Genomic DNA, 144,179 nt, shown 5'->3' with positions numbered 1-144,179 from the left:
AACAGTTTATAAGTGGTTTCAAAATTTTCGGAGTGGCCATATGGGCACAAGTGACGCTGAACGTTCTGGACACCCTGTTGAGGTTACTACTCCAGAAATCATTGATAAAATCCATAATATGGTGATGGATGACAGAAGAGTGAAGGTGCGTGAGATTGCTAGTGCTGTGGGCATCTCGAACGAACATAATATTTTGCATCAACATTTGGACATGACAAAGCTATCCGCAAGATGGGTGCCGCGATTGCTCACGCTTGACCAAAAACGAAATCGTGTGAAGTGTTGCAAGGACGGTTTGCAGCTGTTCCAGAAGAATCCGCAGGACTTTAAGCGTCGTTTCGTCACTGTGGATGAAACATGGATACATCACTACACTCCTGAATCTAAACAAAGGGTTACCAAGGGGGAATCTGCGCCAAAAAAGGCGAAGACCGTTCCTTCGGCCGGAAAGATTATGGCGACTGTCTTTTGGGATTCGCAAGGAATAATCCTCATCGACTATCTGGAAAAGGGTAAAACTATTACAGGTGCATATTATTCATCGTTATTGGACCGTTTGAAAACCGAGCTGCAAGAAAAACGCCCACGATTGGCCCACAAAAAAGTCCTTTTCCATCACGACAACGCACCAGCTCACACCTCAGCAGTTGTGGTCGCAAAATTAATGGAAATAGGGTTCCAACTCGTTTCACATCCCCCCTATTCTCCAGACTTGGCTCCCTCGGACTACTATTTGTTCCCCAATATGAAGAAATGGCTGGCGGGAAAAAGATTTTATTCAAACGAGGAGGTGATTGCAGAAACGAATGGCTATTTTTCAGACTTGGACAAATCCTATTATTCGGAAGGGATCAACAAACTAGAGCAGCGTTGGACGAAGTGTATAAGCCTAAAAGGAGACCATGTTGAAAAATAAAAAAGGTTTACCCCAAAAAATTAAGTAGTTTTTATTTTTGCACGGACTTTTCAAACGACCCTCGTAACTGTGTTTTTAGGGTTTCTGTTTAACGGTTTACAATTTCATTTATTTATTTTTAATAAGATTAAGCTGGTACTCCTGAGCTTAAGATCATACCAGTAAAAATGTATGTAGCTCTAATAATTTTGCAGCATTACAACGTATTGCTTAATGCGATCATTTAGATGGAGATATCTAGTAAAGCGTTTAACCTGCCTAAATAGAAATTACTTCAATTAATATTTAGGAGGCAATGGGCCTAGCCTCTTCTTTAACGAATCTATTCAGAAGTTAATGGTTGTTAACAACATGAACTTATATATTTACTGAAACTACTAACTCTGGCCGAGGTTATAGAAATGTGCAACTTCTTGGTTTTTACCAAAAAAACGCAAGAATCTTCTGGCTATTATTCTCACAGTTACACGCTGTACGTATGTTTAAGGAATTAGAGGTTTCTAAGCTGTGAGGTGTGCTTTTTTTGGCAGACATCGAAGTTCTTTTGAGAAGACACGAGATCTCTCTAAAAACGTGTTATGAGAAAAAAAATGCTTATAATTATTCAAAAATATACTTATTTCTACATGTTTAAATCTTGTCAAACTAGCCAATTGCGTTCCTTAATTTTTCCAAACAAGTATAAAAAGTATGATCATAAATGAGATTCCTGCTAGTTCTACAAAACAAAATCGTTCTCCTTTAATAGTATTTTTAAAATCCCGAATCCCAATAATGTATTTATAGTACACCAAACTGACGTTTTCAGAACGCCTCTTTTTCGCTACTTCGTCGAACTCAACTCATCACAAGTTATGTAGATCTTCGATTTGCTTTGCTCAGAACATCTATTGAATTGACTTTAACAGTATATCTACGTTTCGAACAGCTGGTTTCTGGGTAGAAGATCTGTATGAACATTTTGAGGGTAATTTACCTATTTTTCATTGTAAGTACGTATTCTACATGCCCTGTCACCCCAAATGGGGGTGAACTTTCTGCAGTTGCGTAACCCGGTACGAAGAATCCCATAACAGCTAATAATTCTTGATAAACATTGATGATTTCTTACATTTTTTCCACAAAAAGTTGCTCAGAAATAATATGTGGCAGTATCTTTTAATAAATTCTCTTTAGAAGATCTTTTGGCGAGTCCACAGTTTCCAAATTGGCGTTTATTGTGAAGATATAGGAAATTGAGAAGTTTAGATAGAAGAAAGGATAAAGGATATAGGTATCCACTGATATTAAATCCTCCCTGCGCAATCATCTATCTTCCTACCTTCATTTCTCATTGAGCTGTAAATATTTTGAATACAACCGGTAAATCATACGTTTCATTGGTTTCATCTTAAATAGAGCTTCATTTTTTTGTTTAAAAGGGTGTCCCCTCTGCAGTAGCGAAATGCCTACAACGTAGGTGCCGGAAACAAATTACCTTTGTTAACACAACACTAGAATTATCTTCAACAATATCTGAATCAATATTGGGTATTCATATTACAAGATTTTTAACATACTTATTGAACTGTTACAAAAGGGATAACTGGCGGCTGATATTTGATCTTTAAAGGAGAGATTTTTTTTACCCCTTGGTGGATATCAAATTAGTGGCGGTATTCCCTTTTGTACACTATTCAACCCTTATAAACCTGTGCTATATTATAAGCTACCTTCTACCGACCTTCAATTAAAATTAATAAAAAAAAAGAAGAACTTAAAAGGGTTTCCCATTTCCTTAATAACCTTAACTACGGTAGAGTTACTTAAATACCTTAATAAGTAATGGTTGCCCTTCAATTTGTAACCGAATATTTTTTGGAATATCACTATCTTGAACATTGCCAATCACTTTTGATAACGCTTAAATTACAAAAAACACTATTTTGTAAATTAAATCTAAAAATTTCGGAGTTGCCACTCGACTGTTCTCCAAGCACATCGCTACTTCCCTTGAATTAAAGCAGTATTGCTCGGGTGTCTTCCTTGACATATCTCAGGCATACGATAGGATATGGCACACGGGACTGCTTTATAAACTCAAACGCCTACTGTCTTCTACCTTTTACCTCATTCTTAAGTCTTATCTCTCCGACCGTTTCTTCCAAGTCAAACAAGGTTCTTCTTCTTCTCTTATCCTTCCAATACTCGCTGGAGTTCCTCAAGGAAGCATTCTAGCCCCCTTACTTTATATTCTCTATACTGCCGACTTACCAACTAACCCGACTACAATTACTTTCACGTTCGCCGACGACACTGCAATTCTTTCTCCTCATCTAGATCCTGTAATAGCATGCCGTGCACTCCAATCACAGCTCAATCTTCTCGAGCCTTGGATGCAATAGTGGATAATCAAAGTGAATGAATTGAAATCTAAATACATAGTATTCACTCTAAACAAGAAAACTCTCCCTCCTCTCTCCTTCCACAATACTTCTATACCAATTACTAACCAAGTACGATATCTCGGACTACATCTTGACAAACGACTAACATGGAACCCTCACACGAGACTCAAACGAACTGACCTCAATCTGAGGTATAAAATGTTGAAAAGATTACTCGACAAACGATCAAAACTGACACTGACGAACAAACTATACCGCTCTACTTGCCCTAATATGGACGTACGGAATTCAACTCTACGGAAGTGCCAGAAAATCGAACATCAACCGACTTCAAACCTTGCAATCTAAAATTCTAAGAACAATAGTTAATGCTCCCTTCTAGGTCTCCAATTATACAATATACTCTGATCTAAATATTCCTCTCGTGTCTGAAGTAGCCCAATCTCGATACACAAAACTCCACTCAAATCTACAGTTACTACAACTCTCTGATGCACAACATGTTTATTTATCTTTTGTTGAAACCATGATGTGAAGACGTTGTTCTTTTATTTTGACCGAATCCTCGCTAGTTTCAATACTAAATATTAATAGCTTACAGTCAATAAAAGATAATACAAATTCATAATGAAAATACCTTTCATGTCAAAGTTGTATGCACGAATTTAAGTTGCTTTAAAAGTAAATGATTTTACAGTAATGGTAATAAAGGAAGATTCTATAAAACTATGGCAGATCAGTTACCTAGACAACCATGGTTTAAGGTAACTGTCACTAATAAATGGGTTGTTACGACAGTAAGCTGAGAGCGAACCACGCTGTGTGCGGATCGTATCTTCACAGGATCAACAAAAAGGTCCTCTCCTCTTTGCGTAGATTGCAATGAGGAGGAGGATTTCAAACATATAATAATGATATGTCCACATTATGTGGTAGAAAGGAAACGAATGTTTGACGACATATACAGGTATTTAGATGCACCATTTCGCTACGAAGACATTCTCCACCAACATCTATGTGCTTAAATCTATAGCAGAGCTAGCAATGAAATATGAATGTATTTAAAAGTTATAGAATGAATGGAAGAAAATGATTACAGAAGGATTACGGGATTTTAATTTCGGTTAAGCTATAAGGATGGCAGGAATATAGAGTACTGATCCATCCATTAGTTGTAGTATATGTAAATAGTTGTATATAGTAGAGGGATGAATGTGTGAAGCGAATGTATTTTTAAGTAAGAATGGAGAGTGAGTGATATTCTAGTGATAAGCACCTAGACGATGCTGGCTGTTTGGCGAAAGCCAATGCCAAAAAAAGGAAAACAACTACTCAGCTGTATTCATTTCTGAATTTTAAAATTGCTACTTTATCACTCAACAGGTTAATTCAAAGTTTCATTAGTCAATTATCAGAAGTGGGATAAGCGTGAATACAAATTGGGAATAGAATAAAGAAATCGATTACTAGAATCAGAATGGTAATTTTGTAAATAGAGTGTATAATATTTAATAGAAGTGGCCGCCATTTGGTACCAAGAATATGTAAACTACATGGATGGAAGTTGACAAGCAGAAAGCATATTTCTGAAGAGAATCGAACGTCTTTTCCAACCGCATCTTTACGCTACTCCATCTTTATAAACAATATTTACACACATGCACTCAAAACTCTTTGAAAATGTTCGGCTTATTTTAAAATATAAGCCAGTTTGTTTGTATGTGTGTAATGTTTGTTATAAAATAGACAATTTATTATTTAGTAAACTGTAAAATAAAATTAAAAACCCCAGTAATAAACACTAAAGTTTGGAAGGAAGCGAGAGATGACGACTGGTCGCTTCAATTTACGAAAACTTTTACTTCCATTCTTTTTCTTTTGAATAAATTCTATATTTATATTTAAATATTTACTGTTATAAAAATGAAACGATGTTTTTTTTCTAGACTCTAGTATTACATAGTTATTAACACAATAGGCATAGTTCCGGGCAAGTTCTTCTCACGGAAGCTGAGCGTCGACAAGCTATTCTGAAATAAATTTTGTTAGGCTTAGCATTGTAATTTTGATTTTTTTATTAAATAGTTAGTTTTGTTTTTATTGTATAATTTCTGGTTCTGGAGATAAAAGTGTACCATAAAAGAGGAAACTGTGGATGTTATCAATTATTATAAGTAGAAATGGTTATGCTTAACGTTAAAATTATCACATTTTCAGGAAAATTGAAATTAATCTAAGTTGGGTGTAAATCCAATTCAGAGGTCGTTTTTGATGAATTTTTACTTCTGTCTTTTGCTGCGGTAGGCAACTACTAATTTAAAAAGACAAAACTGAAGCTGATGAATCCATCTTATGTAGGTACGTAATTTGTGGATTTCTCGTCAGGTAGGAGTCTAAATTCTACCGTTTACTGCGCTGTTAGTTAAGTTGTTACAGTACAATTGTGTATCTAGTTCTCAGTTTTCTTATTATTATTATTCCAATAATCAAGAGCTTCTAAAGCGGTGTCGAAATCCTGTAGGAGCTTTCTTCAACTGTCTCAACTCTGAGGCCATCTTCTGCCTTCTTCCCAAACTCTCTCTTGTAAAACTCTACTGAACCATCCTTTGTTCCTAAATCCATTTAGACCTTGCTTCTAGCTTTGCACTTGATTATACAATCCTCAAATATCTTCTTTATCCGTCTTTCCACACCCTTTTCTTAGTAATTGTCTAAACCAACGTAATTGGCTAGTTGCTATTATCACTGTTGAGTGGTGTACGATCTCTCTGTAAGACATTCCTGACATTTTTACTTAGGTGTCGCATCTCCATTGCTTGCATCACGCCTTTTTTTACTTTATCGTGAGGCTCCAGGACTTGCAAGAATAGTTATTATGAATGTTTACTTCAAAGCGATAAAGACTTTTCCTGAAGTTGCTTCTCTTTATAGTATCTCTTCAACCTGAGTTAGTTTTTGAGACATAAAGGTTTCTAGAACCTTAACTCTATGGCCAACTAAAATCTTTCTTTCACTATCAGCATAGTTCCATATTGTTTTATATGCGTAGATCTCTCGTCCTATTTTAGACCATATATTTATTAGTTATTTCAAAGTATTCGTAAAGTCAATATCGGTAGTTCTTGGCTTCTAATTTTATTCCCTAAATAAAATTTTGCTCGTGTCTAACTACTTGGATGTTCTAAAATACTTCAAGCAAACATACAACCACTCCTGCAGCTCTCATTGTCAAATTTCAAATTAAACCTCATGCGCTTTTATACAGTTTGAGTTAAATTCAGCCCCGTCAGTTTTAAGAATGGGAATAATTAGGGTTACCATATGTCCCGGTTTGGCCGGGACTGTCCCGATTTTAAGCACTTGTCCCAGCATCCTAGCAGGTAGTTAAATGTGTCCCGGTTTTTAAAGGTTAAAAAAAAAGATTTAATATTTGTTAAATATAAAGAAATCATTTGCTTGAGTGTAACGTTGTTGCCTTATTATTTTGTAAAACTAATCTAAATTTGAAATGTAGTAAATTTTATTATTTAATTAGAAATGACGAAAACTTTCTAAAAAAAGTACAATCTTCTGAGAAATACTCTTGTACAAGTAAATACGTAATATACTCGTACATATATTACTGCAATTATTATGTAAGTGCAATTTATTATATTTTTATGTTTAATACCTACATTTTTTGTGATTTTTTTTACGATATACGTTTAGTTTTGTGATACTCAATAATATTAAAAATTTGTAATAGCAAAACATTCATAAAAGTGTAAGTTATACTTTATTAACAATAAAAAAAATCTAACGATTAAGCTATTTATTTATTTTTACCGGTCTGTCCAGGTTTGGCGTAAGAAATATATGGTAACCCTAGGAATAATACATAAAGAAATTCTGTGACAGTCTTACATGATACGGAAGTGAGGCACCACGATAGCCGAGCGGTTAGAGGCAGCCTGGCAGCTTAGATGATGAATTGGGGCGGGCATTGGGTCCGATTCCCAATTTAGGCCTTGATTTTGTTTAATTGCTCTTAAAGCATGCCTGTAAAAAGTAGGCATTTTTTTTGAACAAGTGAAGAGTAAAGAAAGTAGTTTCTTTATAAAATGTGACGTACGAATTATCGAAAAGGCAGTGTCCGTCATTTAGTTTAAAAGATATCGAAATGGGGGAATGTTAGGAAAGAGTTAGAAGAAGAAATGGGTAACCAGGGAGAATGCAATAAAAAGAGAAAGAAGGTTAAATTGAATAGGAACTTGTTTATGAAGGGCATACACTGTGTGGAGATTGAATGGGTTAGAATGGTATAAACAGGATGCCAGCCAGCGTGAGCGTTAGAAAGGAAAGAGGAGGTGGATGTTCTACTCTGTCAGAGGGATGTTCACAAGTAAAAGGAAGCCTAGGGTCTTCTAAGGAGACCGCCTACACTAACACTAACTCACACACCACGCTCACATATTAACACCTACTTAACTCTTCTTCTACAAAACGTTTAAGGTAAGAAAGAAATCCCAGCCGACTCTAGATCCAGGTCGGCACACAACTAAAGGATTCCCAATCTTATTCTTGCCTGCCTTCACCACCATCTCCCTTCCAAGGCTCACACAGTTTTATACCTTCTTCTTTTTTTATTCTAAAAGGAGATAAGAGCGAACTTCTCCAGTAAAGAAAGGATTAGTGTCATTATTATGTCAGCTGTGCTTTTTTTTGATAGGTTGGCCAGATTTTAAATCAGAAAATAGTTTAAAATATTTAAATTTTGGCCACAGCTTTTGTGATGTAAAAGATCTGTTGTATTAAAAGCTCTGATTTGTGATGGAACAGAGCTTACACAGCAAGAATTTCATCAGAAACATAACTTCAAACTGATTTGTGAACGACCAAAACATTCAGTTACACAATATCGTCAAACTTATTCTTAAAGAAACTTCCAAATAAAGGATAAGATTGTACTAAACCAATAGTTGAGAATGATTTTTTAAAATATCCAAAATTATGGTGTTGGCTATAGGTCGTGAACTTCGATCATTGATTATCAGTTACCAAATCATTAGAAGCATCTTATTGGCATTTAGTATAGACCAATAAAGAGTCAGTAATAGAATCTTGACAATGAGGGATTACATTAAATTAAATGATTAATTGGCTTGTAAACTTGTTAGTTACTATGATGTAAACCTAAAAAAAACCTCCTATAAACATTCCAGGACGATAAAATGGAAATATTTAAGTGATTTTTTTTAATTTACGTAGATATCATTTAAGTTGATGGTAAATATTTCACACCAATCTGCTCTTTTAATGAATTAACGGCCAGAAAATTCTATTAAGCATCTATTCAGAGATATCAGATGCTTTGTTTGCAGTTCAGCTTCCAGAACTAACTGCACTACGGTCCCGTCTTGTCATTCCTGCCGCTACCATTTAATTATATATTTCTACTGAATAATTGCATTTTCGTGTAGCTGACGTCACTTTAATTAATTTTAAAAATGTAATTAGCTTTATGCTGGCAACGATCTCATTCTCACACCGCTTATTATTTCTAAAGATTTAATTATTTACCGAGTTAACCAAGTGTTTAATTAATATTTAAATTATTTTAAACCAAGTCTGGTTTAACATTTCCTTTACATCAATTTTTCTCAGTTTTAATTATAGAAGTCATTCCGCCAAAAAATTAGACCAAACAAACTCCTTTTCATCACAAGATGATTAAGAAACCAACAACGTTTCAATTGACGTGGAAGATGATCTGGAATCGAGGTGGAGGCAAGATTTTGGATCTAAAATATCGTAATCTCTCCTTAACGATGCTTGATGAAAATTTTTAGATAAACATTTCCTTTAACAGTTTTGTAAATATTTCTATCAGAATACAGAAAAATGTTGGTTAGTTTTCTATGTTAAATTCAAATTTTGCCCAGAATTTCTCTAAAATAAGGCAATTTCCAATATGTTCTCATTATCTGTATTTACTTCAATGATTACAGTCAACTTCGACATTTAAAACAGTTTGCTATTAGAAGTTTTTCTGAAATAAAATTGGAAGTTTACTTGAGTAAAACGTTAAAATATTTAAATTTTGGCTACAGTTTTTGTGATGTAAAAGATACTGTAGTATTAAAAACTCTCGATTTGTGATTGAACAGAACTTACGCAGTAAGAAATCCATTAGAAATTATCACTTCAAACTGATTTGTGAATGATCAAAATATTCTGTAATATAATATCGTCAAACGTATTCTAAAAGAAACTTCTAAATATAGGATAAGATTGTATTGAACATGCTTCACCATTGTTTGTGACGGTGACGCACATTTCTGTCAAAAATTACCGACATCAAAAATTCAATTTCTTAGTTCGCAGTTTCGGATAGAACTATAAAGAGCTGATAAAAATTAAAACAAAACATATCGACAAAGGTAACGTCAGCAACAATATTCTACAACTGTTTTGTTTAGAGTGACAATGCAGTAAGTTCTTAGTGCACTTATTGGCCATCAGGAGAAGCACAAAGTTTTAGTATTTAATCAAAAGCTCATACTGTTGAGAATGACAGTGGCGTAAGTCCACCAGATTGTTTGTTTCTTTAGGACTGTTTTCTTGGTGAAGTTTATTGTCGTTTGGTGTTAATTAGTAAATTGTTATATGGTTTTAATTAACTAAAAATTAAAAATAAGCCTAAGTATTGGTGTTATTAGTTAAATTATAATTTGGATTTTTTTTTTTTTTTTACTTTATTTACTTTCACAACTGCAATATATTCCTGCAATAAGTGAAGCTGATACATTCAACATGATAATAGATAAGTACATGAATAGCATGAGGGGAGAATTCACCCATTCCCAAAGAAAACTCCCAAAGATGAGTTCACTATTGTACACTGGCACCTGCGCTTCAGCCGTCTTGGAGTATTTCCAGGCAATGCAGTAAGTTGGAATACTAGTGGATTAGGATGTAAGGTGATTGATGTGTGGAATTTAATATAACGGAATCTTAAAGCTTTTGAAACATAAGGAACAAGGAAATCTCGGTATAAGGTAGAGTTAGGAACATAGTAAGGAGCATTTGCGATTCGACGGCGTGTTTTTGATTGGAAGGATTGGATTTTGTAGATATTGGAAGCTTTGGCTGAGCCCCAAAGTTCCATTCCGTAAGTCCAGGCAGGTTTCAGTAACATAGTGTAGGATAAGTCATTTATTCTGTAGTGAGAGTTTAGATCGCTTGTCGAGAAGTTTGAATCGTCTGTTCAGTTTATTGGGAGAGAGATGACTGTTGATTGAAGAGAATTGGTAGGATTAGTTGGGATCAGTTTGTGTTGACAGTTTTCTTTCAGAATTGCCGTGCCCCCTATGGGCAGTATCATCAGGGTGATCCGTTCTGTGGATAGTGTAGTCGGTTATGTTGAAATAAGATCTGCTAGTAAAATGAGTCTCTGTGATGAGTCTTGTGAATTTTGAAGCATTAGTTTATGAAATAAAACCCTTATCATTGGTTTTAAATGCCGTTTTGTTTAACCTTGCGCCAGATATGCTGAGAATGACAATGAAGTAAGTCACATTTTTGCATTTTCTAAAATAATAAAAACAAAAGTAATAAAGCTATTTTTATTATCTGCATTTTTTTTACAGAACAAAACACAAAACTCATTTTATCGCAAAACTGCTCAAAGTGGACTTTACGCCACTTTCATTCTCACCGGGTCAAATTGAGCTCTCAACTCAATTTCTGTTTACAATTAAAACTATTATAGAGAAACCATAAACACAATGACTTCCACCAAAGCAGTGGCAAGAATACGTGATATATCTATTAGGCAGCGATGGCCAGCTTGATCTCCTGGGGCTTATAAGGATTCACGTTCTACTAATACTAGAAGGAATCCCCGCTGGTCTTCCAAAACTTACGTTTTTTAAAAAAGATGAAGGAAAGTTTTTAAGGACATTGGAATAAGAGTTACTACACTGATTTTTATTTTTTTTCAATGAAAGGTCGTGTAGAAGGTTGAGAAAGAAGTGTAAGGTAAGCAATGCTTAAGAAGAGATAAATAAATATAAAACTAACCGTCTTATACCTTATTGTATACAAGGTATGGTGATCATATTAATAGCAGTAAGGTTTCATTTTCCCCTTAGCTGGTTATCTTCCTTCTTTTTCTGTTTTTTATAAGTTAATTTCCATAAATAAAGACATCTAGTGAGCGCGCTTAACATCGCGTGCTGCCATTACTACTCCTGCTGCAGCCAAAGCTGGTCAGACCATCTTTTTTCAAACATCGTATCGGTAAGCAGCCTCGCCCGGCTTCATCCACTCCTGCCTAATTATCACCACACATAAATCGTATTCAACTTGATTAACTAGAAGACAGAGAGAAAAAATAGAAATGGATAAGGGGCAAATATAACATTATTCTTTTTCGGCGTTTTGACATATCGCCGCTTTCGGCAGCGAACTCAGGCGCACTCCTCTCCTTAATTCTTCACCACGTTCATCTTCCTACCAATTTTAACCATTTATAAAAATTTAAAAAAATAAAATAACATAAAAAATTACCCCCAACAACCTACAACGTTTCTAACTAGCATTCATGTTGCCTAAACATTAGATGTGTTTGAAAGGCTATAACAATTTGTCTAAACAAACAATATGATACATCAAACAACCAAGTTCCAGAATGTCTCCCACCATGTCTAACATCATTATTTATTTTTTTATATCCTCCCACTTCGTTAGTTCAATCGGTTATTTTTCCTCGTTTTACTGAAGCCAATTGTAAGACTCTTTTTTAGGATAATAAAAATCAAATGAATTTTTAAGTACAGAATTTTTGCGTAAACAACGCAATGTCCAACTACCAAATTAGGTGCCACAGATAGAGGTGACTAGCAAAAGTAACTTACTGTAAATCTCTTTTATTAACCATTAATTAAAATTTCAAGGCCTAGACCGGGAATCGAACCCAGTACCACAATACATACTAGCTTTACGGGCTGTGCCTCTAACCGCTCGGCTACCGTGGCGTCTATTCACACTTATTTAATGAATAGTTTTGTTTGGGCTATAAATAAAGTTTTAGAAATATAAAGTTTGACTTGTATTTTATTCAAGAGCATCACAATCGGTAGTGATATAATCCAGACTGCGGAAACGGTTGACATGGAATCCTCATACTAGACTGAAAAGACAAGAAACTAACCAACGCTACAAACTTCTCGCCAGACTACTTGACAAACGTTCGAAACTTAACCTACATAACAAAAGACTCTTATATATTCTGTTCCTGCGACTTATTTGGTCATACGGCATCGAAGTATGGGGATCGACTAAGCGTTCCAACTCTCTACGCCTCCAGGCAATACAGTCAAAAATACTTCGAAAACTTCTTAACGCTCCGTTCTATGTATCTAACCTCACTATCCATAATGACCTTAAAATCCCTTTCATTACAGATCTTGCTAACACTCGTTTCTTCAAATTTCATTCCTCTACAGCAGCTCATCCTAACCCTCGCATAGAACACCTATCTTCCTCCACATTACCAGGTAATCCTCTAAGGAGATTGAAGAGAAGATGACCTCGTGATCTTCTCTTATCGTGAGAGCAAAGCACGTTACTGGAGTGGCACCACTGGGTGCCTTCTCCACTCATGATTTTCTTTTGTTTTTATTTTTTCACCATATTTGCTTGTTGCAACAACTGTTGCAGTGGTGAATTGCAATAAAAGATTAAATTAAAAAAAATTGTTTTTAAGGTAATAACTTTAAGGTGAAATCCAATAAGTCCTAAAAAGATATATTGTGGCTCAAGGCGATTTTATATAGATCAAGGCGCACGGTAGCCGAGCGGTTAGAGGCGAGACCTGCGAAGCTAATATTGTGGTACTAGGTTCGATTCCCGGTCTTGGGCCTTGGTTTTTATTAAATGGTTAATAACAGGAATTTGCAGTAAAGTATGTTTGCTGGGCGCCACCGTCCACGACACTTAATTGGTAGTTGGACGTAAAGCCAGCCTGAAAAAAATAGGCAATTACTTTACTTTACAGAACATATCGTAACTAATTTGGTAGTTGGGGATGTAAAGACTGCCTAGAAAAAAGTAAATAATTATATAACATATCGACGGTAAGTTGCGTACGTCAATAGTCAAAATAAAAACAGAAGTTTTAGTCATATTCGACTTGACGTCATCCGATATAAAAATGAAAAATTACAGTAATTTTTTTTCATCATGTGCCTAAAGATAATAATAAATTATTTTAATTAAAAAATATGGAATTGTTTTTATAAAATGTAATTTTTACTTTGGCACAAAATTGCAAGTTAAGAGGAAGAAATTCAATAAGTAAAACACATTCAACAACTAAAAATCTTAATGATCAAGTAAGTTGAGGTTTGGTGTAATTTAGTACAACAATATATATTATAATTCTAGTACGCACGATGTCTGTGCGTTGAAAAAGAAAACTGCTTCTTATAAATAAAACAAAATACAAGCTAAGGGAAGGCTATAGTTATGGATATATTTTTGAAAGGTGTTTTTGTTTGTAAATTATATGAGAGTGTGGTGTTGTGTGTTTTCGAAAGTGTTTTTTAGCTAGTAAGAAAGGCACAACAAGAGATATTGAGATAGGAAAACAAAGCTCTTCATTATTTGACTAGTATTATATCAATAAGGTTATAGCAGTATGGAATTAGTAAATGTAACCTTCCGCCATATGGCTCTCCTAGCTACCTCACCACAGGATTACTGTGCACGCAGTACTAAAAACATATTTCAAAACAACACTGATTAATGACTGCCTCTTAATTAAACTATTTAATATTGCCGGGGCGTTAACGGACTTCGCTATCGTCTACATACACACACAGTCCCTTTCGTTCGTGCAAGCAATAGAGTAGGAGAATTTCATTAATTTCATGGGTCGCCTTATAAACACAACTCGTTTAACTGTTTTTAAAGGCAGATGATTTGCCACCGTCTCGTTTACTAAAATTAAAAAAACAAATAATAATAAAATAAATTCCCTAGAAAGTGTTAAAAATGCCACTGATCTTTACAGCACACAAAAATACCTGCAAATGGACATTCGCAAGACTTCGCCTTATTTCTATTCCCAAAGTCTTTAATACCAGATTATCTCCATTATCTGTTGGTATTCGCCTTCGAAGAAAAGGTCTTCTTCGACCATTCCTTGCTGCCAATGCTCTCTTCTCTCCAATGTATCGATTAATTACTCACAGGACAGCCCTCTCTACCAACCTTTTGCATAATTTGATTTAAGGTAATACTCAATATATGTATGCTATATCACTTTAAAATCGTAACAATATTCTAGAAAAATTTCTTCACTGTTATCACGAAGGAAGTGCTTAAATATTGTCAAGTAGTGTTTTAAGTTCATGAATCAAAGGAGTATTTTCTAAAATATAACTTTGTGGTTAGGAAAGTAAGTATTTAGGAAAAATATTGGGTTCTCCGGAAAATAATGCAGGATTTTATGTTTTCTTTAAAATACCCCTCCAAATAGTAAACTGTTTATGTTTGTAGGACTTTTGACTTTTATAAATTTAAACACTTATTAATCCTCTTTTAAACTAAAATGTTTCTTTACCTCTGTAACATTTTGCTACTTGGAAATAATTCAGCCTTTACTAAGATGATTTTCGCATAATTTTGTTTTTCGAGTTCAAACTCGGCCGGAATGGGGGCCCAAAAGGCCAGAAATATCAACGATCTCTGGGGCGAAGGCAGTATAAGTGAGTGCACTGTTCAACGGTGGTTCCAGAGATTTCGAGAGGGAGACTTGAGCCTTGAAAACAAAGTAGGCCGTGGAAGAAGTTCTGCTCTTGATGACGATGTTCTCGGAGCTTTGGTGGAAGAAAATCCCAGAACAAAACTGTTCGAGAACTGGCAGGTAAACTCGAAGTCAGCAAATCAACCGTCGATGACCCTCTCACAGCGATTGGGAAGGTGAACAAGCTTGAAAGTTGGGTTCCTCATACATTAAACGACTGACAATAAGATCAGCGGTATGAAATTTGTGTTGCAGTTCTTTGCCGAAACATCAGCGAGATCCTTTTCTGTCCAGAATTGTGACTTGCGATGAAAAGTGGCTCCTCTACGACAACAGCAGAGGCTCTGGACAAAAGAGAAGCAGTACGATATTTTCCAGAGCCCCCAAATCATCAAGAAAAGGTGATGGTTACTGTTTGGTGGGCTTCATTTGGTCTGATTCATTACAGCTTCTTGAATCCTGGAGAATCTTATTGTAACCAAATTGACGTTATGCATCAGAAATTGGCAATAATGAAGCCATCTTTAATCAATCGAAAGGGCCCATTCTGTTGCATGACAACGCTCGGCCTCATATCTCACCTTTCACTTCCCGAAAATTGTTGGAGCTTGGCTATGAGACTCTGCCACATCCGCCCTACTCACCTCTCGCCTACTGATTACCATTTTTTTAGACATAGCCGAAGCACACCGCAACCTGTACGGACACAGGAAGAGAGAGATCAGCCAGTGCTGACACTCTAGGGAATTTTAGTGACTGGAAAGGTCTGGGATAGAAGAACACGAGGCAACGACGTCGTGGGAAATTATCAGGATGGGATGATGAGGAAAAAGTTAGAGCTGTTGAATTGGTTTGGTGATGGCAGGATAGGCTTCTGTAGAAATTGAGGAAACGTGAATGGATTGTTTCAGTGGCAAAAGGGATATTTAGGTCTTTGTGAAGGATGAGGTTAGAGACATAATAAGGAGCATTAACAATACGGCGGAGGACTTTTGATTGAAAGCATTGGATGCAGGAGATATTGGAGGGTTTAGTGGAGCCCCACAGCTCTGATCCGTAAGTCCAGATGGGTTGAAGTAACGTCTTGTAGTGTGTTAGTTTGTTAGGATGTACTTAGTTTAGATTTAGTCGGATCACGCGTCTTAGTGGTCCGTACCGTTTGTTTAGATTTAGTCTTTTGAGTCTCGTGTGTGGGTTCTATGTGAGTCTACGGTCCAAGTAGAAACCCAGGTAGCGTACTACATTCGAGATAGGAATAGGATTGTTAAGTAAGAACCCATTTGGGCACATTTGACGCCTGAGCGTGAAAGTTACGTGGATTTAGACACATATTAATTTATTGATTTAGACTTGATTGATTGTTTATTGAACGTATTGATTTAGACCCATATTAAAGCTTCTTTCATATCGCTTACTTAGTCGAAGTTGGTGGCAGGTGTTGGTCTAGTGGTCAAGAGCGTGGCTTTGTGAGTAGGAGATCCCCAGTTCGAATCCCGCGTTTGACTACTTTTTATTTGTTAGAATAAATTGTTTGTAGTAAAGCATGAGCTTCTATCCCCGTGCATGACATCTAATTGGTAGTTGGACGTTAAGCCTCGCCTGAAAAAATAGGCGATTACTTTACTTTAAATTAGTCGAAGTCCTCTTTCACCTCACATAACAGAAGAACTGCAAAAGAGGCGCCACTTTTGTCTTTGTCTTGGCCAGTCGTTGAAAGGTTTAGAACCTTGATAATCTCGGAGCGATATCACACTTTTTCCTCCCTCGCGGTCTTTTCTTAATGCTCCTGCCTTCAAATGCTAATATTCTGTTCTAAAATCTCTTTAAATAACTGTTATAAAACCACATAAAAAGTGTACTACTTTAGCTGTACAACGATTAGAAATAAATATAATGATTATTTTAAAGAAATGAAACTAGAGATGGAGGACGACTGAATTAAGTGAAGTAGCAATGCTTTAAGCCCCAGTACGATGTTCTCGGGTTATTAACACAGGCTACGAGGACAACGGGGGGCCCACTCTAGGAAACACTGTTCACGCAGCCGAGCTACAATACTAACCGAGTCCTCCTCATTGGCTATACAGCCAGAGCATTTACCAGTTTTAACTCCAAAGCTGTTTGAAGGCAAAAACCCACTCTGTATCCATTCTCGACGTTATTTATAAATTAATTATCTCTAGTTCCACTTATTACAAATTGTATCTGTATATGTTTAAAGAATAAATGGTTTTGTTGTTATTCTTTTTTTTTTCTTTCTAGTAACTTGTTTCTGGTTGGCTAACTTTTTTAAATTTATTATGACGTTTACGTCTTAATATACACATTAGCTTTAAAAATATTTTTATTGTTGTAAAAGAAATTAAAACTTTTAAATATTGCAGAAGGTTTATGTTTCTCATTAAATTCTTTTTTAATACTAAAAAAATTAATAAAATCTTTTACTACAATTCTCAGTGACTAATTTGTGTTCAGCTCTTTTGCGATCTAACTTTTAATTTCAGCTAAATATTCATTCCCAAAGAACTTATGAAACAGAATTAAATTACCCAAAAACATGGAGTGTAGTTGTGAAAAATGTATTATCTCTCTTTTGGTAACCTTGAAAATTCAGTTTTCTAGGTGAAAAAACCATTACATGCGGGATCCTAAAGGAATTAGTGTAATAAAATTTAGAAAATTAAATAGAGAAAACGTTCAATGTAAACTTCTTCAAATTAGAAATGTCAACAATTTGGTAAGGTTAAGATACTCGTTATTGGGAATAGAACCGTAAATAAAATATTTTTATTGGAAGTTTTGCTTACACTATAATGCTCATATACCTCACAAAACCACCTTAAAAAGAATTCCCTTATAACTTATAACTAGGGAACGGATTCGTATGTATTTACATATTTTTTTCTAGGCAATTTACAGACGTTTTTCAACTAGAAGTATACATACTGACACTTTTTAAGCCGTTTGAGTCTACTTTTATTTCACATATTTCCACATATTTGGATGTTATCGCATATTTATACATATTTGATTAAAATAAATAAATATTTCTACATATTTAATCAAAATATGTACATATTTTTCATTTTGGGCATATTTTCATAATTGGGAGGTGGTTGACAGGAACTGTGAACCACAGACTGTAGGGCTGTGGTTCACAGTGGGTACAATGGTTATTGTAATTTACTCAGAATGCTGCTAAACAGTGACGGGCACTTGTTAGTTCTTTGAAGTTGTCTGACGTTGTCTGTTCTTTCAGCTCGTTCGTTGAAGTGTCCAATTCATTTCGTTCGGTCACTTAGTGTATTCTTTTTTTGGGTGAAATGCCACGAACATCGGCCTCAAACAAACAACTGGTTGCTAAATATCTTCGCGAGTTTCCAGCAGAACTTTTTCGAAGTGATGGAGACATTTTGTACTGCACAGCTTGTGACAAGCGCGTTTCTTGCTCTCAACGTTCCCAAGTCACCCAACATATTGCCACCAGATCGCACATAGAGAATAAAAACAGAAATAAAGAGAGGACGTCCTATCAAGCCTTCCTTACATCTCCATCATCAAGTAAGTCTACTCTGAGTACAGATCTGTGTCGGGCTTTGGTTAGAGCAGATATTCCTTTCCACAAACTTAAAAATCCTCATTTCAAAGGATTCTTAGAGACCTATATTGGGGAAAAAATGCCTGACGAGAACACTCTGCGGCAAAACTACCTGGAAGATATCTATAAAGATACACTAACCAAAATTCGAGAACATATCAAAGATGGACCGATTTGGGTGTCAATTGATGAAACCACTGACGTTGATGGCAGGTATATTGCCAATGCAGTTATTGGAAAACTTGATAGTGATGCTGATGTTCTTTGTTGTATAAATCATTATAACTTGTAAAAACAAATTACATTGTTCCTAATAAATTATTATAAATTGTAAAAATGTTCTTTTCTTGTATAAATAATTATAACTTGCCAAAAAAAAAAAAAATCCATTTTCATAAAAAAAAAATGTCCATTTTACTCAAATATTCCAGAAAATATTTTAAGAAAATCACATATTTTCCACATAATTGACGAAAATAAATGCATATTTTAATTAAATATTTGGCATTTTTAAATACATAAAAATCCGTTCCTTACTTATAACTTATTATAACTTAAAAAAGTTATAAGTTTAAAATCCTGGTTTAAAAAGTTTAACTCTAGTTAACTCTAGAGGATAAATAATGGCCCTTCTCAGACTGTAGCCAGAACATCGCAGGTTTTTATTTAAACTGGCTTCTTCAGAAAACTGTGCTAACTCAGAGGAAAATGTAGTAAATTAACTGACTTGAAACTTCTACATTATTTTGTATTATGCACTTTTATACGTAACTACAGATATTTAGTATCTTGCCCTGCAAATATTCTTATTCTTTATTTAATAATTTATTGGAACCATAATTAATTGTTTCTATATTTGGCTCTTTTTTTTGGAATTTTAATATTATTTATCAGTTTTTATTAATGTTTATTTAATTATATAGATCAGCGTTTCCCAACCTGTGGTACGCTGGTTGGTGGTACGCGAAAAATAATCAATGATGGCGGACATAAAACATTAAAATAAAACCATATAAAAATACATAAAAATTATTTTAATTAATAAATTAATTTACAGTAAAGTTGTTAACATGTACAATAATAAGGTTAGTCTGTCTCAAAATATACGAGAAAATATATAGCACATTTAACAGGATTAAAATTATTATCAATAAAAGATAAAGAAAATTTAATAGAATTATCATGTGACAGAACTTAAATGATAACCGTGTAAAGATCTGCTTAAAGAGTGATTGTAATGACTAATGAGTAAGCTCTATCCAAGCAAGATTAAATTTAATTAGTACTTACAGGTAGTTGAATGCTTAAAAGAAATTAATTTATGAGATTTGGGCACAAATATAATAATCCTAAAGAAGAACTTTGTAAATTAATTATAATAACAATAAATAATATTAAATAAATTAAAAATATAAGACAACTCTAATTTAAAAATCATCGTTGAACATCAAAACCGATGCTCATTAGAATTTATATTAAACAAAAAAGGAAAAAAAAATGAAGTTAAACCACATTAATGTTAGCATTTTAATAAGCTTATAAAAACGAGATTTAATATAAATTTATTAATTATTTCTGCTATAATATCACTTCCTTTAATTAACATTTCAAAGAGTTGACGCTGTTACTAATTGAAATTTCTAGAGAACTTGAATTTCACGATAGTAATGCGCAGAACATTTTCAAGTACCTGCTAGTTAATTGCGCTATTTTTTATTTAATTATTAACTGCTACATTGAATTTAGTTAATACTCTCAAATTTATAGCTTATTAAAAATATTAAAGAATTTATTGATTCGCTACATTCCAGAGCTGTAAATGTGGACAGAAAAACGGTCCGTTAACTAATAATTTTTGAATGTTACTTTTAGATTTAGGTTAAAAAATAAAACACTTCAATATTATGGAGGTACTTGTTGAAGTCAATGTAAAGAAATTGAATTTTTTTTAAGTTAATTAACAAATTAATGTAAAATAATTTCAGTGTTTTCTGTTTTGTATTAATTTATTTTCTAAAATTAGGAAATAATATAAAAAATGTAAATACGAATAAAGAAAATATTTAACCTTCTAAATAAAATTGAATGATTATTTTAACAAATAATCTAGTACAAGGACTTATTGCTTCATCCGAAAACAGTGCGGGAGGTTTATGTGTTTGTTTATGTTTAACTTCTCTTTCAAGTAGAAGATGGTAGATAAGATGGGTAAATTGATTTTTGCCCTACAGCAAGTAATTGATATAGTTCCTGACCTTCAGATTGTTATTTTTATTTTAAATAACACGCTATTGTTATTGTTTTTCTTGTTTAATGGATAAACTTTAATAAATATTAGTTATTAGTTAAAGTTAGTTAATATAACAATTAACTAAATTAGGGCGCTGTTAAGGTTCATTCTTTAGAAGGGCCGGATTTTCCTATAGGCTAACTAGGCTTCAGCCTAGGGCCTCAAGATTAAGAGAGGCACACATTCAAATTGTTAGCAAAATTAAAATTACACTATTCTAAAAATAGTACCAATAACAACATGTTTCATTTAACATTTTGATATACAGGGAACAGGCACCAATCGCTAATAACTTTTTAGGAAAGCGGAATTTCGAAAAAACCCACGAAGTAAACTATATGTTTTTTTTGGTGTAGTTTTCAAATTTTTTATCCCCGATGCTGTATCTTTATTTTTGGCGGAGTTACGGTTAAAAACCCGATTGGAATTACATAAGGACCACTGATTTTGACAATGATTGTGAAAACTACATAAAAAAACTGTGAAAAATGACTTAACCCCGTTTAGATATCCCTAATATTTGTTGAGATATTTAAAATCAAAGTTACAATTTTATCTATTCGTGATCGGTTTTCGATATTAATTTTCCACCAGAAATACACGTTTTGGGAGGTCCTCTGGCTGCAAAAAATGTTATTTGTGACGCAAAGTGAAAAAAATATAATAATTGAAGATTTTAAAACATGAAGTGTAATGTAATGGTTGTGGGTGAATCAGGATAAATTTGTTTTATCATCAAATAAAAGCAATCATCACATCATTTTAATGTACCCAGTATGCAAGACTTCTTGACCTATGATTATGGTAAGAATATGAATAGAGAAAATTGATCTTAAATATTTTGACAAATATTAGGGATATCGAAACGGGATTAACGTCATTTTTCAGTTTTTTTATGTAGTTTTCAAAATCATTGTCAAAACCAGTGGTCCTTATGAAACCTCAATCGGGTTTTTAGCCGTAACTCCGCCAAAAATGAAGATACAGCTTCGGGGGTATAAAATTTGTAAACTAAACCAAAAAAAACATATAGTTTACTTCGTGGGTTTTTTCGAAATTCAGCTTTCCTAAAAAGTTATTAGCGATTGGTGCGTTTTAAATGGATCACGCTGAATACTCCTATCACAGTAGTGATGCATTTTATTATCTCTCATGTAATTTACAAACTTAAAAATGGGAGGTGAAAGGGCCTCATCAATGGAATAGCCTAGGGCCTCTTTTCATCTAAATCCGGCCCTGTTCTTCAGCATAATTCTATGAAACAAACAGTAACGTAAATGCGGATTATTTACAAGTGTTCTCCGAATAAGGTAGCCTTATTTAATTTAGGGAATTAGATAAAGGAATAGTTTTATAATATTAGCCTTAAGTAGAAATAATTTAGGGAAAACATTTCCAACAATCAGTTATTGTTATTTTTCAAGCCAATAATTGGCTCATTTTACATTACGTACGAGGGTCGTTTGAAAAGTCCGTGCAAAAATAAAAACTACTTAATTTTTTGGGGTAAACCTTTTTTATTTTTCAACATAGTCTCCTTTTAGGCTTATACACTTCGTCCAACGCTGCTCTAGTTTGTTGATCCCTTCCGAATAATAGGATTTGTCCAAGTCTGAAAAATAGCCATTCGTTTCTGCAATCACCTCCTCGTTTGAATAAAATCTTTTTCCCGCCAGCCATTTCTTCATATTGGGGAACAAATAGTAGTCCGAGGGAGCCAAGTCTGGAGAATAGAGGGGGATGTGAAACGAGTTGGAACCATTAATTTTGCGACCACAACTGCTGAGGTGTGAGCTGGTGCGTTGTCGTGATGGAAAAGGACTTTTTTGTGGGCCAATCGTGGGCGTTTTTCTTGCAGCTCGGTTTTCAAACGGTCCAATAACGATGCACCTTTAATAGTTTTACCCTTTTCCAGATAGTCGATGAGGATTATTCTTTGCGAATCCCAAAAGACAGTCGCCATAATTTTTCCGGCCGAAGGAACGGTCCTCGCCTTTTTTGGCGCAGATTCCCCCTTGGTAACCCATTGTTTAGATTGTTCTTTGGTCTCAGGAGTGTAGTGATGTATCCATGTTTCATCCACAGTGACGAAACGACGCTTAAAGTCCTGCAGATTCTTTCTGGAACAGCTGCAAACAGTCCTTGCAACACTTCACACGATTTCGTTTTTGGTCAAGCGTGAGCAATCGCGGCACCCATCTTGCGGATAGCTTTGTCTTGTCCAAATGTTGATGCAAAATATTATGTACCCGTTCATTCGAGATGCCCACAGCACTAGCAATCTCACGCACCTTCACTCTTCTGTCATCCATCACCATATCATGGATTTTATCAATGATTTCTGGATTAGTAACCTCAACAGGGCGTCCAGAACGTTCAGCGTCACTTGTGCCCATATGGCCACTCCGAAAATTTTGAAACCACTTATAAACTGTTCTAATCGAAGGTGCAGAGTCACCATAATGTTTATCAAGTTTCTCTTTAGTCTCCTCAGGCGTTTTGCCTTTCATAAAGTAGTGTTTAATCAACACACGAAATTCTTTTTCGTCCATTTTTTGAAAATCACTCGACTTCCTCGATTCAAACGAATGCCAAACACAAAGAAATAGACCGATCTGGCTGAAACTTGGTGTGTGTTCTTCCAAGAGATGCTACTAACTAAACATAACCTCGATACGCGCCAATAGTGCTATCTCTCTGACTTTGCACGGACTTTTCAAACGACCCTCGTATAATGGTATTGTATATAACCATCCGCCAACTATAAAATTTTAATAATTATTATTGCAGTATAAGTTATGTTATGCAGTACTCTTTCTTCTGCCAAAATATTAATTTTGAAAGAATTCCTCTGCTAATTGAACGGGTATTTAACACTTCTTTAGGCCTTCCAGTTATAATTTAAACAGATACTTCTATCATTAAAAAAACACATCCACGAATTTATTTATTTATTTTTGAGGCACGTCTTACTGATTTAGAAATGTTATTGAATCAAGTCAGTTTTAGCCGGGTTAGATTGAAAGATCAAAGGCCCATTGGGATCGTTTTGATCTATTTAATAAGAAACAGGCAATCTTTATTTAAGAAATGATCAATAAAGAATTTAAAGTTTTTTTTCCCCTTCTCCGATGTTGTAATAAACAGAAAATAGTTTGTAAACTTACAAATATAACAAATTACTGTGTCTGTGATTGTGTATACAGACCGTGTTAAGAAGAGCACCGCTGCGTATAACAGGAATTGACTGACTGTGAGGTCACTAATAATATATTTAGATTCTTCTGATATTTTTTCAAACTCTCTACGTAACAGATGGATTTCAACTTAACTCCATCTTGGTGTTACTGTAATTTATTGATTCTATAGTTATACTTTCTGTAGAGCGAATTACTCTATTGTTTCAGTCAACTAATTTACCAGTAACGGATTCTTAAATGGAGACAATTAAAAACATTATTCTTATTCTCTGTAGCCGCTGTAAGATTGTAGGTTTTTTTTTTTTTAATTATTTATCACTGCATCTAGTTCCAAAAAAGTATAGTACAGTTCTGCCACTTTACAATGCCACTAAAGTAGGGATTACGAAACTGTTTTGCTCCATTTTTTAGCTATGAAATGACAACTAAACAATAAACTTTACCAAAGTTCACTTCACTATAACCTTTTTTGATTTCCTATAAATATGAGACCATGCTGTGGCCAATCAAATTGAAGTAAATAAAGGAGGAAGTAGATACACTCTTAAAGCTCAAGAGTTTTTCCTTCATTTCCGCTAGTTTTAAGATGAAATATTTGTTACCAAATTTTGTACTCTTTGTTGAACGTCGGACGTCCGGTATTGGGCGAGAATATTGCAATCGGCCTGGTGACGAGAGACCTGGCTGTTCTGAGCGACAGAACACATTTCTCTGGTGGCCCTTGGAGCATTTGAACTGTAGAGATAGTTATTTACGGCCAGCATGAGTCATATAAAAACAAACGGCATACCTCCAAGCTGTCCCTACAGTAACTGCTCGCATATCTTAACCGATTACTCATGCCAGCTTAATCTAGCCTTTTATTTTTAATATAAGGCTTAATAGGTCAGAAAAAGTATATCTCTACAGTATATGTCCAGTTTCTAGGAGTACAGAAAACGTTTCTAATACTCTCTCAGCTTGTACTGCTATCGTTTGTTTGCGTATTACGCGTCTAGCGCTGGAGTTCAGAGGATAAACGACATATGACATGCAAACCAAATGTCCGTTTCCTTCTCTTCCAAACACAATTTGAGGGTAGACTTGGGCTTTAATTTAGACAAACCTACTGTTTGAGGAAAGGAACGCTATTGTGACGAGCAAGAAAAACATCGCCTTCTATACAAGATTCCGGGTTTCCAACCAGGGATTTTTGCTTGATGTCTTTTATAGTCTTCAAACATCTAGAAGCTCAAGCGTTTTTAGTGCAATCCGACTCAATATACGATTTGTTTCCTCTTTTCCATCTTACTTGAATTAAGGGGCTGAACCCCATCTATGTCGGAACACTTTGAGATGTTTTGGGTCATGCTTCACGACTAGTTTACGACGGCAGCACTCTAGGAGGTGGTGTGGCTTGCCATGGTCAGCAAAGCCTAATGGGAGAACTTTCTGAAAACATTCTCTTCTGGACAGAGTACATGTTCTAACCCAAAGCAAGATGCCCGAAGACTTCCTTAAAGACCTTCCACAACAACCCAAAATTAAGAAGCAGCACCCACCAGACTAGTAACCTCTCTCAACATTTGATCTTGCTAAATGAAGGAGCAAATCTTGAGCAGGCAAAGAACAGCTCAAGTTTTATTGCATTTTCAGAATTTTGCATTCTTTAAAGTGAAATGGAACTCACCAAATTTTGAAGTTTTTTCTATTGCAATTCCATAATTTACCATCTATATTCGTTATTTTTAACCTCATTGATTCGACCACAGATTTAATAAGATATTAATTGTTTTAATTTTATTCTAGTCACTTTTTTGATCCCCCTACTATTGTTCATTGTAAACGCCATTTAAAGATCTACTCCTGCTTCTTTTAGCCACTCCAAGTGGCTTAATAGCTTCCATTGGTACAATATTATTTTAAAGTAATTTTTTTGTTAACCTAGATCAGGGGTCGGCAACCCGCGGCTAGCGAGCCGCATGCGGCTCTTTTATCCAAATTTTGTGGCTCTTCAGCCTGTCCAAAATAAATTGTATATTTCAATTTTATTGAAACAAATGAAAATTTCATTTATTAAAGTAAAGATATTTTTTCTAAATGAATTTTAAATGTGATAGGTTTGAAATTGAATAGAATTATATTTTTAAAAAAACGTAATATATAGGACTGCCGCCATTTTCATTCAAACACAGGTTTAGTTATTATTTATTTGTTTACTTACTTTGCAATATGTGAAAATAAATATATAAAACATTTAAATGTTATTGAATATCATAAAATCATAATTTGTGAATACAAATGATCTAGAGTTTTTTTACACTCTATCATCCTTGCGGCTCTTGGTAAGATTTATTAAAATTATTTAAGGAGAAATGTCTATCTACTTAAAAATAGGTTGCCGACCCCTGACCTAGATAGTTGTATAAGGGTTGATCGTCAAAAAGTGCACGAAAAAGCGTAACGTTGAAAAACACCCAACTTTGACAATTTTTTTTCCTTTTTCCAAATTTTCTTTGGAGAAAAAAGTTACCGAAAATCGGCAAAAACGGCATTTCAGAAAATGTTCTTGTTCTTGTTCTTGTACTTCTTGTTCTTCTTGTTCTTGTTCTTGTACTTCTTGTTCTTCTTGTTATACATAAATATAATTTTAATTATAAACATTGCTTGAGTATTTCTTGTTATGTTTCGATAATCTGTTACTCTATCTTCATCACTGTTCTTATCGTTAAATAATTCATTAGATAAAGCACTATCTTCAGTTGGAGTAAAAAGAAAAAGAATTCACAACAAGCGTAAATACGAACTAAAGAGTAAATTTGTTATGCATTAGCTAGCGGACATTTATATTGAGAAATAAATTTTATGACCCTGATGTTTACAAACTTGGATCTACCGAAAGGCAAATGTTAAATAACATGACGGTTAAGCTCTGACATAAATTAAATAAGATACCTTATTATTAAATATATATATGTATTTTGTATTCTGTAAATGTTGTATATGTGTGCGTACGTTGGAAGATTGGTGGTAGGCGGATCGTCCGGGTATCTGTCCTGGTTTTTAATCCTTACTTGATTTTTTTTACTCTGTTGGCACCTTCGGTAATCTTTTGCCCGGTTTTTTTTTTTTTTATAAATATTAATAACGGGGCGCGCAAAGAAGAAGAAGAATGTTTCAAAGGATAAGAGATTCTTAAATAAAGAATGAGATAGATATAAAGATTTTAAAGTGAACGAATGATAAATCTGCAAGTTAGATTCTGTCAACTTCTTGATCTTCTGATCCAAAGTCATTAGCTTGGGGGTGAGCCTTTTACTGTATGCTTGTCAGGTGCTTTGGTCCATTACCTTTGTCGGCATGTTCAGCTATCAAGATGTCCTGGATGAAAAATAAATAATAATAATAAAACTAACGCTGTGTGTGGAAGAGGGAGATAGAGTTAGTTGGTATTAAGTAAAAGATAATCAAGTGGAATCAAAAACGTGCATTGGAGAACTTAGTTGAAATCCTCTGACAAGTCGCATTCTGTATCAAAACAATTTAATTTCTACTTTCTCTTAGAGTATCATGAATTAAACCTGTCCGGAAGGGACGATCGTCAAAAACTGTAACGTCAAAAAACACCCAACTTCAACAATTTTTTTCCCTTTTTTCTATAAAAGATATAATTCCCAAATTGTCTTTGTAATATAAGGGAAATCATACTTTATAACTGTATTTATTTTTGCAATAACTACATAGAAAGGGTGTTCATCATAATACTACCATTACTTCGGGAGACAATTCTGGGCATCTTTTGCAACAAAAAAATTCTATACAAACTATGGCTCAATTCGGCTCCGATTTATACAGAGTGTATACGGAGGAGTGGTCGAAACTTCGGGGAGGTGATTTAGCAGCTCAAATGCAACAAAAAATAGTCTCTTCACTTTGGCCCGATTCTCAATAGTGACCAAGACATTTGAGTAAATTAGTTATGAAAAGTCAGTTCGCAAAATCCCAGTTTTCTGCATTTACACCCCTCTGTTCGGGGTAGGGTTTTATTAAAAACCAAAAAAAATCCATATGGTCTTGAAGCTCAATAAATGTGCAACTTTTTCTGAAATTATGTGATTCCTTGATTCATTAACCATTGAGAAAATGCAGTTGAAAATTTTAACAAAAATCATCGAGAACGAATTTTTTAGACATTAAAGTAAAAATTTCATTATTATAAGAAACGTTTTGAGGCTCGGTATTAAGCAGATTTATAGGACATTTAATGCTCTTTCGTTTAGAATAAGTTTTATTAGTTTAATAAGGTTTAAAGTTAATTTGTTGTAGAATAAAGGATAGAAAAGTTACGGCCGTTTTTATGGTGAAAAACGCGAATACCGTCGGAAAAGTTAAAAATGCAAATATCTTGGACACTATTGAGAATCGGGCCAAAGTGAATAGAATATTTTTTGTTGCATTTGAGCTGTTTAATCACCTCCCGAAGTTTCGACCACTCCTCCGTATACACCCTGTATATTGAATTGTGCAATTTTTAAATTCTGAGTTCAAAATATTCATTTTTTAAGGGGGCCCACGTAGAACGGACAATTGGTTTTTACAGATTGAATATTCAAAGACTTCTAAAATTATTTGTATGTTTTATAGATTAATAACTGCAACAATTTGAAGTAATACAATAATTTCAAGTTACCTGTGTTATTAAGAATGCGATTTTTACGTATCCGGGTAAGAATATCATGCCAGGGTGTTGGTCTAGTGGTCAAGAGCGTGGCTTTGTAAGTGAGAGATCCTCAGTTCGAATCCCGCGTATGTCTACATTTCATTAAAACAAGTATTAGGCTGTATTAAGTATTATAAATGACTGCTTTCGCGGGATTCGAACTGGGGATCTCCTACTTACAAAACCACGCTCTTGACCACCAGACCAACACCCACTCCTCCCTGACAAGATATTCTTACCGTAATCATAGGTCAAGAAGTCTTGTATACGGGGTACATTACAATGATGTGATGGTTGCCTTTATTTGATGATAAAACAAATTTATCCTGGTTCACTCACAACCATTACATTAAAATACATTTTTTTTAATCTTCAATTATTATTATTTTTGTTCTTTGCGTCCCAAATAACATTTTTGCAATCAAATGTCCCCTCAAAACGATTATTTCTGGTGGAAAATTAATATTGAAAACCGATCACGAATAGATAAAAATTGTAATTTTGATCCTACATATCTCAAAAAATATTTGGGATATCGAAAGGGGGTCAACGTCATCTTTCACAATTTTTTATGTAGTTTTCATAATCATTGTCAAAACCAGTGGTCCTTAAGAAACCTCTATCAGTTTTTTGGCCGTAACTCCGCCAAAAATGAAGATAAAGCATCGAGAGTGAAAAATTGGAAAACTAGACCAAAAAAAACATATTGTTTACTTCGTGGGTTTTTCCAGATTTCCGTTTTCTTAAAAAGTTATTAGCGATTGGTGCGTTTTAAATGGATCACCCTGTATAATGGCTCGGTCTCGATTCTCGTGCAGCATTACTGTTGCACCAAGTGGCCCATGTTTTGAGTATGTTGGCACCCGTGATATAAACAGTCAGGACAGAAGATATACCAACCTTAGATTTAACAATGTAAAAAAATATTATCAATTGTCAATAGCATAAGCACTGAAGATGACCTAGTTCCTAGGCCGAAAGCTTTGCGAAAATATAAAATAACGTCTGAAATTGACAACATTCTTTCTTCCTAATGAATTACGTCACCAGAAAACCACGAACAATAACTCCACCATCAACTTTATTAGATTCGAAATCTCCCAATGCTCTGCTATCTCTTCCCACGGTTTCAAAGTTTTCTTTTCTACCTAAACCCATCATTGGTATCCAACAGACCGATATTTTTACACAAACCATCTCCATCCCTTTCTAATTTGCTCTCTTCCTGCCCTGAGAAAAAAAGAAGAAGAATAACACAAACCCTACACTACCTGACACTCTTGACGACTCACCTCACTGAAAGAGATGCAAAGAGAAGGATGAAAATAAAAAATAAATATAAATAAATATATAAAAAAAAAGAAAGACACGTCACCTTAAGTCTGGGTCACGCATGTCTGATCACAAATGCCGACTGAACACAAATCTCTGCCGCCTGAGTCAATATTTATACACACAGCTTCGTTTTATCTAATTTTAATTTTCTCCATTAAGGCAAAAACAAAATAAAATCAACCACAACATTGTATAAAAAAATAATAAAATAAAATAAAGATCGATATGAACGGAACCCTCATATAACTACATACGAGGGTCGTTTGAAAAGTCCGTGCAAAGTCAGAGAGATAGCACTACTGGCGCGTATCGAGGTTATGTTTAGTTAGTAGCATCTCTTGGAAGAACACACACCAAGTTTCAGCCAGATCGGTCTATTTCTTTGTGTTTGGCATTCGTTTGAATCGAGGAAGTCGAGTGATTTTCAAAAAATGGACGAAAAAGAATTTCGTGTGTTGATTAAACACTACTTTATGAAAGGCAAAACGCCTCAGGAGACTAAAGAGAAGCTTGATAAACATTATGGTGACTATGCACCTTCGATTAGAACAGTTTATAAGTGGTTTCAAAATTTTCGGAGTGGCCATATGGGCACAAGTGACGCTGAACGTTCTGGACGCCCTGTTGAGGTTACTACTACAGAAATCATTGATAAAATCCATGATATGGTGATGGATGACAGAAGAGTGAAGGTGCGTGAGATTGCTAGTGCTGTGGGCATCTCGAATGAACGGGTACATAATATTTTGCATCAACATTTGGACATGACAAAGCTATCCGCAAGATGGGTGCCGCGATTGCTCACGCTTGACCAAAAACGAAATCGTGTGAAGTGTTGCAAGGACGGTTTACAGCTGTTCCAGAAGAATCCGCAGGACTTTAAGCGTCGTTTCGTCACTGTGGATGAAACATGGATACATCACTACACTCCTGAGACCAAAGAACAATCTAAACAATAGGTTACCAAGGGGGAATCTGCGCCAAAAAAGGCGAAGGCCGGAAAGATTATGGCGACTGTCTTTTGGGATTCGCAAGGAATAATCCTCATCGACTATCTGGAAAAGGGTAAAACTATTACAGGTGCATATTATTCATCGTTATTGGACCGTTTGAAAACCGAGCTGCAAGAAAAACGCCCACCATTGGCCCACAAAAAAGTCCTTTTCCATCACGACAACGCACCAGCTCATACCTCAACAGTTGTGGTCGCAAAATTAATGGAAATAGGGTTCCAACTCGTTTCACATCCCCCCTATTCTCCAGATTTGGCTCCCTCGGACTACTATTTGTTTCCCAATATGAAGAAATGGCTGACGGGAAAAAGATTTTATTCAAACGAGGAGGTGATTGCAGAAACGAATGGCTATTTTTCAGACATGGACAAATCCTATTATTCGGAAGGGATCAACAAACTAGAGCAGCGTTGGACGAAGTGTCACTAAGCCTAAAAGGAGACTATGTTGAAAAATAAAAAAGGTTTACCCCCAAAAATTAAGTAGTTTTTATTTTTGCACGGACTTTTCAAACGACCCTCGTATGTGGTTATAACTTCTATATTTTTTCGAACTATTTTTTAAGAAAACAATAGTCTTTAAAACATTTTATCTATAATGTTACCCTTCCTCTCGCGGTATAACATGATGCTGGAATAGTCTATACAGGGGTGGCCAAGAGTCGATCGCGAGGCCAGTTTTGGTCGATCATAAGTCATATTATTCTTACATGATAAATTTTCCAGGCCCCCCCCAAAAAAAACAAAACGCGAAAGTGAAATATTGAAATCAAATTATTAGCCATACTGTGCATTTTTATAACAACTTTTTCATATTTACGAACAAATAGGACAACAGCTTATAAATTGCAGTTGATAAAAAAATTAAATTGCATTTTAAGTTAGTGAAAATCTATCTTGAAAAAGTGACGGAAAATAGAATATTTTAGGTACCGCATGTACGGAATGCTGCTATCAAAAGTTGGGTCTGGAAATTTATTTTCTTCATGAGCCTATATCTCGAAAACTTAATAAGTGATTTAAAAAATAATATATTTTACTTATCTACCGATACCTTGCTGGAATGCACCTTATACTGAAACACAGTGTATGAACATAGTATGCATTTCACACCCCTTCTTCCCCCTTAGACTTCGCCTATGACAATAAGTCGATCGCGACACACTTTTAATATAAAAAGTAGATCTTATACGAGGGTCGTTTGAAAAGTCCGTGCAAAAATAAAAACTACTTAATTTTTTGGGGTAAACCTTTTTTATTTTTCAATATAGTCTCCTTTTAGGCTTATACACTTCGTCCAACGCTGCTCTAGTTTGTTGATCCCTTCCGAATAATAGGATTTGTCCAAGTCTGAAAAATAGCCATTCGTTTCTGCAATCACCTCCTCGTTTGAATAAAATCTTTTTCCCGCCAGCCATTTCTTCATATTGGGGAACAAATAGTAGTCCGAGGAAGCCAAGTCTGGAGAATGGGGGAGATGTGAAACGAGTTGGAACCATTAATTTTGCGACCACAACTGCTGAGGTGTGAGCTGGTGCGTTGTCGTGATGGAAAAGGACTTTTTTGTGGGCCAATCGTGGGCGTTTTTCTTGCAGCTCGGTTTTCAAACGGTCCAATAACGATGAATAATATGCACCTGTAATAGTTTTACCCTTTTCCAGATAGTCGATGAGGATTATTCCTTGCGAATCCCAAAAGACAGTCGCCATAATCTTTCCGGCCGAAGGAACGGTCTTCGCCTTTTTTGGCGCAGATTCCCCCTTGGTACCCATTGTTTAGATTGTTCTTTGGTCTCAGGAGTGTAGTGATGTATCCATGTTTCATCCACAGTGACGAAACGACGCTTAAAGACATGCGGATTCTTCTGGAACAGCTGCAAACCGTCCTTGCAACACTTCACACGATTTCGTTTTTGGTCAAGCGTGAGAAAATCACTCGACTTCCTCGATTCAAACGAATGCCAAACACAAAGAAATAGACCGATCTGGCTGAAACTTGGTGTGTGTTCTTCCAAGAGATGCTACTAACTAAACATAACCTCGATACGCGCCAGTAGTGCTATCTCTCTGACTTTGCACGTACTTTTCAAACGACCCTCGTATACAGAAAAGTTGGCCACCCCCTGGCTCTCTGTTTAGGGTATCCCAGAAAACTTCTGCGGCAAGGCCGAACCCCAGATGAACAATAAAGATGTCTGTTGAAATGATTTACACTTTATCTAGCTCCGGTGGCTCCGACTGTATTTTTTTTAACTTGTCTCGACGGAGCTTTTCCAAAACTTTAAAATGTGCGTAAGTTGTATCAGAGACTTTTTTCTTAAAAATAGCCTTTTCAAGTCAATAATTATTTATTTAAAAATCCCATTTTTTATTAAATGATTTACAGCTGCTAGTATTGAATTTACAAAAGAATTAAACAAAACAAACGAAAAAGTGTTATTTTTCTCTTCATCTTTCCTTTATTTAAACTACTTCATTTTAAAATAAATAAATAATACATAATATTTTGTCTCTTTCGTGTCAAAATATTAAAATAAAAAAGCAAACAGTGACAAGTCTGTTGACGTGCCTATAATTACGTAAATTTCCACCGAAATTCTAGTGCGCTTTACGCTGTCTGCTTAAAAAAAATAAAAAAATTCTTTTCAGACAACGAATTACGAGTACATGACCAACACAATGTTTTAACCTCAAATTGTTTATTGTTTGAGCAGCAATTTATAAGCAACAATAAATGTAATTTTTATATACAATGAGGAGCATTTGATTTTTTAATTGAAACCTTAAATTGAAAAAATAATCCTAGAGGAATTAGGAGATCCTTTCTTGTCGCGTTTTGCATTAGCAATGAGCTGCGGCTAGCTTATTTGCTTATGGATATAGCTCAATTTGGGTAGAATTTAAAGCAAGAAGAAACAATAAAGTCATTCACAATAGTTTTTAACAACAATTTCCAAGTTCTCTGCTTGAAATTATCGATCTATAGTCAAAGCGAGGATTAATAATTTTTGAAATTTAAACATTGTGTCCCTTTTACTCTTCTACTCGAGAAAGTAAAAGTAAGAATCATTTGCGTCCACTAATAAGTTAGTGAATCTTTAATTCTGATTCTGTGGCCGAATGCGTTCCCATGATTCGGTTTTATTCGGCCCAAAGTTCTTTCGCTCGTTTTATTAATAGTCTGCTTGTTAATGAAGCTAACCTGCTAACTTGTGGATTAAAAGATTTATAAAATAATCCAGCCAGTGACCATTCATACTGGTTCTGCCGCGTTTTTTCCACAATCTTCGTTGATAATAAGAAAAAAAGATTTTGTGGTACTTTTGAATTGGGTATCAATTCTTAAATAATACGAGGTGTGGCTATTGCTGTAAGACATTTTATTTTAAATTTATACATATTTAGTTATTATCACCTTCAATATACACCCCTCCCCTATCCATACAACGCTCCATGCGAATTTACCATTGTTCGAAACAGTGCTGGAAGTCTTTTTCTGTCAGCTCCTGCATGACGCGTGCCGCTTTTTCTTTCACAGCTTCAACGGACTGAAATTGTGTTCCTTTTAATGCAGATTTGACTTTGGGGAACAGATAAAAGTCATATGGAGCCAGGTCAGGCGAATAAGGCGGATGTGGCCTAAAACTGGGATGTTGTATTTGGCGAGAAACGTCTTGAGTCAGACAATGCAGTGTGAGCCGGCCCGCTGTCTTGATGGAGAACCCATGACTTGTTCTTCCACAAATCGGGTCGTTTTTTTTCCTTCACTCTTTCACGGAGTTGAGCAAGCACCTCACGATAGTGATGTTGATTAATTATAATTCATATTTTCATCCGTTTTGGACGTGGAAGGGCGACCTGGGCGGTCATAATCTCCGATGTCTTCCCGGCCAACTTGAAAAACGCTTGAACCACTCAAAAACTCGCGAACGTGATTAACATTCATCGCCATAAACTTCTTTTAATAAAAGATAAGTTTCAGTAGCGGTTTTACCAAGTTTCATTTGAAATTTCACGACAATTCGTTGCTCTACTACATGTGTAGTATCATGTTTTCGGCAAAACGAAACTAACACCTCTTACACAAACGACGGTTCCGGCCAGACAGATTTCTCTACAAACACGTGAGGCGCTGCAATCGAAAGAGAAGGCTTTACGCTGCACAGCTGTCGGTCGTAAGGATTTGGCGCATGCATAGTTCTTCTGTAGCAGCATCAGTCTCGTTATTCAATAGCCACACCTCGTAGTCATTCTTTCTTTTTTTTTATCAAAAAAAATCAGCCCACTTATTGCCAATAATGTTAGTGCGCGCCTTAACCTAGATAATGTTAATTGAACTTCCTTCAGCGGTAGGACGACTTAGCGGAAGTAAGAACCTGACAGATAAGTGGATCGAACTTAAAATACTTACAACAAATATTCAATTTCAGCTTGTTCGTCTTTGTCAAGTATATTTTCGCGATCGACAAAACTGGTTAGGCAATGAGTGGTTCAATTTGGAACCACATTCTTTATTATGAACATTTTTTCCCCCAACAAATGAAGAGTATCTACTCGCGAGTGATCTCCCAGATGCGAATCTAAACCAACATCCGCCTATAAACCCATCAGCCAGTCGGCTAGTGGGTTTAAGTTTCAATAAGTGTGTTAACAATATCTAGTTTTCATTAAAGTTAAAGGTTAAATGATGTATAGGAGAGGAACAAGAACACTGTTCCTGAGGAACTTGGAAGATCTAGATGAGCCGAAGCAGGCTCAGAAACTATGGCCGAATAAATTAGATTTAATAATCAAATAGTAAGTTGATGGAAAGACTCCTTTGTGTTTCCACAGCAAGCTTTATGGAGTCACTGCTAAAGTATTGAATGGAAGTCAAACTAATGAGAAGAATGGTAATCTTCAAGAATAGCAATGGGAATACACGAAAATTTTAGAGAAGGTTACTCTCTAGCGTCCTTAGTGCGTAAGCCCCACGACCTCGCCAAGGGTCAAGGCCGAATAGAGGGCAAAAATAAGAACACCGAAAGGGGCTAATCCTAAAGCAGATATGCAGATGAAGAAAATACTATGGAAGATGAATAGAAGAGTAATTAAAGGATACAGGACGGCGGTTGTGCTCCTTTTTCTCCTCAATGAACGAGGTGCACTGCCTGGTAGCCTGGAAAGAAATGAGATGAAAACACAGTAAAGGTTATAGAAGCGAGGCTACAGAAGCGCGGGAAAAAGGCGATGACGGAAAAGATGAACCGCCAAAAGAATTATTCTTTTAAAAGAAAACTGTAGAACTGTTTTTCCCGTAAGCTGTAGTTCAGTCATTAAAATTAAACATAAATACAGCATAAATTTTAAAGAAATACACACGAATAACATATAGAACTTAGAATGTATACATGTAATTAACGTTCCTACAATGTGAACTTCACAATGTGACAGATTGACAGGCGTTACATAAAGACATCAAGTCTTATTTAGACGCTGTTTACTAGTCTAGAAAGGAATGGTGAGCCCGTAACGTTTGATCAATTTTCGTGATCATCATGTCAATAAATATGTGGCGGAGAGGGTGTAGAGAAAAAAAATGGAGAAGGGATCAAAGTTTGAACAGAAGACAGAACGGTTAGATAATGGAGAGCGTCTACACGGAGAAATGAATGCAGCAAAAACACGAGGCATTTCTAAATCAAAGTCAATTAATCAAACATCGATATCACTGAGAAGCGTGGAAGAGTTTGGGGAGAATGGAGATTTTTAGAGTTGGAAGTCTTAAGAAGGTGGAGGAAAAAAAGAAAGGATCGTTATGAGGAAGTGGTGAAGTAGTTCTGAATGAGATTAAATAAAATTTGTGGAAGAGAAGCAGAGGCGACAGGGGTTTGCGGAGCCAATGTCGGCCAACATCAAAGTGTTATAAGTGAAAGCTTATGAAGAGATTATACTCCTCCTCTTTGATCACCAGTAGATCCCCTCCAAACTTATAATACCCTTCTTTGGATTTCTATCAACTCGCAAGCTATTTTGTTTCTCATATTTCAGATTTTTTTATATTATCTTCTCCACAAACAAGAGTTCTTATTCTATTTTTTGTCTAAAAGAGAACATTGACACATCATAAAACTCTCTTGAGGCTCGTATAATATCACAAAGCTATAATCTCTGCGAGCTGCTTGTAAAAATAGTGTCCATCCGATGAAAACAACAAGTTTAACCTTTATTTTTTTATTTTAATGGCTAACTAAGAAAGTTTATGGATTTCGTTTATGTTATAATTGATAACTAAATCCTAAGTTCTTTTCTACAAAGATATTTGCTGAGTTTTATTACTGGAGATTATAATAATTTAAATTTAATTTTAATCCGGTTTATTGACTTCCAATAGCCCATGGTTTCCAAAATACTAACCATTCTTTCCAAAATTCAGTTGAAAATTTAGCGAATTAACAAAACTTTTGAAGTTAACGAACAGTTTTTCTGATAGGTTACCATATAAAAAACCTTATTACAGTTTTAATTACGTAAGCCAGCGTTTCCTAACCTTTTTTTTTGGCTCGCGTACCACTTAGTAGTACAGCCGTGCTAAATTATACCACTTCGTAAAAATGATGGTATTTCGTGAAATTTGTTATTCCGAGTGTGTTATTTTATTATTATTACCTTTATTTGAATAGAGATACAATGTACAAAGAAGTTCAAGTTCATGTTCACTTTATAAACTTTGTAAAGTGTAAGATCTTAGTTTTAAAACATTTTTCAAATAATTAAAAATCACATACATATTTTTCTCTTCAAAATTATTAATTAATTTACGAAGTTCTCCTTTTGGTTTATCATATTTGTGTCCAAATCTTCTAAATTAATTTCTTTTAAGCATTCAACTACCTGTAAGTACCAATTAAATTTATTGTTGCTTGGATAGAGCTTACTCATTACAATCAGTCTCTTTAAGCAGATCTTTTCATGGTTATCATTTAAGTTCTGTCACATGATTATTCTATTAAATTTTCTTTATCTTTTATTGATAACGATGTAGCTTTTCCTAAATTTTCTTTATAGAAGTGGGTTAGAAATCAAATTATCATTTTGTGTTTTCGGGTTTTGGAAAATACTCCAGGAAAGACAATTTTAATCCTGTTAAATGTGCTAATATATTTTCTCGTATATCTTGAGACAGACTAACCTATTAACAACTTTACTGCATAATATTATTAATTAAAATAATTTTTATGAATTATAGAAAAAAACGTTTCTATGATATTTTTATGCTTTAATTTCTTTTTATGTTTTTTATGTCTGCCATTATTGAATATTTTTCGTGTACCACTAACCAGCAACTCGTACCACAGGTTGGGAACCGCTGGCGTGAGCAATCGAAAGCAATGTGCCGTATAAGCCTTGAAGATGATCTAGTCCTAGACTAGATCGAAAATTAGGAAAAATAAATAAAATATAAGTTCGTGATTACAGCAATGTACTTTTATTAAAACTGTCCGGTAGGACAGTTGTATAAGGGTTGATCGTCAAAAAGTGCACGAAAAAGCGTAACGTTAAAAAACACCCAACTTTGACAATTTTTTTCTCTTTTTCTATAAAAGATAAAATTCCCAAATTTTCTTTAAAATATAGGGCAAACCCTCCTTTTTGTGTACCTTTTGGCGTTTAATCAACCCTTATACTTAACTTTTTAAACTGTAAGTTTTTGTTAAGGAGATTCAATAACAGTCTTAAAGATGTAGCAGTCTTGTGGATTTCGTCTAACTTAAGCAATTTTTACTGCAATATCAGCAAAGTTAGGGTCTCCATGGAGAACATTTGCCACTAAAAATTCTTCTAATATTTATTAGAATGGTTAACTAACTAAAAATGTCCAAGAGATTTGTAAACGTGTTCATGAAAGACCAATTAGTAGAGATTTGTCTCAAAGAAAAGATGTCCTTTTCTCGGATATCTAAGATTTATACACTGTATTGTTATCTATCCATCAATTGTTGTCTATTGCTGTCTATCCATCAATTTGGAAACCCAGCAGTAATTTTGAGATGCTTTTAATCATGGAATCCCAAAATAAGTTACAAAATCTCTACTTTATATGTTTTTTTCTTCATTAATGGTGAGAAAACCAATCTCGACTGAATAGCTAATTTAATAAAATAATATTGTAAGTCATATGAAAGGAGACGATTTACGAGGCGTAGAAAATAAATAATTTTTTCATAATACCTTACTTGAATGAAAAGTTATCTGATTAATCAATATCTACATTTCACTAAAGACAATATTGAGCCGAATTAAATATAATGGGAACTTCTTCCGTAATTTTGGCCGCCCTGGTTCTTCCAGACTGTAAGTTTCGGTACTTTAACACTAACAATACCGACAAGCCCACGACAAGAAAGTGAAAGTCTTAAATTACAATCTTGAAGTAATTGTGAAATTTATGAATACCGATAAAGAAAGAAACTCAGACAATAATTACCTGCGATTCTGTTATCTTTAATGTACACAAACATGATATAACCATATTTGTAATAAAATAGACTATAACATTATAAAGTCCATTCTAAAAATGACTATAAACTATATAGTTAAGAGTTAACAATAAAAAGGTGGAGAGAATATATACAATATTTACTGCTAGTTCGTGTAACTCGTATGTTTATTGTAATGTTAGTAATGTGGCCATTTTTGTTTTTTGTATTTATGAACATTTAGAGAATATAAATTCTGTTGAGTTCGTGATACATTTGTAATAAAAATAAAAAGAATATATAAAAAAAGTAATTTAAGTCGAATTCAGACATTAAATGTAAGTGATATTTAGAGCAACTATAATTAAGACCTTTGTAGTGTGTTTGAACATTCTTGTATCGCCAGATTAATTAAAACAATTTTTTTTCCTCAGTTCTCTTACAAGGAAGTAATGCAATCATTAATCAAATTTTCAAAATTGTGTTCTCACTGTACACAAAACAAAAATCAAGATCTTACTTATACAAGTACGAGTATGGGTAACTATGAGTGAGAACTCAACATCATTCGCACAATAGCCACAAAATACAGTTATTAATAAAGTACTGATTGCAAATAAACATTGTCCAAACTCAAGGCCAAAACAATAACCCACCCAACACATTCGCCACATTTCTAACGTAGGCAACCAAACTAAGTAAACTTACCAAGAAACTAGGCCTCAAAACTGCGTTTAGAACCAACGACAAACTGGGAAATAGTGTAACCGTAATGACAACAGTGATATTTACAAACTAGATTGTCCAAACTATGATAGTACCTATATTGACCAGAGAGGATACAAATAACACATCCGCTCGTACAAACACAAGTTACACAAACCTCCTCATCAAACACAGTCATCAACTGGACAGTATCGACAACACAATGACTCTGTTACATTCAGGAAGGAAAGGAAGTCCCGTCGACGTCTCAGAAAGAATAGAAATACGCGAACAGTAAATACACACTGACTGAAGTTGGCAATTTTTTTTCTTCCTTCAAAAATTAAAACTGTCCGGTAGGACAGTTGTATGAGGGTTGATCGTCAAAAACTTCACGAAAAAGCGTAACGTTGAAAAACACCCAACTTTGACAATTATTTTCTCTTTTTCTATCTAAGATAAAATTCTCAAATTTTCATAAAAATAACAGTAACTTTTTTGCAACATCGTAGACCAAATAGATTTCGAAAAAAAACGTTGCAACAAGAAAGGGTAGGTCGACACTTTAATGTTACATAAAGGGAACCGTAACGTTCATCATCCTGCCAAATTTTAACAAAATCAGGATTAGATTATTCAAAATGAATGTTTAAGAGATCGCTGTAGATAAATAGGGCTAACACCTCTTTCATTACATCTACACCTTTGAGATTCTAACAGGCACATCTACATGAAATTCCGTATCGAATGACACTACATTCATGAAAATCGGTTCGCAAGTTTAGGCGCTACGTTGTTTGCAAAAAAAGATTACAAGAAGAAGAAGAAGATGAATTTTTGAAAAATGCCGTTTTTGCTCATTTTTGGCAACTTTTTACTCGAAATCTGTTAGATCTACGTTGTTGCAAAAATTAAATAAAAAATATACAATGTTACGAGGATTGGCCCTATATTTTAAAGAAAATTGATGAATTTCATCTTTTATAGCAAAAAAATTGTCAAATTTGGGTGTTTTTCAATTTTTTGCTTTTCCGTGTAGTTTTTGACGATCAACCCTTTTACAAAATCGGCAAAAATACATAACAAATAATAATAATAATAATTACAATAATAAAGATTACCGAATGCAATGTAAGTACATCTAACAAGAACTACGTGTTCTCTTTTATACGAGAGTCGTGCAAAAATAAAAACTACTTAATTTTTTGGGGTAAACCTTTTTTATTTTACAACATAGTCTCCTTTTAGCCTTTACACTTCGTCCAACGCTGCTCTAGTTTGTTGATCCCTTCCGAATAATAAGATTTGTACAAGTCTGAAAAATAGCCATTCGTTTCTGCAATCACCTCCTCGTTTGAATAAAATCTTTTTCCCGCCAGCCATTTCTTCATATTGGGGAACAAATAGTAGTCCGAGGGAGCCAAGTCTGGAGAATAGGGGGGATGTGAAACGAGTTGGAATCCTATTTCCATTAATTTTGCGACCACAACTGCTGAGGTGTGAGCTGGTGCGTTGTCTTGATGGAAAAGGACTTTTTTGTGGGCCAATCGTGGGCGTTTTTCTTGCAGCTCGGTTTTCAAACGGTCCAATAACGATGAATAATATGCACCTGTAATAGTTTTACCCTTTTCCAGATAGTCGATGAGGATTATTCCTTGCGAATCCCAAAAGACAGTCGCCATAATCTTTCCGGCCGAAGGAACGGTCTTCGCCTTTTTTGGCGCAGATTCCCCCTTGGGAACCCATTGTTTAGATTGTTCTTTGGTCTCAGGAGTGTAGTGACGAAACGACGCTTAAAGTCCTGCGGATTCTTCTGGAACAGCTGCAAACCGTCCTTACACGATTTCGTTTTTGGTCAAGCGTGAGCAATCGCGGCACCCATCTTGCGGATAGCTTTGTCATGTCCAAATGTTGTTGCAAAATATTATGTACCCGTTCATTCGAGATGCCCACAGCACTAGCAATCTCACGCACCTTCACTCTTCTGACATCCATCACCATATCATGGATCTTATCAATGATTTCTGGAGTAGTAACTTCAACAGGACGTCCAGAACGTTCAGCGTCACTTGTGCCCATATGGCCACTCCGAAAATTTTGAAACCACTTATAAACTGTTCTAATCGAAGGTGCAGAGTCACCATAATGTTTATCAAGCTTCTCTTTAGTCTCCTGAGGCGTTTTGCCTTTCATAAAGTAGTGTTTAATCAACACACGAAATTCTTTTTCGTCCATTTTTTGAAAATCCCTCGACTTCCTCGATTCAAACGAATGCCAAACACAAAGAAATAGACCGATCTGGCTGAAACTTGGTGTGTGTTCTTCCAAGAGATGCTACTAACTAAACATAACCTCGATACGCGCCAGTAGTGCTATCTCTCTGACTTTGCACGGACTTTTCAAACGACCCTCGTACATTACAAACAACTTTTACGTTTTTATGTTATCTTTTGGTATGAAAAAAAAATTATTTATTGTTTTAAAATGTTAACTTTTTCAAATATTCATTTTTGTAAGTTCAAACAAGAAACTATTGACAACACTGTAACAATATTCAGTTGTATGTCGGACAATAAGACCACCTAGGAATGTTTCCATCTTGAACAAGTTTTGTTATTACTACATCTGTATCCAAACAAACATAGAATTTACACATACAATAACAGGCACATGTCATCTCCTTTACCACAAAAAATAAGATTTGATTGATTGCTAACTACTCAATCAATCTGACTTTAACATCTAAACAAAATTAACATCCTATTTTTCTATAAATCTTTCACATTTTTTCTGTACATATATTTTTTTTATATGTATAATAACATACAACATAATAGACTTCTTTTTTCTGAATGAAAAAGAATAAAAATTTTTGAATGAAATATCTATTGAGTTAACAATCTGGCAGTAATGAAGATTATGAGAACGGACCAGGGTTCTATATCACTCACTAGACAATATTATACATTCTAGTTTTCTCAAAGCTGCATAGCGCACTGTAAATGGTCTGCAATAAGAGGTAGTTTTTACAATTCTCTTAAGAGTTAAAGCTCATATTTTCGAAATTGAGTGCGAAAGAATCGAATTGTAGCGAGTGTAAGTTGGCTGGGTGATGAGCGCAACTAGATCAACTCAATAAAACAAAAAAGATCGCGTTATAATAAATATGCAAAAGTAAAATACAAAAAAAAAAAAATTAAGAAAACAGCTACCAGATTTCAATCGGGATTCTATGATGGAATGATTTTAGAAACCCTAATGATCGTTTGACATGATAGATCGATTCTTTCAACCATATGGACACAGTAAAGCAATAATATGGCTCCATGAGATATTTCTGTTTTGTAATAATGTCGAATCAAATAATTAAAAAAATATATAATAATAATAATCCACTGGCAGACACTCTGTTTACTTCTCTATTTTTTTACATGCCAATGATTGATAATGACATTTCGATTAATATTTATTATAATAATACAGTGTGCCTTCTGAGGGTGGCACACCTGCCGTTCAAACTAACTTGTTCCCTTTGTTGCTACTAGAAATTGTTTGTTTCCAACAATAATTTGATAAAGATAAGCAAATTACAAGTGTGTTGTTAATATTTTTTTAATTAACTGGCGTCGCATATGTGCTATTTGCATCCACAGTTTTTTAGCACTTTAGATAGGGTTTTCAAGGTTAAGTCCTTCTTCATTCAAATCGCAGAGCTGCTGTGGAAGGTAAATGTAGTAAAGGTGTCCTCAAGTGGAGTTAATCTTTAGATTTAATTGTAAATTATGTTCATCAAAAGCTAATGATAAATTTAATGCTTAATTTGTTTTCTGTTATAGGATTAAATTAAGTGACCGGCTGGTGTCCAACAAATCTGAGGGGTTGCAACTTATAAAATAGAATTTGGTTTTGCTTCTAACTTAAAAGAGTAAATCCAATCGATTTTTTCACTGGCCATTGTTGAATAAATAAACGAATTCATCGCAAGAGCCTGATACAGACTAACCTAAGGCTGGAAACATAGTGGAGCGGCGAGCAAAGCGGCGATGATAGCGAAGAGCAAAGCGGCGAAATCAAACACAAGTAAACATATGGGACCGCGCATAGTGGCGAGCAAAGCGAAGATAGAGCAACGCTATCTCTAGAGAGTAGAGCAAAGCGTTATGACATGTTTGATTTCTTCGCTCTCATCGCGCTCAATTTGTAAAGGTTATTTTTCAAAGGTTATGGATATTGATACATTATTGGTTTAGTTTGTTTGAAGAAACTTCTGTGGGGCCATAGTATTTGTGAAGCTACAATAGTTTTTAATAATTAATAGTTTAAATTAATTAACAATTAGTAGTTAATGGAGAATTCAGGTAATTTTTGCTACATTTAATTTGGTTCTCAATCCCTTAATGCTAACTTTCATCTAAATACTAGGCAAAATTAAATTACATTTTCACGTCCTACTACTTCTGATCAGGACGAATTCTCCAATCCTTCTTCTGTAGCGTCGTACTACTCCAGTTTTTCAGATGAACAACATTAATTTATGACAAATCATGGTGTAGTGTTTTAATAAAATTATTGTGTTTTTTTAATTGACTAATTTCTTTTTATCTGCATATATTTCTATTTATTTTGATTTTCTTATCTTAAAGTAACTGCTAGGATTAATGGGGTTACACAGATTTGTATTTAGTAAATAACCTACATAGTTAATTTTTCTATATTGTGCCTAACTCATGTTATGAGCTGTATTACTCAAAAACAATAAAATTTGATTTTGATTAATGGGGTTACACTGGGCTAGTATGTAATCAAATGTTGATATAGACATTCGAAAATACGCATGAAACTTGCCAGGATGCTCCCGAAGTTGTTGGTACAAGTGATGAAATTCACCAAGTTTATTTCTAAACTTATTTATGTCATGTACACTGCAGCTCCTACTACTAAGCTGCTGCAAATACCAAAGTTTCAACGAAGAATTTTCATATAAAAATATTTCCTCCATCTTGTTTTGTCAAAAGGAGAACGCGACTAAGCTCGTCACTATGTGCATGCGAATCTTTGCTCGCTGCTTGTCGCTCTCTTTGATCTGAAGTAGCTATCATCGCCGCTTTGCCCGCCGCTCCACTATGTTTCCAGCCTTAGTAGGATCTGTCAGGAAGAATATGTAACAGTAACTGCACATATTACTTACAAATTACTAGTTTTTTTTGTATGGCGAAAGGGGGTTTATATCTCTGTAGATTAATTATTATTGCTAAGTAATAATAATAATAATTATTATAATAATAATTGCAATTATAATAATTCGTCTTTATTCGAGTATTTTACAAAACAAATTGAAAATAAAATACGTTCTTAATATTGTTGACAAACCTCAACTGATACTGAGAGTGAGTTATCTTCTTACTATACAATATTGTATTTTATTTACGCATAACTTTTTTCAAAAAAAAAAAATAATACACTAATAATAATAATTATTATATTTATAATCCATTATTCAATAACCAAACTCCTGCACCAGAAAATAACCTGTACTTTTATGCCTTAGAAAATTTCAGTCCCAATTCTTACAATTTAGTAAGTCTTTAAATTCACTGTAAGTCAATATGCTTTTTGAATTACTAAGTATTTCAAATCTATTTTTAGTATTGACTAGCTAGCCACTTTTAAAAATGTTTCCATGTTTAGTCTATTTTGGATACTTCAGCATGGCCAAGTTTAACTCCTTTATTCTGGGGTAAAAACAGTTGGATTTTCTAGCCAAGCCTGCTCTTGAAGAATTTCCGCTATTATACTTTTCTATTTTACAATGTTTCGCCTCTTAAATGAAGACTCTAAACCACTAAAAATAGCTAGCTATATTTTTCTTCTTTGTTTTTACGTCAATTCCATAATTTGCTCACAGCTGATTCTTGTTAAATTTACATTATTTTTTTTTAGTCAGTTTTAGCAATTTAAAAAGTGGTAGTATTTTACAAATAGATGTGATTTAAAAATTAAAAGCTTTTTTAAGTAGAGATTAGTCAAATAGTTAAATAATTTTAGTCTGAAAAAAGTGTTAATGAATAGAGAAAACTAAGTCTTTTTTAATAGACTATAATTAGTTTTCAAAGTTGTATCGTTAGCGAAGTGACCGGATTAAGGAAATCAACGCAGAAAGTTCAACAAATAATCCAGTCAAAATGCTGGCTTACATAGTCAATTAGTACGTACTTTACAATATTTTGATTTTTTAAGTGAAAATATTTAAATGTACTATCTGGCGAGTAGGTTTCCTCTGTTAGTTCAAGGTAAAGGCAACATTCCTTCGCGTTTTTCAGAGAATTGACTCCGGTTTGCACTTATTAGGAAGTCAAGGAGGAAACTCCCGTTCTACTGGACCCCCTAGTAAAGCATTTTTGGTTGGTCGAATTACAAGAAAACATTACTTTAAAGCTGTTATGTGATTCCTAATCGAATTTTTTGTTTTGCTTTATTATTGGCATTGGCTTTCGCCATACAGCCAGCATCGTCTGGGTCCTCATCACTAGAAGAATATCACTCACTCTCAATTCTTACTTATAAATACATTCGCTTCACACATTCATCCCTCTACTCAGTAGAGTCTACTGTATACAACTATTTACATAAACTACAGCTAATGGATGGATCAGTACTCTATATTCCTGCCATCCTTATAGCTTAACTGAAATTAAAATCACCGTAATCCTTCTCTAATCATTTTCTTGCATTCATTCTATAACTTTTAAATACATTCATATTTCATTGCTAGCTCTGCTATAGATTTAAGCACATATATGTTGGTGGAGAATATTATGTCTTCGTAGCGAAATGGTGCATCTAAATACCTGTATATGTCGTCAAACATTCGTTTCTTATTATGACAATAATAAGAGGAAAGGACCTTTTTTGTTGATCCTATGAAGATACGATCCGCAAACCGCGTGGTTCGCTCTCAGCCTGCTTATTGTCGTAACAACCCAATTATTAGTGACAGTTCCCTTAAACCATGGTTGTCTAGGTTACTGATCTGCTATAGTTTTATAGAATCTCCCTTTATTACCATTACTGTAATCTGTCTGCCATTTTTGTAGTGCTGCTTTTGCAATTGTACACTTGATATCGATGTATGGTAATTTATAATTAGCCATTTCCCCACTATTGGTGGCTTCCTTTGCAAGTTTATCCACAATTTCATTTTCTTTTATACCGCAATGACCCTTTACTCACAAAAAAATTAATGCAAACCCCCTTCTCTTTAAAAATGGCTATAATTTCTACAATCTCTGCGATAATATGATTCATTCCTGCAGTCTGGTTGTGTATATGTGATAATCGAAATTTCAAATTTGCATTGTCGTTAATTCTCCGTTATTTTAGTTATTTATAAACAGACTAACTGCCTTTACCTTGAAAACTCAGTCAGTACGATTGCATTAATTACCTTTTAAGTGGGGCAAGAGAAAATAATAATTGCAAGTGTGAGAAAGAAAAAAAAAAAAAGCCTTGACGTCATGAAGCATGTGGGAATGGCGGTCTTTCCGTCACAGCTGGACCACTCTCTGGACGTCTGCAGACTCCTGCTGGCTTCTTCACCACTCCAACACACCTTCAGCTACACTTTTGCCTTGATTTAACTCCAAAAATCAGTCATTTGTGAAGAAAAAAAAAGTAATTCATTATTATAGTTCCTTAATGTAACACCCACTTCTTTCGCTAAATTAGGTACAGAATCTAGAAAGGAGTGTTCTTTCTTAAAGAAATAATATTTTTTGTAATATACAAAGCTAAACCCGCATAAACTTATGTGCAACTTAACTTTTAATAGTTATAATGGCTTTGTACATTTATTAATAAATTAACTCGGCTAACTGGAGTGCAATCCTGTACGTCTGCCTCTACCAAGTATGCAGTTACAAATCTTTTATCATAGCACTTCACAAGTCTTAAAAACTAGGTCTCAACTCCCGTACGGTTGGGCTAGCTTCTTTCTTCGCCATATTGACGATTTCTATATTTTCTTTAATATAAAATTATAACGGGGAAAAATCTGTTAGTAATTGCTCGATATTGAGGAGAATAAAAAAATGCTGAGGTGCACTATCGAGAAGCAGTAAATGCGTCAATATTTTACTTCATCTTAACTAACCAAACAAATTATTACAATTCAGGAAAATAAGTAACAAAATAACTTTTTGATATCCTGAACAGTGACTGAAGACTATCATTAAAACGCAGACGAGATCTACCTAATTTGAACAATAGATACAAAAGAGACGGATAGCATTACGTTCCATGTGCAACGTAAAGAAAGTAGGAGAATTCGTAGTATTTTCTGTGCAGTAGGCCCATCTTTGGCGGAATATAAGTTAAAGTGTTTGGGAATAAAAGAACACGATATTTCTGTACTTGAATCACACCTGAACGGGCTTAATTATCTGAGATAAATAGCTATTGTTAGATCTGCTAATAGATACAGATTGTTTTTAATAAAACTGATTCACTCTTTGATTAGAATATCGTAAAAAAAGTCGAAAATTGAAATTCTAATTTCGTTTCTCGTTTGTTTCTTTTTCCGGTTTTTGTGCCATTTATTTTGTTATTAAGTTAACCTTTATATCGTATGCATAATTAGAACTCATTGCAGACGGCAAATCATCATGATAGTGTTTTTAAAAAATGAGTGGGTATATTTTATTAATGTATTTATTATCTCAATAAAAACATTTACTATTCTAATTAACTTTTTGTCTAGTCTAGAATTTCATGAGAAAGGAATGAATGTCAATAACTGCTTAGATCTATTTAGATAACTCTTTAACAAAAACTTACAGTTTAAAATGTTAAGTATAAGGGTTGATTAAACGCCAAAAGGTACACAAATCAGCTAGTACCCAACATTTCATTAATACTTCATTGATATTATTTTAAGTAATTTTACTACATTAATTTTCATTAATATTTTTTTGAATTTATTAGATGTTTCACAGACCCTTATGCTGGCCATTTTAATCTACAAAATATTTGTTCAAGTAGAACACCATTTAACTTAGATTGACTGTAATAAGATAAATAAGATATGCATATTTTTATGACAGCTAACATAATTATTCCAGTATTTTACTATAAGTAAAATTAGAGGGACTAAATTAAATTACAATTGAGAAATGAATAATTATTGCTGAATAATTTACTTGATATTACCTACGCGTTATTTGTGCTCACAAATACTTCGGAAAGACGAATTCTAGACTGAAATATTGTTTTAAATCCGTGATTCAAATTTAAATAGTAGCCGACTCTGCCTTTGTCTTTTTTTACTTTAACGTGCTTGTACATACATATACTTATGTGACTTCTCAGAATAAAGAGCATAATAAAGATAAATCAGAAAAATAATTTGGAATAAAGCTAAAATAAAGTACCTATTTAATTACGAAAATATAATATACATTTTATCATAATTATAACAAAAAAATAAAATATTATGAATGAACAAAGGGAAGGGATTAGCTATGCGGTTAGCATATTGGATTCCCACGTGGAGGTTCCGGGTTCGAATCCAGCTGCTGACCCTTAGATTTTCTCTTTCTAAGAGCTTCTTACAGCTCACTGTCCGGGTGATGGACAGAGTTGTCTGTAACGAGAGAACACTGTCCGGAGGCCGGCAGTGCACTGAAAAAAGCTGCGAGCGCCAATAACCGCAGATTGTTGAAGTTGTTGAAGCGACTTAAATCATAAAAAAAAAGAAAAAGAAAATGAATGAACTGGCCAGCATAAGGGTCTGTGAAACATCTAATAAATTCAAAAAAATATTAATGAAAATTAATGTAGTAAAATTACTTAAAATAATATCAATGAAGTATTAATGAAATGTTGGGTACTAGCTAATTTGTGTACCTTTTGGCGATAATCAACCCTTATACTTAACATTTTAAACTGTAAGTTTTTGTTAAAGAGATTTTTGTACCTTTTGGACAGATTTTCTTTTTTGTATGTTTTGCAAAGTTACATATCTGCTTTACAGATTTTATTAAAATTGGGAATAATAAATTTAATTTTATCATTATAACCTGAAAAGGTGTTAAGTCGGAGTTACTACCACTGGACAGATCTTTTTAAAGAATGATTATAGTTGCGGTCCCCAAGCCATTCTCAATAACAATTTTTTTGAGAAAGCGTTTTGAATAAAATAGGAAGGTAATTTGTACGTAAATAGCAAAATTAAACTGCGATTTCAGTACTTCCCTTTAAGAGGAGTAAGAAAAATAAACTGCGATTACAGTACTTCTCCCTAAAAGGCAAAGAGGCAAAGATTTTGAATCGAACTACAATTCATTGATGAAAATCGGTTCACTCATTGAAAATTTTAACGATTGCAATACTTCCTCTTAGTAGGTGTAAGAGCATGATGGCACTTCACAGCCACGTAGAGGAGCTTTAACCACTTCTTCTTACTAAATTTTATCAAAATCGGACTAACCGTTATAGAAATATTGGTAATAATAGTTTTAGAAAGGGCCTTACTTGGGTGGGGCAAACTCCCCTCCTTATGAGGCACAGCGTCGAGACTTTTAAAGTGCAAATCTGTACAAAATTTCGATTCGAATGACACTTTATTCATGAAAATCGGTTCACGTTTCGATAATTTGCAACGATTGCTATACTTCCCCTTAACAAGTGTAAGAGCAGATCGTCGCTTTAATGTTACGTAGGGGAGCCCTAACCCTGTCATCCTACCAAATTTTATCAAAATCGGGCTAAGATTTACAGAGTAATTAATGATAATAATTTTGGAGGGGGCCTTACATAAAGGGGGCTAACTCCTCTCCCATTCGATGTGCAGCATCGAGACCCCCAAAAGGCACATCTACATAACATTCCGACTAGAATGACACCTCATTCATGAAAATCGGTTCACGCGTTTAGGCGCTACGTTGTTTACAAAAAAGGTAACAACAAGAAGAAGAAGAAGAAGAAGAAGAACAAGAACAAGAACAATTTTTGAAAATGCCGTTTTTGCTCATTTTCAGCATCTTTTTTCTCAATATCTATCAAATCTAGGCTGTTGCAAAAAAATTACAGTTATAAAGGAGGGTTTGGAGTAAGATTTAAAGAAAATTTGGGAATTTTATCTTTTATAGAAAAAGAGAAAAAAATTGTCAAAGTTGGGTGTTTTTCAACGTTACGCTTTTTCGTGCAGTTTTTGATGATCAACCCTTATACAACTGTCCTACCGGACAGTTTTAATTACCACGGAGAAATCTTCCATCTTTTGTAGAGGAGAAGGTGGTAATATGGGACGGGGTTGGAATCTGGGACAAACCTGTTTTTGTGAAACCCTGTAGTGCTATCTGTTAGTTTTTGGTGCCTTACTACTCTTTTTGGGTAGGCTTTGTCTGCTGCAGAGTGGCAGTTTTGTCCAAGAGAGGATCGTGTTGATTTTGTCAATTCTAACAATTTGAGGTTGATTTTCCTCTGCTTTTGGTTAATACCGAGGAAAGTTAGAATGATTTCCCTTAGACATTAAAAATATAGAAAGTAGAGAGTTTTAATTGCCAGTATTATGGATTTCAAATATTAATGTTACATATATTGGAAAAAAATGAGGTTATATTGTACGCGGTGTATGGTGGTATTATGGGACAGCGTTGTCCCATATTATAACCTCGTTAATCGTCTGTTGAACAAGTGTGAAAAGTGGCACTGAGGACGAAACTAGTGTCTTATAAATTTTTTTTTTCTACAGGGTACTTACTATAAAGGGCCTAAAAAGATCATTTAAAAGATTTCTTGACATTTCTCTAAGAAAACTGATTACACCCTAATTTTTATCCTTAATGTACGATAATTGTGTAAAATATGGTTTTGTGGCATATTTAAGGCTTATTTTTTACAATTCATGGAGAAACGGAGAACATTAACTATAATTATTATGTGTGTATTACGACCACACCTTCTGATAACCCAATATGGCACCACGACAGTCTTTTTCAGTGCAACTCCACAGACTCCTTGCTGTGATCCACTCAGGATCACTCCAAATTTACAAAGACAAATACTGTATGTCTATGATTTTACTTCAGAGTAGATTTTAAATTCAGTAGTGTTCAAAATATGCAAGGTAAAAAAAAGACTATCCCATATTACTTTCCACTTTATAATCTACGGAAACCATTCTACAAATAAAGAATTAAATCTTTCGAAAATTCTAATCTCGAAATAGGTGATGAATTAGGGAATAATTCAAAAATACTGAATTAGATGCCTTATATAAATAAACTTAGAAAATGGCGAAAGCACAATAAATAACATATCCAAATTTTCTTTTTCTAGCTTTGTAATAAAATGACGAATAATCAAAACTTTTCTACTTTTGGTTACGTTCAAACTTAAATGCATTTGTAAATGACTACATTGATTGGACATTAAGTTATTTCTTTTATTATTACGATGCCGGCAAAACGAAATAAACGGCTACAAAATAAGCGTCATATTTAGATGCCTATTCAAAGGTAACAGCGCGTTCGTTCAGGGCGACTGGATTGTCCAGCATTTTCTCTTGATGATGAGAAAATCTGTGAATGTTTTCAGAAAATGTTCTCAGTAAATTATGTACGAGGAAACAGTGTTAAGTAAATAATTGGTAACTGGAGGTTAAGCCCTGCCTGAAAAAAAAGGCGATTACTTTACTTTACAAAATAACTGATCAACTTTGGAATTTAAGAATCGTTTCTTTGAAATAAGTGAAGAATCAAAAATAAAATGTGAACCAATTTCTTTCGAGTTTAAATACGTATAGTAAGAAGTAATGTGATAAGTAAATATATTTCTCTGGTTCTATATTCTGTAGATCATCAAACACATGTATTTACTCACCCGAGTATCTCATTTAAATTCTTATCATTTAAACAGAGAATTTTTTGCAAGTAATGCGAACAAACGTTCATTACGGAAATATTTCTTTTCAGTATTAAGTCAGGGGGAAAAAAAATATTCACCTGTAAATAAGGCTATTTCTTAAACATACAGAAATATCCTTATTTTTCTTTTCAGTCTATTTAGAGTGAATTCCGACGTATAAAAGTAAGTAAAGTAAAGTAATCGCCTATTTTTTCAGGCGGGGCTTAACGTCCAACTACCAATTAGGTGTCGTGGACGGAGGCGACTAGCAATCATACTTTACTGTAAATTTCTTTTTATTAACCATTAAATAAAATCCAAGGCCTAAAGACCGGGAATCGAACCCAGTACCACAATACATATTAGCTTCGCAGGTCTCGCCTCTAACCGCTCGGCTACCGTGGCGCCTAATTCACCTGTAATAAGGCTATTTCTTAAACATACAGAAATATCCTTATTTTTCTTTTCAGTCTATTTAGAGTGAATTCCGACATATATTATTTACCTAATCGAACAGCAATTTCTCGAATTGTTATTGTCCACTAATTCATTAATACATTAACCAGTATCATTGCTCATGGTTAAATCGATTTCGATATTTATTTTGCTCTATGTAATAATGAAATAATATTTTTGTTTACGCTCGCTAATAATATTATTAGTTTAATGGAAGTGCTACACATGTTTACATGAACATGTGTTTTGTTTGTACAACTTGTACTTCGAAGAATTCCACTTTCTCTTCAAATTTCTAATGTGTTTATTACAGAAAATTGTGTGTGCTTACCCACTGTCTGGGCATTTATTATTTACGGTTATAATAATAAGATAATCACTGCTTCCTTGATTTCATTTGTCGTTTACACTACATTACATTCTCTCGAATGCAAACTATCCAACTCGTCTACCTAAACAGCATTCTTCTTTCTTCACAGATCATGCATCAAACTAGTTAACACTTTTGATAAACTAACGTTTAAATCTGTAAACCAAATAATAGACTTAAACGGGAAGAACTAAACAGACCATACTTCTCAACAACACACGAAATTTTTCATTAAACAACAGACAACTTCTTTACAAAGTAAATGCAGAAATGCAGCAACCAAATGAAATTTTCTTTGCATTATAAACACACACTAAGTATAAATAAACACAAATTTAACTGCTTATTTTCACTAATTCTCAATTAAAAAAATCAGTAGTACTTAACAGTAGTGCTAAATTTAATTCAGAACTCTTGGGTTGTAAGAATATTCAACTATCAACAAAGATATAAAAGGCTGCGTTAGGAATAGATAGATTTACTTCTCCTGTATTATATAATTTGTTGCCAAAATGTATACAACCAACTGAAACCAGAAATTTATTGTATTTTGACAATAATAAAATGCTTAAAACCCCCAGGGTTATTCAAAAGTAGTTTGTAAAATATTAATGAATTTTTTATTTAAATTCCCTTAAAAAAAAAACATATCTGCCCTTACATATCTTATTATATCGAAGATGTCTTAAATAATTAAATTCCTACTAGAATTTCAAAGTTCATTAGTCATGTAATTGTATTACATCAGTTTCTATTATCTTCGCTTCCCTTTATGGTGGCACTGTTTGTAAAACTGCCAGTAAGTAGAAAGGTTTTATAAAAAACTCAAAAAAACCATTAATCTTTTTTGGTCTTGTTAGATGTCAAAACAGGAGACGGCAACATAACGTAAATGACATCTACATAGACTACTGGGATGACTTATACATCATACTATTTTATACAACTATCCCAATGTATATATGCATATAAGCTAGAAGATTGTGCACCCGTAATTCAGTCTCCTTGTAACATTCAACTTTGTTTAATCTTGTTCTACAGATTTGGACAGTTATTTACTGAAACTAACTACAACTAAATGTATGTTCTTTTTATATTTCCAATCCCCACGACACCGGTCTGGAAACAATTTCCAGATATTATCAAGAATCATCCATCAATGTACTGAAGACTTCAACATGTACTCATCATTCACTAGTATTATTGAAGTCTGTTATCTCTCTCTCTAAAAGAAGTTTTACTTATTTATTTTTTTACAAAAAGTCCAAAGCAGCTATCTATTCCATTCATTAAATATTCGCATATGAAGTTTTAAATCTTCTAATACAGCGTTTCCCAACCTTTTTTAGCTCGCTTACCACTTGGTAGTAGTTCATCATGCTAAATTGTACCACTTCGTAAAAATGATTGTATTTCGAGAAATTTCTTATTCCGAGAGTTTTATTTTACTATTATTATCTTTATTTGTATAGAGATACAAATGTATCTGTTACAAAGGAGTTCATGTTCACTATTTAAACTTTGTAGTGTAAGATCTTAGTTTTAACACTTTTTTTTAATAATTAAAAATTGTGTATATATTTTTTTCTTCAAAATTATTAATTAATTAACAAAGTTCTTCTTTAGGATTATTATATTTGTGCCCAAATCTTCTAAATTAATTTCTTTTAAGCATTCAACTACCTGTAAATACCAATTAAAATTTAATGTTGCATGGATAGAGCTTACTCATTACAATCAAGTCTCTTTAAGCAGATTTTTACATAGTTATCATTTAAGTTCTGTCACATGATTATTCTATTAAATTTTCTTTATCTTTTATTGATAACGATGTAGCTTTTCCTAAATTTTCTTTATAGAAATGGGTTAGAAATCAAATTATCATTTTGTGTTTTCGGGTTTTGGAAAATACTCCAAACTAATAATACTTCTGAAGAATCTTTATTTTTATATCATTTGAAATTACTACCGACACACGAACAATACTCCTGTCACCTGAAAATAAAATCTCATGTGTTTTGAAAAGTCAATTATGCATATGACTAGTATATATACTACACGACAAATACAGTGTAAAGGACATCTTTAGTGAATATCTCTTATAATAACCTAGATATTGGTAAACCAGACATTGAAGAATATCAAAAACTTTTTCTAATCATATTTGAATCAATTACAGCAAACTTAAAATGCAGAAACTGGACAGGTCAAAAATGAAATCGTTCACGCCAAAATATAGAAGACTTATCACTGACACTGTCTATAATATACAGAGAGTAGTTATTTCTTCAAAATTACCAGAAACAATTAAGAGTTTACTAGTTCTGGAAATGGAGAAGGCTGTGGAAGCTAGTATGCGCTTTATGCCAGAGAAACACTGCACTCTATATATTAGCAATATACCTGCTCTAATCAGGAAGCAATCGCAATCATACGCTGATAGCATTGGTCTAAATATATCTATCAGTGATGAAGCGCGAAAGATTTGTGCACGCAAGTAACTATTTTAGATCTTTTTTAATATATTTATTTTATGATTTATTGCTGGCAGATTTCTATTCGTCTGCAGATAACATATATTGGGTTGCCCGGAAAATAATGCAGGATTATGGTTTTAAAAGAAAAAATGAAAAATTAATTATTTATAACTGTTTTTATTAATCAAAATAGTCTCCATTACTTTCTATACATTTCTGCCAACGTGTGGGTAACTTTCCCATGCTCTCTGTATAGAATTTGGCATCCTTAGAATTTATAAATTCAGAAAACGCATTTTCTAATGTTCTTTGGTCAATAAATTTTTTATTTTGTAAATAGCGGTCCAGGTGTCTAAAAAAAATGGTAATCAGTAGACGAGAGGTCCGGAGAATAGGGCGGGTGTGGCAGAGTCTCATAGCCAAGCTCCAACAATTTTCGGGAAATCAAACGTGAGATATGTGGCCGAGCGTTGTCAAGCAACAGAATGGGCCCCTTTCGATTGACTAAAGATGGCTTCATTATTGCCAATTTCTGATGCATTACGTCAATTTGGTGACAATATGATTCGGCATTGATGGTTTCGCCAGGATTCAAGAAGCTGTAATGAATCTGACCAAATGATGCCCACCAAACAGTAACCATCACCTTTTTTTTTTATGATTTGGGGCTTTGGAAAATGTCCTGCTGCTTCTCCCTTGTCCAGACACTGTCCATAGGACAGAGTTGCCGTAGAGGATCCACTTTTCATCGCAAGTCACAATTCTGGACAGAAAAGGATCGCTGTTGTTTCGGCAAAGAAGTGCAGCACACATTTCATACCGCTGATTTTTTTGGCGGTCGTTTAATGTATGAGGAACCCAAGTTTCAAGCTTTTTCACCTTCCCAATCGCCTTGAGATGGTCGCCGACGGTTGACTAGCTGACTTCGAGTTTTCTTGACAGTTCTAGAGCAGTTGTTCTGGGATTTTCTTCCACCAAAGCTCGGAGAACATCGTCATCAAGGGCAGAACTTCTTCCACGGCCTACTTTGTTTTCAAGGCTCAAGTCTTCCTCTCGAAATCTCTGGAACCACCGTTGAACAGTGCACTCTCACTTATATTGCCTTCGCCCCAGACATCGTTTACATTGTTTTATTTTTCAGTTATAATGTATAAAATGGATTGCTTAAAATATTAATTATTCAGCATAAAGTTACGTTCAATTTATTTTATAGTTTAATGACTTTTATAGTTCAGACTTTTTTCATATTAATATTGTAATTTAAAAACTCAAAATTCTTTCACAAAGTTAAATGGTCAGCGTTTTATAAAATTACTTATGTATTTTCGCTATAGAGATTTTACGAAATTGTAGAGCATTGCTTAACCAGTTAAGCGTGGAATTTAATTTTTAACATTCTCCACCTGCAAGTCCACCAGTTCTACTGAACGGTGTAACGATTCCTCCAGCTGACGTAGTACGATACTTAGGACTGTACATTGACAAGAGACTCACCTGGAACCCACATACTCGACTGAAACGACAAGACGTGAACAGACGCTACAAGCTACTTACTAGACTACTTGACCGCAGATCCAAACTCGACTTTAACCACAAACTGACAATTTACAAAACACTGTTAAGACCCATATGGACATACGGAACTGAAGTGTGGGGCTCAACCAAACCTTCTAACTCCTACGGAAAATCCTGAATGCTCCAAACTACATTTCTAACCTTACAATACACACCGACCTTCACATCTCTTTCGTCACTGACCTAATAAAGTCTCGCTACCGTAAATTTCACAGCCTCCTAGCTCTCCATCCTAATCCTCTTGTCCAACAACTCTCCTCTCTAAACCTTCCAGACAATCCTCCTTGTCGACTGAAGCGAAAATGGCCTAGAGATCTGTTATGATTAAATCATTGTGAAGGAGTTTCGCCAGTGGGTGATTGCTCCAACCATGACTTTTCAAGAGAACTGAACCAATAAGATCAGATTTACTTGGTGCAACAATTGTTGCAGTTGTAAATATAAAAATAAAGTGAAAAAAAAAAAAAAAAAAAAAAAAAAAAAAAAAAAAACCATTCTCCACAGTGTACGGAATTAAAATCAGACAATGACGTGTATACACGTCGATCGCAGAGCAAAATAACCAAACGTTTTACAACGCCGTAATAATCACTGCAAGCACTTTTTCTGCAATCTCTTGGACTTGAGATTATAGAGCATTCTGTGCTCATTCAAAATCTTGCACCGCTTCACGTATGCATTGCTCCTAGTTAACTACGGACGCAAGAGTCTTTTACAAGGAAGAAAAGAGCTTTAAATTCTGTGCAAAATGAAATCATACTCGTACTGAGGTCTGAATCTCTATCTAAGGTAAAAACGTCAATGCACAAGGGTTGAGAGCTTCTATTTGTGTGCGTAATTCCCCAATCTCTAATGCGGAGACCAAACATGTACCAACCACTTTTTATTTGGCTGACTCCTACCACCTCTCTCGTATAAAATACTTGGCAGTTCTATTGGTAAGATAAAGGAAACATCCCACCAAATAATATTCTTATTGTATTTTTATTAAAATTTCGAGTTTTTATAGTTTATGGCAATTTTATATTTTTCATAACGAGTATACACGTCGAACGCACCTTAATATGGTTAGTAAATCCGTTAGGTTTGATAATACATATGGAATCATGGAGCCAAACTATGTGGTTATGTCCACGAAATCCTAAAACAATCCGAGAATTCAATTCTTCCAATTATAAAGTCTTTTGACCTACAGTAAACGCTTTCTTTGGTGTTCAATTCGTAAGTAATCAAATACTGCATGAGACAAATTATAGCAAACGTTTACAATTGCTGTTTTTTTTTTAAAAAAAAAAAATTCTTTAAAGAGAGAGTTTTAACAACAAATAATTGAGTTAAAAAATTGAACCAAAATTGAAAGAACAACATTACTCTCTTTTACTCTCTGTCTCAGCTGTTTCCGGATTCTCCAGACAGATATCTTGAGTATTACTGAGAGTTAAGCTCCATTTTCTAAAAATCCAAAAGATGCCAATAAAAAAAAAAACATTTATTTTCTGACAACTTCATTAAAAATATGACGTGATCGCAAGTTTAAAGAAAATGATTGCCAAATTTTTATTGAAAGCTTCGAAAATAAGTGGAAAATCAATTTGGATCGCAAGCCATTTTTGTATTTTAGTTTACAAAATACGGTCAGAAAGTTAGAGAATGAAAGGCAAAATACACAATAATAAAGACAATTTTATAATAGCTGATTCAGTTGGTCCACTTCTAGCGCAAGCACAATTCCTAAAATGTGTCTAAATTCAGAATACCTTTATTTAAAAAAATGTTTAATTATTTTAGGTTATTGGAGCAGAAGATAGCAGAGGAAGGAAAGAATGAAACATTCCTACAAATACTTTGGATACATTTGAATTTAAAAGATTTCAGGAATGATACAAATCATATACCTAATTATGTAAGGTCTCATTTAAGGGAAGGGTTCAGAGTCCGATCTGATCTGACTAAAAGTCCTTATGCTTTTCTTACCAGGCCGGAATTTGAATGGTTAATTGACAAGATTCGTGCTGAAATCCGGAGGCTGGAAGTGTTAGTAATTCATTTATTTATATTTACTTTCTCGTCCTCTGTGTGTGATAGTGACATTTAAAATCTATCGAGCTCTCTTACTTGATCTAAGCGAGTCCCTAAAATACACTCTCCAGTCCCAGATGTAGAAGAATCTGAGAAGATGTTTGTGAGCATTGACCTCTTTTAGCTCCTGTTAGTTTCCCAAGTGACAAGAATCTACCGCTTCGCAATCTGTCAGAAGTTGTATTGGTGTCTTTTCTCGTATATCTCCACAGAACAAGTACCATCACATTCTAGAAGACAAGGCTCCGTGGGGCATAACAATAACCCAGACAGTTTTTCAGAATTTCTCATTAACCTAGGCCTAAACACACCTCTAATCTATAAAGGTTATTCGCCAGTTTCAGGTTAAAAAAAGATTCATTCCTCTGCAGACTATTTCTACCTCTTCAGCTTGAATGCCATCATCTACCAAACCAAATACCACGAAGAAGGTGCCTATGCCTCGCCAGCCAGTCCGCCAACTCATTCCTCGGCACCACTACAGAGTAACTGTATTATCTCTGCCCAGTTTGTTGAGACATTTCCAGACCAAGCGTAAAACATCATTCCCAAAATTTTGTAAAAATCTTGAATAATCTTGAAAAATATACTCTTATTTATTACAAGATGAAAGTAAAAAATGGATAAAATAAAGCTGGAAATTTTAATAAATAAGCATTCCTATACTTTTTATCTAGCAATATAAAAAAGCAAATATCTGTAATGTATAAGGCGGCCATTTTAGGTAGGAGTTGTACGTATTAAAATTCAAGCAAGGAAACCGGAGAGGGGGGGTTTTAGCAACAGCGTTGAACCGGTTCAATACTACAAATGGGCATATCTTGATCAAACAGATGCAATTATTTGTTTGTTTTTAGTGTTTGTATTAGTTTCTGTTCTGGAGGAAAGGCTAATTGTTGTTCAGACAAGATTGCCTACATTTTAATCACTCTACCTCTAGTTATAAATGTAATCGACATTTATTTTCATTATCCAGTTACCTTATTTATTTTAAAATAAATTAATAATGATTCCTAATTCTATAATGAATGAGAATTAGATAAGACTATCTCCTCTTCAAATCCCCAAGACTTTCAGTGTCGAATTCTAGATAAGTAGATCTCCAATCAAACCAATTGCTCCTATTAATGGGTGACTTCACGTCAACTTCTGTAGCAATCGCCAGATGTGTTCTAGATAGCCCACTCTCGCTTTATCTCTTTTTGTCTCCCCTACGGCCTTCCGATTTGACCTTCATCTCTCCTCTATCCTTCTTCTGCTAACTTGGGTCAAACTATTTCAGTTACCCAGTCTCCAGCTGGAATAAAAAGAGTTTAAACTTCCAAGCTGTTCATCCATCTTCATTTCATTCCTTATTTTATTGCGTTTTGTTTTTCCTTCAACGGGATACAAAGACTCATTTCAGCAAAATGTAACACGATACTTGTATGTTTCTTAAGCAACACCAGCAAGTTGTGTCACAATCTAAATTTATTTTGGATCAAAAGATAAATAAGCTTTAAATTGCAACAGTGCTTTTGTATTGTTAATAGCTCTAACTTAAATTTTTATTTAAGATTTACATGCAAGGCCTTTTATTTGATTTCAGAATAGTGCAAATACATGATACAATTGCTGAACTTAAAAACAAACCTGCAGATGACATCACATCCGCTCTGCTTGACAGGTAGCTTTTATCAACAGCTTATTTGAGTTTTTAAATTTTTAAAAATTTAATATTTTCAAAATTTAACAATATCGATACTTGATTTCTTTTTTTTTTTGTTTTTCCTCGAACGGATTCGGATGTTAATCATTAAAAGAGTTCATCAGTTTTATGAACAGAATCTCTCTTGTGTAATTCAGAATTTATGCTTCAATTGCAAAGCTATACCAATTTCAAATTACCAATTAATGAAAATTTCTTTTAATACAAAAACGTTAATGACGAACATAGGAAAAACAAAAAAAACCTCTATGAACTAAATTTGGACCGATTCCTCGCCAATTTTGAATCCTTAATTTAATATTTTACTGTCACTAAACCAATATATATTCATCTAGGTATGTTTTGTCACTTTTTTGTTTCCAAAAATTCGTTATTTTTTGACTTCCTTTTATTAAGGGTCACATTACCAGTTTTAGTATTATCTCAGTCATAGCAGTAGTACACATAGCTCCTGTTACCGCTAAACCTTTATACGAGGGTCGTTTGAAAAGTCCGTGCAAAGTCAGAGAGATAGCACTACTGGCGCGTATCGAGGTTATGTATAGTTAGTAGCATCTCTTGGAAGAACACACACCAAGTTTCAGCCAGATCGGTCTATTTCTTTATGTTTGGCATTCGTTTGAATCGAGGAAGTCGAGTGATTTTCAAAAAATGGACGAAAAAGAATTTCGTGTGTTGATTAACCACTACTTTATGAAAGGCAAAACGCCTCAGGAGACTAAAGAGAAGCTTGATAAACATTATGGGGACTCTGCACCTTCGATTAGAACAGCTTATAAGTGGTTTCAAAATTTTCGGAGTGGCCATATGGGCACAAGTGACGCTGAACGTTCTGGACGCCCTGTTGAGGTTACTACTCCGGAAATCATTGATAAAATCCATGATATGGTGATGGATGACAGAAGAGTGAAGGTGCGTGAGATTGCTAGTGCTGTGGGCATCTCGAATGAACGGGTACATAATATTTTGCATCAACATTTGGACATGACTAAGCTATCCGCAAGATGGGTGCCGCGATTGCTCACGCTTGACCAAAAACGAAATCGTGTGAAGTGTTGCAAGGACGGTTTGCAGCTGTTCCAGAAGAATCCGCAGGACTTTAAGCGTCGTTTCGTCACTGTGGATGAAACATGGATACATCACTACACTCCTGAGACCAAAGAACAATCTAAACAATGGGTTACCAAGGTGGAATCTGCGCCAAAAAAGGCGAAGACCGTTCCTTCGGCCGGAAAGATTATGGCGACTGTCTTTTGGGATTCGCAAGGAATAATCCTCATCGACTATCTGGCAAAGGGTAAAACTATTACAGGTGCATATTATTCATCGTTATTGGACCGTTTGAAAACCGAGCTGCAAGAAAAACGCCCACGATTGGCCCACAAAAAAGTCCTTTTCCTTCACGACAACGCACCAGCTCACACCTCAGCAGTTGTGGTCGCAAAATTAATGGAAATAGGGTTCCAACTCGTTTCACATCTTCCCTATTCTCCAGACTTGGCTCCCTCGGACTATATTTGTTCCCCAATATGATGAAATGGCTGGCGGGAAAAAGATTTTATTCAAACGAGGAGGTGATTGCAGAAACGAATGGCTATTTTTCAGACTTGGACAAATCCTATTATTCGGAAGGGATCAACAAACTAGAGCAGCGTTGGACGAAGTGTATAAGCCTAAAAGGAGACTATGTTGAAAAATAAAAAAGGTTTACCCCAAAAAATTAAGTAGTTTTTATTTTTGCACGGACTTTTCAAACGATCCTCGTAATTTGATAAGAATTTTGTCAATCCTTGCCACCAAATATCTGAGAAGTATAGCATCCGCAGTTCGTTCACCGAAATGTGATCTGAAATACAATGTAACTTCGGACTCATACTTAGGATTTGAAAACTTATAATTAATTGTATCACTTATAATGAAACTACTAATACTCTATACATTTTTCTAGAATAATAAAGCTGATGGCATTCATGTTTAAATACAAATGCTGTGAAAGAACCATAAGCTATCCACTGCATTATATGAAAGAAGCTATACATTACGAAGGTGAAAATGTAAATCTAACACTGATGCATGCATTACGATTATTAAAGAAAAAGTTGAAGAGCCACAGATTAAAGGGTATTGAAGAATCGTCGGTTGAATTGAAATTGGATAGCCGACCCTCTAGTTTGGAATCATCGCAAGAACTATCCTCCGAATCTGCGCGGATCAGTTTGATAGATCCACTAGGTTCGGCAGATAGTGTGTTCAATGATGAGACCATTAATCTGTGCAAAATTATTAATTCGGTATCAAGGTTTTCATATTACACGTACGCTACGTCTACTAATATAAGGTATATTCATTAATCATGATTCACTTTGTAGAAATAAAGATTATAACATTCAGTTCTTGTCTTTTATATCTTCCTTTTATCTCTAAAATAATTTTTTTTTAAATCTTGAATCGTGCAGTTTTTCAATTGTGAACTTTTTTTTTTAAATATCCCTTTTCAAGTCCTCTGAAACTATCTGTTCGGGTTTACAAATGGCAGAATGTTCAAATTTGATCGATAAGGCGCCACCACAATTCGGTTTTGTATGAAATCAGGAGACCAGAAATAGCGCTTTATGAAAATCTTTTAAAATAAAATAAAATCACGGCTAATTTCTTCATTATCTCCCATAACCTCCGTATAGTACTGTAAGAAGGTAATAAGATTCATATGCTAAGTGAAAAAATGAACTTTGATGCCGATATCTTAAACTTTCAGTTTATGGGGTTTCTTAGGCTGGAAACATAGTGGAGCGGCGGGCAAAGCGGCGATGATAGCGAAGAGCAAAGCGGCAAAAACAAAAACTAGAAGTAGATAGAGTTGCTCTATCTTCGCTTTGCTCGCCACTATGCGCGGACCCATATGTTTACTTGTGTTTGATTTCGCCGCTTCGCTCTTCGCTATCATCGCCGCTTTGCCCGCCGCTCCACTATGTTTCCAGCCTTATGCAGTAATAACAATGCTTTTAACGCATCTTCAATCAGTGATGGACTGTACATTTTACCGAAAAGTCAGATAAGGAAGAGTAGAAAAGCGAGCCACTTTCGGAAAATTACGCTAAATTACGGTCGAATTTTGGTCTCTAGACTTGCATAAGAAGCCAGTCTTACCGTGAGCGTTATTTTGGACTTCACCTAGACAAAAAAGACTGCAGCAGGCCCCCCTAAACTAGACTTAAACTTATTAAATTTAGTAAAACGCTATCTCCTGGCTAATCTACTTAACAAAAGCTCTAAACTGACTATCAACAGAATGAAAGTTGGTTATAGCACTTCTTGGATAAGAAACTAAATGGTTTAACTCCAACATCCAACATTAACAGAATTGACATGGCTACAGTCGAAAATTATTCGTCAAATTTTAACTATTCAAAACAGACCTCAAGAACCCATTCATGTCTGAACAATCTAAATCTCGCTGCATCACATTAAATCAAAAATAGGTCCTCACGCCAAAAAACCACTAGCGGCAAATCTGTTCTTAACAACCACAATTCCGTACACTACTTGAAGATCGCTTAGGCGCCGTTGGCCTCAAGACCAACTGAAAGATCTGGATGACCACCGTTCACGCTTCTAAACCAGTTAAGCGTGGAATTTAGTTTTTTAAAAAAAAACCCACAGTGTGCGGAATTAAAATCAGACAATGACGTGTATACAAGTCGAACACAGGGCAAAACAACCAAAAGTTTACAACGTCATAATAGTCACTGCAAGCACTTTTTCTGCAATCTATGGGGCTTGAGATTACAGAGCATTCTACGCTCATTCAAAATCTTGTACCGCTTCAAGTATGCATTGCTCCTAGTTAACTATGGACGCAAGAGTCTTTTACAAGGAAGAAAAGAGCTTTGAATTCTGTGCAAAATGAAATCATGCTCGTACTGAGTGGTCTGAACCTCTATCTAAAAGGTAAAAAGTGGCATTGCACAAGAGGTTGAGAGCTTCTATTTGTGTGCGTAATTCCCGAATCTTTAATGCGGAGACCAAACATGTACCAAACCACTTATCATTTGGCTGACTCCCACCATCCCCCTCTGTATAAAATACTTGGTAGTTCTATAGATAAAGGAAACATCCCACCAAATAATATTCTTATTGTATTTTATTAAAATTTCGGGGTTTTATAGTTAATGGCAATTTTATATTGTTCACGAGTATACACGTCGAAAGCACCATATCAGAGAATTAGTTTGGCGAGTATACACGAAACTTTGATATTTTTTTTTTTTTTTTTTTTTTTTTTTTTTTTTTTTTTTGGCGCATCAACAGCTGAGGTCATTAGCGCCCGGAGCTTTTTTCAGTGCACTGCCGGCCTCCGGACAGTGTTCTCTCGTTACAGACAACACTGTCCATCACCGGACAGTGAGCTGTAAGAAGCTCCTAGGAAGAGAAAATCTAAGGGTCAGCTGCTGGATTCGAACCCGGGACCTCCGCGTGGGAGTCCAGTATGCTAACCTCATAGCTAATCCCTTCCCTAAACTTTGATATTGTTGGTAACAATAGCATAAACTACTTAGTTTAACCTTTCCGCTATTATTTATTTTTATGTTAAAAATGCACTCGTCCAGTGTACAAGCGCTATAAGCATTATTTTTCCTTCCATTTTGGGTAAAATTTCTTTTTAAAAACTTACAACTCGTTCGCTATACTTCTAGAAGTTCAGAAATGGTAACATCTACGGCGACGAAGCATGTAAACGTGTAAATGGTTCCATTGTACTTCAAAAAATCCTCACCAATCTAAATAATATATTATTCATAATTCCGTCAATCAAGCTGCTCATATACCAAACTCTTGTGAGTACTCAATTCACATAGTGAAAAAAATACATCCTTTAAATTAATATTTCCGGAATATTAGTCTGTTCAAGTTTAATGAAAAAAAAAAAACAAAAGGAAAAAGTAAAGTATAGCACACACTTTAATAAAATAAATTGGACTAGTCCTGAAAAGAAAAAGGACACTAAGAACAGGGAATGAAAAAAATAGAGGCGGCAGTTCACGACAATAAAGAAATAATGAAGAGGGAGAATGAGGTTTCAGACAGTTCGAGCGAGTTAAAAGATAAAAATAAAGACAATTCTAACCGATTGTTAAAACAGAACAATTTAACTTAATCTAAGTTGAGGACAGTTGTTGATTGTGAATATGCGAATTCTACAATGTGTTATAAAACAAAACTTTGTAATCAAGGGTTAGAACATCCTCATTATAAAACTCTATATACGCAAATTAAGATGAACTTTTATATTTCACTGCAGTTTATTCTAATACTGTCTAGTTACAGTACATAGTTGTTATAAATCCCAACATCTTGTGTGACCAGATTTACCCAACTTTTGGTTGGAAATAACTACTTTTGGCCGCGTTCACATTTCTCCCAAGTAAGGGAATTTTGCTGAATAATTCATTGCGATCGACTTTCAACCTTAATATTGTCCCCCATTTACTCGGCAGTTTTAGCAGCATTAAAGTTAAAGTAGAGGTAGTCAATTTGTTTTTTATCTAATCGGTCACCAGTTCCCGCATTAACTTATATTTATCGCAGCTAAAGATAATTTTTGATTGAAGGTTTAGTAAAAAAAAATATATACAGTCGAGCCTCCCATAAAGGACACTCTCACTAGCGACCACCTCCATTTACGGACAGTTTTTGGATTTCCCCGTTTTACCCCTATACACTTTCTATATTAAAAAAACCTCCGTCTAACGGACATTGATTTTGGGGAACGGATTATATGTTTCACCTCCCACCAACGACCACCTTATTATTAAAAGTTCGTTTGACGCGGTGATAAAAAGAATTATCCCCTCTCAAGTTTTTGTTTTTTTCTGCTTTTTCCTAAAGTTTCCTATATAAGCTCATACATCTTGTACCATTTTAATCATTTTTCAATATTACTTTGGACGAACAATATTATTTTTTCCGATATGTCTCTCAAACGAAAGTGGTTAACTCTAGAAGAGAAAATAAATGTGTTGGAAGATTTTGCAAAAACCAAATCGAGCTATCGTCAACTTGCCGAAAGGTTTGTTCTATTTTTCTAATAATAGATGATAGTATGATGATAATTTTACCATAAATTATTGTTGTTATAAATAAATGTGATGATTATAATAAAAATTATTAATTAAGTCAATAATATGTAGTTTTTGATACATTTTTTTGGATAATTAAGAACGATTTGATGCATATCATATAGCTAAATAATTACGTAATTATGTACGTTTTTAAATCTATTAATAATAAACAGTTTTTAAATAGATGTTTGGAAAAAAAAACCCCATATTTTTTCATAATGAAACTTGCCTACCTCCTTCTAACGGCCACCTCCAAACAGCAGCCACTTTGCTTTCCTCCGCCAGTGTCCGTTATTGAGAGGTTCAACTGTAGTTTAATTGCTTATATTTTGACTTTTAGTTTGCATAAACATGTACAGTCAGTAGAAATTTCATTGGTTACTGTATTTCTCTAAATACTACTGCACTTTCTAGGGCGGAAACTGCTTAAATTGTAGAAAAACCATAAAGACAATTACCGCTAATCTATTATTTTTTAAAAAAATGTATTTGTTAAGTTACACCAGCGCTAGATACACTATAAGTAACAATGACAATAACTGACACCACTACAAACTCACTAATTGAGGGGAGAAGTTACCCAGTGATAACACTCCCTAAGTCGTCTCCAGGATTAGCTACTCTCTTCAGAAGAGAGAAAATCGCGAGGCCACTGGCGTTTTAATCGCCTGGGAGGAAGATCTGGATGGTGTTGAGATGATAAATGGCGGATAGTTAGATTTGAAACATAAAATGGTGCCGTTAACGATAGTGCGGAGAATTTTAGACTGAAGAGATAGAATTCGTTGAAGATTGCAGAGTTTCGATGAACCCCACAGTTCAATACCTTACGCCCAGGCGGGTTTTAGTATAGAATTGTAAATCTATGTAAAATTTGTGAAGATTTCTGTACCTTAACATTAAACTCCACAAATTTTACATTAAACTGAAGAAGGTAATACATTTACCGAAACGAAAATAATTTCACTGGGATAATAAGTACGAGGGTCGTTTGAAAAGTCCGTGAAAAAATAAAAACTACTTAATTTTTTGGGGTAAACCTTTTTTATTTTTCAACATAGTCTCCTTTTAGGCTTATACACTTCGTCCAACGCTGCTCTAGTTTGTTGATCCCTTCCGAATAATAGGATTTGTCCAAGTCTGAAAAATAGCCATTCGTTTCTGCAATCACCTCCTCGTTTGAATAAAATCTTTTTCCCGCCAGCCATTTCTTCATATTGGGGAACAAACAGTAGTCCGAGGGAGCCAAGTCTAGAGAATAGGGAGGATGTGAAATGAGTTGGAACCCTATTTCCATTAATTTTGCGACCACAACTGCTGAGGTGTGAGCTGGTGCGTTGTCATGAAGGAAAAGGACTTTTTTGTGGGCCAATCGTGGGCGTTTTTCTTGCAGCTCGGTTTTCAAACGGTCCAATAACGATGAATAATATGCACCTGTAATAGTTTTACCCTTTGCCAGGTAGTCGATGAGGATTATTCCTTGCGAATCCCAAAAGACAGTCGCCATAATCTTTCCGGCCGAAGGGAACGGTCTTCGCCTTTTTTGGCGCAGATTCCCCCTTGGTAACACATTGTTTAGATTGTTCTTTGGTCTCAGGAGTGTAGTGATGTATCCATGTTTCATCCACAGTGACGAAACGACGCTTAAAGTCCTGCGGATTCTTCTGGAACAGCTGCAAACCGTCCTTGCAACATTTCACACGATTTCGTTTTTGGTCAAGCGTGAGCAATCGCGGCACCCATCTTGCGGATAGCTTTGTCATGTACAAATGTTGATGCAAAATATTATGTACCCGTTCATTCGAGATGCCCACAGCACTAGCAATCTCACGCACCTTCACTCTTCTGTCATCCACCACCATATCATGGATTTTATCAATGATTTCTGCAGTAGTAACCTCCAGAACGTTCAGTGTCACTTGTGCCCATATGGCCACTCCGAAAATTTTGAAACCACTTATAAACTGTTCTAATCGAAGGTGCAGACTCACCATAATGTTTATCAAGCTTCTCTTTAGTCTCCTGAGGCGTTTTGCCTTTCATAAAGTAGTGTTTAATCAACACACGAAATTCTTTTTCGTCCATTTTTTGAAAATCACTCGACTTCCTCGATTAAAACGAATGCCAAACACAAAGAAATAGACCGATCTGGCTGAAATTTGGTGTGTGTTCTTCCAAGAGTTGCTACTAACTAAACATAACCTCGATACGAGCCAGTAGTGCTATCTCTCTGACTTTGCACGGACTTTTCAAACGACCCTCGTAAGTAATGGTTGTCAACCTCATTAAAAATAACGTCTGTTCAAACCACAGTTGATGTCTAACATATTCTAGCGAAAACTATTCAAAATATCATAATATTACATAAAACTGAAGGTCGTTGCTAGCTTTCAGTTTTAATTCTATTCCATATTTGGCGATTACATTATCTTCTATCTACTTAGAACTGAACAAGAGCTTCAATCACTGAGGAATTATTGAAATTTTTTATTAATTTAATAACTTGCGAAGCCTTTAGGGCCTAACAATGCAGTTTGTTACAAAATATTATGAAAAATACAAATAAGAAGTAAATTTTTCAATAGACAAAATAATAAAAGTTTTTAACTAACTAAAAAAATAAAAAACTTCTTGAATTAAATCAAACTCATAAACAAAAGTTTAAACTAAACACAAAAAATAACTTTGTAGCAGTTGTAAATCTATTTCTTTTTTCTTATTAAATTATAATTATTACCCTTATTATTATTGATTATAAATGTTCTTACTTCAATCATGTTTATTACATATAAAAATACATAATTTAAATGTTACAAATCTTTAATACATCGATTCCAAATCATTGCTGTATTTTTTGTAAATGGATAGACCGTAACCTTTTTACCCGCTTTTTTGGCATCGATAAGCTGTTGTCTTAAAGTCCTACGTGTCTCAACTACGTCTTTGGGGAAATCTTCACTAATAAATAAATTAGATCCCTTCAATTCAGACGACTTTTGAATAATTAAAAGCTTCGTTCGAAAATTAACAAGCACTAAAAGGAAAGGTCTCTAGTCTTTATTCTTCTTTCCCAATCGCCTATTGAAATCAATGATAGTGATCTGAATGATTTTTAGTTTTTTTTGGACCGTTGTTGATAGATGATTTTTGGTGAATATCGAGGTGCGATCTTGAATAAAAACAACTTTTTTGCTTTATACCAACGTTTCGGTAATTTTTACTACCTTCTTCAGGGTATTATAAAAAAAGTTTGTGAAGTTTAATGTAGAGCTACGAGTATATCATCATAACTGTTGAGTCAATACCCTGAAGAAGGTAGTAAAAATTACCGAAACGTTGGTGTAAAGCAAAAAAGTTGTTTTTATTCAAGACCTCGATATTCATCAAAAATCAGTGATCTGAATGTTTAATTCGAGTCATGTAAAAGATCAAATACGTATTTCTCTAATTCCCAATAATTTGAAAATTGTTCAACTATTCAAATGATTGGGTAATAATTTCAATTTTTTAAAAACTACCAAGAAATGGTACATTAATCAAAGTTGAACAAACAAGACAGTTTTATAAGTAAGGGTTGGGAAAAAAAGATTTGAGGACATTGCCAGCTGAAGGAGAGGGGGAAATGTTGGCATGCAGATTTAGTGGGCATGTGTACTGTGTATAATATCATAGTAAGATCTCTATTTATTTGTAGGCGGTATAAATTGGTTTAGTTAATTTGTTGAAGGTTGGCAGCTGTCAGCTTCAGTGTGTGTGTATGTGTGTGAACACAATGCAGCAATGGTGGCGGCCTCTTTGTCACGTGACACCGCCGTCGAAGGGTCTCACACACGTACCCCGGCAACTCCTCCTGCCGCCCCGGGAGAATCATACTACAAAGGCCCGCTCTACGGAACTACAGGGAGCGGCCATTACCCTGCTGCTTGCTTCCATCCCCCTTGTGGTTTTCATTTTTGCCAAATAGAAATCTAGCTCCTAAAAACTTCACAAGTTTCTTACCCCCCTACAGGCAATTAAAATAACAAGTATAGCTAATCGTGTCTATTTTTCGAATTTGAATTTCCAAAGAAACTTAACCTGTAAATATGAATAGTACCTGGCGAGAAACAAACAACTAATGTACTAATTAAGTGCTTAGCTTTAATCTTTACTGAGAAAACTTTAAAAATGCCATGAATTACAACTTCAAGTAACCAAATAAGTAAGTAAAGTAATCGCCTATTTTTTCAGCTGGGGCTTAACGTCCAGCAACCACTTAGGTGTCGTGCACAAGGGCGGAACTCATATTTTATTTACTATAAACAATTTTTTTCTAACAAATAAAAAGTAGTCAAACGCGGGATTCGAACGTAGGATCTCCTACACACAAAGCCACACTCTTGACCATTAGACTAACACCCGCCGCTAGTTAACTAAATATGTATAATAGGATGAAAAAATAATTGCCATTTCAGTAGTGATACATTTATTCTGCCGAGCTTTCGACCTAGGGACTAGGTCATCTTCAGGGCTAATTTACAAAGTAATATTTTTACATTACAGGGTTGGTGTGTCTTCTGTCTTGTCTGTTAATGGACTCTATATAGTGAACATAGTCCCTAGGTCGGAAGCTCGGCAGAATAAATGTATCACGACTGAAATGACAATTATTTTTTCATCCTATTGAAACTATGAATCAGTCACCAAAAAGAATGAACAACAATAAATACGAGTATGTATAGTAGTTAAAATACCTTATAGCAAATTTAGAAGCAAATTTTCTTAATCTAGGCATTCTATTCGATATCTGTAATGGCATCAGCAAACGCAATAACCCTTCAACCTGCCAAAGAATTGGTACAAGTGGAATTCTCTACTAAGGTCTGAAATCCATGGACACTGACCCTTAAAAAAAAAAGCTATAATAGTTCTTTAAGTAGTTTTAGTAGTTTTTCTGAGTTATTCAATGCCGGGTTTCCGAAAGTAAAAACTCTCGACAAGAGACAACGTTGTTCTTGAACGGAGCTGTAGAAGTTACTAAAGTAAATAAAATGATAGTTTTGGTTTTCGACCGTTGTAACAATTGATGATTTTGGGAGTATTGAGGTGCGGTCAATCAATAAATTCAAACAAAAAATTTTGTTTCATCTCACCAACTTTTCTCCACAAATTTTACACTACCCTGAAGATGGTAATAGATTTACCGATCGTACCTCAATACTCCCAAAATCATCAAAAAATAAAATCTTAAGGCTTGCTAGCAATGAGCTGATCTCTTAAAATGATTCTATTAATTCTCATTTTATTTTGTCGCAATTTAAGACGCACAAAATTTCAGAGAAGATCAGATGATCCCTTGGTGCACTGCTCATTTCGTATAAGGCCCTCTTTTCGTAGACAACAATAAGAGGCCCAAAGAAGCGAAATACCTAGGTAGCCCTAGGACTTAAACCCGAGTCTCCTTTCTGAGCCTGCGACTGAGAAAATGATCTTGTTAAGTTGGGATTAACAGCGCAATGCATCATGATATTTAGTTCTTGAACAAAATAACAATTAGTGGGTCAGCAGCTAAAGAAATTATTTCTGACTGTAAATAATTATTATTAATTCAAGGACAAATAAAAATAGCAAGTAAATATTAAAAAATAAGTCAATTTCTACCAAAAAAATTCTTTAGGTCCAGGTAATGAGCAGTTTAGCAAATATTTTCGCTTTATTTTTATTAATCATAATCATTTATAAATTCCAAGGCCAAGGCCGGGAATCGAACTCCCATAGCTTTCTGGCCAACGGTCCACGCCTTTTGCTCACTCAGCTATCGTGGCGCCATAAACTAATTAATAGCACAGTAGAAAAACAAAATTTCCCAATGAATATTAAGAAAATAAAATTTTCCAAAAATATGTTTAGCGATTATATAAGTAAACTTTAGTAAATAAAGATAAACACATGTTACCAATCGTCCATTAGGCAACCTTAATTAGTTAGGTCATTTGGCCACCCAGATTTATCTGCTTGTATATATTATTATACGAATTATTTTATTTATGTTAATACAAAATATTTAATATTGTAGCAGTTAGGTCTTTTGAAAATATGAATAAGAATCAATAGAATAGAATAGAAGAAATATTTATAATAATAAATATATACATAAAATAGATGTAGAAGTATAAATGTATAATACATTCCAACCTTCTTAACTAAGTGAAGTAAGAGAAAAATTAGGTGAGGAGGATTGGAACGTAGGGAAAAAAGGAGAGGAAAAACCTGCAGCTAATGTAGAGAGTTAGAGGAGTATCTGTTTTAGTCTACTGTGTCTGTATGTTGTAGAAGGATCGTAGGAGGCTATGTCGCGGCATAATGGATTGGGATGGCAAGGAAATTTGAGCAGACAATTTTGGATAAAGGAGTGTAAATAAGAATCAATTCCAGCTACCGGCTCTTAGATTTTCTCTTCTTGAGAGCTTCTTACAACTCACTGTCCAGAGTTGGTGTACAGTATTGTTTTTAACAAGAGAACACTGCTCGGCGGTCGGCAGTGTACAGGTTAAGGTTCTGGATGCCAATAATCTCAGATAAAATTGAAAATATATAATTCAAAAAGAAGCATTTCAGATTTATGATGGATGGATTCCAAATGTGAAAAACGTGAGCCAAATAAAACAAAGTATTGATCCTATTTTTTCAATTTAATGTTTTTATTATTTTCATAATAGTAGAAAAGAGGATTTTGGGGAATATTGAGATGCGGTCAATAAATTCAAAAAGAAATCTCTTTCTTCATACCAACGTTTCGGTAAATATATTACCTTCTTCAGAGTATTGTAAAAATTTGTGGAGTTCAATGTTAAGCTACATCATCATACGTATCTGTTGAACCCTGTTACACTGTTAAAACGTTGGTATGAAGAATGAATGAATGAATTTATTAGTGCTGCACGAGACCGAGACAAGGCGAGACTTTATGCAGTCTCGATCTCGATCTCGGTCTCGGTCGCTCAAGTCTCGGTCTCGGTTTTTTGAATTTTTGTTTAAGTATTAAAAGCGGTTTGCTATTGATATCTTTTCAAAAAATGTTATTATTTTCTAATAATTATTTTAATTTATATATTGGTAATGAAAATGTGTGTAAAAGAAGACAACTACTTACACTTCAATGCATCATATATTACTATTACTGTTATATATCTTTATATAATTTCAAAAAGATGTTGAAAACGCGCCAAATGAAAGACCCAAATAACATATCTGCCTCCTGTAACAAGTCGATTCGTGAAATAAAAAATACACCTCCCAACAAACTTCCCGCTCCATTAGTTATGGCTGTAGGTGAAGATAAAGAATCTGATGATTCACCTTTTGACGACAACGACGACGACTGCATCAATATTTTTGCAACATTTGCTAAAAAATCAGCAAATATCACCGAAGCATGGAAGACAGAAATAATTAATTACACCAAATTAGACCAAGCACTAGTAGACGTTGACATTTTAGAATGGTGGAAAACACTTGAGAATTCCTTCAAAAATTTGTCTAGAATGGCGAAAGATATTTTTAGTATCTGTGCAACTTCGGTGCCACCGGAAAGATTATTTTCGCAAGCTGCGATGATAATGACCAATAGAAGATCTTCTCTAACTTCTGACTCAGTAAAAGCTCTTTTATGTATCAATGCTTGGGCAAAGTGTATCTTAAAAACGAAAATTTGTGGCAATATTTTTTAGGTGCATAGTTTTTTTTTTCAAATTCACTAATTCTAAAATATAATTCAAATAATATCAAAGTTCAAAGTATTAGATTATTAATAGTGAAATTTATGAAATTGAATGAATGAATGATATGAATAGTGAAATTTAGTGAATTTATGTAAAAATTATGTAATTCGAAGGGGGCCGCCACGGTAGCCGAGCGGTGCGAGACCTGCGAAGCTAATGTGTATTGTGGTACTGGGTTCGATTCCCGGTCTTAGGCCTTGGATTTTATTTAATGGTTAATATGAGAAATATACAGTAAAGTATGTTTGCTAGTCGCCTCCGTACGCGACACCTAACTGGTAGTTGGACGTAAAGGCCCGCCTGAAAAAATAGGCGATTACTTTACTTTGCTTACTTTACTTAGTACAGAACACGCACTTTTGTGTTCGTTATACTGTAGTGTTTTGATTGAGGTTTGCTACTAAGCTGTGTTTGTGATATGGAATGACTTTAAAGAGTGTGTCAGAGTTATAGGTTAATTTGGTCATTCATAGTGTTTTGGCGAATTGGCTTTCTGTTTGTACATTTGTACTAAGTCAAATAGAAGTAGTAATATTGAACATATATAATAAAATCGTATCTTTTAATAATTAATTCAATACCCGTAATAAGGGGAGGGATTAGCTATGTGGTTAGCGTACTCGATTCCCACGCGGAGGTCCCGGGTTCGAATCCAGCTGCTAACCCTTAGATTTTCTCTTCCTAGGAGCTTCTTACAGCTCACTGTCCGGTGTTGTCTGTAACGAGAGAACACTGTCCGGAGGTCGGCAGTGCACTGAAAAAAGCTCCGAGCGCTAATAACCTCAGCTGTTGATGCGCTAAAAAAAAAAAAAAAAAAAAAAAAAAAAAAAAAAAAAAAAATACCCGTAATGTTTATTTATTAATAAAGAACACAATTTTATAATTTTGTAGCTAAAAATTAATATTTGAAAAACCGAGACGAGACCGAGATTTCTCGACGAGATATATATCAAGTCTCGATCTCGGTCTCGGTTGCTCAAGTCTCGTCTCGGTCTCGGTCTCGGTACCGAGATTTGTCTCGTTTCTCGTGCAGCACTAGAATTTATTGACCGCACCTCAATATTCCCGAAAATCATCAATTAACAACGGTCGAAAACCAAAACTATCAGTAGAAAAGAGGAGGGATAACCTGGTTACATTTTAGAAATCTTATTGTCGTTAATAATATCGCTATTGACAAGAACATTTCAACACTCAGTGTAACATATCTCTGAAACCTAACCCTTTGATTCAGCTCCCATTTCTAGGGCCTACTGCAGTTGGTTTAGCCAAAACCTAGTTCATTATCACTTACATTGAATCCTAGCTGGTTGGCGAAAACTGTAAACGCTTTCAGGAAATATAAATAAATTTGTACCAAAAAAACTTTGCAGCTGAATAATGTACTGCTAAACTTGTTAAAAGGACATAAATTGCTGAATGTGCGATAAAGATACAAAATAAGTTAATGCATTAATACAGTTTTTAAGTAATTACAAATTTCATTTCCACTATTGAATCAAATTAGTTGATTGTTTCCAGCTTATTTTTAAGCAAAAGTTTCGTTAATTTTGTAAGATTCCTTTGAGGAGGTTAAGTTTTGTTTACTTCTTTTTTGTAGTCAATAGATATTAACTTCCAAGTCTACTTTACCAAATGGAACAGTTTAAAAAAAGTTAATATTATTGTTTATCGATTGTTTAAAATTATGAGAGAACAGAATATCTTTATTATTACTCAGTTTTCGAACTATTTGTTTGTTTTCTACTTATTATTGTGTACAGTTTTGGTATTAGGGTGTGTGGGTAAGGTTTTAATTCAAAAACGATAAATCGTGGCAAGTATAATTTTGAAAATTTCTTTTGGTTTTCACCAACGGGCCTCCACCAATTAGCTTTTATAAGATATTAACCATTCGAAAATGGCACTTAATGGGTCAATTTTACAGTATTTTGAGGTTTCCCTAATAATCGCGTATGCGATTTCTTTTTAACAAGTTACACCACTTGCACATTACTTGGAACGTTTTCCCTAGAAAAGTCATATTCAAGTACTTTTTCTTGAAGGAAAATGATGCATCTAAAGTGCAATTTTTAGAGCATTACACTGCTTTATCTCCCATTAAATATTAACGTGAATTCAATTTGTAAATCTGTAAGGATATATTTTCAAATTTTGAAGAAAATCAGTTGACTAAAAATGCAACTTCCAAAATATCGTAGACGGGAACGAAGTTTTACAGTTTCTTTTCAGTAAACAACTCTCCGTCCTAAGACCTAAATAAATATTTATTATAAGAAAGAAATTTCCAAGTTCGGAAGTTAGGAGAATATTTTTTGCCCAACGGAAGTGCGAACATACAGACGATTTTTTTGGAATATCGTGTATTTTTCTCAGTCATCAAAAATGATTCAATCAACGAGAACATAACTTACATTTCTACTACTTGATTTCAAAAATTCTCTTTAGGTGTATTGATTTTTGCGGAGACCTGCGCTTCCTTCAACTGCATAATTTTGCTATAAAGAACCTCTTTGAGAATTGTAATTAACTGCATGTTTAGTACGAATTATAAGATTCGACAAACTAAATATTGAATGAATCCCATGAATTGAATGAATATTATTATTTATTTAAGGCGCCACGGTAGCCGAGCGGTTAGAGGCGAGACCTGCGAAGCTAATGTGTATTGTGGTACTGGGTTCGATTCCCGGTCTTAGGCCTTGGATTTTATTTATTGGTTAATAAAAGAAATTTACAGTAAAGTGTGTTTGCTAGTCGCCTCCGTCCAAGACACCTAATTGGTAGTTGAACGTAAAAGAAAAAATAGGCAATTACTTTACTTTACTTTATTATTTATTTATTTATTTTAACTGATTTGTATCTCAGACCAAATCACTTCAATGCTATAGAGAACGGATATTATCAAATCAGTATAACTGTTTTTTCCAGTGTAATAGCATTATTGGATACATTATTTTAACTTCTTGATAATAGAGACTACCTAAAATCTTTCTAAATAGATTGAATTAGGTGAGTGGCACAAACAAATTTAGAACAAGGCATAATTAGTTTATCATTACTGACGAAGTCTTAGCAGATTACAGGCATAGCCAATATCAATAAAAAGACATCGTCTCTACTATAACTAGTCTTAAATAGTCTAAAATTGGCAATAAAGATTAAGTTAAAACAACAGTAAAGTAAAGAAATGCCTATTTTTATCAAGCAGGCTTTACTTTCCAACTACCAAATTAGGTGTTGTGAACGGTGGTGACACTTATTAATCATTATAAAAATTCAAGGCCTGGACTGGGAATCGAATCCAGTACCACAAAGCATCTTAGCTTGGCAGGCCTTGCCTCTAAACCTTTAAAGGATACTTCAGTGGTTAAGACTGAAGACGTGGTCCGTCAATAACTGCTTAAGCGCACAAATATGGTTCCAAAGCTCTCGCTGCACACTTTTTATTTCAGTCTTTGTACTCAAAAAAATTCAAACTTCCATTTAAAATTGCAGTTCGAGAACGTTCAGTAAGATAATCAGCTCTTAAAACAAAATTTTTAGCCAAAATTAAAAATAAATTTTAAAAAAAATGTTCGATTAATAATCACAGTTTATAATCACTTTCTGTAAAGAGTTTTGCTTTATAGATACAAACAGAATCAATAAGATAAATGATTTTGTTTAACCGAACGTGCGGCTAACACCAAAGAGGGTGCCACCATGCAGGGGTGGTTGAGTAACCCTCAATAAAACAATAACAGAGCCTAGGTCCGTTATAGAAAGGGGTCCTGCATCCAAACTTATATGAACACCCAACGTATTATTTATTGTATCTTCCCATAAAAATCTTCGCTATATATATATTTTATTTCTTACTAAATATTTTTACAACTTAGATTAATTTAAAATAATAACACGTTCTGTATAGTCTAGACTTTGCCTACATTCTTGTCTACCTGCTTCTAATTGAAACATTATCTGATAAATTGACTTTAATGTGGGGCCTGGTACAGTCCTTTTAAAATATCACTTCATTAAAGTAAAGGTGGCCCATAATAGCATTTCTTTTTCTTCATTTCATTATCGTCAGCTCACCTTGAATAAGAATAAGTGATTGAAACAAATGGATCCGTAACAGACGAACTTAAATTTGGAATGGAATAGAGAAGTAACTAATTTCATATATTGACTAGAAATTAGACTTTACACTATAACTACATACGAGGGTCGTTTGAAAAGTCCGTGCAAAAATAAAAACTACTTAATTTTTTGGGGTAAACCTTTTTTATTTTTCAACGTAGTCTCCTTTTAGGCTTATACACTTCGTCCAACGCTGCTCTAGTTTGTTGATCCCTTCCGAATAATAGGATTTGACAAAGTCTGAAAAATAGCCATTCGTTTCTGCAAACACCTCCTCGTTTGAATAAAATCTTTTTCCCGCCAGCCATTTCTTCATATTGGGGAACAAATAGTAGTCCGAGGGAGCCAAGTCTGGAGAATAGGAGGGATGAGAAACGAGTTGGAACCCTATTTCCATTAATTTTGCGACCACAACTGCTGAGTTGTGAGCTGGTGCGTTGTAGTGATGGAAAAGGACTTTTTTGTGGGCCAATCGTGGGCGTTTTTCTCGCAGCTCGGTTTTCAAACGGTCCAATAACGATGAATAATATGCACCTGTAATAGTTTTACCCTTTTCCAGATAGTCGATGAGGATTATTCCTTGCGAATCCCAAAAGACAGTCGCCATAATCTTTCCGGCCGAAGGAACGGTCTTCGCCTTTTTTGGCGCAGATTCCCCCTTGGTAACCCATTGTTTAGATTGTTCTTTGGTCTCAGGAGTGTAGTGATGTATCCATGTTTCATCCACAGTGACGAAACGACGCTTAAAGTCCTGCGGATTCTTCTGGAACAGCTGCAAACCGTCCTTACACGATTTCGTTTTTGGTCAAGCGTGAGCAATCGCGGCACCCATCTTGCGGATAGCTTTGTCATGTCCAAATGTTGATGCAAAATATTATGTACCCGTTCATTCGAGATGCCCACAGCACTAGCAATCTCACGCACCTTCACTCTTCTGTCATCCATCACCATATCATGGATTTTATCAATGATTTCTGGAGTAGTAACCTCAACAGGGCGTCCAGAACGTTCAGCGTCACTTGTGCCCATATGGCCACTCCGAAAATTTTGAAACCACTTATAAACTGTTCTAATCGAAGGTGCAGAGTCACCATAATGTTTATCAAGCTTCTCTTTAGTCTCCTGAAGCGTTTTGCCTTTCATAAAGTAGTGTTTAATCAACACACGAAATTCTTTTTCGTCCATTTTTTGAAAATCACTCGACTTCCTCGATTCAAACGAATGCCAAACACAAAGAAACAGACCGATCTGGCTGAAACTTGGTGTGTGTTCTTCCAAGAGATGCTACTAACTAAAAATAACCTCGATACGCGCCAGTGGTGCTATCTCTCTGACTTTGCACGGACTTTTCAAACGACCCTCGTACTTAGCGCACCAAGGGCTCCAGTCTTTCAATGCACTCTAACCTAAGGAATGGATAAATTCTCCTTAGATTTCAGTCCATCACTCAAGAACACTTGCAAATTCAGTCACAATCAACAGAAGTTGTAACCACTGAAATTGAATGTAAATACAACAAAATTAAACTAGGTTTAAAGGTGGACGCGCACTTAGCTAATCTTAGTAACAGCGCAGCTAAATCAGACCAAAAGATGATTGAAATAGAAGAATTGTTAGCGTTTTTTTGAAAGATAAACTTAAGATTATAATCGGAATAAAACACTCATCGATTTTTTTTAAATGGTTTAAACCATCTATTTGGTTTAAATTCGTATTGAAAGACTGGTGTTAGGTATACTCCAGTATGTTCCTCAGTGTACATGAGAAACTATAATTTTTTTATTTAAAACATATGTTCATTAAATTTCAATTTTTGGGTTTCTTGTGAAAGGCGGGTTAATTTTCCGCCTGATGCTCACTGCAATATTCAGGACTATTCTTGTTTATTAAGGATTTCATCTCCTGCAGGAATTCTCTTAAGTTATAAGAAACAGAAGAGATAGGATGAGCGAATTCTCGAAAGTTATTTCTAAGTTTTCAGCGATATTTTTCCGGGACACTCTTTATTTCTTTAAATTTGGTTATGTGACAGCTCACTAAGGAAATTACAACTTCCAGCAGATAAGAATTACAGGACAAATTAAGTACGTAGTTCAATCTAATTTTCTCGATTAAACTCAAACTAAATTCAATTGAATAATTAAAAAAACTTTTTTAAAAGATTATGTTTGAATGAATAATTTTATTTTTTTAACCAACCGCAGGAAACAATCTTTGTATTCCGATTAAATAGCTTCTGTTAATGAGAAACGGCAGCGAAACAAATCTATCGATCAAAAATGCAACTTATTGTAATAGTTTGCTCTAAATGTTCTTGAAAACTGCTCCTATATTTTGTTTCAAACGTGATCTACTGCAGTGCAGTAAATTGTATAAATCTATCATTTTTATTTGTAACACTTCCCTCTAGTTCTTTCTGAGGAGCTCAAGACGTGATTACAAGTGCTAAAAGAAGTGAAAGTTGTGGACCAATGAACTTAATGCTGAACAAAGCACTGATGAAACTCCGCCATACCCAAGGTATCTTACCAATTTAAGGGCAACTAAATCTAATTTGAAGAAATTGTATGAATTAGAGTTATTTACAGAAAAGTAAAACGTAAAGTAGTGCTTATTTTTTTCAGACATTGCGTTCAACTACCAATTAGATGTTTTGCAGAGAGCAAGCATACTTTACTTAATTTTCTCATTCTAAAATATTAAATAAAAATCTAAGGGCTATACCGAGCATGGAACCCTCAAAATACGTGTACATCTTAGCTTTGCGGGGCGCTCAGCTAACATGACACTTTAATTAGATAAAAGTGGCCTTCCTTGGATGAAATAAGGTAAAACATTTCAGTAATTTAGGTACAATACTGTTACAATAAACATTTAAAATACGTTTATATGTGCGTATGTTTGAAAGTGTACAACATTTACGAATTATGATTAGCGGAAACCTAAATAAAATTCAAAAAAATTTGAAAGTTGTAAACTTTGTTTTTAAAATGTTTTTAAATTAAAAAACTGCCAAACGAATCAAGGGAATATTTTATTATTAATAATAAATTATTAATTATATCAACCAAAAAATTAAATAAACGTTTGTGCTGAATAGAGATTGCCAACCATTGAACTTCACCCTTTGATTAAATTAGAATCTTCATTTACGCTTTCTAAGAAAGATAAAATCTTTTTAAATCAGTTTTCATTGGTCAAAAGAACAAAAATTCTTTGCAGATACTCCTGGATTAACTTGGCGAAGTTTTAACCCCTTAATGCACAGTATTTTTGAAAAAAACCGCTATATTTTATACGATTAAGTAAGTGTTATAGCTTACAATCCCATGTAAATGATAAATATCAATAAAACGATTGTTTTTCTTTGCTTTCACATTATTTTCAATTCTCGATTATATTTGAGTGTGAAAAATTATAGCAGCATAAAGTACAACGCCGCTCGAATTATCTCCAGTGTGCACAGTTTGGCCAATTTAGCGCGCTCGAGTTAACTCGAGCGTGCACGTTAAGGGGTTAATATCCAAAAATAGATTGAATTTGGCAATACACCTGGTTCTAGGCATTCTAAGGGATTAGCGACAACTCATCAAATAAAAATGGATCCAAATAAAGGAAAATTAGAGGCGTAGAAGTTTGAAAATGTTTTTCGATACAAAGCCAAATGACTTCCACAAAAAAAATCCCACGAAGCGCCAAAACCTAGCTAGACAATACTTTTTTTCTCTTGGTTGCGGGAAAATAGGTAGGTAATGCCCCGGCCTGCTTAGATTTTGCCATTGAACCAACAAACTTGTACTAACTTAAATTTTATCCAGACAAATATTTCTGTTTGCCAATCTAATTATACCTATTTCTTTCAAAGGAAGTAAAACAATGTTGCTAAGATTCGCAAAGGATCAAGACTTGAAGACCTTAATTAGCTGAGACCCATTTTTGGTTACCAATTAACGAACATCAAAATTAGGAAATTAGTTTATGTTGGATGAATAAATAAGACGGTAAAAGAAGCAGATAAGATAAGCAATAAATCCTTATTTTTGAAAGAAATACTGAATAAATTCAGTTACTGACACGTAACTGATGAATTCATTCTCTGAAGATGGTTGAAAATCGGACAGAATGAAGGAAAACAAGGCTTTGGTGATTATAACACAAACAACCAAGTGGTTTAAGCCACAAATGATCATAGCAATCGGTGATTAACCCAAATGCAGTCACTTAAAAATAATCAAAAGGTTAATTTTTTTTTTTTTTCAAATGTGTTCATATTTTGAAAATCTCTCGGGCGCCTTGATTGCCATAAAAATTAAACCAATAGAAATTAAAATATTGTACACCTAACGAAACATCGCCAATTTCATAATTGAAAAAGTAATTTCACTTCCTTGGATGAATCAAATCACCAAAAGAAAAGAAGTACTCTACAACTTTACATCTAATCTGAAAAGTTTGAAAAACAAATTACCTTACAAGGGATCCCCAAAGGTTCCTTGAAGCCAGAAAAACAAATTTCCTTACAAGAGATCCACGTAGGTTCCTTGAAGCAAGAAAAACAAATTTCCCTACAAGAGATTCTCAAAGGGGTCGCAGTGGCGTAGGTCTTGAGGCCGCCCTAATTCAATCTAATCTAATCTACAAGAGATCCACATAGGTTCCTTGAAGCCAGAAAAACAAATTTCCCTACAAGAAATCCCCAAAGGTTCCTTGAAGCCAGAAAAACAAATTTCCCTACAAGAGGTTTCCATAGGTTCCTTGAATCAAGAAAAACAAATTTCCCTACAAGAGATCCCTATAGTTTCCTTGAAGCCAGAAAAACAAATTTCCTTACAAGAGATCCACATAGGTTCTTTGGAACCAGAAAAACAAATTTCCTTACAAGAGATCCTCAAAGGGGTCGCAGTGGCGTAGGCCTTGAGGCCGCCCTAATTCAATCTAATCTAATCTACAAGAAATCCCCAAAGGTTCCTTGAAGCCAGAAAAACAAATTTCCTTACAAGAGATCCTCAAAGGTTCCTTGAAGCCAGAAAAACAAATTTCCCTACAAGAGGTTCCCATAGGTTCCTTGAAGCAAGAAAAACAAATTTCCCTACAAGAGATCCCCAAAGGTTCCTTAAAGCCTCAACTATCATCACTTATAAATGACTTTAATATCTCTAGGACCATTCCAATGAAGGACCATTCTATAGCTAGCTCCCTTCTCTTCTAAATTGTAATCGAAGAAAATAATAATGACGTTACCTCTTCATAACAAATAACCTTAATTATTATGCAACAAGTAAGAAATAAATTAGAGAATTCAAAATTTTCACTTTCAAGAATTGGTTTTAGATATTTGACCTTCAAAACTAGCAATGGTAAACAACCTAGGTTAGTTTGTAAACATTTAATCTTCAATATTACTTTTAATTATCTCGATAAAAACTCTTTTATTTTAAAATAAATGTGCACAAATCTAGTGGAATGAATTTATGTAGATCTCTGCAGCTTCTTGATTGTTAAATGCAATCTTTTTGTGCATAATTAAAAAGACGGCTGACTAATTTCTGTTATGGGGAAAGGGTAGCTTTTTGTTTTTTTTTCAAATAATAAAACGGAATTAAATATTAAATTTTGCTCGGTGTATTTTTTGAGCTGAAATAAATTTTTGTACAAATATTTACAATTATATAAATAAAATCTTCTTTTAAATATATACTATAATCTTTTTATACATTTTTTCGGATATTTTACATGGTCTATACTTTTTTTTTTACACATTTATTTAACAAAATTTTTATAAACCCTGATTTTATTTTTCCACTTTTTACAGAAAAGATAAGTTCGTTAATTATAGTATATACAAAATGATATGTTACATATTAATTTTTTTGGTAACTTTATTAAATTATACTAGATTTACAATTAAAAGATAAGTTTAAACGTTTTGTTTTTTAAGTAATATTATTTCAAAAGGACCCTGTTATTAATTACCTCTTTATTTTAATTATTTATGTTTTAGATTTGTTTTAATTTTTTTGAGATCTCTTTTAAATTAATTCGGAAAGATACACGTTCACCCTGAGAGGTACATTTTTATTTTTTGCATGGAATTTGTAAAAAGAATTATTGTAAATTTTGATAAGTTAACTTTCTAGACAAATATGTTACCGAATAGAGAGATTATGTTTACTATTTAAAGATGGACTCACTAGCTGGCTGGTCTCGCTAAAACGGTGACTGGTTTGTATAGTGTTGACGGCCTTGGTTCGCCATTTACAACACCTGTTGAAGCGGCTGTTGGCGGTGTTTGATGCCTTAAAGCTGCGTACAGTTCATAATTTGGATACAAGGCAGCTCTTGTGCTTTCACCAGGACTTAATAACCTTTCCACACTGAAACCATGCGTTGGCGCTGGTTTGGGTATTTGTGGTATAGTGGAGACGGCGGCCGCTGTTGAATAAGGCGATGGATATGGTGCGTACCTTGGGTATAGTGGTGCGCAGTATAATTGCTGTAATGGTCCATATAGAGGTGCACCAGGAAACGGTGGATAGAGGCCACCTAAAACTACACTTCTTTTGAAAGCAGCCAGACGACTTCTTGAAGCGGCCGTTGATCTTCGCCTCAGTTTACCGGTGGTACCGCCGATGAATACGTCTTCAGAACTGGCATCCAACATCCAATAGTTACCTTTACCCGGATCATCGTAGTGTCTAGGCACTTTCACAAAACACTTATTTAATGATAAATTATGCCGTATACTATTCTGCCAACCTTGTTTATTGTCTCTATAATACGGAAAATTTGTCATTATATATTCATAAATACCGTTTAAGGTTAACCGTTTTTCTGGACTCTGTCTAATGGCCATCATGATTAGAGCGTTATAACTGTAGGGTGGTTTTTCATTTTTCTTCTTTTCTTCTGGCTTATCGTCGTCACGTTTTAGTTTCGTTGAACAATCCAAAGGCGGTGGCGTAGAACCTCCAGTAACATCTAAATCAGATTCAGCATCTGAAGTCTCACTAAAACTGTTTGGCGGACAATCTGAAACCGGACTTGGCGGCCGGCTAGCCGTTTCTGGAAATAGCGAACTAATGCTGAAAGATTTCAGCGGCGTGCGGCCGGATATCGGCTGTGGTTGCGTTTCCATTTTCACCATTGTGTCGCACCCTGTGGTGCTCAACATCCAAATAAATTAATGGTAGAAAATTGAAAAATTGTCTTTTAAGAAGTTGTTCGCACTACTGTTTGTGAAACGGAACTTTATTGCTTTTGTAAAACAATAATATTGAAACTAAAAATAAAATAAGAAAACAGTCTGAGACTCGATATAACACGTTATTTTGTGATTAAAAATAAATAAAACCAAAAACTATCGGCGTAGCACTATAACAACTTGCGAACTACGAAGCAGTGGACTGAAGTTAAAAGTGGTGGTATCCGGGGTTTATATAGTGACCCCCACTTTTTACAAACTCCGGCTGGTAAAACATCCAATCCGAATGAAAAGTTGACAAAACCGCCCCTTTCTACTCCCAATCACTGGCGTAACTACGCCCCTTTTCACGATGAACGCATGCGCTACAAATGTTTGTTGTGCCTCAAAGCCGGCACTGATATTAAACAAACTATTGTATTCTCTCTTCAACACTAGTTCAAAACAGGCATCATCCCCTCTTAATCGCTCGTTTTAACTAGATAACGCTGTTTTCCATTTTATTGGTAAACTAATTTCTTGTAAATGTTTATAAGTATTGTACACTTTGTTTTATTGGATTGTGTTGTAACACCAAATTTACTAATGATGAAGTGGCTGCACAAAAATCTATATTCTAAATTTGCAAAAAAAGTTTAAAGCTTCTGTCTTTATGGCGAATCTGTTTGTGAATGCAATTTATAATATATTAGTTTTAGGTATAATTATTTAGACTTTACTTAGAAAGGCAGTACAAAGGATTCTTAGCAGACAACCTAACAAAAAGCTACACTAAGTTTGATAAACTAGTTAGACGTAATGGACTAAAAGAACAATCAAACCAGAAATTGGGCGATTTCTATGGTAAATGATGCATTAGCTAACCAACTAGTTCATCATAAATACGTTTGTGTGTATATTATTGTGAGTAGTTGATTAATTAACATTTTTTTATATAATTAAAGACACTCTTTATTTCATTTTAAACAAATTAAGTAAGTCTTAAAACTTAAAAGACTTAGACGATAGATCAAAACTAACTCTATATATCAAAAGACTAATTTATACTTCTATTTTATAACTCATATGGGCGTGAGGAATACAGCTGTGGGAGTCTACCAAAGGATTCAATTTCTTCAATCTAAAATACTTCGAACTATTGTAAACGCTCCATTTTATGTGTCCAACCTGACTATACACACTGACCCTAACATTCCTTTTGTCACACAAGTAGCTGAATACACGATACAAAAAATTCTACTTCAACCTGCAATCCTCATATAAATCTTCTAGCTCAAAATCTTTCTTCTAGAACTCTTTCTGATAACCCGGACAAGACGTCTTAAAAGACAGTGGCCTCGTGATCTCCTCTCAAGTGAAGAGAGTGACTAACAGTCTAATGATTTAGAGCAGTGTTTCCCAACCTTTTTTGTGTCATGCCCTATCTTAACCTTTATAAAATTTTTATGCCCCCCTATGTAACATATATAATATTTAACATTAAAAAATTGATTCGTTCACTTAAGAAACATAAATGATAGATTCTAGGAAGAAATCACTCTGAAATTGTCAACAAAACACAGTAAGTAAAATTTCAAAACATATAATGAAAAACTGAAATTCAAATTCCAAATAATTTTAATACAGATTTTTCTATATTAATTTATTATTTTAATTTAGTGAGATCCTTGCGCTTGATGCTTGCTGCACAGAGATTTTATATTAGGTTCCAATTTGGTTAGCTGCAGACTCAAGTCTCCACGTTGTGTTACATCCAGCCGATTTCTTTTTTTTTACCAGTAAATCATTTACAGCACTAAATCCACATTCAGCTAAAAATGAAGATGGAAACGGTAGCAATAGTTTTCTTGCACATTTGGTTGAATTTAGGTATTTGATTTCTGTTTCCTCACAAAGCCATGCCATCGCTCCTTTTATATTAAATAAAGTTTTAACTGACTCATCATTTTGCAATTCTGCGAGTTCTTCTTGATACTGCATATTTGATATGCAGCGATGGGCCAATTAAGTGCCAACAACTGCGCTGTTTAGCGAGTTTTTAAAACGTCCGGGGTTCCCCGCGGCAAACTGCACGCTCCGCGGTGAACCCCGGACGAAGTTTACTTGACGACGCCAATCACCCAGTTGATATTTTGGTCTCGTCAAACGGAATTATACCTAATAATTATTTACCGCAATTATTTAAGAATTTGCTTTTAATGTTAAATTTAGCACCGATATCTAGCATTGCATTTAAATGGCCCGGAGCGAAAGTGTTAAAGTCGTGTCGAGTCCATTTTCGAATTGCCCCCCTTAACTATCAAATTGCCCCCCTGGGGGGCGTGGGCCCCACGTTGGGAAACACCGATTTAGAGTGTTACCACTGGGTAACTTCTCCACTCGTTACCTTATCATTTTGTTACTCTGTTACCATTGTATCTGATAGCGTCAACGCGCTGATTGTAGCAAAAGAAAAAAAATATCAAAGAAAGTAAAGCCGAACTCAATAGTTTCATTTCAGCAAATCAAAAAAAAAAGCACACCTCTTTACTCTCCTGTGATCCGAATTGCCGAACAAAGAACTAAATCTTATTGATGTTTATTAAATCTTTCTGATATTGACCCGCGTAAAATAATAGATATCGCATATACGAGGTGTGTTCAAAAAGTAACGGGAATTTTTAAATTTCGCGGGTTTGGAGAGTCTGATTGTAAATTTTTTTTTTTATTATGTTGGTACACATGCCCCTGAAGTACGATAAAATTTTCAGTAATATTCATTGTTTACTTCTTAAGTGGCAGCCGTTAAGGTTAGACGTGTTTTTCGAGCTTGGCGATTTTTGTTTGTTAAAAAAAATGGATCAAAGAATTTGTATTAAATTTTGCGTAAAAAATGAAATAAAGTGTAATAAAGTGTGTGAAATGTTAATAAAGGCATATGGTGAGTCTGCTATGAGTAAAACAAGGATTTACGAGTGGTATAAGCGTTTCCAAGATGGCCGCGAAAACGTTGAAGATGACGAACGACCTGGACGTCCAAGCACATCAACAACCGATGAAAACGTGAAAAAAGTGAAAGAAATGGTTATGAACGATCGCCGAATCAGAATCAGAGAAGTCGCTGATGATGTTGCCATATCAATTGGCTCATGCCATGAAATTTTTTCGGATGTTTTGGGTATGAAACGTGTGGCAGCAAAATTTGTTCCAAAATTGTTGAATTTCGAACAAAAACAGCGGAGAATGGAAGTTGCTCAAGAGTCACTCAATGAAGTCGACAACGATGCGGATCTACTGAAACGTGTTATAACAGGTGACGAAACATGGGTTTACGGATATGATGTCGAAACTAAGGCTCAATCGTCCCAGTGGAGGCATTCTGGATCGCCAAGACCGAAAAAGGCTCGACAAGTGCGGTCGAATGTGAAGGTTATGCTCACTGTGTTCTTCGATTTTAATGGCATAGTGCATCATGAATTCTTGCCACAAGGTCAAACAATCAATAAGGAGTACTACCTACAAGTTCAACGCCGTTTGCGTGAAGCAATCCGAAAAAAACGCCCGGATTTGTGGCAAAACAATTCATGGATTTTGCACCACGATAATGCACCTGCTCACACTTCATTGCTTGTTCGTGAATTTTTGGCCAAAAACAAAACTTTAACGATGCCCCAGCCTCCATATTCGCCAGACATGGCTCCATGTGACTTTTTTCTATTTCCAAACATAAAGAGAACATTAAAAGGCCGTCGTTTTACAAGCATAGATGACATTAAAAGCGAATCGCTGAAAGAGCTGAAAGCTATCACAAAGATCGAGTTTCAGAAGTGTTTCGAGGATTGGAAAAAGCGCTGGCACAAGTGTATTGTATGCGAAGGGGACTACTTTGAAGGCGACAATATTAATGCAGATGAATAAATAAATATTTTTTTCAAAAAACGAAAATTCCCGTTACTTTTTGAACACACCTCGTACAGCCATCTACAGAGTCAATTTTTTTTTCTATAAATATTTTTACGCTACTGTAGTTACGAATTAGGGAAAGAAGTGACCTAAGAGTAAATTTTTCATTACATTAAATGTACTTCCATCTATTTTTTAAAATTTTTATTTCTAGTTTACCACTGTAATAATATTGTGTGTAGCCCTGAGTTTATTAGTAAATAAATATTAAATTTAAATAAATATTTAAGAAACGTTAGCACAAATTTTTACTCTGGCTAATATCCAAAATTCAATAAGCATTACTCAACTTTTTAAATTGTCGCTAACAAGTAAAGCAGTTTTTTCATAAAATTAAATCATATTTCAATCAAATGATGTATTAAAACAATAAATATTCTTTCTTTACCCCTTGACAGAAAAACCTGATGCAATGAAATCGATTTGGTCTCATAAGTAGATCAAAATTTATGCAAGGAAAGATACTCAAATATTATTTTTTGGTATTACTTCTGTTATTTTTTATGAAAACACCAACTTTTCGATAATAATTTAGAGAGAGTCCAGTAATTCACAAGCCCCTGAATTTAAAACTTGATGCAATGATTCAACCTCAAATAAGGAGGTTTTTTTGAGGTTTTGGATGCACATTTTTTTTGTTTTTGAGGGCAGAAAATAACCTACAATATGCCTTTGTAGTTTTTATTAGCGAATTTATGCTACCAATTACCAGAAAAATTACCCTATCGTTTCCAACGTTCATGCGTTTTAATGAAAAGTCAATCTTTCTACAGCCTCGTAAACCTTCTTGACTTCCACGAGATAAAGGTTATCTTGAGCGCTGCACAGAATCATTCATAAATAAAAATGCAATGATAACTGTTTCTTACTTAAGGGTTTAATGGAACTGTTCATTTATTTGGTGGAGATTAATGATGTACTGTGTAAGTAAATATGAATGAAAAAGATACAAAGTCTTCTGCTTTCTATATTATTATTTACAATTATCTTAATGTATTTTTAATTGCATCAGGATTCATTGTGGCCAGGGTACTTTTAGCCGTACATATTTTAAAGTTGTACATATTATGACAGTAATTTTAGATACTTGTCACTATTTCTATTATATCTGCAGCATTTTTAGAGTAGATGATTGATGTGTACATTTAAAAAAGAAATACCAATAGTTCCTGGGTAATTCATAAAACCAGTTTCCCTGTTTACAAACCATTCACCGGAACCCGATTTCGTAACTTGTAACTAACACAAGAAATGAAGCAACTCAGTACATGGTAATTGAAGTTTTAATAATATTTTTTTTTCACAATTCACCGCCCCTTTTATGTTAAAAGTGATGTTTCTAGTTTACAAGAAACAAGACTTTTCCCGTAACCCGTTTTATGTCTTCTCCATTCCTGTTCGAGCTGTTCTTAGGTACGTGTGGAACCCTAGTTTGAAGAGTGAAGTTATTGTTTGAAAAATAAACAAAACACAAAGATCTGCGGAATGAAACCTACAGTTCATACTTTTAGTTTAATAATTTTTATAAAATAATCAATAACAATCAAAAAAAGAGAAGTTGCATTTGAACCTAAAACAATCTATCTTCCACGACAATACATGACAGAGAACTGTATGAGGAGTTCATTGACCTGACAGTCGATGGGAGGCACAAACACTTTGGAACTTTTGTAAAAGATACAAGGGTAGGAAACACACTAGAGCCAGTTAACTTGTGTATAACTACTTGTAAAGCGTATAACTTCTTCTTATATTCAAATGCAAATATCTTCATTTTTCTTGAAGTAGGTAATTTAAACTTAAATAATGAAGGTTAGGTTCCAAATCGCGGCCCTACATTCTGATAGAATCTTTATTTATAAATCTTAATCTTTATTTTTATAAAGAGACCTAACAAGTTTAGAATAAGAACAGTTTTAAGAGTTAATTTCAGAGAAGGTATTCCCCAATTACTGGACAACAGTTTACTGACGAAGCATCATTAATGACTTCTCCGGTACAGCTGTAAAACATAAGCAAGAAAGAACACCAATTGGAATGGATTGAGGAAGGTCGAAGCGATGATGGCACGTTAAAGTAATGCGCCTATTTTTTCAAGCGGGGCTTAACGTCCAACAATTAGGTGTCGTGGACGGAGGCGGACTAGCAAACATACTTTACTGTAAATTTCTTTTATTAACCATTAAATAAAATCCAAGGCCTAAAGACCGGGAATCGAACCCAGTACCACAATACATATTAGCTTTATTGGTCTCGCTTTTTCGCTTTACCGTGGCGCCTCGTTGATGGCAGGTAATGGGCTGAAAAAATGGCGATATGCGCAAAGGCTGAAGTTTACTCAAAATCTTATAATTCATGGGATTGAAAGCACCACCATTGATTTGACTGCGAAATTTCTAATACCAGCGATTAAATCAGCTAGATGCATGATCGATTTCTATTTACTCTTGAAATACTAACTTCCTATAAATAATAGAACTCAATTATAATTTTTAAAAAACTCAGTTCACCTCAGAGAAATAATTACTTTATTGGTCTCAAAACAAAATATATTTATTCAGAACAAAAGAAATTATATTATATCAATTATTTTGGGTGAATAAGTTACGTATTAAAAACCCATGTGAACGTTTTTAAAGGCCACTTAAAAAAATATATACATTTTTTATTAAATAACATTAATAAATAGGAAAAGAATCAAATCTCTATTTTGGGAGACTCGTTTCACCGAATTGGTACCGAAATATTGAAATATTAGAGCCCCAATCCAGATTACATCATATCAATCAATATTTTTAGTTGATTTCCAACATCGAAAATTTCTTTTCAATCATATATTTAGGTATTTGGAAAAAAAACTAAATTGGAAATTAATAATTATATTTAACTGATCAAAAGTCTACTTTTAAAACGATGTAAAACAGAAAGAATTTACGTGATCAAATGCCAAGGTAACTAAGAACAAGCTTTAAAATGAGGTTTTCATAATTTAAAAATTCGAAATTGTAACATAAATCAATTTACTCGTATGGAATTTGTAAAAACCAAAGGACTTGATGGGTTTGAAAACAAAACGCCCCTTATGTAAGTTACCTTATGTAAGAACCTTTCATTATGTAAGTATCTGGTCCTGTATTATCTGAATTCAGAGTAAGATGATGGCTAGGAAAGAAAGCATTAACTGAAACAGAATGTATTGAATATTTAAATGGTCGCGACTGGGATAAATTATATAATTATCATATAAAAACATGGAAATACTGAAATATTCTCATACAGGAATCTAAGGCTTAGGGAATATAGAAGTTATAATAGTGATTATTTGTATACAGGAAATTATACGATATGTTCTGCCTGCCACTGTAATTTTTTTAAATAGAATTCGAATTGGTCAAGCAGATGGACTGCTGTTCATGCTTTGTGTAAGTATGAGTTTCTGGTTATATTTATTTATTTTATTTATTTTTTATTTTTTTTTTATGATTTAAGGCGCGTCAACATCTAAGGTTATTGGCGCCCGGAGCTTTTTTCAGTGCACTGTCGGCCTCCGGACAGTATTCTCTTGTTACAGACAACACTGTCCATCATCGGACAGTGAGCTGTAAGAAGCTTCTAGGAAGGGAAAATCTAAGGGTCAGCAGCTGGATTCGAACCCGGGACCTCCGCGTGGGAGTCCATTATGCTAACCTCATAGCTAATCCCTTCCCTTATTATTATTATTATTTTTATGATTTAAGGCGCGTCAACATCTAAGGTTATTGGCGCCCGGAGCTTTTTTCAGTGCACTGCCGGCCTCCGGTCAGTGTTCTCATGTTACAGACAACACTGTCCATTACCGGACAGTGAGCTGTAAGAAGCTCCTAGGAAGAGAAAATCTAAGGGTCAGCTGCTGGATTCGAACCCGGGACCTCCGCGTGGGAGTCCAGTATGCTAACCTCATAGCTAATCCCTTCCCTCCTTCCCTTATTATTATTATTATTATTATTTTTATGATTTAAGGCGCGTCAACATCTAAGGTTATTGGCGCCCGGAGCTTTTTTCAGTGCACTGCCGGCCTCCGGTCAGTGTTCTCATGTTACAGACAACACTGTCCATTACCGGACAGTGAGCTGTAAGAAGCTTCTAGGAAGAGAAAATCTAAGGGTCAGCAGCTGGATTCGAACCCAGGACCTCCGCGTGGGAGTCCATTATGCTAACCTCATAGCTAATCCCTTCCCTTATTATTATTATTATTATTTTTTTTTTAATGATTTAAGGCGCGTCAACATCTAAGGTTATTGGCGCCCGGAGCTTTTTTCAGTGCACTGCCGGCCTCCGGACAGTGTTCTCTTGTTACAGACAACACTGTCCATCACCGGACAGTGAGCTGTAAGAAGCTCCTGGGAAGAGAAAATCTAAGGGTCAGCAGCTGGATTCGAACCCGGGACCTCCGCGTGGGAGTCCAGTGCACTAACCGCATAGCTAATCCCTTCTCTTTTTAATTTACTGGTTATAATATTGTATTATGAATATATTAATTAAAAATAAAATAATTATTATTATTTTTGATTAAAATATGTATATATTTCTTGGCGGAAGTATAACTTGACAGAATTACACCAGCAAAGTGTTCCGAGTTTCGTAAAAACGGAAGTGACTTCCTGTCGACTTGGTTTATACTTTTTTTGCAATTTTTTTGTTTTCAAATTCTAAAGAATTCTTTCTTATTTTTAGCTTTTTGGACTAAAACTTTGTTCTTAAAAATATTTGCTACGCCAAAAGTAGTTTAGTTCTGCTTCTTTAGTGGCTCATTGTGAAAAAGTTGAAATTGTACAAGTAGCGAATAGTGCTCATGAGTAATTAGTTGTATATGGTTGGTTGGAGCGGAGGGTGGACAGTTTTCTTGGAGAAGTGTGCGTGGAGCATTCAGTGTCCAGTTACGGTTGTTAAAGGTGAACAATAAACCCAGAACATGGCACATTACTACCGTACTGGCCATGAGAAACTAACCTTACACAAATGGTCTGCACTGCTGTACTAAATTATTCATGACTCCTGTGTCTTTCTAGTTGTTGATGATAGAGAGGTTTGACAGTGAAGTGAATAAAAGAAGAGCTAGAAAGGACCTGTTGCCTTAATGTCCTTAGGTGGTACCCCTGTGGAGAAATTACAAAAGGATGTGGAAAATACAAAAAGAAAAAAGAAAAAAAAAAGTATCTGTTTTTCATCAAGCACATGAGCATATTCAAGACTTTAGCACAAATAATCAAGCGTAATAATGTGACACATTGCTCGCTTTCCTCCTGTTTCAATGGAAACATTGCTACTGTATGAGTAAAATTAGATCTTTGAACTGAATACTGACTTTATTATTATAAAGAAGAAACGGATAAGGCAACCAAACATTTGGTAAATGTTTAAGTAAATTTTAGCCGTGAGAACTCTCAGACATAAATTAGAGCTAATGAGCATGGCCTTTCGTTTAGTCTTAGACCTTTTTTGTCGAATTAGCTCCCAAAAATTTGGTGTCAATTTCATTTTTTGATCACTATAAGTCCTTTTTGCGTCCTTTTTTGTTTTAATTCAAGCTTTTCAGTCGAAATTCATTATTTGACATTAAATATGGCCGTTTAGAATAAATTCACTGTATCGCCATTTTAAAAATGTCATGGAATATTCAAAACATTGCTGGAATTTAAAGTTTATTAAATTTCTGTTAAGAATCAATTTTTAATTTTTGTAATTATCGTTTAAGGCAGCGTTTCCCAACCTTTTTTGGCTCACGTACCACTTGGTAGTACATCTATTTTGTACCACTTCGTAAAAATGATGGTATTTCGTGAAATTTCTTATTCCGAGAGTTTTATTTTACTATTATTATCTTTATTTGTATAGAGATACAAATGTATCTGTTACAAAGGAGTTCATGTTCACTTTATAAACGTTGTAAGGTGTAAGATCTTAGTTTTAACACTTTTTTTCAATAATTAAAAATTGCGTACATATTTTCCTCTTCAAAATTATTAATTAATTTACAAAGTTCTTCTTTAGGATTATTATATTTGTGCCCAAATCTTCTAAATCAATTTCTTTTAAGCATTCAACTACTTGTAAGTACCAATTGAATTTAATGTTGCTTGGATAGAGCTTACTCATTACAATGTCTTTTTAAGCAGATCTTTACATAGTTATCATTTAAGTACTGTCACATGATAATTCTATTAAATTTTCTTTTATCTTTTATCGGTAATGATGTAGCTTTTCCTAAATTTTCTTTACAGAAGGGGTTTTGAAATCCTATTATCATTTATGTTTTCGGGTTTTGGAAAATACTCCCAGAAAGACAGTTTTAATCCTGTTAAATGTGCTATTTATTATATTTTCTCGTATATCTTGAGACAAACTAACCTTATTACTGTACATATTATAACTTTACTGCATAATATTATTAATTAAAATAATTTTTATGAATTATAGAAAAAAACGTTTCTATGATATTTTTATGATTTAATTTTTTATGTCCGCCATTATTGGTTATTCTTCGCGTACCACCAACCAGCAACTCGCGTACCACAGTTTGGGAAAAGCTGACGTAAGCAATCGAAAACAATGTGCCGTATAAGCCTTGAAGATGATCTATTCCTATACTAGATCGATAATTAGGAAAAATAAAAAAATATAAGTTTGTGATTGCAGTAATGTACTTTTATTCAATAAACGTCTTAAAGATGTAGCAGTCTGTGGATTTCGTCTAACTTAAGCAATTTTTACTGCAATATCAGCAAAGTTAGGGTCTCCATGGAGAATATTTGCCACTACAAATTCTTCTAGTATTTATTAGAATGGTTAGCTCTTTAAGCAGATCTTTACATGGTTATCATTTAAGTTCTGTCACATGATAATTCTTTATCTTTTATTGATAATGATGCAGCTTTTTCTAAATTTCTTTATAGAAAGGGTTTAATATCCAATTATCATTTGTGATCTCGGGTTTTGGAAAATACTCAAAGAAAGAAAATTTTAAACCTGTTAAATGTGCTATTATATTTACTCGGATATCTTGAGACAGACCAACCTTATTGTTGTACATATTAACAACTTTACTGTATAATATTATTAATTAAAATAATTTTTATGTATTATAGGAAAAAACGTTTCTAGGATATTTCTATGCTTTAATTTTTTGTTTTTAATTTTTTATGTCCGCCATTGTTGATTATTTTTCGCATACCACAGGTTGGGAAACGCTGTTTAAGGGATCTAAGAATTTGGGAGTACGTTTTGCAAGTACATTCCTGATTCTTTGAATTACTTACTTAGTCAGATCCTTTTTTACCGTTTGGTATAGAGTTTATTCTTTTAATTGTAAAGCCTTTTTAATGGAATACTGAAGTTAATAGTGTCTATTGAAGCTGATTTCTTCAAGAGAGTGGACTGTTGTACTACAGTGACATTGCCAGAGAAGTAACTACTCACATTGCATAAATATAGCTAGATGAAAATCAACATTTTAAAATAATTACCATTTGTAAAAAAAAATTGGCCCGCTAGGATTCATAACCTGCTTGGGTATAGAAGGGCATGGCATAACAATTTAATTGTACCACAAACTTGGTTTAAATTTAATAGATGTAAAAGTTTGCTATAAATGTTTATTGAGGAATATTTTGTGAACTATTATGGATTTCCCCGTAATTTAGATAGCCGAATCTAAGTGAAAGTTTAGTTTTATGTTTCGGTAATGGACAAACTGACATTATTACCATTAAATAATAACATGTAATTACTTTTTGAAGATTTAAATGATACTTAAATTTGTTGCAGAACATACTGGATACCATTGTTTTTAGTTTATTTTGTAATAATTAGCAATTATACAGCGACAGCTTGAGAGATATAATCAATAAAATAAAGTACCATCTTTACTGACTAATCAAATCTAGAAGAACTAGAAATTATGGCTAATTTCAGTTAAACTGTTCTTTAACATTTTATTTACATGGTAGTTTAGTTAAAGAACATGAAAAGTTATAAGAACAAAGAAAGTGAGCAAAAATAGTTATTTATTTAACAAGTATGGAAAGTAGTACTTTTACTTACTTAAATACTTTACACTCGAGTTAAATATTATATTTTTTCCGCAACCATTAGATTTATTAACTAAAAAAATTAAAAATTTCATTTTTACAGTCTACAAAAAGTAATTTATTTATTATAAACATTTATTGGTATATTACAATTATTTACATTACTTACGTATTTACATTACTTATTACATTTTCTGCTGTTTCTTTTATTGATGGAGGAGTGTTTTCTAAACAGGAATCACTAGAATCCATTTTAAATTTCTATAAGGTAACACTATAACCTTTTTAACTGTTATAATTAAAAATATCTAATTATTTATTAAAGTATTATTTTTATTTCTATATTCCTTTCAATTTTTATTTTATTTTTTAATATTCGTTTTTTAATTATTTAGTTACGTTAAATAAGCTTATTAAAGTTTTACAGAAAATATTTATGTTAATAACAAAACTTCTTATATCAAAGAAGCACAATAAAGTTTTCCCACTCACTAGTGAGGAAAGTGACACTAATGGGAATTTTTCCCCACTAGTGTGGGAAGTTGGGCATTACACAGCTGATTTTAATTGAGTAATGAGAATTCCCTACATGGTTGCAGAAAAAAGTTTTTGTCCTGCTTCATCTTTGAGTTTTTAAGAGTCTTGGATCTTTTTTTGTAAGTTCTATTCATCTACACCGCTAAAACAAACTTAATATCTCAAAACAACTTCACAATTAGCTTCAAATACACATTTTAACAACTCAATAAACAAAACTATCGCATATATTTACTAAATTTTTAGTACATTTCCATATAAAATTTATGTATAAATAAATCGATCGATTGTTAGCTTAAAGAGTTTATATAAAACAAAAAATTAAAGTTAAGTGACTGATAGCACTATTTTGTAAGTTATACTATGTCTTCGAGTAGTAACCCGGAGCTCGAGGCAATATAAAACATTTAAGTAAAGTAATTTTGACAGGAGAGGATAATCCAGAATGTTTCAGCCAGGAAATAGATGTATGAACTTCTAAAGTTCATTCAACCTTCCCGGTGTAGGCGTCAACAACCCTTGAGATGTATATTTTTTTGAATTAAATTTCTTTGATGGACGTTATGATTAATAGGTTTTTGTTTTTTTTTTCTCTTGATGCTGGAAAAATTACGAAATATGCAATAGTTTTCATAGAAACTCCAAGAAAAGTAAGTTTAGTGTGAGTTCTTACAAATTAAGGTGTGAGTTTTTGTGTGAACATATCTTAACAAATAAATCTTTGAAGTTTAAACAAATTTTTAAATGGAATCCTTCAAAAGTCGAACTCTGAATCGAGTTTTTCTCGATTTTCTCGAAAAATAATTACATCGATTTTCTTTACACTTGTACATCTACTATTACGAATCGCTTACTAAGTAACGAAAGTATTGCAATTATTTAAAATTTTAAATAAAGAATGTTCGCTGGCAATATCCATTTTGTGCAGGTCCAAAACAATAGAACTGTTTTTTTAGAAAATGAATAAATTCATATTTGTATGAACACTCTAAAAACAAAGAACATGCCGGAAGTCCAGTCTTAGTATTTTGAGTACTTACAAAGGGTTAGCGTCTCACGTGTTTGTAGAGAAATCTGTCTGACCGGAACCGTCGTTTGTGTAAGAGGTGTTAGTTTCCTTTTTGCTGAAAACATGATACTACACATGTAGTAGAGCAACGAATTGTCGTGAAATTTCACATGAAACTGGGTAAAACCGCTACTGAAACTTATCTTTTATTAAAAGAAGTTTATGGCAATGAATGTTTATCACGTGCGCGAGTTTTTGAGTGGTTCAAGCGTTTCCAAGATGGCTGAGAAGATGGAGATGATGACCGCTCAGGTCGCCCTTCCAAGTCCAAAACGGATGAAAATATGGATTATAATTAATCAACATTACTACTACTCTTCTTCCACGAATCGGGGCGTTTTTTTCCTTACTGTTTCATGGAGTTGATCGAGCATCTCACGGTAGTAATGTTGATTAATTATAATCCATATTTTTATCCGTTTTGGACGTGTAAGGGCGTCATCATCTTCGACGTCTTCTCGGCCATCTTTGAAACGCTTGAACCACTCAAAAAACTCGCGCATCATTCACGACAATTCGTTGCTCTACTACATGTATAGTATCATGTTTTCGGCAAAACGAAACTAACACCTCTTACGTACACAAACGACGGTTCGTATTGCGCTCTTTTGATGTCAATGTGCACGGCTCGGATCCATTCAGTATTAGGCTTTCTACGAGAGAAGTGTAGATCTTATGCTTTGTGGGAATGCTCAAAGCGCGGGTTCCAGATTACGGAATGGAACATCCACGTTGCTGCTCTTCCCTTTATCACCTTATACTTCACGTCCTCGGTACACCTACCCATCTTTACTCAGAAAGGATCCAAGGTACTTGTCGAAAGATCGAAAATTTGGTAAAAAAAAAAAACAGAAATTGGCTATAATCTTTCTTCACTTTGAATTAATGGATCAGTCACTTAAAAAAAGGAGCGATAATCGAAGCAATAAAACATTGAAGTCAAATATTATTTGAGTACAAATTATAAGTTTAAAAAAAAAAACCTGTTATTAAATTAATTAATATGTAAACTGCGGTAAGAATAATCCATTACAGATTTACTCGAAACTGGTTACTATGAGATTTTGAAAATACTGCGGAGTAACTGTTTAGGCCCTGGCCAATCACTTTTATTATCTTTAAATAGGAAAATATTATAGAACTAATTCTTAAACTGCAATATATCTTTTACCTGTAATAATCCAGAGCCCTTCAAACTTCCTATTTGTGCCAAAGAAAGGATATAAAAGCTATTGTAAGGTTTTTGTTTCCTAGTTGAGCTTATTCCAAGCACAGCAATAGAGCTAACGGCCATCAGTATTTAGACACAACTGGGAATTTCCTGGTTCCAACCAGGTGAATACTCTTTATTTTACTCAAAAGTCAAAATTATATCTCAAAAAAACATACTGTCATGAAATAAGATAATAAATCCAGCAAGTAATGTTTATTCAGGAATCAGAAAAGTACTCAGATGCCCGATCTACTAAAAGTTAAGACTGAGGAGACTTTAAAGGTAGGTAAAATCCAAATTAACCTGGTAAACGTCATCGTCGAATTTATTATTTTTAATTTCAGAATTTTTTTTTTTTTTTTAGCGTTACTTTAATAAATGTTTCTACAAAATTATTTGTAAATAAACTACACAAATCGATTAACTCCAATTTTTGAAATATCTTAAATTTAAATGGCCTAAGAACTTGGTTCAGTCATAGCTTATTATATTTATAATAAATTTCTCAAATCATAAAGATTAGCACCATTAAATGACAAAAACGTTTTTGGCCATTGAATAATAAATAATTTATTTCAGAAGTCATTTTGATTAACTCCGTCCTCTAATGTGAATCGTTACAATAATTCAACTCAAATTCACAAGCTGCCGTTGAATGATAGCGGTAAATTTATTTGAATTTATATTATAAACAGGAATTTTAAAAAAACAATGTGCATTATTTCATCGCATTTCTCCATTTTGTGTTTCATGGAGTTAATCGAATTGTGTAGTGAACAGCTCAGTTAGATCTCAGTTGTAAACTATTAATGTTAAATCCTCTTTTTTGATCGTTTGGTGAAAAGTAACCCTTAGTGCAGTAAAACATTTAAAACAAAATGTAAATTAGACATATTTCCCACATTTTAGCGAATTACCTATGACTCCAAAAATTTCGGATTACGATGTGAATGCAGTTGATTATATGTTCCACAGAACTCTTAAACATTATGTACTAGTATCATTTATCAAATGTAAATCGATACGATTGTTAAATGTTACATCATCGTAAGATAACATAATATTTATAAAAGAAACTGATCGGTTTTAGCTTGTGCTGTGAAGGGGCTGTAGTATTCAGTATGTGTAAATCTTGTTGGCAATGATTTACATCTCCAGTTACAGCATCCAGTATTTTGTCTGCAAGCAGGCAAGTAACGATCTTAACTCATATCTCTCTCTTAGAAATATACACCTCTATTGGGTATTTTCAGTAGGGATAACGACTTATACATTTGAGATCTGCGTATCAAGTAAACTTACACATCGTGTTTGAACGATGCTTCTCGTTTATTATTATTTTTTTTTTAACACCCTTATTCTCTCGATGCCACGTCATATAAAAATATTACCTTACTCAAAAACATCCCCCTCAATTGCTCATATGATCGTCCCAAACTAAGAAAAACCCCTCCTATTAATAATGTACAGGATAACGAGCAAAACCATAAATACTACAAAATGATACACTTAGTTAAATTTACTTTTAAACAGCATCAAATATCTGACATTTTCCCCAATAATTAGTTTTATTTACAATAAATACTTTTACAATATAAACAACCGCCTCTCTCCTACTTCTACATGTTTTAAAGAAATTTTTGGTTTTTTGGTTTACCCAAAATTTAGTAAATATTTTTAAAGTTACTTCTCGAAGTTTTAAAAAGAAGATTTGAGAAATGAGGCTTCTCTGAGGTTAACACGTTCCGTGCCAAGTTTACCACCGGTGGTACACGTTAATCTTGATCTTCAGGCCACGTGTACCACCGGTGGTAAAATGTAGTCATATATTTATTTAATGCAGTGAAAACATATATTTTATGACAAATCTAATTCTGTAAAATATATTTCTACCAAAAAAATGAGTCATTATACAAAATAGAGTATGGAACAAAACACATAAGTTTATTTAATTGTTATATATACAATAATTAATAATTACATTTGATATTGGATTTTGTTAAAGCAAGGGAGGTAATAAAGACGGCTATTTCGGGGCAATCGCTGCAAAACGTCATTATTCTTATAGTTTTCTCCTTGCTACTTCAGTACCGAATTTTTTACATTTTGTTTGTAGCAACGTTATCTTGCTGTCCTCACTTTGCCCTCTTTCTTTTTAATTTTGTGGTGTCTTCTAGAGTTTGTCGCAGTTTCTGGAGACGAGTTGTTATTTACATACCACAAGTGCTACATGATGTGATAGCTATTCTAAACAAGATTGATGATGTAATGAAAGATTGTGTGATAATACATCAACCTTTAGTCTAAATATCAAATAACCTGAACGTCAAGTCAGGAAAAAATGGTTTGGTTTGGTGAAAAAATAAGAAAATAAATCAGTATTATTGCAGAGTTTTTTACTTTTCTTCTTTCTCACTGAAGCCAGGGCGTACCAGAAACTTGTAAGAAGGTTATATTTACCGAGCTTTTAATAATCGCCTTATATTTACTTCATTACCAACAAAGTTGTATGAATATACGAGGGTCGTTTGAAAAGTCCGTGCAAAGTCAGAGAGATAGCACTACTGGCGCGTATCGAGGTTATGTTTACTTAGTAGCATCTCTTGGAAGAACACACACCAAGTTTCAGCCAGATCGGTCTATTTCTTTGTGTTTGGCATTCGTTTGAATCGAGGAAGTCGAGTGATTTTCAAAAAATGGACGAAAAAGAATTTCGTGTGTTGATTAAACACTACTTTATGAAAGGCAAAACGCCTCAGGAGACTAAAGAGAAGCTTGATAAACATTATAGTGACTCTGCACCTTCGATTAGAACAGTTTATTAGTGGTTTCAAAATTTTCGGAGTGGCCATATGGGCACAAGTGACGCTGAACGTTCTGGACGCACTGTTGAGGTTACTACTCCAGAAATCATTGATAAAATCCACGATATGGTGATGGATGACAGAAGAGTGAAGGTGCGTGAGATTGCTAGTGCTGTGGGCATCTCGAATGAACAGGTACATAATATTTTGCATCAACATTTGGACATGACAAAGCTATCCGCAAGATGGGTGCCGCGATTGCTCACGCTTGACCAAAAACGAAATCGTGTGAAGTGTTGCAAGGACGGTTTGCAGATGTTCCAGAAGAATCCGCAGGACTTTAAGCGTCGTTTCGTCACTGCGGATGAAACATGGATACATCACTACACTCCTGAGACCAAAGAACAATCTAAACAAAGGGTTACCAAGGGGGAATCTGCGCCAAAAAAGGCGAAGACCGTTCCTTCGGCCGGAAAGATTATGGCGACTGTCTTTTGGGATTCGCAAGGAATAATCCTCATCGACTATCTGGAAAAGGGTAAAACTATTGCAGGTGCATATTATTCATCGTTATTGGACCGTTTGAAAACCGAGCTGCAAGAAAAACGCCCACGATTGGCCCACAAAAAAGTCCTTTTCCATCACGACAACGCACCAGCTCACACCTCAGCAGTTGTGGTCGCAAAATTAATGGAAATAGGGTTCCAACTCGTTTCACATCCCCCCTATTCACCAGACTTGGCTCCCTCGGACTACTATTTGTTCCCCAATATGAAGAAATGGCTGGCGAGAAAAAGATTTTATTCAAACGAGGAGGTGATTGCAGAAACGAATGGCTATTTTTCAGACTTGGACAAATCCTATTATTCGGAAGGGATCAACAAACTAGAGCAGCGTTGGACGAAGTGTATAAGCCTAAAAGGAGACTATGTTGAAAAATAAAAAAGGTTTACCCCAAAAAATTAAGTAGTTTTTATTTTTGCACGGACTTTTCAAACGACCCTCGTATATGTCTTTAATTATATTCTGTAAAAATATATATATACATCGTGTAAGGCGCCATAGTAGGCGAGGGGTTAGAGCCGAGCAAAGTTAAGATGCATTCTTATGAGCCTTAGGGAACAAGGATGATCAGGGAGAATTTCCATTGGATGGAAAAATGGGTGGTGCGCCCATGGTAGAAAGATTCGGAAGGAAGTTGTAAAAGATGCGGGATATCTTGGTTTTCTAGGACAGGATTTGCTTTAATCAGGAAGTTGTAAAAGATTTCCCCATACCTTATCTGACGCAATAACGAAATCCTCAAAACGAAACTAGGATAGTGTAGTAACGAACCATAAAAAATAGTGATATCGTTCTGAAATGTGTCAATTGTTTTAGGTTTGAAAAGACCAAAATATTTTTATATCAGCAATTAAAACTATTTTTTTTTTTTTTTTACCAAATCAAATTTCAACGAATCAGAGGATAATCAGTAACTGTTTCGTCTGCCTAATCGTTATCGCAATTGAGTGGACAACTCTTTTCTCTTCACTAAAAAATCACAGCGCCAATCACAAATCAATATTAAATCGATTTCCATCATCGGAAATTTCGCATGTTTCACCGTGAATTTAAACCTATGAAATAAACAAACATTTTTTGAAATTAATATTAACAAATTGAATTGAGAAAAACAAATAGAAATAGAGTGAAATATTATTACAAGATGAATCTAAAAACTTAAACGACAGGACACAATGGTGAACATTGTTCACCTGTCTGATTTAAAATGATTATTTTACAGATCACAATACCTGCACTAACAATTAAATTCAATTTATTGGTGTGAGAAAAATAGCATTGATAGTTCAATCCATCAAAGATAACCAAGAAATTGGCGGGATACCTAACAATATTCAGATGTCATTGTACGAAGAAAGTGCACACAGTAATAATGACCCAAAAGTATTTAGTAAATCTCCAGCTTTCTAACACGTATTCTGGCAATGGAAACCAACGTTCAGTTCATCGCTTTCATTCGAATTAGGAAAACCCAGAACATTGAAGGCGGAAGTTCAACTATCGAAGAACAAAAATTTGACCTGTTAGCCGTTATTGTGGGCTAGCTGTAGGGGCAATATAACTGTCTACTAATCCCTCAACCAATCAAAATATAACAGTAATTGTTTGTTTACAAACACAAAGTCTTCATACAAAGTGAACAATGTCTATGATCTATTATTTTCAATGTTAACGTCCATTCTCTTTTACCTCTTGTAGCAATGTAAATAGACCCATTGTAGGTAGCTATTTCTTATGATTGCGGTCTAAAAGTTCTGAATTGAAAAGTAAAGACATGAATGTAAATTTGAGTAACCTGTCTTGCATTTACTTACTCCGGTAAGTAAAGTATGGCGATTCAATAAAATTATCGATATTTAGTTTTCACCAGGAACGTATATTTGCTAGAATATATTTTCAGCCCCTCGTTAAGGTAATTGAATTTTTTGCAATTTATCTAAAAACTTGAGGGATTTTCATTTGCTTAAAAGTCGGAATTTCGCCGACTCTTAATTGTCATATGAAAACACCAATTTCAAAGCCAAATATCTCGCGCTCTAATGATCCGAATTCATTGATATTTTAGTCAATTATGGATAACTATTAGCTAACAATAAATTGGATTAAATATTATCATTATAAGTGCATTACAATAGAAAACATAATTATTTAATGTTTTATAGATTTTAAAGAAACTCCAAATTCATTGTCGAATATCTCGCGTTCTAACGCAAGAAAATCTTTGATATTTTACACAATTATAGAAAACTAATACCTCTACAATTGAGTGGAATATCAACATTCTAAGTGCATTAGAATAGAGGATATAGTAAGTTAAAATTTTATAGATTTTAAAGAAACTCTAAATTCAATGACGAATATCTCGCGTTCTAATGCACGGAAATCTTTGATATTTTACACAATTATAGAAAACTAATACCTCTACAATTGAGTGGAATATCAACATTCTAAGTGCATTAGAATAGAGGATATAGTAAGTTAAAATTTTATAGATTTTAAAGAAACTCTAAATTCAATGACGAATATCTCGCGTTCTAATGCACGGAAATCTTTGATATTTTACACAATTATAGAAAACTAATACCTCTACAATTGAGTGGAATATCAACATTCTAAGTGCATTAGAATAGAGGATATAGTAAGTTAAAATTTTATAGATTTTAAAGAAACTCTAAATTCAATGACGAATATCTCGCGTTCTAATGCACGGAAATCTTTGATATTTTACACAATTATAGAAAACTAATACCTCTACAATTGAGTGGAATATCAACATTCTAAGTGCATTAGAATAGAGGATATAGTAAGTTAAAATTTTATAGATTTTAAAGAAACTCTAAATTCAATGACGAATATCTCGCGTTCTAATGCACGGAAATCTTTGATATTTTACACAATTATAGAAAACTAATACCTCTACAATTGAGTGGAATATCAACATTCTAAGTGCATTAGAATAGGAGATATAGGAGTGAAAATTTGGTTATTGTCTTCATCAATCTGGAATAAATTTACTAATGAACTGTTCTTGCTTATTTTTTAAAAATATTTTCTACTGTGGTTTTGTTTAACGCATAACAGTCCCATGTACTGGACGCTTCTAATATCTTTATCCCACTTATTTTAACACTCTTCATGTCAAGATAATGTATAATATTTTCGAGTAAAAGAGCAATGGATAAGCCGGAAAAGTTCTGCTGTGGACTTTAAAAAGTTCATTCACCCCTACATTAAAACGTCAACAACCTAATGTTGCAGTTTTAAAATTTTAGCTACATTTCTTTTTTCTTTTTTTTAAACCGTTTTAAATTTAAGGCGAATCAGTATCTAAGTTCATTGTCGCCTGGTGCACTGTTGGCTTCAGGTCAGTTGCAATCGTTGTACGCTAACCACTGAGAAAAAACTCCTGCGTTTCACATCGTATAAGAATTGTAATGGTTAAATTATTATTAATTTCCAAAACTTGGTGTCCACTTCTTGCTGAGCCAGTTTTAATACGTAATAATTCGATTGTATCTTAAAGAAAAATTGTAATCAATGTCGAATTTCCCTCAAACATCACAAAAACTCAATCTATCTCCTTAACAAAAACTTACAGTTTCAAAAGTTGAGAATAAAAAGTAACGATGTGGTTTAAATTGAAATTAATGCACGAAAACTTGGGATTATATCGTACAATTTTATGGCGCAAGGGTTATAACTTCAAAACGGATTGAGTTAGAATTGCCCAATTGATGTTTTATTCTATTTTTCTTGAAGATCACCAATTTTTGGGGGGCAGGGGTTTATGCAGAACCACCCTGTGTTTATTTTTATTATATATTTTTCTAATTAAGAGAACTTAATTGAGATGTTGGTTGCCCGTTACAAACTACTTGAATAATTAGTGATCTGAAATTAATTTATAAAGTGTAATGCAATATTTTTAAGCTGATGAAGTGTAATGAAGTAGTAGGTTGAGTGGGTGGCTCTCAAAGAGTGCTGGCTAGAAGCAATATGAGCTTACATTGTATTTTCAATGTCGGCCTTCTCTGCAAAGAACGAACTGTTGGGAGTTATTGTCAGTAGGTTTTAGTGGGCGGATTGCCTGCTGTTGACGTTGAAAAGATTTTGTAGTGAAGAAAAGAGATATGTAGAATTATTTTGAATAGTAAGAACTGGTATACGGGTCAATTGTTAGTCAATATTTGGTCCAGAATGTCTGTTATAACGTGCATCTGTGTGCATGTACGGTGACGCGTATGAGTGCCTCATATGATTACAAGCGCCCTCTAATTCATTTGCCCTGTAACCTCACTCACTGTTCCCTTTTTAACCTTCATCTCCTTAACTCAATCAGCACCACTTAATAATATTTTATTATTGATTAATATAATTATTTTTTATTAAATATACTAGCCAACCTAATGGTAACCAGTCAAATACGCCTCGATATCAATGAGCAGTCATCAATTGCTCCACCACCAAGTCAAATGTTCAGCCCAAATCATCAAATACATCAAACGTCAGCGCTTGTTATTTCTCATAGCGTGCCGTTTGCTTGTATGTTTACAATATGTTTCTCACATTAAAAGCCCCTTTTTTTGCATTTATTTTCTGCTGATTTCAACTTGGAAAAAATATCAATGCAATTTAGTGGGCTGTCTAATAATTTTACCAAAACATTTTTATATTTTAAAAGGTTATTACGCTCAAAACATAGTTTCAGAATTAATGAAATAGAGTTTATTTTAAACGGCTGCGTAGCCCTTTCTTGGCCTCAAGAAATCTAGAGAGCAGGAACTAGAAATAAACTTCTGCCAGGAAACTTCTATCCTTAAGTTCAGCATTTTTTGGACGACAGCAATAGAAGCGCATCCTTGTGTCTTCTGGTCAGCAACAAATGCTTTTCAGCATCAAACATAAACCGCCCATCTGTTAACATCTATAACTGCGAACCTGTCATACCATTTTACATGAACATCGGTGACTTGAACTGTTTAAACCCCTTCATCGAATCTCATGGAATTTTCGTTCTATCATACAAATCCCAACTTGCAGCAATAAGTGAATTTTTTTCGGATAATCCGAACGAACCAAACAAATGGATTAAGTTCAGTTCAACCTTGCTTCCCAACGAGGAATATCAAAACAGATAACGATTCTGAGCTGTTATTCATCTTGAAGAAATTCCTAATGTTCATTCAGCTAGAATGCAGCTATGTAGATTTGGTCATTCATAAAGAACTTTTCAGTAATCAAAGCATTAATTTTGGATCTACGTTCTCGCTAATTTTACTCTGATTCCCTCTGATAATAATTCATCTGCTCCAAAGCCCAGTTTTTACTTAATAAAAAACCATTTACAAATACGTAGATTGTTAAAGAGATATGTATGACATTTTTGGTGTTGTCAATTTCTCTCATTAATAACCTGTTTAAATAGAAAAATACAAAAATAAAATGGTAACATTATAACTCAATACCTGTTATAATAAGTAACATATCTGTACTAGTGCAAATGGTGATTGTACGTGTATGCAAGAAATAGGTTTTATGGTGGTTTTTCATTCAGAGTCATACTTGCATTTTGGATACGTTTAATTGCATTTAGTACATTTCACATTGAAAAGGGAAGGCGTGGACAGATCTCAGCAGTTAAAGGGAGCCTTAGTGGCCAAACATCTGAAAAATATAGTACACTAAGACAATAGAAGCGCCTGACGAAGGCGGCTTCGGAACTACACAAAGATCTGCAAAAAATGTAATCATTTCTGACGTTACCCTAACTCGGGCCAAACCTAGGCAAATTGCATCTTTTAGGTGACTGTAAAGAAGTTTCTACTTACTAGTTCATTGTATGCGTTCATTGTATACATCCAAAACTTGGGCTAAAAACCTAGATTGCAATTTAATCAATTTTTGGCTCTTCATCTTCATACACCGCCTAACTTCGGTCTTACCTAGACAAATCTTTAAAGATTAGTACGCACGAACAGTTAGTACATTGAATGCTTTAACAGCCAAATTTGGGCCAAACTTAGACGAACTGTATCCTTGCAGTTAGTTATAGCTGACTTGATTGTGCACTCTGACTTTGTAAAATGACTATAAATAGTTTCTATTTTGTTAGTTAATTGATTGAATATTCAGCCTGATTCTGGCAAAACTTTGTCCATATTGACTGCAGAGGAATGCCTTTTCAGCTGATCATTGTCTTGTGGGATAATCTGTAGCTTTTTTTATCTTATCGTTGGCATTTGTAGAGGTCTTTACTTAGATTTTATTCTAAAAAATATTTTATCTTTTATATCGTAAAAGATGTCTCAATCGATGGTAAATGTACAGAAAGTAAATCTAACAGGGAATACATAATAAGCTTTGAATCAAAGACGTTCATAACTAAAACAATTTGAAATTCTCATATTTTAATACATCCAAAATATATTCAAAACATGTAGCCGCATATTTGTTAAAATTATGAAGTTAAAAGGTACACTGTAAGGTCAAAACACCGGTAGTATGTTGAATTGAAAACAAAAGGTGCTAATTGAAATGCACAGTTGGTAACGCAGTTAGGTTGTGTTTGTATCTGTTGAATAAGATGAGAATAAAGAAATATCCGAGAATGGGTTATATAAATGAGTTTGCTGTATGTGACGGTGTTTCAACCAATAGACAAGAAGATGTTAAAGTATGCTTTATTTACATATTCTCCGCCATCTTTGTTTAGTTCTACATAATATATTTATCTAAGTCAGACAATTCCATGCATTATCTCGACACTTATATTTTCAAAAAGTATCTTTAAAAAGCTAACTAGTTTAGGAAAGGGACCAGGATACGATACAAAACTTTGTAAGGTCTGCGGGCCAAAATTCTGGCGTAGAACACTTACTATGATGTACGGACTTTTTTTGCTTCATGCAATTTAAAATTTTCTTAAAACACTTAAGAATGTAGCCACTTGAAATGTGTTTAGTGGGGAGTAGACCTTAGAAGTTACTGGCTAAGATTTGTGTATTGTTCTGTCATGTAGCTAGCTAGCCCTTTCGTCTTTTTAATTTTTTGGAATTCCCTCCGTTATCAAACCCAAACTATCAGAATTCTACAAAAATAATTCTTCACAGAGAAATGCTCTTAAAGACTGAGAGAAAAGAAAACTTTTAGTTCTATTAGAAATTTTGAACTAATTTCTTATCTACATCAGTGAAATAATGCATAACAATTGTTTATTGATGTTTGGAGCGTGAGCCCACAGAGTTCCATTACATTTGTAGGGGATCAATTTGGAATTGAAAGGTTTTGCTTCGGCTACATATCACACAAATACACTCTGTCTACATACACATACACTGACACAAACCATTATACAATCCATTCTTAATTGTTTATACATTTGATACACACAGCTCTACATGCTGGGATTTTTTTCTCTTTGAAGTTCTATGCAGGAGATCTATTGGACACATTACACCTGGCACTGTTTGTTGGAGCTTGCTATGTGTACACGTGTAGTTGATGTAGGGGCAATGGATTATATTTACTGTATTTTTTTTTTCTTGATCAGTTAGAAGTTCTGGGATTGGGGAAGTGGCTCACTGCTCTGGTATCACGGCCTCCGATCTGACGCCTCGCTGACCCATACCAAATAAATATTACCGTCTGTTCAACGCATCAATAACAAATACAAAACATACGAGTGTATATTTCTATATTTAGATTTATCTGAACTAATTTCTTTCATTGCCGTCCTGATTGTTTTATTTTTAGTATAAATATTTTTCACCCTGAATGTGGATTATTCAAGTTATTTAGCAAAGGTTTAACCAAAGAGTAACCCAGTTTTAACGCTGTTATTACAGATTAAAGTAATGCCTATTTTTGTTATTATTATTTTTTTTTCAAGGCAAGCTTTACGTCCAAATACCAAATTAGGTATCCTGGTCAGAGGTGACCAACGAACATACCTTACATCATTTCTATACATTTCTCATATTAAACATTAAATAAATCCAAGGTCTAAACAGGGAAACGAACCCAATATCAAAATACGTCTCAACTTTATCAGCTTTGCCTCTAATCTAGTCTTTCCCAAATTGGGTGATAACGGCCCCTTGTGGGCGCTGGTTGGCCTACAGGGGGGTGGTAAAGGGCCCAGAGAAAATTGGGCAACGAATTGTCCTGAAATTTCACACGAAACTTGGTAAAACCGCTACTGAAACTTATCTTTTATTAAAAGAAGTTAATGGCGATGAATATTAATCAAGTGCGCGAGTTTTTGAGTGGTTCAAGCGTTTCCAAGATGGCCGAGAAGGCTTTGGAGATGATGACCGCCCGGGTCGCCCTTCCACGTCCAAAGCGGATGAAAATATCGATTATAATTAATCAACATTACTACCGTGATGTGTTTGCTCAACTCCGTGAAAGAGTAATGAAAAAAACGATAGGCTTACCGCAAGGAAGCATTTTAAGCCCAATCCTGTACTCTATGTATGTAGCGGATATAGAGACAGTGTTGGTCGAAAATGTTAAAATGCTACAATACGCCGACGACGTGTGCATCTACACAACACAAAAAACTTCTAAAGATTGCAAAAAAGCGCTTGAAGAAGTTATGGTAAACCTAAAATCCTGGACACTTCTGAACGGGCTGTCGCTGTCAGAACCAAAATCAGTTCTCTGCCCATTTACTAGAAAGAGGAGATTGGACCTCTCCGGTGAGATGGTACTGGCGAACTGGAAATTTCCATGCCAAATGTCCGCAAAATTCTTAGGGTTGACAATGGACAAAGTACTTAATTGGAAAAAACACATCGAAACCGTGGAACTAAAAATAGAAAAGTACTTCAACACACTACGAGCCTTTTCCCATAGGAAGTGGGGGGCGGACCCGGAGGTGTCCCTAATGTTCTACAGGGCCACAATAAGAGCGGTACTGGATTACGGGTGTTTTCTGTACGGTCAGGCCTGCAAGTATGTTATGCGACCCCTTCACGTATTACAAAATAAATGTATCAGATTGTGTCTCGGATTCTTGAACAGCACACCTGTGGACGTAATGTACGCAGAGGCTGGCGAATTACCGCTCGCTTATAGAATAGAAGTACTGTCCGATCGATATGTCTTAAAAAAATTAGCCACGAACCGAATAATTTATAACAAAATAAGCCAATTAAATACCGAAGTCCTCACTCACAAATATTGGACAAAAAAGAAAGGCCCCATTTACACAGAAAGTTTTATTAGAATCTCTACCTTTAGAGATAAGGTATATTCGAATAATAAGTTAGATGTGTACAACTTAAAATACGAACATTTATTGAGCGAATTAAGTGTTAACACTTCCTTCGACTTGATAAAGGTACCGGAAAAGATGAGAACTGCGGCCTTCGAAGATTACATTTCTTCCCATTATCCGGGCTCATACCGTTTATTTACAGATGGGTCCAAAATCAATAATAAAGTCGGAAGTGCTGTGTATGATCCGGTTCGGAACTATTTTACGATAATTAAATTAGAAGATGAGGCGTCCATCTATACAGCGGAGCTAATTGCTATTTTAACGGCTTTAAAATATATTTATTCGTTGTCGGAGAAAAAATATACCATTATTAGTGACAGCCAGAGTGCGTTGTGTAAAGTATCACATATACACAACCAGTCTACAGGAATGAATCACATTATCGCAGAGATTGTAGAAACTATTGCCATTTTTAAAGAGAAGGGAGTCTGCATTAATTTTTTGTGGGTAAGAGGTCATTGTGGTATAAAAGAGAATGAAATTGTTGATACACTTGCAAAGGAAGCCACTAATAGTGGGGAAATGGCTAATTATAAATTACCACACACCGATATCAAGGGTATAATTGCAAAAGCAGCACTACAAAAATGGCAGACAGATTACAATAATGGTGATAAAGGTAGATTCTATAAAACTATGGCAGATCAGTTACCTAGACAACCATGGTTTAAGGGAACAGGCACTAATAAATGGGTTGTTACGACAATAAGCAGGCTGAGAGCGAACCACGCTGTGTGCGGATCGTATCTTCACAGGATCAACAAAAGGTCCTCTCCTCTTTGCGTAGATTGCAATGAGGAGGAGGATTTCAAACATGTAATAATGATATGTCCACGTTATGTGGTAGAAAGGAAACGAATGTTTGACGATATATACAGGTATTTAGATGCACCATTTCGCTACGAAGACATTATATTCTCCACCAACATTTATGTGCTTAAGTCGATAGCAGAGCTAGCAATGAAATATGAATGTATTTAGAAGCTATAGCCGAATTAGAATGAATGGAACAAAATGCTTAGAGAAGGATTACGTGATTTTAATTTTGGTTAAGCGAGAAGGATGGCAGGAGCACAGAGTGCTGCTCCATCCATTAGCAGTAGTTTATGTAAATAGCGGTATATAGTAGAATGATGAATGTGTGAAGCGAATGTATTTGTAGGTAAGAACGGAGAGTAAGTGATATTCTAGTGATAAGCACCTAGACGATGCTGGCTGTATGGCGGAAGCCAATGCCAAAAAAGAAAACAAAAAAAAAAAAAAAAAAGACCCGATTTGTGGAAGAACAAGTCATGGGTTCTCCATCAAGACATCGCGCCGGCTCACACGATGTTGAGCAAGCACCTCACGGTAGTAAAGTTGATTAATTATAATCGGTATTTTCATCCGTTTTGGACGTGGAAAGGCGACCCAGGCGGTCATCATCTCCGACGTCTTCTCGGCCATCTTGGAAAAGCTTGAATCACTCAAAAACTTGCGCACGTGATAAACATTCATCGCCATAAATTTCTTTTAATAAAAGATAAGTTTCAGTTGCGGTTTCACCAAGTTTCATGTGAAATTTCACGTCAATTCGTTGCTCTACTACGAAACTAACATCTCTTACACAAACGACGGTTCCAGTCAGACAGATTTCTCTAGAAACACGTGAGACGCTGCAATCGAAAGAGAAGGCCTTACGCTGCACAGCTGTCGGTCGTTAGGATTTGGCGCATGCATAGTCCTTCTGTAGCAGCATCAGTCTCGTTATTTAATAGCCACACGTCGTAGATAATTTCGTTTTTTCGTTAATTTTGACAGCAAAAGCCAATCCCGCAATTCTACCCTGCATTGTAGTCAACGATTTTTGATTGCATTCCCATCGTCGTATTTGTGTATTTGTGTGTGGATTTAGTGCTGTGGCAACGCTGCTCAACTAGAAAGAGAAATCGTTTGCATGTTACCGAAAGCGGTGACTAACGGCTATTTTTGAGTAAATTCGAGCCTGATAATAATAAACTTGTTAAAAATCATTAGATTCATCTTTCACATTAGATTAAATTTTAAAATTTAAATTGAAATGTTTTAATTCGAATTAAAGTTTTTCTAAATATTATTTATAAAGTTGCGATTTATTGCTCTCATTAGAACAGTCTCATTTAAAATGTAAGTTCGAACTCAAAAACAGGATAAGGTGGTAATTTTTTTAAGATGTGGTAAAGTTAAATAATTTAGGGGGCGCTAGAAAATATTTTATTCTCAAAGTGGAGCTTAGAACCTTCGATCTAACCGCTCGGCTACCATGGCGCTCTTTTATTAAAGATTATTTAATGCAATGAAATTCTTCCTTAAAGCTAATTTTTCACTATTTAAAAACATTAGTTTATGTTCATTGATTTTCACATAATTTTTTTCACAAATGCTAAAAGTGTACTTGTCGACAAAAAAGAAAATGAAAATGAGGTGCCGGCAAAAGTATACAACCCACATTATAGTAAGTTGAGAAAAAAAAAGACAGCATATATCAAAATCATCTTATCTAAATACTGTAATCATCACTGGGGCCCATATTCAAAAAAAAGAGTAATAAATTTTTGAATGTTTACTAGCTGAGAAGTTTTTATACTTTAAAAACCTTTAGGGCAAACAAGTTTAAAGTGTTCGTAAAAAAAAAAAAAAAAAAAAAATGTTCAGTACGTGGGAGGTTTAAAATGAGTAGTAGTTTTTCATGTAATACCTTTAAAAAAATAAAGTAAATAAAAAAAATTATAAATAAATAAAACAAAGAAAGATGGTGAAAAAATTTAAGTAACCTAAATTCCAAGAGTAAAGTTGTTCAGTTGGCGTGAAAAGTAGCACCAACCACGTGACATAAACACACGGGTCCCAAACGGTGACACCACTTCTCATAATGTTTACAATTCAAACTACTATCATGCCACTTAACCACTTCTTTTTTACCACTTTCTTCAAAGGGAGGTTTCTTTTTTTTGAGTGTTTTTCCAAAAAACAATTTTTTTTTTAGCCTTCTCCGTCCTTCTAGTACACTATCTCCCACGATCTATTTCATTATTTGGTGAACATGTTTGACAAGAAAAGATGAGATGATCTAAAACTGCTTACTATAAACATGCTCTCAGAGAGGAGTTGTTTTGGTTATGGCATCACCGTCGTGGGAAGCGATGTAGAGTTAATCTGGAATGTTTGTTCGGAGATTTTCTTTTTCTTCTTTGCTACCACTTCTTGCAGCTGTGCCGTTGGTTTTCATTTCTAAAAGTTACAAAAACAAAACAATTGTACATATATATTTTATTCGACGTCTAATCATTCAGGCAGAGATTGCTAAATGATCTGTTCTTCTAACATAGATTAAGCTTACAAAGATAAAAGCATACCATTTTTAAATATTGGAGTTAAGGAGATAAAAACAAACTATATTACAAAAGAAAACTAATTTACATGAATAATCTTAATTTATTTATGTTTACATATAAAACTTACGTTATATTGTATACTTTTGGGCGCCACGATAGCCGAGCGGTTAGAGGCGATACCTGAGAAGCTAATATGTATTGTGGTACTGGGTTCGATTCCCGGTCTTAGGCCTTGGATTTTATTTAATAGTTAATAAAAGAAATTTATAGCAAAGTATGTTTGCTAGTCGCCTCCGTCCACGACACATAATTGGTAGTTGGATGCCCCGGCTGAAAAAATAGGCTTTTACTTTACTTTGGTTTTTACTTTTTATTGCATACTTTTTTTATAATCTTTAGGCCTTGGGCACACAGAAAGTGGTCTGTCGCGGCGGGCAGCGATCCAGCGGTCGTCGTGGCGATATGGAGACGTCACACAGGACGCGATTCTTTTGTTAGAGCGGTCCAGTTTAGTAGCTTTCTTCTTGAGAAGTAGTAGTGCGTTTTTTGGTTATTTGTTTTAATTTTTATGTATTGAGTGTGAGGTCGGACGAAGAGCAGCTTCCTTCTGCAATTGCAAAGCAAAAAGAAGAAAAGACGAAGGTGGGTGCATGAAATTAATGAGAAGTAAGAACAATTAGGGGAATACCACCGCTTATGTATTGAGCTGGAGTCGCCTGAAGATAGGTTCTTCTAGTATTTTCGTATGTCGCGAGAATGAAATAAAAAGTGAGTAATAAAGTTTCTTAACATTGGAATCTTTATTTCGTATTACTAGGTGGCAAGGCGGTCACGTTGAAATCTGTAATTTTGTACTACCAGATCGCTTGTCGTCGCGACAAAGACCAGCCAGCGGCGTTAGACCACGTTCTGTTTGACAGAGATGATGCAACATTGTGTAATACAACTAGACCGCCTGACCGCCACGGTTGGAGATGGTTGCCCGCCACGATAGACCGCTTTTTGTGTGCCCAAGGCATTAGTATAAAGGAAGATCTGTGTTGCTGTGGAGCTCAAATTTATAATAATATAAATAGAAGAATCAGTTAATATGTCAAAAAATTGTTTTTGATTCACTGAATTTACAACATATTGGTTAGAACATCAAGCATAGAGGTGGAACAGTGAATTTTGAAGGAACATCAGAAACGATGGAGATCCCTAGCTGACTGCCGTCAGGCTAAGGAAATTCTTGGCCTGTGGGCTTCAGCAGGTCCCGGATCTGCCAGTTGGTCCAGGAGTTGAGTGTACATGCAAGTAGCACACCATCTTTACAAATGCAGCCTTACCCAGGTCGCCAGTTCGTGCTGGCTGTAGTGAGTCCAATGAGACTGTGCGGTACTTTGTAAAGGTGTGTCCCGTTTACTCTAAAACTAGATTCCTCGTCTTCGGGAGGTTAAATGTTTCCCTTCCCGGAGATTGTGGCATCTGGTAATCTTTACCAGAACTCTCTAGGTTTATTCAGTGCACTGAGCGATTGAGTCGCCAAGCACCATAGAGTCCTGTCACCACTTGATTGGTTTATAGCACTGCTATCCGGACACTCTTAGCCAGATTTTACTGGTCTTGAAGCCCCGGTATCTCTCATGTGATGAGTGGTGGGCGGGAAACAATGGGCATTTTGGATTGTCTGCGTTCCTTCCCCTTTTTGGTGGAACCGCCCTTTTAATACAATCTACAATCAAGTATATAAAGAATTACAATCAAGTTTTTTTGTAGCCAACCAATAAGTTATTGATCCTCGCCAGGCAGCAATCACATTCCTGGTCGATTTCAACTTCTTCTTCTTCTTCTCCTGATTGCCATAGTTTTGGACTTTCATTCGTTAGTTGATTATTAAAGGGGTAGGTGTAGAGAATTTGACATCAACTATGTTTTCGTCACATATTGCACCGCTGACCCTGATTTTGGAAATCAACTTCTAGTGATGTATGGCAGTACGAAACCGGTTAGGGATACGTCAAATACTGCCCCTGGATTAAACTACTTTTTTAACCTCCAACTGATTAATTAATGTAAAATATTGGTTTTGATAACACAGCCTAAACTGTACTTTAACATTTTTTTTACAAAGTATTTAGTTTAAAAGCGAGGATAATGATTTTTAAAGTCATAATTTAATTAGAACTTTAATAATCTCTGAATTTGTATTAGCTTTTAGTGACCTTAAAAATTTTATATTAAGAATTCAATTAACGAGGTAATCGGTCCAGAACAAAAAAACACTCCATCGTTTGTTTTATTTGTAATATCCAGCTGCTGAAGAGGTCCTTAAATTAACCGAAACATTGGTGTTTTTTGTTCTGGATCGATTACTCGCTAATTGAATCCTTAATATTTACTTATCTTTCGCTGTCTTGAAGTTTTTTCTATCCACTAGATTGAAAACATGGCAAAACAAAAATATTAGACGGAAATTGGCAAAAAATTCCTCTACCTTGAATCAGTCAGCAAAAAAGGTGAACAAGTTATAGGTAAAATTTTATACTAATTTCGTTCAAGACCATTAAAATATTATTTGAAGATTAAGGTATTTAAATGAACTGACAAACAAGAACCGTATTCACATCATTAGTGCTGCCAACAAAGAGATTTTTCTGTAAAGTAATTTGATATAGTTTAAGAACTAAACATGTAACTATTACTGTAAGTAACCGGAGAAACTAAGAATTCAATCCTCTATTAGTTTCTTTGAATATATATATATTTTTTTCTGTACTCTTAGTATCACATCTCCTTTCATAGGCTATAGACAAGTGTGCATATGCATGGTAAGGATAAGTGGTCTGTAGAGGGTTTAGTTAAGGGGATAACAGCTTCTCTTTAAAGCAGCCCAAGTTCAAAGAGTGCGCTTTCAAACTCTTGTTATATACATGATAGTTTCTGACACTACTCAGACTAAACAAAGATCAAGTTATTTTTCTATGTCTGTTGTTTGGATCATGTTGTGGATACATGCTTAGGCAACTTCTACATTTACAAACACTACTGGGCGTAGTTCCACAGACTTCACCAATTTTAATTAAATATGAATTTGTTAGCGGTTAAAGTTTAAATATAAATCTATACTGACACCTAATCTAACACTAACCTACATCTACAGCATTTAACATTTGATTATTGCTTAGAAAATCACTCGGAAAACTACTTATTTCCCGATATTAAGAAAAATACTAGCTTTACGGCCTTGGCAATATTTTTAGTAGAAAGGGGATGAAAAAATACATAAAAATGACCGATCGCGTGCTCTTCTTTCTCTTTGATAACAAGTTAAAAAATTGAAATATGACTAATAAATGAACTAATAAATAAATAAACTAATAATTTTGAAATGGCCTAGTACAGGGATGGCGAACCTTTTTGAGAAGTGGGTAAATTTTGTTCATTTTTTTTTTTTCAAAACCAGCTCTTGGGTCACTAATGTCCATTTGTACAAGAGTTAATTTTAAACTGAACATTTTCAAAACTTTAAACATCTTTAAAATTCAGTTGGCTTAACTGGGTAAAACGGGACGAAACAAGTGCTATGGAAATCTCTTTTTACAAACATAACTGAACAAAACATTACAAAAGTGTGTTTTATCTGAAGAAAAATCTAAATATGGTTATTTGCTTTGGGTTGTCGATTTTTTTAACAAACAAAATATGAGTAAAATTATACATTTTATTTGATATTTTGTAAACACTTTTGCTTTATTTCAAATATTAAAAAAGCATTTGTCGTCATTTGCGTTTTAGAACTGTAATGAATCAAACTAAAGGTTATAGGTAGCATTTAAATTGCTTTTGTGTCAATGCGTGATTGAAAAAAAAATACAGATAGAATATAAATTATCCATACAATTAGAAAATCTAAATCAACTCGCGTAAACAAACAAATGGTTGCCTAGCAATTGTGAGTCAGTGAAAAAGCTTGCGGGGGTCAGACACTGACCCGCGGGTCATAAGTTCGCCATCACTGGCCTAGCACCTTTAATTTTGTCCACCTCGATTTGTGGACAGGGCCAAAATTTGTATTTCGTTCTTAATTCCTATTCTTTCACATCGTTTAATGCAAATTTTATTATTAAAATTGAAATCAATGTAAAAAAATATAAAAATAAATTATGGAGTCAATATGACTCCACATTGGCAATAAGTTACTAAGTTTGAGCATTGGCAATGCAGTGTTAAATGCATTGAAAACTAAAGTAACTAAATCACTAGATTGGTTCACTCCGTCTCTAACATAATGTCAAAAAGATAAATAAATGCAAAACCTTTTTTTTTAAAAAAAATAAATAAAAGAAACTGTGACAGTTTTGTATTAGATTTCAAATAAGCTATATTTTTATCCAATAGACTAAAAGTTTTATGTTCCTATTCCTTTCAAACATACTCCATGACAAACATCTTGTCTGTGTACAGTTAAGTCCTAAAGCTAACAAAATGTTGTAAGTGTATCAACGTGGCTTCTAAAGCCACTTTGTCGGCATCGCTTCTTACTGTCCTGGTCATCTTCTAAATGTCAATCATACCCTACTACTACAACAGCTTACCAGCTTTATTTTTCTCCCTTTTTTAAAAAACACTTCTTCCATATTTAGGTCAAGACGGTAAAAATAACTTAACAAGCAAATAGTGTCCTCCCACTGTTACAAGGAGGATGAGAAAGTTTAGAAAAACCTTTCCATGGATAAACATGTCCCTTTTTTGGTTGGGCTAATAATTAGTGTTTGAGGGGAAACTGTCCCACGGGCAGGCCGACAAAAGTTTTGAATTTTGGGTGGGAGATAATGTAAAGAAAGATTGTGAAGACCACACAGGTCTTAAACTGTCACTCAAAAAAAAAACCCATTCTCTGGTCTAAGTAGATTAGCAATCCTTCTGCTGGTAATAGGGGTAGTTGGGCAGATAATGTCCAAATTTTATCCTAGCATGTCCACTTCACCCCCAAGCGATGGTTCTTTGGTCTGAACACCGACTAAATGTATAAGTATTACAAGAATAAATGAGATTATCACGCATTCTGGAGGCAAAAGAAAAAAAAAATGTCTCGAAATGAACTAAAGATCTTAATAAGCCAGAAGTGTGCACTTAACAAAGGTAAATCTCTTCATCCTCAGCAGGCAGTTTTCAGTTATGCTTTTACCTCGCTAAGAGCTAAAGTTTAACACAAAGCCTCTAGCTTTAATCAGCTTAATGTTGTTTCCTCTTTTAAGAATAGAAAATAAAAAATCTTATAATTCAAACAGAAATTAATTAAAAAGTAGCAAATTTTCTCTATTCTGAAAATTACACTTAAAGAAAAAGGAGAGATTGATACGTAAGTAAAAAATGTACGAAATTAAAGAACTTGAAATATAAAAATATGTAAAATGCTAAATAAAAACCTCATACATGTATAAAAGGAAAAGTAATTACATACATTATACATACATATATGTACGTATCATGCACATGTGTATGCAAAATACGATACATTCAAGGGTTCATGAAATTTTTCATTTCTACTATTTCATTTTCATAATGAATTTTGTTTAAACTTTAAACAAACTTTGTGTAAAATAACGTGGAACCCATACACTAGACTTAAAAGACAATTAATGGACAGTGCGAAACTGCTTTACAGACTTCTTGGACGACGCTCCCAAATTGCCCATTGAACTCAAACGCTTAATATACAGTACTATCCTCAAACCTATGTGGACTTACGGACTAGAGCTGTGGGATTCAGTCAAACCTACAAAACATACGGACCGTACAGGACATTTCGATCAAAACTACTTCGACAGATAGCTGACGCTCCTTTCTATTGTGGCTAACCTCACTCTTCACAACGGTCTCAACATCCCATTCGTACAACAATTCGCCAAGACTAAATATCAAAAATTCCAAACTACTCTCTCGACTAGCTCTAACCCTCGTGTACTGTCTCTCGCCTCCTCTGACATACGTATCAATCCTCTTCGCCGACTGAATCGGTAGTGGCCCCGCGACTTCCTTGAGGTCTGAAGATCTTAAACATCATTATTCTCCTATAGAGAGTGCTACCGCTGGATAGTTTCTCTCCTCCTGCTCTTCCCACACCAGTTCATCATATCTCATATTTTCTCATTATTTAAATATACTTTTCTTAATGGTGTAAATACAGTGGGCATTCTAATAATGAATACATAATTGATTCTTCTCTCAGCTAATTACGGAACTGTCAGTATTTATCTGTATCTCATTTCCATCTGTTTTCTTTAAATAGTGTATGCACTAACCTCAAACATGTGTGGATTAGAGCTGTAGGGTATAGCCAAATATACGAACTCAACAGATATTCCAATTAACACTATTCTGATAGATAGTTGACGCTCCTTTCTACGATGTCTATTCACTATCACCTCAAAATACTATTAGCCAAGAGAAAATATCGCAGGTTTTATACTGATTTCTGTACTTAAAACTAATCATTTCGTACAGTCTTCACCATGCCTACTAAATCGCCAGTAGCCCTGAGACGTTCTTGACGTTTCAAGATCATCATCAATAACATCCTGTAAAGTGCCATCGCTGGATAACTTCTCTATTGCACATCGAGCACCTGTATCTTCACTCGCATTTTACTTATTGTATATAGTATAAAGAGATTATACATTAATTATTTAAAAAACCAAAAACGGTGGTTACATTAAAAACCGAGTTGAGTGTCACAAAGTTTACAGTTTTTACGTATATCAAGATAGATTTGACTGTGGCTATATAACTATCACAGAATTTGAGTGTCACAAAGTTTACAGTTTTTACGTATATCAAGATAGATTTGACTGTGGCTATATAACTATCACAGAATTTGAGTGTCACAAAGTTTACAGTTTTTACGTATATCAAGATAGATTTGACTGTGGCTATATAACTATAACAGAATTTGAGTGTCACAAAGTTTACAGTTTTTACGTATATCAAGATAGATTTGACTGTGGCTATATAACTATCACAGAATTTGACAAATAACATACAAAGTACATGAAAAGCGTAACGTCTAATCGATTAGTAACTAAAGTAACCCCTCTTTTGAGATAAATTTCTGAGGGCGGAAATGGTTGATTGTGGCTCTCCTCTAACTGCCGGAAGTTGTTTATTAAGTATTTTCTAGGGTTAAAAAATTTATACAATGATAGTTTCTGATGTGGTTTATAACTACCGTAATAAAGTAAAAAAGATAGGAAATACATTGCGTACAATGTCTACTAAAAAACAGATAAACAAAGAGATGTTTTTTTTAATGGTTCTTGAATAAGTCCAGTGGCTAGATAAATGAGTGAAAATGGTGAGGTCACATAGCCGGTATTGGTTTGATGTACCACCGACAAACACAATTCCACCATAACCCCCTCTGGGACCGAGAAGTAAAATGTTACTTTTGTTGACCCAGAAAATATAAACGTCATACGGAGGAGGTATTGCACTAAGAAGATCTATATGTTAGGTTTGCTGGAAACTGCTTGTCATGATGGAGACATCAGGGGGCGGAGCCCATCTGTCCAGTTAAGAGAGATATATCTTCTTTTGCCGGGACTGTAGCCCTGCTCAGCACTCTCCACCTGAACCCCCTAACTTATTTGCGGACAACTGAAAAGTGTTTTTTGTATCAAACCTATTTCAATCTTTCTGTTCAACAATTTACGAAAATATCAAAACATAAAAGCATTTTTCCATTAAAGTCAAAATAACCTTTAAGAATCATATAATTATCTTTTCTTAATCTAGTATATATTAAATTCATCCTAGTTGTCTTCTCCTTTCTTCCACTTCTTATTTATGTAGCTCTACTTACTGTTCCAATTATTTTCACATTCTTAACTTTAATTATATTCTAATTATTAATACTTTAATTCAGCGTTTCCCAACCTGTGGTACGCGAAAAATAATCAATAATGGCGGACATAAAAATTTTAAAAAAATTATCATAGATACGTTTTTTCCTATAATTCATACAAATTATTTTAATCAAATATTATATAGTAAAGTTATGTTAATATGTACAGGAATAAAGTGTCTGCCTCAAGATATACGAGAAAATATAGCAGCACATTTAACAGGATTAAAATTGTCTTGCATGTAGTATTTTCCAAAACCCGAAAACACAAATGATAATTGGATTTAAAACCCCTTCTATAAAGAAAATTTAGGAAAAGCTACATCATTATCAATAAAAGATAAAGAAGATTTAACAGAATTGTTATTATACAGAACTTAAATGATAACTATGTAAAAATTTAATTTAAAAAAAGTTTTAAATCTAAGATCTTACACATCACAAAGTTTATCAATTGGACATGAAAGTGAACAGATACATTGTATCTCTATACAAATAATAATAATAATGAGCCAAAAAAGGTTGGGAAACGCTGCTTTAATTTACACGTTTTTTCTTGCAAACTTTAAACAAGCGCGAATGGCATCACAAGCAAGAGAAGCTACTGATCTTGGCTCCGTTATAGAGTTGTAGGGTAAATGTAAGTTAGATAATCGGAGCACAAAAAAGTTACTTTTAAATGCGATGTCTGAAAGTACACGTATTTTGTTTATGTTTGTAGATGTCAAAGGTTTATGAATGTCAATTATCCGGATCTTTGTTGAGAGGTGAGGCTAAGTGAGATTTGTGTTCAAGCAACTGTTAAGACTTAGTGGTAGTGCATTCTGGTGACCAATCGTATCCAAAAATCGTATCACATTTTGTGCAAGATCTATTTTTTTGGTTTCAATTATATTGTTACCTCCAGCATTTGTAATACTGAAAATAACCCTGGTGGCGCTTATTATACTGAACTTGCGCACTCAGAAGCGTAAAGCTAACCAGTGGTAACACCTCCAATTTGAAGCTGCTAGCGTTTTAATCGTCTAGGATATCTGGGATAGTGTAGGTTAAAAAGTAGTGGTCTGAGAACTTCGAATGGGATGGCAGGGATAACAAGATATTTTTATAACATGATCAGGTTAGAAGATTAACGAAGGGGATTTCAAGATCTCTGAAGATAGTTAAATTTAGGAACATAAAAAGAAGCATTAACGATTTTTTGGACAATTTTGGATTGAAGGAATTGTAATCTCTGCCGGTTGTAAAGATTTGGTTGAACCTCATAAATCAATTCTGTTAGTCAGTACTTTTTAGAAGATGTTTAAGCGTTCCAATTTCCATCAATGAATAGCCCAAGCTAGCGAACTTCAATGGTGGGAGAAATAACAGAATGTTGGGATGGAATGTTGGTGGTTTAGGTTGTTATCAATCCCATATTTCCAAATGAAAAGTTTGAAATCTTAGATTAAGAACCCAAAAAATTGAATAATTTTTTTTTATTTGTTAGAAGGGCAGAAGCCCTATACAAAGGGTTCGGTTTACAAATACTTTAAATTATACAAGTTCAAAATGAATATAAAACAAAAATATCATTGCACTGTGGGTACTAATACTAATACATTCTAATAGTAAACATTTCAAACAACAGAAATAAATCTTTTCTTTACTTTACTTATTTAACAGAAATGCTCTGAGTTTCAATACTTCTGTAAAAAAGGAGAACAAGTTTTTTATCTCTGAGGCACCCGAATTACGAAATGTTATAGGATAATCAAAGTACATAGAGCCAGCATCAATTAGCATAAATTGTAAATAGTGGTTTCTAAAAGAAGTGTACATTGGACAAGAAAACAAAATATGATATAAGTCTTCTTGCTGCTGCTTATTACAAACAGGACACAGTTCACTGGGTTTTATAACATATTTGATGTGGTCTATTGTTATTTTCATTATAAATTTGGAGCTCAATCTAAGTTGCGCAAGGAACTTTACAAACTTAAAAGGAAGATTTAATAAAAAATAAAATTGCGGCCGTTGCTCCTCAAAGAATAAGGCTGAATATATCAGACTAAAATTTTATTTATTTACACATTCTATGTCCTTTTCTTTCAGGTAGTTGGCATAAAAGTTCAAAATTTGCTTTTTCTTATTTCTAAAAAGGCTAAGATCCTGCGTCTGCAGTAGTTCCGAAAAATCTATACAATCAAATATATAACATAATTGTGAAATCCAGTTATATCTTACATTGTTAGAACTATTCTGCTGGACAAGTTTGATGAAGCAACAAAAAGGGTATCTAGTGGATGGCATAGCTTTTAATTTGTAGAGCCAATTAAGGGCTAACTTTAACAGTTTGAACTTAATATGTACAACTCCTACTTCTAAGCGGACCGCAAAATTGGGAGTACCACGCGGAAGACCCAGCAAACTTTTAAAGAAACTTAGATGACAAGTTTCTAGGCTGACAGAATACCTGAGTCCCCTGAATAACTTCAGATGTACCCAAAATATTAAATTCTGACTTCAGTGTTTATTGCAATAGAATAAGCGATCTGGATTTCTCTAAGAAATATTTGGAATGATATGTAATTATTAACAACAGCTCAAAACGCTCAGCTGCGCTGGCATGCAAAAAGAGAGATGTTTCTCTTTTAACAATGCAGTAGATAAATTTTATTTAAAGAAATTAGTGATTTTGGCAGTGTGAATCAAACTAAGTGATATAATACATTTTGCATTCGAGTTCCCTTATTTCTTTTATCTTCGGTAAAGTTTACTTAGATAAATATTTGGGCTCGAACTTAGATAGAATGTAAACTCTAAGAATCTACTTGTAAATAATGATCGATAAATTGGAGATATATTTTTATTTACGCTTTTAGACCTAAGACTAAGAAAGCTAATTTTAGATTGCTTTATTTATGTAGTAGTAATTTTAACATAATTTGTTTTTGTTTAACTTTTGTAAACATCAAACTCATTGTTATAATTGTTGAGCAGAAAAATAATCAATCATTTTCCAAATTGCTCTTCACAATTATATAAAAAACTTTGAAACCGAAAAATACTAATAAAGTATCAAATATTGTTTTTTAAAAAAAAAATAATAATAACACACGTCAGGTGATCTATTTTAAGAAACAAGAAGTAAAAACCATTGGAAAAAGTGGAAATTGTTTCCTAATTTCACTGGAATGTTGCTGATTCTGTATTTGATAATGAATAACGAAGCCAAAGGTGGATTATACATTTTGGGTCGACTTATTTTGAAAAACCAGGAGTCAAAATTATTGGAAAAAGTGGAACTTTCTTCTAATTTCACAGAAATTCTACTGTTTCTGTATTTGATTATGAATAATGAGGCCAATGCTAGATTGTAGATGTTGTGTTGATCAATTTTGAAAAAAAAGATATAAAAACTATTGGAAAAAGTGGAAGTTGTTCCCTAATTTCTCAATAATGTTACTGTTTCTGTACTTGATATTGAATAATGAAGCCAATAGTGGATTGTACATGTTGGGTTAATCTATTCTGAAAAACAAGATGTAGAAACAATTGAAGTAAAAGTGGAAGTTGTTCTCTAATTACACTAGAATACTGCTGTTTCTGTATTTGATAATATGGCCAATGTTAGATTATACATTTTGGGTTGATTTATTTTAAAGAACAAGATATACTTGGATAATAATTTGGTCTCACTAGTTACTCAGCGTTCGTCCGTTTTCTTTTAGTTTTGTAATTTTCTCGAAAATGATACAATTTCTAATCAGAAGCATCCTCCAAATTGTTGCATCACTACAATATACACAATATTCCAAAAATTGATCGGTATCCAGAAGTTTAATTTCAAAGAATAAGTTTTTTTTGAAAATTTTCTTTACTATGATCATGATTTTTATTTTTATGAAAATTTGAGTGTATTTAAAAGTTACAGCCGAGTATGGAAGAAAATGATTGGAGAAGGATTACGTGATTTTAATTTCGGTTACGCTATAAGGATGGCAGGAATATAGAGTACTGATCCATCCATTAGTTGTAAGGTTTATGTAAATAGTTGTATGTAGTAGAGGGATGAATGAGTGAAGCGAATGTATTTATAACTAAGAATGGAGAGTGTGTGATAGACGATGATGGCTGTATGGTGAAAGCCAATGCCAAAAAGAAAAACGCTACCTACTTGCGGAGTGAACAATAATGGGAATCTGATGGATATAGAATCTATGTTTTACTTGAAACTTAAAGTTGTGGATTATTAGCAGCCGAGCACAGTCGGTGTTCTGGCACAGTTATTCATTCGCCTGGAAATCGTTAAAAACTAAAAACTAGTTCCAAATTCACGACGATAATTAGTGATATGTTCTCAATTCAGTGGTCTGTTGAAATTGTTTAATACCCACAAGCTATTTTGAAGAATAGTAATACAATAGAACAGGAAAATATATGAAATCACGTACAAGTATAGTTTTGGTTTGTGGCGAGATCTAGCAATTGGGACAATCTAATGATCGGGTTTTTCATTTCTTTGAGATTTACTGGACAATGGCTACTTTTTCACAAACCATTTCATGGTATAGTTAAGATCCAATGTAAAGTTTATCTCAGCGTAATTTGGGTTTCTGTTATTTATGTAATACAACCAAATGTTATTGCAGTGTCTAAACGAGTGAACGTAATTATTTGCTGGGCGATTCTCGTTGGAATTCAGCAAGGTAACTGTCTCTGGAAACCAAGTTAAGATGAGTTTTGGACCGTATTGGACTGTGTTGGGAATTAAGTTGTTTAAAAAAAAAGAAAAAGCATGTCATAGGCTAACAAAATGACAACAGTTGTGACTGTCGGTCCAAGTTAAATAATGATGTTCTCTATTATATGAAACAGAATCATAAAACAGTAGAAAATGCCAGAGTTTTCTGATGTGCAGGTATAGTCCTGTAAAAGAGATCTCAGTTAGTTTGGGATAGAGTGCATATGATCTTCAAAGTTACCGCATTCATGCCCTAACTACCACTACACAGAATGTGGCTACCAATATGTGGCCCCTACTCAGGAAGAACTAGTGTATGTTACCATTTTTGTGAACTGGCTGTCAACCCTTGGTGAACTGGTAAAATATATTTCTCTAGTAACGCTTTCTTTTGCTTCTTTTAATTCATTTATTTTAAACTGTTTTTGCCTTACCATTAAAGCTTCATTTGGGGAAAAGAAGTTTTGTCGCTCAATATTAATGCAATTGAATTAGATAAATCAAGAATGCGTTTTTAACAAAATTGAATTCTTTAGACAAAACAACTCCATTTTGAGAGAAGTTTTGAGAGAACCACCTTGGACTTTACATCGTCAAAAGACTTATTTGGAATCCTCAAACCTAACTTGAAAGAAAAGAAATCATTAGATGCTTAAAAGACTAAAACTTTCTCAGGACAAAAAAGAAGGACTTATTTATGCAAGAATATTATTAAAGCGTTTACGACTTAAGACATTTAATGGAGTTCAACTCTCAAATCAAAGAATCCAGATCTTATCGTCTAAAATTCTTCGTTCCATAGATAGCACTTCTTTCTATTTCACCAATCAAATCATTCATATTTATCTAAAAAATTCATTTTGCTACACAAATAGCTAAAACTCATTTCTGAAGATTCCGCCTTAATTTAATAGAATAGAATAAATATTTATTGTAATAAATATATACAATACATAAAATAAATAAAGAAGTATAAATGTATAAAAACATTTCAACCTTCTTAATTAAGTGAATTAAGAGAAAAGTTAGGTGAGGAGGATTGGAATGCAGGGAAAAAAGGAGAGGAAAAACCTGCAGCTAGAGAGTTAGAGTAGGATATGTTTTAGTCTTCTGTGCCTGTAGGTTATAGAAGGATCTGTAGGAGGCTATGTCGCGGCATAGTGGATTGGGATGGCAGTCTAGGATGGAAAGGAGTTTGAGCAGACGATTTTGGATAAATGAGTGTAGCGGGGGATAATGGATGCAGTCTCGTGGAGTGTCAATTCTAGTACGTCGTGGAGAGTCTGTTGCGAGTCTGAGAAATTTGTTTTGTGTTAACTGAAGTTTCTTGATGTTGCTACTACAAGTCAGGCTCCAGGTAGAGCAGGAGTAGAGCAACATCGGCCTAATGATTACTTTGTAAAGGAGTAGTTTGTTAGTCACAGTCATTCACCTTAATTTAAGATCTCAAAACACAGTCTTCTAGTATACCACTCTTTCAACCCAGGATACAACAAGATAGCGTTCCCAAAAAGTGTCTTCTCTTTTTGTTCAGGTAACTTCTTCAGTTCGAGTGTGTTGTGGACAGTCTTTCTTTATCCTTTGCAGCCAAATGTCTGAATTTTAAAAAAACATGTTCAAATTCATCGAATTTTAATATGGAATAAATAAATTTTCGCAAATAAAAAAAGACACAATTTTGCAAATAAGAATATTTCGAACTTTAATCTTTAGAAACTGTTCTCTAACGGCCACTGCAAGCCAAAACTATACTTTTATAAAAAGAAAACAGTACCAGACCCGCCTTTACAGCCACAAAAAAACAAATTCTGATGTCCGCATTAAAATTGTCAAAAGAGGATGAAGAGAAAAGTTAAATGTTTCTCATTCAAACTAACAACATCGACGTCACAAAAAAAAAAGTATTCTTTACAAAACTATAGGTTCGTAAATACTCTCCATAATCCTCAGTTACAAATATCATCCAGCTGGCTATTCTAAATGTATAGTTAGCACCACTATACCACTCTAGACAACACTATAGACCCTTCCTCACTTTTAATGTTTTACAGCCAATAACAATATTTGGGGAATCCTAACGTTACATTCTGTGTTTCTACTGGTAATAATATTATTTTATCTAGCTTTATCTATCAACTGTTATTGATTCCATAATTTCTATTTATAATATAATTGCTGTCACTAGGTATTCCGTAAATAGAAACATCAATAACAATAAAAATAAAATGCAACATAAATTTGTTAATTTATAGATAGAGAAAGAATAATATTTACTTTAGCTATCAAAAAAAGTAATATTATAAATCAAAAGTAAAGATTTGTATTCTCCGTTATAGTCTTTATCTATATAGGATAATTTAAAACTAAAGTTAAAAAACTGAGTTACAAATCAGAAACAGCAATTTAAGATGTTATTCACCTAATAAGTGGAGGCTCAAATTTTCCTAAATTTGTGTTTGAGATAAATATTGGAGAAGACGTTAATATCTTAACATTAAGAAGCCGAAATGGGAAGCAGAGGATTTTAGACAGATTACCTTCAACAAGTCTTTCACATATTTTAATTTCTTCAATTTCGTGACATTTAGTAGTAGGGTTTTTGCTCAGTGTACCTACAACTAAATGTCAACTCATCAGTACACATTTACAAATAAATAGACCTTTTTAAGCGAATGAATTCTAGGTAAACGTCAATGAACTGCATTGGATTAGGCCATTTTTAAACTACCTTAATTCTCACAATTTGTAAGATCTATCTAATCTGAAATGATTCGACAAAAGATCAGTAAGTCATCAAAAATTCTGTAACTAAACATCTCCATTTCAATAAATAGGAGTTTCGAAATAGATTTTTGCTGACAAAGATATAAATATCTTACATTTTTTTGAACAAATACTTTTGTATCACTTTATTTTCATCCAATCCGAAGTATGTTTTCTTAGTAAACAAGAAGATATTTCTAGAAGATGCCAGCATAGTATTGGAAGCAGGTATACGAACTTATGGTACCAAATGGTTTGTTTAACTTGGAAGATTATGTAGCTTTTTCAAACATATTGAGAATGAGAGAACGATCCACCAATAAATCTCCAGCGAATGTCGCCCCTCTATAGAAAGGGATAAGGGAAGTTAATCCTCTGTTACATGATGTTCACATCCGTTCTCTAATGTACAACTGATTCCAACTGGTGTGAAATTGATACGTCTCAGCACCGTCATCTTTTTTTACCAACAGCTGTAATTATTTCCTTTTTATTGTTATTATTATTGACAAATGTTTGTGTTAATAAAAATGGGGATTTGTACGGTAAGTTCTGTCAACATACTAAGTCCATTTAGGGCCTGCTAAGTTTAGTTTTGAGCATATGCCTTAGAAATTTACAATCATAATCATCTTGCTCCCTCTTGCAAGTTCTTTAATAGTTTCGTTTTGTCATGATAAATATTTGAGAAGATTTATTTTCTCTTACTTTAGTAAGAGAAAGAATTATGATTGCTCATATTTGTGTAGTTTTCTTTCTTACCAGAAATAACGGAGCTTTTAGGTACTCTTAGTATGAAAGAATCAGTTCCCAAATTGGTGCCAGCATGTTCGTGTAGTTTAGGTACACTGAGGACTTGTGATTATTAATAAAGTCATTCGAAAAAAAAAATCATCAACCATCAATAATACACAAATCATCAATTCAATCATAGTGGCAGATAAAAGAAATCAAAAAATGTGTCTAATCAGTCAAAAATATCTAATACCACCATTTTATGAGTCTTAGTACGAGATTGAAGGAAATCCGAGACGATGTTAACCCTAAAAATGAATAATTCTCCGTTTTATGATTCCTATCAGAAATGGTAGAAGGCGGCCATACTTTTTGAAGTGTTCGTTTTGAAGATAGATAATTTTCCAAGTGAAATTACATTTCATAAACGATATTTAATGAAAATAAAACTTAGAAAATATGAATTCGATTGAAAACAGACTTTCTTTGTCTAAAATAAGGTTGATGTTATTTAATATCCGTTCAATTTATGGATACATAACTGTAAAATCCTGACGATTTTAGATTTAAAGCAGAAAATCTGTTTTGCATCGGTATATTTTCAAAGATGTGGAATGTTTCCTTTCTTCATGACTGTTTAAACTATTGAGCGTTTTAATGATTAGCTATTGTAATTTCTAGTGATTCTAAAAGTGCGCTACAAATAAGTAAAACGACCTATCCTATAATTTCAGAAATATCAACTCTTTTGGAAAAAAGCTGTGGGTAAGTTGTAAGATCTGGTGTGGTTGAAGGGGCATGATGGGTCAGTTGATAGCGAGAAAGACGACGTTCTGTTAGGGGAATATCTATATTCCGGTGACTTCAAGAGTGCTTTAGGAAAACGTTGTTTTGATGCTTGGCTCTATTGTGATATATAGCCTAGAATCTCTATTAAGCCATGGTTATAGAAGTTCTGGAAGCGACTGATGTTCAACCATAACTTCATAAATCCATATCTGCATAAAATTAAGTTACTAGATTGTCCTAATAGGATTGCGGTAGCGGAGAAGATGGAGACATCAATCATCTCCTCTTTAGAAGCAGCAGATACAGTAAAAAATAGGACAAATTTCGAAAAGAGCTGTCAGAACATGTACGATTTCCCTGTAGGGCTAAAAGTATTTTGGCTATAATGGATACAGATGCATTTATAACAGCAATTATAAATTCACTAGAATCAAATAAGAATATAGCATTTACGAAGCAGAGACACTTCATTCAAACTAAATACATCACACAAAGCACCAAGCACTTAGCGAAGTCACATTCAATTACCATTCCATTATTTGTTGGAAGATCCCGTTATCTCATGGTAGCCACGAAGAAGAACGTAGTGGAAGAGAGCCATTCTTATCTTGTGAAAACATGGAGAAGAAAGAAATGAAAGAGGCTGCAGAGCAACTAGTTCTTGAAACAAATGAAGATTGAAAAAGATAGGGATGGTTTTTTTCCACCAATATATTGATAAATAAAGGCATTAGAAGCCAAGAGTAGCTGTGAATACCAAAATGGTTTTTTACAGCCATTATGAACATAAGATAGTTAATGTAAAAACAAGAGCAAAAACACAATAAATACATTTATTAAAATACCCCCACACTAGACTAAAAAGAACAGAACTAAACAGACGTTATCGACTACATAAAAGACTCTTAGATGATAGATCAAAACTCTCTCTGGACAACAAAAGACTGATTTACTCTTCTATTTTGAACCCATCTGGGCGTATGGAATAGAGCCTATGGGGTTCAACCAAACGCTCCAACTTCCAAAGGATTCAATCTCTACAATCTGAAATATTTCGAACTATTGTAAACGCTCCATTTTATGTCTCCAACCTGGACTGTACACACTGACCTTAACATTCCTTTTTATCACACAAGTCGCTGAAAACACGATACAGAAAACTCCACTTCAGCCTGCACTCTCATATAAATCCTCTAGCTCAAAATCTTTCTTCTAGAACTTTTCCTTACAACCCGGACAAGACGTCTTAAAAGACAGTGGCCTCGTGATCTTCTCTCAAGTGAAGAGAGTGACTAACGGTCTGATGTTTTAGAGTGTTACCACTAGGTAACTTCTCCACTCGTCACCTTATCATTTGCTATTCTATTGTTATTGTTACTTATAGCGCTAACGCGCTGATTGTAGCACAAATAAACAAAACAAAAAAAAATATTTCTCTGCAACTGATAGAAACATAAACTAAGAGCCATCTTAAAGCAGCTGCAACTTCCATAAAAGGTGCGGCCTTTTCAGAAAAAAAAAGTCATGGCAAAGTCAGTTGTTCTCAGCAGGACGTTGACTACCGCAATTGTATCAATATTCAGCGGTTACGTCAAACTTGGGTATCCATCATTGTGCACATTGTTTATGGATGAGCACGTGAGAGGCCTACATTCTTAGAGGTAGATCACTCACCGCGCACTTTACCTTAACTTGGTTGGTGAGCAAACTACATTCGACCATCTTAAATGTAACATAGTTGATTTGTAAAAGAGATTCTTTTCTGGTAAAAGCCTTTGCGGTTCGGCAGGTGGTTTAGTTGACTTCTAGATTTCACACCTGCCTCATAAAACATACAAACATACAAGTATTGAAATGGCAATCTGTTTTCTAGATGTCTCACTCAATCGTTGTTAACAAGCTACAATGGACCACGCCTTCAAAGCACACTTCTTTGTTGAAAATATGTTACATTTATGAACAATATTTCCTCGAAGTTTACATTTAAAGTTCTTGTAAAGAAATTAAATAAATATTTAGTTTTACCCGATGTGGCAGCTGTGAAATCTACAGATCAACTCGTTTCATTGCTATTCTTATCATGAGATTGTTTCATCTTAAGAATGTAGGTGAAGGTTACATTCTGACAAGTAACTTTTCTGTGCAAAAAGATAATAGTGGCCAAAACAAATATTGTCTAACATGGAAATTGAAATCCCTGCGATATTTTGTTTTAAGACATTTGTTAGTACATATAACCTATTTTATCCGTTATACGTTTTTTTGAGTTCCTGACCGGTTTTGGGTTTTCAACCATCTTGGTTCATTATTTTGGTGTAGAGAATTTTAAATTTAACTAAATTTCAGTCTCACATTACCCTTCTACACTCACCTATAGTAACACGTTTTACTTTACTCCTTCAATTATAGAAGAGACGTATAGTCTCGTATATATAGAATATTCGCTCAGAACAATTCTCATTCTGGGATTTCAAAACTGTATTTTCAAAGAACGTCAATTTTGAAAATGTATTATCGACCTCTCTTTTTAGATACAGCAAGTGATAAGAACAAATTAATGAAGTATTATTTTTAAGTTTATCCACATGACCTTCGCCGTTTATGTACTTAAATTTTCTTTCAACATAATTTCACTGAAAGACAGTTTTACTAGTTATTTCCAGTTCACTTCACCTAAACGATGTTAATGATGAAAGCGTAACTTTATAACCAGAAAACAGTCTGTTTTTAACCTAAAATATCCACAAACGTTCATTATCTACTAGATCATAAAATAAACTCCTTGGCGACCATTATCAAAGTCAACACTTGCACTTCCAATGACTAACATACTTCCTACTGAAATTTGGCCAGCATATTTGTTATGCAGTTGGAACGTATATCCCTTTGTACTAATAATTGAAATATTGAGGAATCAGTCAAATTAAAAAACAACAACTCCGTCTTTACGCCAAAGTTTTGACAAATTTATTGTCTTCCTCATGGCGTGGTTATGTGAGTTAGTTGAGTTACAGAAAAAACTCAGCCCTTAATATCCAATTTCAATTCTTAAAATTTTAATAGTTTACAGTCATTAAAAGACAATGAGAAATCACTTCGTATGTCAGTTCTTATGGATAATTAGACTGCTGTATAACACAAAAATTGAAAACATGAATGCTGTTTCAGATTAATTATTTATTTAATATTCTCATCAGTAAAACATTTTGAACGTAAACATAGTTCATCTTCAGTTGAAAGTTGGTGACATAAAAGTTAAAATGATTATTCATACAAAGTTTATGAATAGAATTATTACTATGTCTATTGTTATTAACTTCAAAATTTAGATTTCTTTTATAGTCCTTAGTTGGTTTCCAAAAATTTATATATTTAATGTTGTAAATGATGGTGATTGAGATTATAACTGCTGTAACATGGTGTATGAAATATCTAATATTTACATTTACAATTAAAAAGCTTCGTTTACGGTGGAGAACGTTACATATCTTCAGTACCTTCTTCATCGCAGCAGAAGGTATCCTCTAGTGTAACATAAGCACTATCCGCCACTGCGTGTTAAGGAGTCGTTATATTATTACGATTACTTAGAAAACTATTGGGACACACGAAGAGAAAGCATTCTGCAGGAACAAATTCGTTGTACTTTGGTAGCTGAAGAAGAAGAAGAAGAAGAAGCCTTGTTTGATGTGACCATCTCGAATATCTCTCTAGTCCCTCTTCAAAATCTCCCAGTGATAAGGGACAATGTATAGAGGGGATTCTCTTGTTTCAGGTCCAATAATTGGTGCTGGAAAGGGTACTCCTGGAGAACCTTCATAACAAGCACTGTCTGGACTCCATAGCCACCTGACCATGCACTAACGAGATCTACAGCTTACACACTCTGTGTATGCTAGGATAACACTAACACAATAACATTTTTCCATCGTTTTTACGCTGATTCACCTCAATTCCTTAGTGTCCTTTTTATTTTTTTTTCCAATTTATATGAAAAACTATACATAGAGAAAAAGATAATCCTACAGTTTTTTGCACCGATTTGTTGTAACTAAAGACAAAATAATGTTATTTATTATGAGGCTTACTACATTTTAGAATACAGGAAATCTCATAAAATAATGATGTTATTAATAGTAGAATAATATTATGCAGAAAGGTTGTTGTAGAGATTTTAAAGTGCTCTCCTTTTGAGTCAGTGACACACTGTATACCCTTAAAATTTAATTGCTTTAGAGCAGAAATAGTGAGAACTCATTTTCATGTCAGAATTCGTTTCGCAACTTTCAAAATTTGAAAATATCTTTTACATTTTACGATTAGAATAATAATTGCCAATGAAAGTGAATTCCCAAGACCATGAAAAGGCTGATGAACTCAGCCATTGATCACTTTTGGTTCAAGAATTGTGGTAGCGTCAACTGGGTCAGGCTCTATCCAATGATCGAAATCAGAGGAGCTGGGAAAAAGACTGAAAAAGAAATTGATGCGATTTTAAGACCTCTTGCAGGACTACAGTTAGAATCAAAGACACGTCAACATTTAAAGCAAAAATTACATTAAAAAACCAATTACAATTGTTCATAAGTATAAGGTAAATTGTAATTGTATGTAATATTTTATTTTTTATACTATATTTTATACATCCAAATTAATGTAGGGGGCACATTTGAACAGAATTTATATTTTCTGTTACAGAGTGCACAGAATCGTATTATTGAACCTTTTTATTTTGTTTTCTACAACTTTCAAGTCTTCTTAACAGATCGACATCAATAAACAGTTGGTACTTCACATATCTATATTTTTTAAATTTAAAAATGTGTCAAATGTTAATATCTGCCCCACTGGTGGGGTAACTTTGAACACAATATAAATTAGAAAGAAATGATATTACTTTACTCTGAATCTACCTTCTGTCAGTTATTTCTCTCACTACTACATTACTTTCTCTTTTAAACCACAGAAATCTAGTTCAAAAATCAAGAATGACTCAGTTCGGGATGTTGTACCCGAAGTTTAGGAAGTTTGAACAAAATATTCTGTTTATTGCGCTTCTTAATGTGGGTTCGAACCACTTTCCCCTTCTCTGCGATTAAACAAAAAAAAAAAAGTCACAAACTTGTAGGTCGGTGAGGCACATTTTAACTGTGATGTAATGTGCCCCCTCTCTTGCCATAAAAGAAAATATAATATCCAACACTTTTTTTGCAAGCAAATACGAATTCCAAATGTTAATATGGACTAACAAAACTTACACCTTGTCCACTACAATCTTCACAATACACTTCCAAAGCTGCATAAAAAATTTTACTTCCACCTTACAAAATACGAGGTGTGTTCAAAAAGTAACGGGAATTTTCGTTTTTTGAAAAAAATATTTATTTATTCATCTACATTAATATTGTCGCCTTCAAAGTAGTCCCCTTCGCATACAATACACTTGTGCCAGCGCTTTTTCCAATCCTCGAAACACTTCTGAAACTCGATCTTTGTGATAGCTTTCAGCTCTTTCAGCGATTCGCTTTTAATGTCATCTATGCTTGTAAAACGACGGCCTTTTAATGTTCTCTTTATGTTTGGAAATAGAAAAAAGTCACATGGAGCCATGTTTGGCGAATATGGAGGCTGGGGCATCGTTAAAGTTTTGTTTTTGGCCAAAAATTCACGAACAAGCAATGAAGTGTGAGCAGGTGCATTATCGTGGTGCAAAATCCATGAATTGTTTTGCCACAAATCCGGGCGTTTTTTCGGATTGCTTCATGCAAACGGCGTTGAACTTGTAGGTAGTACTCCTTATTGATTGTTTGACCTTGTGGCAAGAATTCATGATGCACTATGCCATTAAAATCGAAGAACACAGTGAGCATAACCTTCACATTCGACCGCACTTGTCGAGCCTTTTTCGGTCTTGGCGATCCAGAATGCCTCCACTGGGACGATTGAGCCTTAGTTTCGACATCATATCCGTAAACCCATGTTTCGTCACCTGTTATAACACGTTTCAGTAGATCCGCATCGTTGTCGACTTCATTGAGTGACTCTTGAGCAACTTCCATTCTCCGCTGTTTTTGTTCGAAATTCAACAATTTTGGAACAAATTTTGCTGCCGCACGTTTCATACCCAAAACATCCGAAAAAATTTCATGGCATGAGCCAATTGATATGGCAACATCATCAGCGACTTCTCTGATTCTGATTCGGCGATCGTTCATAACCATTTCTTTCACTTTTTTCACGTTTTCATCGGTTGTTGATGTGCTTGGACGTCCAGGTCGTTCGTCATCTTCAACGTTTTCGCGGCCATCTTGGAAACGCTTATACCACTCGTAAATCCTTGTTTTACTCATAGCAGACTCACCATATGCCTTTATTAACATTTCACACACTTTATTTCATTTTTTACGCAAAATTTAATACAAATTCTTTGATCCATTTTTTTTAACAAACAAAAATCGCCAAGCTCGAAAAACACGTCTAACCTTAACGGCTGCCACTTAAGAAGTAAACAATGAATATTACTGAAAATTTTATCGTACTTCAGGGGCATGTGTACCAACATAATAAAAAAAAAAATTTTACAATCAGACTCTCCAAACCCGCGAAATTTAAAAATTCCCGTTACTTTTTGAACACACCTCGTATAACATTCCTCAATTCTGACTTTACCGAACAATGAAAACGAAGGGAAACTTCTGTTATACAACAGGTCTACCACAAAATATGGAGAAAATTACCAATTATAAATGTTTTAAATATTTGGCGAGAAATACTAACTGTTCAAAGGTGGCCCCTGTTCAAATGTGCCCCCTCTCCACTACATTGTAATTCGGTTAAGTAGAATATGTTACACAGCTTTGATGATAAAACTAGTCCCTTGTTCGAAAGTTTGCCATTAAAACAAAAAAAAAAATGATGAACGAAATTGGAAATAAGCTTTCTTTCACTTGGATTAATGGAATCAGTCTCCATCAAGAAAATGCATTACTCCAAAATGCAATACTACGTTTCAAGAAAGGCAATAACTGGTATCAAGTTAGCTGCACAATGCTGGCGCCTATTTGTAAAATTTGCGATGATTTCCGTTCAAACTAAACAATCAGAGAATTTAGTAGACTTTTATATTTTTTAATGAAGTGTTCTTTATTTGTTGCAAACTTTTGGAAATAAATGGATACGACATAATCGAGCATAATGTTTAAGAAAACATTTTGAATTCGCTCAAAGTGAAGGATACGATTTTTTTCCCCCCTTCGTGCCATTTTCTCGTAAATTCTCTCGAGTTTTCTCATTTAATTCATTCATCTTGAAACTTCCTTTGTACCAGTTAATTTTAAGAAGAGATAATATGGGAATACAAAAAATTAATAACAGAGAAAGAGAGAACGAACCTTTACTATTTTTCTAAAAAGTTAGTGTTAATTTCAAACAGGTTTTAAATCATATAAATTAAATATTTCCTGCATTAAACCTTTTTTATTTATTTACTAGCCATTTTGACTAACGGAATGGATCCTGTTTTGTAAATTAAATCTTCAATTTTTTAATCCCTGAATGTTGATGTGAAGCTAGAAAGAGCTAATAATATTTGTATCATAAAAAATGGTGATCTCTTTGTATAAACGACTAAAGATATCAAAGTGAAATGCAAAGAGTGGTATTATATTATAATATGGGGCTTCACCAATGTGTGTACCAGCCAATCTGCAAGGTGACTTTAGCAAGCTGAACTAGAACGAGTTCCTCATAATTGGATTATATATTTATATAAGATGGAATTAACTGGTAAGCAACTGGATGCAATTTAGAATTACTTATTGCCTGCTGCAGTAGTCATCACATTTTGCTGACATTTATATTAATTGTTTACACATGTTATAAATGATGTTTGCTGCTGGAGAGAATTTAATAATGTAACTCTAAGGCTAAATAAAGGCTGCCATGTCAGTTTTACTGCTTTATCTTTTTTTTAAACAAAAATGAAACATTAAAACCTTTCTCTCTAATTTAATTAATGTAGCTTGGAGTGGAGAGTTCCAGATTTTTTTGAAAGCTAAAGGTGATTATTTAAAGGTAACAGTTGTTTCCCCTTAAGAACCAAAATTTCCTCATTTACTATTTCTTAAATTGGTATTGACAGTGCAATAGACCGATAAAAAACTTATTTAATGTTATTGACCAACATTCGTAGCAGCTAGCCACTTCTTTATGGAGATTTCTGACTACGAATGAGCTAAATTGAGGAATCGACCAGCTTTTGTCATGTCTTTCCCAAGACTTCGATCTTGTGTCCTTTCTTGTTCCAATCCACAGGTGATTGAGTATTAGATAAACTGCTTCTTTTGAGCGAATGGCGACTCTAAATACAACCCAGTAACTGATGCACCAAAAAAACTTTGCTTTTCCAAAAAAACGCTTAGATTAGAATTTAAGTTCAATTATATTTCTCGAAAATTGAAAATTATCTGCTTCTTTTCAGATATCAAACTGACGAATCAACCTTCGGATCTAAAATAGAAAGAAAACATGCTTGTTTATTTCAAATTTTCAACCCTGTTTTAATTAGTCTGGATCTTAAATTTATATTTTGTAAACTGTACTGAAATATTGAAATTTTAAAAATTACATTTATGGGTGAGGGGGCACATTTGAACACGGGGCACCTTTGAACAGTTTTCAATTTCAAAGCCAAATATTTAAAACATTTATGATTGGTAATTTTCTCCATATTTTATGGTAGACTTGTTATATAAGAGTTTCCCTTCGTTTTCATTGTTCGGTAAAGTCAGAATTGAGGAATGTTATATTTTGTAAGGTGGAAGTAAAATTTTTGTAACAGCTTTGGAAGTGTATTGTGAAGATTGTAGTGGACAAGGTGTAGGTATTGTTAGTTCATATTAACATTTGGAATTCGTATTTGCTTGCAAAAAAGTGTTGGATATTATATTTTCTTTTATGGTAAGAGAGGGGGCACATTACATCACAGTTAAAATGTGCCGCCCTACCGACCTGCAAGTTTGTGACTTTTTTTTTTTTGTTTAATCGCAGAGAAGGGGAAAGTGGTCCGAACCTACATTAAGAAGCTGCGAGGAACCGAATATTTTGTTCAAACTTCCTAAACCCATCACTTCGGGTACAAACATCCCGAACTGAGTCATTCTTGATTTTTGAACTAGATTTCAGTGGTTTAAAAGAGAAAGTAATGTAGTAGTGAGAGAAATAACTGATAGAAGGTAGATTCAGAGTAAAGTGAAATATCATTTCTTTCTAGTTTATATTGTGTTCA

The 144,179-nt window shown here is 34.2% G+C and overlaps 2 protein-coding genes and 1 long non-coding RNA gene across 3 annotated transcripts; 2 read left to right on the top strand and 1 right to left on the bottom strand.

The window, feature by feature from the left end:
* The first annotated feature begins 46,317 nt into the window (after positions 1 to 46,317).
* On the top strand, positions 46,318 to 64,349 carry LOC141456952 (uncharacterized). The gene is made up of 5 exons (XM_074133375.1): positions 46,318 to 46,596; positions 56,300 to 56,617; positions 59,961 to 60,206; positions 61,840 to 61,917; positions 63,908 to 64,349. Exons 1-5 carry the CDS (start codon positions 46,574 to 46,576, stop codon positions 64,308 to 64,310), a joined length of 1,068 nt encoding a protein of 355 aa, XP_073989476.1. The 5' UTR covers positions 46,318 to 46,573; the 3' UTR covers positions 64,311 to 64,349.
* Positions 64,350 to 81,744: 17,395 nt separating this feature from the next.
* On the top strand, positions 81,745 to 85,084 carry LOC141456790 (uncharacterized). Its single transcript, XR_012459996.1, has 4 exons — positions 81,745 to 82,047; positions 82,374 to 82,483; positions 82,588 to 82,791; positions 83,829 to 85,084. It is a non-coding gene; the product is annotated as an uncharacterized lncRNA (long non-coding RNA).
* Positions 85,085 to 85,562: 478 nt separating this feature from the next.
* Positions 85,563 to 87,384, bottom strand: LOC141456789 (fork head domain transcription factor slp2-like). The gene has a single exon (XM_074133064.1). The coding sequence runs from the start codon at positions 87,132 to 87,134 to the stop codon at positions 86,154 to 86,156; it is 981 nt and encodes a 326-aa protein (XP_073989165.1). The 5' UTR covers positions 87,135 to 87,384; the 3' UTR covers positions 85,563 to 86,153.
* Positions 87,385 to 144,179: the final 56,795 nt, after the last annotated feature.

This window comes from Rhodnius prolixus, unplaced genomic scaffold (assembly GCF_049639745.1).
Source record: "Rhodnius prolixus isolate KJV_2025 unplaced genomic scaffold, Rpr scaffold_10, whole genome shotgun sequence".
Classification (NCBI taxonomy): Eukaryota; Metazoa; Arthropoda; class Insecta; order Hemiptera; family Reduviidae; genus Rhodnius; species Rhodnius prolixus.
This window is presented reverse-complemented; position numbering and strand designations above follow the sequence as displayed.

Excerpts from the sequence above, each read along its gene's own strand:
- LOC141456952 (XM_074133375.1), top strand. The coding sequence starts at position 46,574 with ATGCTGGCTTACATAGTCAATTA. Across the intron at positions 56,618-59,960 it reads CGAAAGATTTGTGCACGCAA|GTTATTGGAGCAGAAGATAG; the intron begins GTAACTATTTTA and ends TAATTATTTTAG. Across the intron at positions 61,918-63,907 it reads ACATCCGCTCTGCTTGACAG|AATAATAAAGCTGATGGCAT; the intron begins GTAGCTTTTATC and ends ACATTTTTCTAG.
- LOC141456789 (XM_074133064.1), bottom strand. The coding sequence starts at position 87,134 with ATGTTGAGCACCACAGGGTGCGACACAATGGTGAAAATGGAAACGCAA.